This window comes from Adiantum capillus-veneris, chromosome 30 (assembly GCF_014529385.1).
Source record: "Adiantum capillus-veneris isolate H3 chromosome 30, ASM1452938v2, whole genome shotgun sequence".
NCBI lineage: Eukaryota > Viridiplantae > Streptophyta > Polypodiopsida > Polypodiales > Pteridaceae > Adiantum > Adiantum capillus-veneris.
In genome coordinates this window covers 79,997,578-80,141,756 of record NC_140960.1, presented here as the reverse complement: position 1 = coordinate 80,141,756, position 144,179 = coordinate 79,997,578, and the positions used below count along the sequence as shown (strand labels likewise).

The following is a 144,179-nucleotide window of genomic DNA, read 5'->3' as shown; positions in this document are numbered from 1 at the left end:
CTAGGTGCTATATATCCACAAAGTTGCCTTATGAGCTGAAAAAAACTTAGCATTTTTTTTTGAGTATCGATCTCACCATTAACCTTACTCTTGCACAACATTTTTGAACCTAAATTGTGTGAAAAAACGGGTCCTATTTTTGGCTTTTTTTCAATTTTTGGCAACTATACCACTCTAAACTTCATGTTTGTGAGGTTTAGATGGCTAGAGGTTAGGATTTCATAGTTCTCTACATGTTTTGATGCTTGTAGGGAGAGCTAAGTGTTAAAATTGAAAGTTATGACCAATTTACAAGAATTGCATAATCCTGTTTTTTGGCCAAAATTAGCACTTTTATGATTTTTTTGGTGGCTTTCTTGATATCCAAATTCAATTTTGATTGTGTAAGTGTAATGTATAACATAAAGCTAATCTTCCTTGAGTTTTGGGGGACCTAATATGCTATATAGCATAGTATATGATGATGGTTGAGTTTTTTGATTGAAGAATACGATACATTTTAGAGTAGCAAGTATAACTTTCTCAATATCGCTAGTTTCTTAGGCCAATTGTGTGTATTTTGTAGGTAGTGACCATATCTAATCATAGACTACAAACTTGGCTAGATATTGAGTAGTTTCTATGGGTTTCTAGAGGTCATAATGCTAAAGCCAGTTTTTTCATGTTTGCCTGTATTTAGCACTTTATCATTGCCCCCAAGGTTCCAATTGTAAGAGATCCATTATCCTTTTGACATGCTCCATGGCTCCTTTTGAATCCAGAGGCCCAAAGGGAACTAAGAAACTATGTATATAGTATCTGTATTGAGCGTGACTATAGAAACTTTGATGATAGGTCCGCAAAATGGCAAAAATGCAACTTTTTTGTACCTCTTTTTTTTGCCCAAAAAAAAATTAGTGAGGTAAAAGAAACCATATGTTTTGGTCACCAACCCATTGAAGTTGACGGGGCATTTTATCTCATGTCCTACAAAAATCTCCACTCTTATTTATATGCAATCAACCGTAAGAAATTGCTGTTTTGAGCAAAATGCACTGGTCCATCAACTTTGGAGGCTTGTAGTGACCAAGGGATGAGAAAAATTACAAGTTTCTCATTTTTTCCATATGTAGTAGTTATTGAACTATAAGCTCATGAAAGGATTTTTCAAAATGAGTGGATCTACTATGGTTTTGGAAATTTTTCCCAAAGCCCTGAAAGGACACTTTTATGTCCTATTAGGTTACCATTCTAGTGTTAAGGTAAGCATCACTCATCTTTGATATTGATCATCTCCATAGCTATGACTGTTGTGCATTTAAGAGCGTATCCACCTCGCTCTGATACCATTGCTAGTTGTGGGAGCACAGATTGCCTACAAAATATCGTAAATAGCATACTACACGACATAAAATAATAGATCTGCATACCTATCCAATCCCACAACACATAATCAAAGTCATACGTAAACAAACAGAGATAGAAAGAGTAAGATAGCATGTGCAGATGCACCTCCTGGAGCGGAGTGCTACACCAACAGGGCGAGAGAGAAGAGAGGAGTGGAGAGAAGAAAGACACAAGCATTGGGTGCAATCTCCCCCCGTGCAAGAGTGAGCATTTCCCTCTTGCACATATTTATTTATAGATTCTTCAATGCTCAAAAATGAATACAAATTGGCCGGTCAAACATAAATGGCCATAGCTCCTAATGAGCACTTGAGTAATAAATGTACATTTCCCTTATCCATAACATCTTATTCTTCTATCTAATAAAGAATAAGGCATGTACAAGTAATGGGCAGTCGAACGTCTCTGACGTGTCTGATCGAGGTAAGAGGCACACCACCTTTACTCCAACAACATCCATCGCAATAGATATGAGATCAAAAGCCAAAGAACCTGTAGAGAGAGCAAAGTTATGGGAGATGATACCATAAATTCTTGTGGGTCGAGATGATCCTGATTGGATCCTTGACAGTGGTGCCTCACAGCACTTTGGTCCAACATGTGCTGACACTATGGTACCATCTTCATTGGCAAGAAATCTGAAATCCCATTCACAACGAGGGTTCCATGGAGCTCATTCCCAACAGCAAAGGCAGTATTCATACCTCTAAGATACGTTATGCTCAAAATTTGGATTTTCATCTTATGGTTGGGCACAAGGTGTGCAATCTTGGCATGGAGGTGATCTTCACATAGGACACAATGTTGAGGGATATGTGTTCGAAACATGAGCCGGGAAGGTGCAGGGCTTCGAGCTATGAGAGGTGTGTGTGAGAGAGAACAGAAGATACAAAAATCTCTGGCAATCATCGTAATTATAAATAAATCTTCAATAAAGCCTTGAGTATATCTTAATCATCAATAGCCAAGATGAGTCGTTAACGACACCGTCACCTGGGTTAACTGAAAATGAAGGAGTTTAACATCCCTTTACAAAGATTAAGCGGGCTGTTAGCGACATTGGTACTTATCAACAAGATTAACAAAATTTAAGAATGATGATGGCGATGGAGATATCCTCCATGCGTTGTTCTTTTCCTACTTTGATAGCTAACAAGGGTTCTGTGAAGCTCCACTCTCTGTGGCGTTTTTCACCTTCCAATTGCTCTCATGAAGTCTTCAAAACCTAATCTCTGATTATTGTCAAGAGCTCTCACCTTGCAAAAAAAAACTTCAAGCAATCCTTCTATCTTCCCCTCCTTTCAATCAAGACAGCAAGAGTGCGGCTTCCTGACTTGCTTAATCTTCATTCCGAGAAAGAGCGTAGCCTTGAAATGCCGATAATTTGTTCAATGGATAGCCATACGCTTGAGGTCATAGGCAGCCGGCTTCTCTTGGGTGTCCTTTGGATGCTTATGAGCGGCCATAATGGACGGGTGGCCCTCAAAGGGAACCACATTGGGCATACACATCAACTAGGGCACCACATTTGCATTACATTTCGACTAAGCATTACCAGCACAACATTACCTCCGGAACCTCCACCCCTTCCACCTAGTTAGCTCATCAATAACTCAATGTGCTTTCATAAAGAAACCACATTTGGCATATGTATCGGCCAAAGCATTGCTAAAGCTCCGTATTTAACTTGGGTCTAGTGCCAAGCCATCCAAAAATCTCTTGCCATTGCCCTATTTGGCATGTATATCGACTAAACCAGTGTCAAGCTCAATTAATGCCAATCTAGCATACCTAGCTATCAACGCACTGCAAGAGATGACATTTTGGACAAGTTGTTCCTTGACCACTTATTGCCCTATTAAGTGCACCATATTCTAGAACCTAGTCAAAACCCATAAACTCCCAGATGGCACACTAATCGAGGTGACCAATCTGGCACAGCACTCGCGCCCGGGGAAACTTCAACTAGCAATATCTTGGTAGCCAAAACTCTAGTGCCCAATCTGAAAAGACTGACATGCTCCACATGATGAGCGCTCTAGGCCCATGCATTCATACCAACTTTCACCCTTCATCGATAGCTACCCAATTTGGTACAGATTTGCAATCCATTCCAGCTTCAAATTGTCATAACTTCCTCACTGTAGCTTTGTTTGACGGGCTGTAAAGACTGGCCTCTAGAGCACTTTGAGTACTGTTGTTATAGTCCATAAACTTCCAATTTTGATAACTTCAAACATCTCCACTTTAGAATCAACAAGACAGTTTTTGGCCCTTTTTAGCAACACCTGGCATACATTTAGAATTAAGCTAGCTTGTTACCAAGCCCCGATAACTTATCAAAAATAAACATATAGGCTTCAAAGAAGATTAACTTGCATCCCTTTAGTCTTTTTCTTATCATGGAAGCAGAGCTGCATGATAGCGGTATCTATTGGAGATTGGCAATCCAACAAAGAGGTCAGAGGGGGCTCGCTAGAGAACGGACCACATGGCATTCATGGATTCGGCAGAGTACCTGCAATTTCTTCTTGACGAGCTAGAGAAGAAGTCAAGTACCCATAGTACCCGCAATACCGTAGCATCTCTAGTGTTTTCTCTCAAGCATCCCCAACGTTTTTGGGACTCACCATCAACATGTTTGCTCATCCATTAGCGTTTTTAGCCCTAGTACTAGTGCTTTCAAAACTCAACCCTAGCCGCATTGTGGCCGCAATTCAGTTGTAGCATCTCAACATTTTCAAATTCCAATTTTCATCTGCATTAACCACAACATCTACATCTACAACAGAGCAAGGGGGCCCTTGAGGGTGGTTGGGACTCGACATGCCGTGTTAACTCTCTCTCTCTCTCTCTCTCTCTCTCTCTCTCTCTCTCTCTCTCTCTCTCTCTCTCTCTCTCTCTCTCTCTCTCTCTCTCTCTCTCTCTCTCTCTCTCTCTCTCTCTCTCTCTCTCTCTCTCTCTCTCTCTCTCTCTCTCCAGTTGTTTGAAAACACTACACTACCTCTAACAGTTATATGACTATATACTGGATGAAAGCTAAACCTACACATAAGAGGACATGGATGAGTATTTTGCTATAAACCTTTCCCATGTAGAGATGACTTTCTGATCAAAAACCTGGCTTGGACCTAATGGGTAGCATAGCTATGATTATTTAGGTACCTAATAAATGACACATAGAGTATCTGGACTTGAAAATGGAAATCGAATGCCCCATGGGGTAGGTAAATTTGAGAAAAAACATTCCACAAAATTCTACATAAAAAACGCTAGGTTGTAACACTCTGCAACTATGGCATCACACCGATCCGAGCGCCAAGTGGGTGGGTGAGACCTGGGAAAAGAGGAAGGGCTAGTGATGTGGCTGCACGAAAGGGAAAAATTGATTACCGTCAGCACACAAAACTTTTCGAAGACCAAGGATACGGAATGGAAAGCGTACGCCTAGTTGGGCAGATGTACACAATAAGGGAATACTACCCGTAGTGACTGCGTACGACCTTGTTGAGCCTAAGAAGAAGGTGAAGGGCCAGTGTGGTCTTTACGTAGAAGGGATGTACAGTGTTGTCAGCTCTCAGGAACAAAGGATAGTCGACCAAGCACTATAAAAAGATGAGCATACATATGATCACTTAGTTTCCACAGCATAGCATGTCATAACCCTCTGTTATGTATTGATAATATCACCTATCTATAAGCCATATTGTGGTCTGAGTTATCAAGATTTAATACAGAGATGGAAACTGGTTGTTCTGCCGGGTCCTTTGAGGTATGAATAAGTTTAATTTGACATGTTTTTTTGCCTATCTCTGAGTATTTAATGAGGTAGTATTCTCTCTGGAATTGCTAAGGAAATGACCAAATCTTGTGGTAGGGCTTGTAGTACTTTATCAGGGAACTTGCAACAAAAAATGCTTAGGCTGTCCCTTTTACTCATTAGGCTGCCATTGGAATGGGAAGATTTGAATGTTGTCTAGTTCTACCAAGATATCTTATACATCGTATTGAAGTTTTTTTTTTTGCATAAACCATAGACGCCTGTTTTTTGCATAAAGGACACATAGAGTATCTGGACTTGAAAATGGAAATCGAATGCCCCATGGGGTAGGTAAATTTGAGAAAAAACATTCCACAAAATTCTACATAAAAAACGCTAGGTCGTGGCACTCTGCAACTATGGCATCACACCGATCCGAGCGCCAAGTGGGTGGGTGAGACCTGGGAAAAGAGGAAGGGCTAGTGATGTGGGTGCGCGAAAGGAAAAATTGATTACCGTCAGCACACATAACTTTTCGAAGACCAAGGATACTGAATGGAAAGCGTACGCCTAGTTGGGCAGATGTACACAATAAGGGAATACTACCCGTAGTGACTGCGTACGACCTTGTTGAGCCTGAGAAGAAGGTGAAGGGCCAGTGTGGTCTTTACGTAGAAGGGATGTACGGTGTTGTCGGCTCTCAGGAACAAAGGATAGTCGACCTAGCACTATAAAAAGATGAGCATACATATACTCACTTAGTTTCCATTCAGCATAGCATGTCATAACCCTCTGTTATGTATTGATAATATCACCTATCTATAAGCCATATTGTGGTATGAGTTATTAAGATTTAATATAGAGATGGCAACTGGTTGTTCTGCCGGGTCCTTTGAGGTATGAATAAGTTTAATTTGACATGTTCTTTTGCCTATCTCTGAGTATTTAATGAGGTAGTATTCTCTCTGGAATTGCTAAGGAAATGACCAGATCTGGTGTAGGGCTTGTAGTACTTTATTAGGGAACTTGCAACAAAAAATGCTTAGGATGTCCCTTTCACACATTAGGCTGCCATTGGAATGGGAAGATTTGAATGTTGTCTAGTTCTACCAAGATATCTTATACATCGTATTGAAGTTTTTTTTTTGCATAAACCACAGACACATGTTTTTTCCAACTGAATCATTGAGTAGGAAAATTCTCGTTGAATTTTGTACGCAAAGCTTTCATCAATGCATGGATTCATTTCATGAAGCTAAGTCATTTCATTGAAGATGGAGAGGTTTGCATGGTAAGGCTTCTTAGAAAATACTTGACCTACTAGAAGTCAGGCATAAAAATAACTTCTTCGCATAATAAACTCTGATTTTTTTTATGTATCACATTAAACTAGGGGAGAATGCTCCAATGCATGTCTAATGATTGGTATTAGGAAAAATACCTTGTCCTGATGCGTAAACAGATGAGGGCATCTCTTGGTAAGATCTATTCTGTTTTGATTAAGGTAATACCGGAACCACAACAAGATCATTCGCTGGTTTTAAGAAAAAATATGTATACATGTAAACCCCACTCAGACTAAAGGTAGAAATGGAATATTACCTACTCAGGGTATGCCAGCAGAATTGGGAAAAAGAAAAAAAAGAAAAAAAAGAAAAAAACACTACTGACTATGGTAAAAAGGGCGTCTTAGAGAAGGTTATATGAGCAATAAATTGTTGAGCTATAGATGGATGGACTGTTGGGATTTTTTATTTTTTATTTTTTTATTTCAAGGCTATGGCAAGGAGTTCCATCTAGCCTTTGCTGCTATGACCTTTGTGCTCCTTCAACTCTCTAGTTAGTTAGTTTTTCTCCTGAAAAAGGAAGGTAGCTTGCTTCAATATAAGAAGTGAGCCTATCTTAAGGAAAAATAGATTTGTTGGAAAGAATTTCTTATCTACTCATTGGCAACTCTGGCTTTTTATGGCTTCCTATTCTTAAGAGATCTGATGAAATAAGGCACGGAACCATCCACCTTCTCTTTTCTGATTTATCATGGCACTCTACCTTTTAGGTACTGTTTTTTGTGTGCATCTTAGAGCACGAGGCTGGCTGTTGGTTTCTCTCTGGGTCAAGGTGAATGGAAAGCAAATAATTGGTGGAGTACTGACATTATTGATGGAATTGATCAACCTTCTTACTGACTGGTAACTAGGATTTTAAAAATGATGAGCAACTTGCTGACCTAGACAGGTAGAGCATTGGTAGGCTGATGGGTATAGGCACACCCAGCTGGAGGTTAATGACTGATGATACTTATTTTCTTATGAATCTTGAAATAGGGCTTACCTTGCAGCAGTATTTAAGAAAGAAGTAGGCATAGTTGCATAGACTGTGAACTGGAAATAAGTCTTGCAAGATGAAAGGCTTACTCAGCAAAAAAGATTAGAATGGCATGCGCTTTGTGACTATGAACTGGGAATAACTATGTAGGACAAAAATCTTAGTTACAAAAAGCAACCCTTAAGATTATAGATTTGAATAGCATACATTTATCACAGACTTCTCCATTTTGGTTATAACTCTTTAGAACTAAGTTAGAGCCCGCTCTGAGTTACGTCTTTCTAACGCAGTAGATCAGGGCTACTGCGTTTTTAAGAGTCTTTTCGGACCACATGGCATACATGGATTCGGCATAGTACCTGCAATTTCTTCTTGATGAGATAGAGAAGAGGCATAAGAAGCTAGAGAAGAAGTCAAGTACCCATAGTACCCGCAATACCGTAGCATCTCTAGTGTTATCTCTCAAGAATCCCCGACATTTTTGGGACTCACCATCAACGTGTTTGCTCATCCATCAGCATTTTTAGCCCTACTACTAGTGCTTTCAAAACTCAACCCTAGCCTCATTATGGCCGCAATTCAGTAGTAGCATCTCAACATTTTACAATTCTAACTGTCATTTGCATCAGCCACATCATCTACATCTACAACAGAGCAAGGGGGCCCTTGAGGGTGGTTGGGACTCGACATGCTGTGTTAATTCTCTCTCTCTCTCTCTCTCTCTCTCTCTCTCTCTCTCTCTCTCTCTCTCTCTCTCTCTCTCTCTCTCTCTCTCTCTCTCTCTCTCTCTCTCTCTCTCTCTCTCTCTCTCTCTCTCTCTCTCTCTCTCTCTCTCTCTCTCTCTCTCATTGTGTTCACAAGTTTAGGTTCAAAAACTTCAAACAAAGTTGTGGCTTTTTTTGACACTCTAGTGGCCTCAGCTACGTTTCAGATTTGAGCCGGGATGGCCCCCCCCCCCCCCCCCCCCCCCCCTCGAGGCCCTTACTAGATCAGTAGCCTTCATGCACAATCACATGGCTTCAACATGAATCAACTGCTTCCGTTCTAGTACTCCTTGGATGCACCCTCCCTTGGATGCAACGGAAGTGAATGATGGTGTATGCTCAGAATGAGTGCTCAATACGTGCTCAAGGTTCCCTTTATTGAAGGAGAGAGAGAGCCCCCTTTCTACTTCATGAGAGATTGTGCAATGACCAAAACAAAAGAGAGTGGACACAACAACGACAATGACAACAAGGCTAATGGACTAAAATATGAAAATGATGATGGGGATCTACGACCACGACGAGGCTAAGGGCTTATCTGTTGTCGTCGATGACTAAAAACTAAAAAACGTTAGCTGTTCTGAGGGCTGAAAGTTGAAAACTGAAAATGCTAAGATTCCTATGGGCCGAAAATTGATCGATGATGATCTATTGCGGAGGAGGGGGGGGGCGGGGGGTGCTCACGAGGCTAAAAACATTGATCAAGGTTGAAGTGGGTGCTAGCATTTGATGGCTAAAAATGCTAATGCAAGGGCTGAGAAAACGTTGGTGTTGCAGTGAAAACGGTTCCTTATGGTTGAAATGTTGGTGTTAAATACTGGTGTTCTAGTAAAAACGTTGATGTTGTAGTGAAAACAATTCCATGCAATGAAAATGTTGGTGTTGTGGTGAAGTTGTGTTGTGGTGAAAACTCTCGTGTAGGGAAAACGGTTCCATGCGGTGAAAATGCTTATGCTTGGTGCTGGGTACTGATGCTAATGCTAATGGGTTCTGCAATAAGAGGGTATGAAACTACTCTATGTGCCTGGACATGCACGTCCTACGTACAGGCTCACAAAGGTGCCATAACACTTCCTAGGCTTACCTAAACCCTAGAAATAGGTACAACTTGTCCACATGCACATAGGGTTAGGATGTACACGTGACAGTTGTCTATTCAGATAGGGCTTTGGAGCGCTAACTAGGGTCATGAAATATCAGAATCAAAAATGCCTTAGGTTGTTTTGCTAGAGCTGCACAGACACGGTCTCATGAGGAGATTAGGCAGTTGGAGATATTTACAGAGGGAGATCACTAACTTCTTTAGAGCAGGGACTCAGTAGCCAGATGAGCATGCTTCATAGTAGACTTCGGAGCCGGCTTATACCATAGGTATATTGATAGAGCCATTGAGCTCGGGAGAGCTAGACGCCCACATCTACGAGGGCGACCACGACATCAATGGAGGCTTCATTAGAGTACTTGAGCACTCTATTTTTTATTTTGTACCCAGATATTGTATTTTTATTTTTGTACCCGGACATTGTATTAGATCCACCAAGATTGTATCAGTTTGGTCTCGTAGGTCATTTTTTACTTTTGAAGACGTTTAATATAACATTCCAATTCATTTCATCTCTCTCTCTCTCTCTCTCTCTCTCTCTCTCTCTCTCTCTCTCTCTCTCTCTCTCTCTCTCTCTCTCTCTCTCTGTGAGTAATTACTAATCGTGTTTGTGTCATAAAAGCTTGGCCATTTACTACCCGACTTTTCTTTGGTCCCATCCCTCTCCAAACTTGTGCTATAGCTGAGCAATTACAAACTTTTTTGTCGATATCTAGCTGATCTCTGCATTACAAGAAGATAGATTAGAACAAGTGAATAGTTATAAGACATTTAAACAATATAGATATGTACGACCAAAGTATGTGTAGTTGAGGCATGTACAACTCCAGTAGGTGTCCTATACACTGGCAAAAAAGGATGCCACCTTTGATACGCACAACCCACCCGTCCATGTCAATGTTGCACGTGACATTGTAAGAGCTGACACATGTCTGAAATGGTCCTTGGTGGTTAGAATTGGGTCCTAGTGAGGGTGTGGAAGGCACGTGGGACCCCGATCAAGAAGGTGTCGAGGTCAGAGAAGGTCTCGAGGCCGTAGAGGTACACCATCGAACTCATCGGGAAGGGACACTATGTGCATAAATCAACAAAAAGATAATTAGATCAATGTCTATGGGAATATTATATTTTATAATTAAACATTAGGAAAAATATGAACCTTGGATGGGCCTTGTAAGGAATCCTAATTTTTAGAAATTAAGGCTAATGTTGTGTGGGGTTAAGGGGGCAAGGGCATTGAAGAAGGTAGTTTTGAGTAGGCTTTTCTAGCCTTTTTTAAAGACAAATGTAGGATGTGGACCTAAGGGGTTACTTTCTCTCTCTAGCTTTTTTAAAGTGAAGGAAGCATAGGGGTGTGACCACATCAGCAAAAAAGTAGGTCACTAAGAGTCAAAATTTTTACTTATTTTTTTACTTAAAACTCCCTCCCAACATATATACATATCCAAAAATCATTTTTTGATCCATTTTTTAACCCACAAGCTTAGAAAGTCCATTTTTTCGAAAATATTTTCTCCCAAAAAGTAAAAACCACTTTGTTCTCTCCTCCTCCCTCCTCTCTCCCTCTCCTCTCGCTCCCTGTCCCTACCTTCCTCCTCCTCCCCAATCTCTCCCTCCCCCCCTCCCCCCTTCTCTCCTCCCATCTTCCTCAATCTCCCTACCCCTTCCCCTCTATCTTTTCATCCTTTGCTTCCTCACGCAACAGCTTCCATGGTGCTCACGGACATCACAAATGGTTTGCTTCCACCACCACATACTCCGCACACCAAAAGCATACATATTCGCTTACCCACCGCATTTGCACCGAAGACCGCTAGTGAGGGTGATCAAAGGTCATCACAGGAACGTCGCGCCGCTCGTGAGACCAATGTTGACATTTGGGTGGACGGCCATTTGTACCCTTACGATCCTATAAGCCGCTTCCATTCATCCTTTAATATCCTTTTGACATTTTTTCAATTTCTTGGGAGGGGAGAAGCAGGCTTATTAGGCTATTGCAAGCGGTTATGTATGGGTGCAGGTGCTTCTTTGCATATGTAGATGCACGAATGTCAAGCTCTTCACCTCAAAACGACGGCATTACAAGAGAGTGTTGCCTCTTCGGAGAGGTGGTTGAAACTCTTCAACAACAAATGCAAGAAAACGAGTCCCACATTAAGAAGCTTGCCAACACCATCACATACTTGAAAGAAACACCCCTTGGTGCAAGGGAACACAAACGCACGTATTCATCCATTGAAACTCTTGCACATTCGGAAGGAGCACGCAAACGACGAGTGACAGCCACAAGGTGATTTGGTCTTTATTTGCATGATGCATTCTTACTTCACACTATTTTCTAACATTTATTTTTATGGGTTGCTAGAAACTTCATCCAGGAGGCATGCTGTGGAACAAGCCAAGATGATCGAGTCAACCTTCTCACTAGTTGTCTCAATACCCAGGATGTGATTTCTATCTTACAATCACCTGGAGGTAAGCACATTAAGGATGCAGTCACCAAGGACCTTATGCATAAATTGAGAAATGTGGTTAGTGATGATGACGTGCAACAAGCTTGTGATGAGGCTGGAATCAGCACCAAAGTCTATTAGACTATTTTCCAACTCCTAAAGGATGCTCTCAAAGAGCATGGCATTGTGGAAAACCTATTTCTTGTTCCTCACAAGGTCAACCTCGCAAAGAAGGCCACAAACAAAGATGTGTTTTCTCGTACTGGGACATACCTACACATTGAGGACACAATGCCAACTTCCCTTTATGCTTCATGCGCAACAAAGACAAGGGGAAAAGGTAAGAAACAATCCATAAGACCTTCGGAGAAGGGCTTCCCTTACACAATGTGGAACAATATTTTTGTGGACCTTAGAAGACTTCAACAAGCCATGCTTAGATTTTACGAGTTATCTGAAGAAGGTGACACACTATACTTTTTTCTTTGGTATTGTTCTTATCATAGACTTTGAAGTTTAAGGTCTTGGCACTATTTATTTTGTAGTCCTTTGGTATTGTTCTTATCATAGACTTTGAAGTTTAAGGTCTTGGCACTATTTATTTTGTAGTCCTTGGCACAAAGGTCGCTTTTGTGCTGAAACTCGATGAGTGTCAAATAGTGAAAGGTCGAAGGTTAGAGAGGCTAAGTGTCACTCTAATGAACGAGGCCCTTTTGCAAACCAAGCGAAGGGATTCAGTCGAGCCATCTCCCACCCCGTCTTTTAGCGTGCAATCAGAGAAAGACATTTGGTGGTTGGGTGCTATTGAGGTGCCCAAAGAGACCAATGGAGTACTTTCATGGATTTTTGAGAGAACTGCATGGATCACAGAAGTAATACACTCCCAAATTGCAGGTCAAAAGTTGGAGGTTGAGGGTTTTGGTAGCTATGATGTGGAGTGGCACTTAGGTGGGGACTTGAAGACCAGAAAGTGTTTGCTTGGCTGCAAACAAGGGGCTTCTTCTCTCATGCCTTGTCCATTTTGTACTCAATGGTACAAACCTAATGGACAAAAATCACATAAGAGCACTGCAAAGGTCGGTTCCATGCTTCCATGGCAAGGGCATGGAGAACAAAGGTTAGATTGTCGTGATGTCGGAGATGAAGGTAGGGAATGGGAAGCGTCTATTCTGAGATGTCCCGTGCTCAATGCCCCAGACTGTGATCAAAAGGACCACGCTTAGAATCCAATCTTTCCATTTCCTCTATCAAATGTACATTACACGCATTCATGCGCATTTTTGATAGGCTACTGAAGCTCCACATTGACTATGCTTTCACAATGAAACCATTGGAAAAGTCCGAGGAAGCGATCGAAAGAGTGGAGATACTCTTGAATTCCGTTGGCTGTCACGGTGGAAATGTGTCTATCGTTGCTGCAAAGAACACAGGGGAGGCCCATGAAATTGCTCAACAAGTGTCAATGAGTGGACAAAAGCCAGACACTTTTTGAAGAAAGTTTCCCAAGGAAAGCCAAGTCGATATGTCGCTCAAAACAGCTCCAACCAGCAGGCAGGTAATCTTTGGGAGCTTTGAAAGGAGTTATGCAAAGCTACTCCTGACAATGATTCAAATGGCGAGCTTGCAAACAAGCGCAAGCAAGTTTGGGCACATTTTGATAAAATGGTCAAGCTTATGGGCCTTAACAGCACAACAGAAGAACAACGCCAATCATTTCAAGTAGCCTTGACGGATTTTACCAAGGTCTTCACACTTTCTTGGGGTGAAAATAGCATCACACATCACATGGTAAGCCATGTTATGTGGTGAATTTATTACAAGGAATTGTTTTTATTAAATAATGTGGATCGTTTCCTCATGTGAACGGCATATCTTGTTTGTGCATGGTGCATTTCTTATGCACAAGTATTGATCACTTGAAATTTTTAGCAGTCAAGGCATGGAGAAGTCCAATTATTGAGCAAAGGGAGTGTACTTCAAAAATACTCGACATTGTGGTGGAATGGTGCAGTCCAATTATTTGGAGGAGATGTTCAACTGGTTTTTTCGCACAACATTTGCTCGTAAGCTCACAATGGAGCATGCGCGACAATCCAAGATTTCTATTGAAGTGCGGAAATGGAGTCGTCAAGAGCATAGCAACAAGTGGAAAATGTCGCAAGGTCCCGCCAAGCATGCTGCATGGCGGTGATGTAGAGTGCGACAAGGATCAAAGTGGATTCTGCACAAGTCACTACACGTGAACGCAGGGTCCAACTCTTAGCGACATGTTCATTTAAAAAATAATAGGCTTTTTTCAAAATTACTGTGAACAGAGCCCTTTTTAAATGGGCCCTTATAAATATTGTATGTTCTCATAAACCACTCATTTTTTAAGAACAGGTGAACTCTTACCATACGAAATAGCGCACACCAAACAAACCGCAAAAGAGCATCCGCCTACCAACAAAAACACCAAGGATGTGAGAAGCCGACATGGCTTAAAGGCACAATAAAACGGCCACGAACACCTGGCCGTTCCAGGAACTCTTCTGGCAGTGGGCATGGTAGTAGGGCACTTGAGTCATCGAGGGTTGTTGAATCTCCACGTCCACAAGAACAATCACCTAGAAAAAGAATGAAAAACGTGCCCAGCGTTGGAGAGAAGAAGAGGCCCAACAAACAACAGAGTCCGATAGGGAGGAGCCGTCGTGCTACCAATCACAAGCAGGACCATCCAGGACTCGGGTGGTCCATACAGACACTGAATCAGAGATAGAGCCACCATGGCTGCGAGTTGATATACCACGCACACCGGGTGCCCGTTGGGGGGAAGACACTGCCTCGAGGCAGGGAGCTCTCCCCACAGCACAAGGTCGGAAGCCAAGGGAAGAGGATGAATCAGAAGAGGCTGCAGATCCAGCCCCTAAGCATGTGAATAGGTGCAAGTCAAAGTTTTTCAAGAAGCCTAAATGCCGCCAGCCAGCAAATGTGCAAGTGCCCCCAAGACAACCGCAGCGGCGCCGAAAAATAGCAAGGATATTCGTAGAAATCCGCCACTACAAGAAGACTACAAAGCTTTTGATTCGACGTGCCCCCTTTGCTCACACAGTTAAGGAGGTGCTTCAAAGCTATGGAAATCAGTATAGAAACAAGAAATACCGCTAGAGGCTATTCAAGAAGCTGCAGAGGTCCACATCATTTCGGTGTTGGAAGATACCAACCTATGCGCCATTCATGCAAAGCGAGTGACAATACATCCAAAAGATATGCAGCTTGCACGTCAATTGCGACAAGACTTCGAGCATTAGCCGAAGTTACCCCTCTTTTTGTATTGCACACCCTTATCTTTGTAATGAGATGACTTTGCAATGACAATATGATCAACATTTGTGTCTATTATCCATGTGTGGCCCTTGTGGCCACCTTTTTGTTACAATTTCAAGTTTTGTTTACCCATAGAATATCAAAAAAGTTAACATATTGTGAAACCAGGTGTCTATGCAACATCAAATTAGGTTTTTCAAATGTCTAATGTAATTGGGCCTTTTGGTGCAGGGATGTCTAAAGTAATGAATTGCTTTCAGTTAATTTATGTTTTCTAAGTATCGTGGGGGCTAGAGAAGCCTACCAGGTGCCAAAAAAAGGGTGGCCACAAGGGCATGCAAATGGCCCATCCGTCAGTTTAGGATGGCCCATTTGCGCGCCCTTGTGGCCACCCTTTTTTTTGGCACCTGGTAGGCTTCTCTACCCCCCAGGATACTTAAAAAACATAAATTAAGTGAAAGCAATTGGTTTTGCATCATTACTTTAGATGGAGCCTTGTGGCCACCCTTTTTTTGGCAATTTCAAGCTTTAACTACCCCATAGGATATCAAAAGAGTTAACATATTGTGAAACCAAGTGTCTATGCAACATTAATTTAGATTTTTCAAATGTCCAATGTAATTGGGCCTTTTGGTGCAGGGGTGTATTAGGTAGAGCTAAAGCAGGTGATAGTGTGCTTGAAAACTTAAATTCAGAGTTGATTTCACCTTTTCTAGTGTCCTTTAGTGCAAACATATGCTCCATATGCCAAAAAAAGGGTGGCCACAAGGCTCCATATAAAGTAATGATGCAAAACCAATTGCTTTTAGTTAATTTATGTTTTTAAAGTATCCTAGGGGGTAGAGAAGCCTACCAGGTGCCAAAAAAAAGGGTGGCGGCGCGCAAATGGGCCATCCAAAACTGATGGATGGGCCATTTGCGCGCCCTTGTGGCCACCCTTTTTTTGGCACCTAGTAGGTTTCTCTACCCCCCAGGATACTTCAAAAACATAAATTAACTGAAAGCAATTGGTTTTGCATCATTACTTTAGAGAAACCACTTCTTCTCACTCAGATGTGTTTTATAGTTTCCCCAGTATCATGTGCATCCAACTTCCGCTGTGTTGTTACTTCAAGCAAAAAAGACACGGCTTATTGAAACATATCACCAATTACAACAGTTTTCAAGATTGACAAATCACATTTAGAAGAATGTACAAGATAGAGAGACAATTCTGAATATTTTTTATTACTTCCAAAAAGGTGAGTTTACATCATGTATCTAAGGAGTTCATAATTTTCTTGACCATTTCCTGGCGCTTATCTTGCGCGTAAGGAAACTCCCCTATCAAGAGGGACTGGGCTATGGCCTTTGGGTCAGTTAAGCCAATGGAAGTGTGTATCCCTATCTGGGCAAGCACTTTACCACGGAAGCCAGTGCCAAACGCTGTGCATACAAGGGATCTACGCACTAGGAACAGAAGATGCACAGTTTGAGCAATGGTGCTCAAACACAAAAACTTGCTCAAAGCTTTCAACGACCAAGTCATAAAATGGGCTTGGGGAGTAAATTCATTATGGATAATGGCCACATCGCCAGGGGGAGTTGTCCTAGGTAATACACAAGGGAAGACTGAGGTCCAAAGCCTGTCCGCTTGCCACCCGTCCTTGCAGCAAAATCATCAACCTCCACGACGTCCTGTCATAAACTAATGAAGGTTGAGAAAAAAGACAATGAAGGATAAAATAATAACATGAAAATTAGGATAGAGTTTACCTCATGCTACTTGTCGTCCTCCTCTTTGTTGCCCTTTGCATCCAAGTTAATGCTTCCATGCACCGCAACTACGAGCTTTAGATCATTAGATGGGAGGTTGCATAATGGCATAGGCATCCTAGCATCCTCAACCTTGGCTTGCGTGGCTTGGAATTATTCCTTAGCCACGTGCAACTGCTTTGCTGCTAGGACCTCCGCACATACAACTGCAAAGTGTCAGCAACAGAGTCCCCAAGTGGCAAGACCTTGCTGGCGTATTGTCTAAGGGACATTTGGTGTTGTTGCATAGCACGCTCAAGCATTCATCCATGCACAAGCCAAATGCTTTCTCCAAATCATGCATAAACACATACTCCTCCCATTCACAACCATTAAGGAGAAGCGGCTGATTTCTACCTCTGGGATAGCCACATCCGTCAACGGTATTGGCACTAGAGTGTCACTAGGGCCACAACGATGGATTTCTCAACCACTTCCTCGAGCCCCCTGGGGTACTCGAGCCGAAGTGTCTTTCCTTCCGCTGCAAGGTTCATGGGGATAACCTCCTGTTCCTTGGTGTCCTTGATAAAGCACCCAACCTGAAGGTGTGGTAAGCGGAGCTCCTCCAAATCAGGTTCCTCGCTCACCAAGAAGATAAATGTTGCTAGCCAAGAAAGATACTCCACCTCCAACTTGCGCTTCTTGAGCGTTGAAACCCCTAGGGCTTGCTCGTCCAAGAAATGGCCTGCATTGGTGGCAATTTCTTAGAATCATCGCAACCACTTGGACAATGGGCGATCACCTTTGTGTATGTAGCGCAAAATTTCGCAAGGCACCTAGATCCCTGCATGTGGGGAGATAGATACGGAATATTTTATGTGTGCTCCTCCATGAACGCAAAAATCTCGGCAAATGCATCCATGTGAAGGGCAATTGTGGCATCAAGGTCAGGGAGACGAGTAAAAAAGGTGTGGAGGTCCAACTTCCCTTTGTATTTGGTGTCCTCAAGGAAAAGGATGAAGCGTGACAAAGGGGTGGATGTGGGTGCAGATGTAGAGGCTGTGTAAGCGTCCATGTCTAGCCTGGGGTTTAGATAGAGAGTGGAGGAGCTCAAGAGTTGCAAAAGTGAAAATAGTGAATGAGTTATGCGGCCCCCTTTTATAATCGTTCCTTTTTTAAAGACAGTAAAAAAAAAGAGGCACTTTCACCAAAAAATGATCTCTCATCTCAATGCGAAAAATTATATTCAAAGACATGATTTGCCGAAGCAAATTATGTTGATTACATCGGGGATCGTTTTCAAAATTGCAAGAGTTACAAAGTTATAAGAGCGATAGCTGTTGGAATTAGGGTTGCAGAGAAACGCACACAGCTTGGAGAAGATGAAGGAAGCTCAAGGCACACAATAGAGAGTGTGTTACTTAGTGTGCAATGGAAAGATAGATAGCCCTAGAGTGATGGGCGTATATACAATGCATGGGGGAAAAAACCTCCTAAAGAGGGAAAAATGCCCCGGCGGTCCTAGTGTGTTCACACACATCACTACCACATGTATATGGTAACAAATCCCCCCTGGAGTGATGCGGTGAACGAGAGCTGGCACATGAGTAAAGGGAAGTGCCATTCCCTAAGGACATGATCACTCCACAAAGGGGAGTAAGCCCAAAGCTTTGCGGAAAGCTTCAAGCTTCTCACGAGACAATGCCTTTGTGAAAAGATCTGCAAGGTTGTCCTCTGTTGGCACATAAGCCAAGTTGATCTCTCCTGCTGAGAGCCTCTCCCTGACATAGTGGTAATGCACCTCAATGTGCTTTGTGCGAGCATGAAAAACTGGGTTCCTCGCAACTGCCAATGCGCTCTAACTGTCAATGTAGATAGTGTTGGCAGTGTCCTGTCCAACACCCAAATTAGCCATCATAAGGCGTCTGAGCCATACACACTCAACCGTAGTTGTGGAGACTACCCTGTACTCAGCCTCACAACTCGAAGTGGCCACAGTAGGTTGCTTCTTGCTCAACCATGATATACATGAACTCCCAAGCATGAAGCAAAAACCACTAGTGGACACTCACGTGTCAAAACAACCAGCCCAATCTGAGTCCAAAAAAGCATGTAAGTCTGGCGGCAATGATCCCCCCTTGGGATAAAACAAGCCAAGATGTAAAGTGCCACTAACGTAGCGGAAAATCCTCTTGACAGCCTGCCAATGCTTAGACCCTGGGCTATGCATAAATCTGCTGACCTGTGAGATTGCAAGCTGAATATCTGGCCTCGTGTTGCATACATAAATGAGGCAGCCAACAGCAGTTTGGTAAAGAGTGACATCAACAGGAAGCATCATGTAGACTCAACTTCAAACCTATTTCCATGGGAGTGGCAATAGGTTTGCAATCCTCAAGTCCAAACTTACATAGCAATATCTCTATGTAACTTTTCTGACACAAGGCAATAGCACCATCACACTGCTTAAACTGTATACCCAAGTAATGATGCAACAGCCCCAAATCTTTCATCTTGAAAGTAGCATTCAAATCAGCCTTAAATTCAGCAATATGTCTCTCATTTGGTCCACTGATCATCAAATCAGCAACATAAAGAACCATAATGAGAAGTACATCACCCTCACGCTTTATATACAATGTGCTTTCTGTTGGACTATTACGAAAGCCTTGTTTGACCAAATGAGTGTCAGCTTTCTCATACCAAGCACGAGGAGATTGCTTCAACCCATACAAAGCCTTGTTACATTTGCACACTTTGTCCTCTTGTCCTTTTATGACAAAACCGCGAGGCTGCGTTCCATACACTTCCTCAAATATTTCACCATTCAAGAAAGCAGTAATAATGTCTGATTGATGTACATCCCAACCAAAATGAGCTACCAATGCACATAGAAAATGCACAGTAGTCATACGACAAGTGGGAGCAAAAGTCTCTTCATAATCGATGCCTTTTTGTTGTGCACAACCCTTTGCAACAAGTCGAGCCTTATGGCGATCAATCTCACCTTCTGGCTTGCGTTTCAACTTGTAAACCCGCTTCGTACCAATGGCCTTTTTGCCAGGAGGCAAATCACATAAAGTCCATGTGTCATTTTCTATGACTGCATCATATTCTGATTGCATGGTAGCCATCCAATTTTCTGGATTCTATGCCTCATCAAAAGACAGAGGCTCCTCAACATCATGTAAGCTAGACACAGTCAAAGCATAACAATCTAATGCATAAGATGCATGGCGAGAGCCTGAATGAGTGCGACTACACAAAGGTGCATCCAATTTACTGTCACGCAAAGTGTGCACCAGCCATTTTGGCATACCTCTAGCCTACTCATTTTCAGCCCTTTCCTCATCAAGTACATCATGTACATCTGCATCAGTAACCCCCATAGGCTGATCTAGAACATTTTCAGAAACCCCCATAGGTTGTACATTTGCCTCATTGGAACTTACATTCGTATTTCCACCACTGAAAAGAGGCAACAAAGTGTCATAAATGTCCTGTGAGCTTACATTACTGTCTCTAGTACATGACAGCAAGGGCTGAACAGAATCTTCCACAAACACTACATCCCGTGAAACCAGAATACGTTTTGTTTGCGGATGATACAACATGTAACCTTTGCTCTCGGCACTATAACCAACAAAAATACATTTGACAGCCTTATCATCCAATTTTCTGCGCTGCACTTGTGGCACCAAAGCATATGCCAAACAACCAAAAACACGCATGTGCTCAATAGAAGGCTTTATATCATGCCATGCTTCATATGGAGTAATAGACTGCAAAGCTTTCGTAGGACACCTATTAAGTACATAAGTGGCACACATGATGGCCTCAAGCCAAAAAGAATGCGGTAAAGCTTGACTTTTGACCATACATCGTGCCATTTTCGTCAGTGAGATGTTTTTCCTCTCAGCAACACCATTTTGTTTAGGTGTATAAGGCACTGTACATTGGTGTTTTATCCCACGACTAGCTAGAAATGCATTAAATTCATGAGACATATACTCCCCCCCTCGACCGGAACGGAGGGTGCCCATAGTACATTTCGAGACATTTTCAGCCATAGCCAGAAATTGTTTGAAGCACATAAAAACTTCGGACTTCGCTTTAAGCGGAAATACCCATGCATGCCTAGAGTAATCATGAATGAAAGTCACAAAGTACAGGTAATTGCCCAAGGACGGAGTTTGCATGGGCCCACAAACATCACTATGCACAAGCTGCAACCTGCATGTGGCCCAAACTGAACCATCCTTTGGAAACTTAGAACGCTGCATCTTACCCAAAATACAGCCTTCACAAACATGTTTGACAAGTGCTTCAAGAGGCGGCAAAGAAGCAACCATATCAGATTTCTTCAAACGCAGCAAACTGGCAAAATTCAGATGACCAAAACGTGCATGCCAAAGTTTTGCATCTGAAATAGCCCTTGAATCTGCAACAGCATTTGCAAAATTTTGTCCACACTTGTCATACAAAGTGAGCTTATACAGCCCACGGCACAAAAGGCCAGATGCAACAATTTCATCAACAAAATTGAGATCATGAACTGTACATCTGTCATCCACAAATTTGACTACAAGTCCAAGTCTAGCAAGTGCGGATACAGACAAGAGATTCTTCTTGATCCCAGGTACATAAAGTGCATCAACAAGTGTGAAAGAACTGCCATTAGCAGCAGTAAGCACAATCTTTCCAACTCCCTGAACTGGATAAGAGGCATTGTTGGCACAAGTGACTGAATTCCCATGAGGGACAGACTCGAGAGAGGTAAACAATTCATGATGTGAGGTAATGTGCTTTGTAGCACCACTATCGAAATACCACACATGTGAATCTGCAGCAACTTACAAGCATGCATCATGGACAGCAAGATTGTAAGTGCACTCTGCGCTAAAATCCCATTCTGCATCAACATCAGTATTACAGTCTCCTTTCACATAAGACTCAACAATGGCTGCATTTGTAGTGGAACCAGCATTTGCAGTGGAACCACCCTCTTTCTTCTTAGTCTCTTTGGCCTTCAACTTAGGACACGACTTGATTAAGTGATCATTAGCTTTACAATAATGGCAACGCATCTTCTTTTTTCCCTTATCACCAGAATTGCCAGACGAAGTGCTGCCAACAGAAGCATTAGGAACAGTATTTTTGCCACTCGCAACAGAACCATAAGAAGTGGCTACATTGCTGTTACCACCCTTTCTTTGAGAAGCAATAAAAGAGTGTTCAATTGCACGCTGCCTAGTCCTGTTTTTTCTGGAAAGTGACTCTTGAAACAACAATGTGCATAATGCATCAAACTTGACAACTTCAGGATTTCCTTGGGTCATAAGTCTCCAAGTACTAGCAAAAGTCTGGTAAGAATCTGGTAAGGCATCAAGAACAGTCTGCATAAGGGAACTGTCTGAAATGACTTCACCTGCAGAAATAAGCTGCTCATTGATATCCTTGACACTAGTAAGGAAAGTTTCCATATCATCTTCCCCTCATGCATAATCTTTGACTCCATCTCTTTACGCAGCAAAGCAATTTTAGCCTCATTGCGACTTGCATAAAGACCAGCCAAAATATCCCAAGCCTGTTTTGCAGATTTTGCTGAACGGATGTGAGGAACAATGGTGCGCTTCACAGACAACGCAATCAATGCATGAGCCTGCGCATCCTTAACATCCCAACGATCTTGTTCTATCGTAGCAAAACAACTCTAACAGCTGCAATCCTTGCAGCAAGACCTGCAACACCCTCAACATCGCCTACATCCTCAGAACCACGACGTACATCAATGCCCTACACAATGTTCCAGACACCCTTTGACACAAGAACATGTTGCATCATTTAAGCCCACATAGGGTAGTTGTCCCCATCCAACCTGTCCTCAGCAACAAACATCTTGAACACATCTGTGTTGTTGTTTCAACCATGGTAAATGCTACACCTGATCTGAAAACTGCCCGAAAATAGGAGGAACGGAGCGGGAACAACCTGTGGTATATAGCACAAACCGTAGAAGACTATAAGGCACCTGTTATGCAGAAAACGGCACTAACAAAAATTCTGCACAAAATGACGAAATAGCCTGTGCAACACTGCCTGTAGTGGAAACGGAGGCCGAAATGAGCCCAAATCAAAAATCTAAGCAGATTGAGCTCTACGAGGTCACCCAAAGTATTTGTCGACCTGCGAACGCTTGCCAAAGCTCACTGAAATCGGAGAAAGTGAGCAGGCATGTGCTGGAGCAGCTAGCAACTAAGCCCGGGAGGACGCAACCCGCTCTGATACCAATTGTTGGAATTAGGGTTGCAGAGAAACGCACACAGCTTGGAGAAGACGAAGGAAGCTCAAGGCACACAATAGAGAGTGTGTTACTTAGTGTGCAATGAAAAGATAGATAGCCCTAGAGTGATGGGCGTATATACAATGCACGGGGGAAAAAACCTCCTAAAGAGGGAAAAATGCCCCGGCGGTCCTAGTGTGTTCACACACATCACTACCACATGTATATGGTAACAATAGCATAGTTCCATCCATCCCCCAGTCCTCCTCGACCTTCAATTTGTCTTCCATTCTCTTCCCAATCTGCAGACATTCATTACAATAAGCATCCAATGATCGACAAACTATGATGTATTGAAAATGTGGTGGAAGGATTCTCACCTTGTGACCTTGTAAACGAAATTGTGCTTGTTGAAGGGCCTCAAAACCCATAATAACCAAATGTTCTGGCACATTACTGAGAGTCCAATGCTTGTTCACTTGGACTGCCTCCAAAGCATGGTTGGGCATCTTCACTGCTATGTTAAAGCTTGCAATAGCGCCGTCTACACTCTGTAAGGAAGTCCACACTCCAAGCTTGCACATACAACGATCATAGTGAAATCGTATGTACAAGGAGGTGCGGGATTTCAAATAGCGCATTCCAATACCTGAAGCTTCAACCTTACAACGGTACCGGTCCCCATTGTGCATGCCCTCCACAAAACCCCAGTCCTCTTCTAAAAGCCTTCCTAATTCCTCATAATGCACGTCTTTCCATACAAGCATTGTGGTAGTCTCCACAAATCCAAACTCTTTAAAAATGTGCATAAAATAGTGAATATGCAAACACCAACTCAAGCCCACAGACCTAGAAGCTTTAGAGTATTTCAAAGAGGTTTTGGACATCTATTATTATCTTTTGCTTGAAAGATGCTACCGACCACAAATCTGGCACCGGCCACTCCATACTTAATAAGGAAGTTACTTTGATGGGTTCAAGTGTTCCAAACTCTTGTGTAGAAGTAGGCACAATGTAGGAGTGAAAATAAAAGAAAATCCTTCTTTGAACCAGTTTGGTTGGGCAAAGATGTGCGAACAATGTTGCTCCAATATCCGCATGTATAGCATTGAATGTGCCGGAGAGACTATGTAGTGGCTGCTCCTCCACCAACGTGGATGGAAATATGACTATAAATGCATGGCAAATCTTAAGTATGAATCCATAATAACATCACACTGTGATTTCACACCTAGCTTTGTATTCTCAAAACATGTACTTACAATGTGTTGGAAATCAAGATGGTTGTTGCAATTGCATGCTTGACATTGAGAAAACATGTTGCACAATGGCTACGGTCCCCTTGTCTTTGCGGTTCTTGAAGCCAAGGAGCTTCCCTTTCTGTTTGTTGGGGTATAAAGCCCAATGTGGTCTCCCAGGTAAGTGGGCGGGCCGCCAGGTATGTACACATATTCTTTTGTAAAAACCTAATAAGAACTCACTATGCTCTACACATTACAGTAGAGCGAGTTCACCATATCATCGTGCTTTTCTTCTCGCACTCTCTCTCGCGTCGCACTTTCGCTCGTACTCCTTCAACTGGTATCAGAGCTCAGATCGAGGCTCGGGGCAGCACTGCAGGAGGCTAGAGTCACCAGCTCAGATTGGAGTGAAATTCGACAGGCGAAGACACGGCCCCAAATCTTGTGGAAAGCCCGAACGGCTTGGTGTTCTCAGAATTTCATTCTGAGGTCATCTGGGCCACCGTTCGGCTTCGACAAAGGTCTACGCAGGCCATTTTCGACTACGTGGTCTCGACGGGTGCAGATCCGACTCTGCAAATTTGGGGTTTTCAGCCTACGACTGCAGGTGCTGAGGATATCGACACTCCTAGAGTGTTGATTTGTGGCTGTCTACACATCGAAGGACGGCTCACAGTTCTTGGAGGGGTGTCACATACGACACGGGCGCATCTACACACAGACTGTAGGCGACATCCACTAGTTCATCAGGTTGATATTGGTTCAAAGGTCAGTTTATAGGGGAAACTCTGCCGAATTTTTCCCAGGAAAGTAAACCACTGTGAAGCATAGCTATGGCTAGATCACAGGACACTGCTCTTTACAATATCAAGAAGCTGGATGGAACCAATTTCCCATTGTGGAAGAAGCAGATTTGGCACGTGTTGGTACAAAAGAAGCAGATAAAACCTATAAAGCTCAAGGGGATAAAACCAGAAGATATGGACGAAGATGAATGGAGCAAAATGGATGAATTGGCACTTTCTACCATTATGTTGACTTTGGCAGAAAGCGTTTACTTCAATGTAGCAGACGAGATGTCGGCTTATCAAGCATGGTTAAAGCTGAGTGATCTTTATGAGAAGCAGAGTGCCGCTTCACAGGTATACTGGCTTAAGAAGCTTGTTGACTTGAAGATGAAAGAAGGGACACCTATGTCCAATCATCTGAATGAATTCAACACAATCTATAGTCAGTTGTCAGCTCAAGGTGTCAGGTTTGATGAACCTGTTAGAGCTATGTTCCTGCTGATCACATTGCCGGAAAGTTGGGACACTTTTCGCACAGCTTTGAGTAATTCTGCACCTCCAGATGGTTTGAACATAGCAGGTGTAGAAGGAAGTCTGCTTACTGAAGAAACCAATAGAAAGACAATGGACAAAGGCAAAGGAACAGCCTTAGTTGTCAGGGGAAGGACCAAAGAAAATTACAAAGGTGGAAAGAGGAATCAGTCTCGTAGCAAGTCCCGCAGTGCTAAAGGCAAGAGTGACATAGAATGCTACCATTGTGGCAAGAAGGGTCACATGAAAAGAGACTGCAGAGAATGGAAAGCAGAAAAAGGCAAAGAGAAAGTTGAAGACCATGGTGAGAAGAACAAGTCCTCAGTGAAGATTCAAGAAATAAATGTGACAAACACTGTTGCAGAGGATGACAGTCTAGTGTCAGGAGACATCTACTTCTTGAAGAATACAATGGACTCAGCTCTTCTTACAGCATCTGATGGAAATGCACTGAGTGACTGAATTATAGACTCAGGGGCATCACTTCATGTGTCTCCAAACAAGGAGTGGTTTACCTCTTATGTGACCACTAAAGATCATGTTTGGCTAGGCAATGGGCAGACATGTGAGATCTTAGGTGTTGGAGATGTTCAATTGAAGTTTCAGAATGGCTCTTCTTTCACGCTGAAGAATGTGAGACATGTTCCCGTAATTACAAAGAGCTTGATCAGCACAGGTTTACTTGATGATGCTGGCTACGTCACCACTTTTGGACAGAACATGTGGAAGATATCCAAGGGTTCTATGACAGTAGCACATGGAGTAAAGTCTGGAGGACTTTACATGATTTATGTATCAAATGTCTCTAAAAATGTAATCAATGTAACCGAGCAGCCGAACGTTTCTTTGTGGCATAGCCGGTTAGGACATATGTCCAAGAAGGGAATGGAAATCTTGTCTCGGTCCGGTTATTTGCCTGGCTTTTCATTTAATGATTTTGAGTTCTCTGAACATTGTCTGTATGGTAAGCAAACACAACAGCCACATAAGCATAGAAGCAATAGAAGAGATACACAGTTGGCACTTGTTCATAGTGATTTGTGTGGACCTATGCCTAACCTATCTCTAGGGGGAGCTTCTTACTTTATGACATTTATAGATGATTACTTGAGGAAAGTATGGGTTTACTTTCTCAAGCACAAGGATGAAGCGTTTAGTGTTTTCAAAACGTTTGTGACACTTGTGGAGAATCAGAGTGGCAAGAAGCTTAAATGCTTACGCACTGATAATGGTGGAGAGTATGTTTCAAAGGCCTTTCAGGACTTTTGTGAGTCAAAAGGTATAAAACGTGAACTTACTGCTCCTTACAATCCTCCTCAAAATGGTGTTGCTGAGAGGATGAATAGGACCATACAAGAGAAGGTCAGAAGTATGTTGTCTAATGCACAGCTGCCAAATGGGTTTTGGGCTGAAGCTGTATCAACAGTTGTTCATCTTGTAAATAGATCTCCTAGCAAGGTTTTGCAGAAGGATTCAGTGCCAGAGATGGTATGGTCAGGCAAGGTGCCCTCATACAAGTATCTCAGAGTCTTTGGCTGTGAGGCATATACTCACGTTGCAAAGGAATTTAGGAACAAACTTGAGCCAAAGAGTAGAAAGTGCATCTTTCTAGGCTATGGTAATTTTGGTGAGATGGGGTACAGACTTTGGGATCCCGAATCCAGAAAGGTTGTCCGCAGCAATGATGTTCACTTTAATGAATCCAAATATCATTCTAAACCAGAGAGGGTTGAGGAGATTAGAAGAGTTGTCTTCCAAGAAGATGGACCTGCACGTGCAAGACAAAATGGCAGGGCTCAAGAGGAGCAAGGACAGGATAGAGTGGAACCACAAGTTGTGGCTGAGCCTGAGCCACCTATTGTGCGTAGATCTGGACGTGTCACGCGACCTCCTGATAGGTTTGTTCCATCTATGAACTATGTCATGTTGACAGAATTGTAATGAGCCTTCATGTTACAAGGAAGCAGTGCAAATGAAGGACTTCGGGAATTGGCAATTGGCCATGCAGTCAGAGATGATAGCTCTACATAAAAACCAGACATGGAAGCTAGTTAAATTACCACGGGGCAAAAAGGCTCTACCTTGTAAATGGGTTTACAGGTATAAGATCACCGCTCATAATAGTCAGCCAAAGTACAAAGCAAGGCTTGTTGCCAAGGGCTTTAAGCAAGAACAAGGCATTGACTTTGATGAAGTCTTCTCTCCGGTGGTCAAAATGACTACATTGAGATGCTTTCTTGCATAGGTTGCCATATTAGATTTGGTGTTGCACCAAATGGATGTCAAGACAGCGTTCTTGCATGGTGATTTAGATGTGGAAATTTACATGCAGTAGCCAGAAGGGTTTGTTGAGAAAGGCAAGGAAGATTGGGTATGCCAGTTGTTAAAGAGTCTTTATGGCTTAAAACAATCACCGAGGGCATGGTACCATAAATTCCACAAGTTTATGCTTTCTCAAGGCTACAAACGTAGTGAGTTTGATCACTGTCTATATACAAAGAAGGCTAAGGATGGTAGTTGGTTTATCCTTATTTTGTATGTGGATGACATGTTGATTGCTGGCAAGAACTTGGAAGAAATTTCAGCTTTGAAGTCAAAGATGGCAAAATCGTTTGACATGAAAGACATGGGTGAGGCAAGTCATATACTTGGTATGCGCATTGAGAGAGACAGATCAAAGAAGTTGAGTTGGTTATCTCAAACAGAGTATATTGACAAGGTTTTGCAACGTTTCAATATGGAGAAGGGAAAGGCATTGAGTGTTCCATTGCCACCATATGTGAAACTTAGCAAACAAGATTGTCCTGTGTCTGAGGAAGAACAGGCTGAAATGGATAAGATTCCATATGCGTCTGAGTGGGTAGTTTGATGTATGCAATGATTGCTACTCGCCCAGACATTGCATTTGCAATGGGAGTAGTAAGTTGATACATGTCAAACCCAGGCAAGAAACATTGGGAGGCAGTGAAAGGAATATTGAGATACCTGAAAGCTACAAAGAGTATGCGTATATGTTATGGGAGTCAGGAGCTAAGTGTAAAGGGTTTTACAGACTCAGATTATGCAGGTGACTTAGACAACCGAAGGTCTACGTCAAGGTATGTCTTTACATTGGCTGGTGGAGCAGTATCATGGCGTTCTAGATTACAAGATTGTGTTACTCAGTCTACTACAGAGGCTGAATATGTTGCAGCATCAGAGGCATGCAAAGAATCAATTTGGCTTAATCGACTAGTAACAGATTTGGGAATCAAAGAAGAGATGCCTGTGTTATATTGTGATAGTCAAAGTGCTATACAATTGGCTCGCAATGCAGTTTATCACTCAAAGACAAAGCATGTGGATGTGAAGTATCATTTCATCAGGGAAATGCTCGAGGATAAGCAACTTCAGCTTGTCAAAGTTCACACCACAGAAAATCCTGCCGATCTACTTACAAAAGGACTTCCCTCAGAGAGCTTTGCGCATTTTCGCAAGCAATTAGGTGTAGGATAGTACATCACTTCTCTACATCTCTTGTATATTAGCTTGTATAGTAGCTTCTCTCACACTTAAAGTACCACATTGGACTTTAAGTGGGAGGTTGTTGGGGTATAAATCCCAATGTGGTCGCTCGGGTAAGTGGGCGGGCCGCCAGGTATGTACACATATTCTTTTGTAAAAACCTAATAAGAACTCACTATGCTCTACACATTACAGTAGAGCGAGTTCACCATATCGTCGTGCTCTTCTTCTTGCACTCTCTCTCGCGTCGCACTTCCGCTCGTACTCCTTCACTTTCCAATGATGATCCAAGTTTGCACGATTCCGCACACAATGAGGGCCAATAGCAGATGGTTGCATGTATACCCAAGCACCTTTGGTGAACTCTTGTGGAGTCCACTCATCGTCTATACCTCTAGTGTTGTGGCATGCAAGTGTTGTGACCTCATCCTTTGGCCGCCTTTGTGAAGTAGAGTTTGCCATGGTTGAGCAAAGAAAATTAGGAGGAGGAGCAGGACCTTCCTTGTTGCTACAATGTAGGTGGTATAAAGTGATAGGAGGAGGTGGTTAACCCTTGCTTGGTGTGGCAATGGAGGAGAAGGTGGATAACCCTTGCTTGGTGTGGCAATGGAAGGTGGTGGGGGAGAAGAAAGGAGCTTCCTTGCTGCAACAATGGAGATGGTGTAGAGAGAGAGTGTTGGAGTAGAGGATGAGTCTGATGGTTGCAACCAAGGAGGGGTTGGAAAAGGGGTTCTAGAGAGAGAAAATCACTTTTGCCTAAGGACTACTTTTGGGGGGTTCTGGATAGTAAAAAAAGATTTTTCAAAAGTTTTTTTTTAAAATTGAATTTTAGGGTTTTTGTGTGCACGTTTTGACTGTTTGAGGTCAAAAAATGCTTTTTTGACCATAAAATAGATTTAGGGGGGTTTTAAGAAGATAAGATTTGAGTTTTGAAAATTTCAAAATTTTGGGATTTTTTTAAAACCGGATCAAAAAGGAGGGAAGTTGGAGGTTCCATATGGCCCACTCCCCCCCCCCCCCTTTCACTAGGTAAGAGCCCATTAAGAAGTGTAAGACTACTTTGTTCCCCTACATTTTTGAGGGCATAGAGTGTGTCCACCACCCTCTTCTCATTGGCTGGCCTCTAATTAACCTTAATCCCAAAGGGCCCCTAGAGGGTTCATATTTTTCCTAATGATACCGAACTAAGATCGTGTGTCTTGGTCTGGCTATGTGACCTCGCCATCCAATGGCCGTTGAACAATCTGTACTGGCGGTTGAGCAGTGGTGGCTGACTCAAGAAGAGGGGTCCTGCTACCATTACGAGTTTATCATGTTTTGGTGAGACAAAATGATATATGCACAATATATATATATATGTACATACATTGCTAAAGGGTCTCGAGAAGAGCCCTCGTCGGGGCGTACAGGTCTCAAGACCTCCTGTAATTGGTGTATGGTAGCCTCCAACTCCTCGTCGGGGAGCTGCTTGTACTAATGATGTCCTCTGCTATCTACTCCCTCAAAACACTGGCAACTTGTAACATGATCTTTAGCGCCAATAGTAGCCCCACTCAACCTGAGGTGGGAGCCATCGAAATGATATGTTTGAAAAAGTTAGGTTTTAGTCAAAGGTAAAAAGAGAGAGACTTTACACTTCCACAAATCTTTACTTCTTTCCTTGCTTCATGATTGCTTTTAGCATGAATGATGGTTCCTTTTACTTTCGATGAAGAGAGGGAATGAGAGAGAGCAGTGGTAGAGATGTGTAGAGGGAGAAAGAGAGAGAGAGAGAGAGAGAAGAAGAGAACGACACCCAAAGGGTCTCAACCAAACCTCTCAAGGACCGCCCATACCGTTGCCGATGTGGTATTTGATTTTGATTGCGTAAATGGAATGTCGCCGCGGTAACTAAGAGGCACCTTCGAGGCTATTTTGATGCATTGTTGGATCCATCTCAATGTGGGATTGCTGATGGTTAGCAAGGGGTAGATTTGTGTTTGCGCACTTGCCAGGAGGTCTCACTCGGACATGCAGATAGGGATTGCATGCTTCATTATTGGGGTTGGTTGTGTGTACCAACATCTCTTGATGTTCTGATGAACAATGTCCTTGGATGCACCCTCTCTATCTCTCACACGGACATAAATCACCTGACTCATACATCAAGATCTAATTCAACTAAATACAAGGAGCACAGGAATACAGTCGACATGACGAATATGGATGTTTTTAGAGAGCATCTTCTCCAACTAACAGAGGATGGATATGTGATCATACCTACGTTGGGTGATGACCTCACTCTAACACAGGTAGCACACATGCAAGAGCTGATGCTAGAGATCAAGCAGCAAGGGAGAAAGGGAAATTTGATTTCTACAAGGGAGGGAGAGTAGTGGTGTTGGAAAAATGCACCACATGACGGTGTGAGACCTATGGGACCAACCTTAAAATGGAAAATGGAATTGTAATGGATCAATGGAGCTAGATGTAGACACTTTTGTAAAGAGGAGTCAGGGAGAACTCTAGGGGAGCTCGCATATATATTGACAGAGACACTACATGATGCAGTAGTAGAGACATACCCACACAGTGAGTCCGGGTAGCGACGACATTTTGAGAGCATACCCCAGAATAGCTGGCTCTATTGTTGCTTTGTGGATTTCTGCAAAGCCTTTGATACATTTCCATAGCAAGATTGATGAGCAGATTGCATGAGATGGGGGTAAACAAGTGTTGATTTGGGGGATCATGGCTAATGGTGGGGAATGTACGCACTCTAGAGAGGGGATTTTTGATTTGGTTATGTCCACTATTGGGGTGAAACAGGGCCGCATCACCTACAATATTTGTCATGTATGTGGATGAGGTTGCTAACTACATTGAGAGGCTTTGTGTTAGAGGAGCATAATTGGTAGGGACGTGGATCCCACTATTGCTATATGATGATGATATCGTGTTGATTTTAAACTCCCCGGAGGGGATGCAACATCATTTAGATGCTTTGTACACATTTGCCCTCGATAGTGGACTGTCTGTTAACTTGGGAAAAACCAAGGTTAGGGTGTTTAACACCACACCATAGTGGGTCAAGAGGTCAGCACCCACTTTTACATATGGCCAAGAGATGATGGAGTATACAGATGCATACACCTATCTTGGGGTAGTCTTCAATGGACCGGTGTTTTCTTTGAGAAGAGAAGCAAAAACTAGATTGACCAGACCTTATGCAGCCTTGGGAGGATTGGAGAAGATGTGTTTGCAGGTTCAATTTCAAGAACCTTGAACAAAGCTGTGGCTTTTCAACACTCTAGTGGCTTTAGCTTTGCTTTATGGGGTTCGCAAATCTGGCAGCACTGATGGATGGAGATGTATGGAGAGGCCTATAGTCTCTATGATCTCTCAAATTATTTGGGCTAAGGCCTCAGTGTTACATGAGATTATTCAAGCTGAGCTAGTTGTTCCCTCTCTCGTGGTCGAGGTCCTTACTAGATCAATATCCTTCATGCATAATTTATGGGACCTCCCCAAAGATAGTGTCACGGGGATGGGCACCACGTGCCAATGCAAAAGAACAAATTAAACAACTTTAAGCATTTCAAATAACAATCGAACTCAAAGAGATAGATACACGAGATAGGGAGTGGTGGAATTCCACCCCAAGAGAGCATTGGCCCCAAATGTTGGCACCCCTTTTGGTATTTCTTTATATTGCTTGAATGAGCTCAGTACATCATTGGTACTCCATCCTCTATACCTCCACGCGGGCGTGTGCTAGAGAATGAGCCTTTTGATCATATTTAAAGGCCCTTGGCCTCTCAAAAGTAGTTACATGAAAAGCTTGAGGTCCCAAGAACAGCCAGTGCAAAGCCACACAATAGATATGCACGACTAGTGCTTGAGTCATTGTGACAACTGGCCAGTGATGGTGATACTTTATGTTGGTTTGCATAGGTATCATCTTGGTTTGAGCTACATGGATTTAGTATGGACAGGCTACCCCATTTTCAATATCCCCTGGATGCACCCTCCCTCACCCTCACACATTTAGAGATAACAAGATTATCAAACATGATCTCATTCAATTGAATACTAGGACTTGGCTATCTTTGTCACATGAGTTGGGGACGAAGATGGCTTTTTATAGAGACCATCTTCTCCAACCGGCAGATGATGGGTTCATCTCACACCCCAAGTATATGGACACCCACCTATCTCATGGTATTAGATGTGTTATTGGCGAGTTACGCAACTCATCTCACCAGTTGGAGATAGAGATTGGCTGATATAGAGGTATACCTCCAAAGGAGAGATTATGCCAGGTTTGCCAGAGAGAGCAAGAGATAGAGGAGCACTATATCTACCAATGCATACATACTACAAGATCTGCAAGCATTTTCATTGTTTATTCAGAGAGGGCTTTGGCCCCTTATCCCACATCATGCATTACTATGATCAGAGGTACCTAGGTCTTGTCTTGATGGAGATCTATAGACTGAGAGAGAATACCCTTAGGAGCAAAATGCCTACAAATAGAGGATCCATACACAGCCAGATCACTTTTTTTAATATAAAGAGACTACTGCGGATGGCCCACCACAAGTTACATAGTCACACCCTCATTAGGGCGTTCTTCTTGATCGAGCCATCCAGCTTGGCCGCTCACAATGCCCAAGGATGCTAGGATCTTCACACCGTAGACAAGGTCTACATTAGAGTCTATAGAGCATCATTGACCGCCCCCCCCCCCCCCCCCCCCTCTCCCGAGAGCTAACCATGGAGGACATTGAGACCATACTACGGAGACCCATGAGAGAGCTCATGGGATGATCACTATTGTCTACTTCCCTCGTTGTGCACCTCATTAGCCCTCATGTGAATGTACCCACTCCCCATATGTTTTAAGCTGATGGATTATGAAATGAGGACATTGATAATGATGAGGATATCGGTTAGGCTTGCATACCTGCCCACTCTAGGTACCCTCATTTATTTTATCTTCATGTTCCCCTGAAAATGTACTAGAGTCACACATGGTTGTAACCTTTTGGTCTCATAGGTCATTTTGGTCTTTTGAATACGTTAATGTAATGTTTCATTTCATTGGTCTCTCTCTCTCTCTCTCTCTCTCTCTCTCTCTCTCTCTCTCTCTCTCTCTCTCTCTCTCTCTCTCTCTCTCTCTCTCTCTCTCTCTCTCTCTCTCTCTCTCTCTCTCTCTCTCTCTCTCTCTCTCTCTCTCTCTCTCTCTCTCTCTCTCCCCCCTACTAGGGTTCGTGTTTCCTCTCTCCTACTAGGGTTCTCGTCCTCCTTTCATGTTCTTGCTGCCAGGTGCAGGGCAGCGCCTGGATGGGGAGATTAACATCAACCCCTACCTCACCCCTTGTAAGGTACAATTGTCCAACAACTAACTCCATTGAGTAGCCACTATTTAGGGCAGAATGGGATACCCATCTACATCGAGTCCACCGTCAGCTCCCCACGCCATCAACTCCGTTGAAAGACACCTCAACCCCTGCCTCACCCCTCACCAGGTACATTTGACACCACATAAGCCCACCATCAACTCAGTCCAGCTCCTAACAATCCCTCACAATAGGCATTTCACTTGCCTCTGTTGGCAACACCCACACCCAAATTTTAGGATGTCCACCCCTGGGACACTGACAACTCGCCCATGCAAGAGTTTCCTTGTTGTGGCAGTCGCACCAAGAAAGGACCTCCCCCCAATACAAGATGCAAAAATCGCAGCCCTTGAGGCCTAATCCAGGAGCTCATTGAGGAAAATGCAGCACTCAAGCTGTGAGTATGAAGGGTCCATAGACCCTACTTGCAAAATCACAAGAGGTTGAAGCCTCCCTCACCAAGTCTGTCGCAATAGTCCAAGAGAAGGTCCATGAAGTCACACATGATATCACAAAGAAGATTAACACAAAAACACAAGCGGCCATTCCTGAATGCCACCTACAAGAGTCCCTCGGCCTTGAAGTTGGAGTCGGGGGGCTTCCATCACCATGTTGCACTGGAGAAGACACCCTCGAAGACGCAGTTGTGAAGCTCAATGACATCCTCCAACCACTCATCATTGAGCCGCAAACAAGAGTGGGAAAATGTTGGAATTAGGGTTGCAGGAAAACACACACAGCTTGGAGAAGACGAAGGAAGCTCAAGGCACACAACAGAGAGTGTATTACTTAGTGTGTAATGGAAAGATAGATAGCCCTAGAATGATGGGCGCATATGCAATGCATGGGGGGAAAAACCTCTTAGTGAGAGAAAAATTGCACCGACGGTCCTTAGTGTGTTCACACACATCAATACCACATTTATATGGTATCAATCCTCCCTGGGAGTGATGCGGTGAACGAGAGCTGGCACCTAGAGTAGAGGGAAGTGACATGTCCTATGAGGACACATTCAATCCACAAAGGGGAGTAAGCCCAAAGCTTTCTGGAAAGCTTCGAACTTCTCACGAGACAATGCCTTTGTGAAAAGATCTACAAGGTTGTCCTGTGTTGGCATATAAGCCAAGTTGATCTCTCCTGTTGAGAGCCTCTCACTGACATAGTGATAATACACCTCAATGTGCTTTGTGCGAGCATGAAAAACTGGGTTCCTCAAAACCACAATGCGCTCTAACTGTCAGTGTAGATAGTATTGGCAGTGTCATGTCCAACACCGAAATCAGCCATAAGGCGTCTGAGACATACACACTCAACTAGCTGTGAAGACTATTGTGTACTCATCCTCACAACTAGAAGTGGCCACATTAGATTGCTTCTTGCTCAACCATGATATGCATGAGCTAACAGGCATGGAACAAAAACCACTTGTGGACACTCGTGTGTCAAAACAACCAGCCCAATCTAAGTCAGAAAAGGCATGTAAGTCTGGCAACAATGATCCCCCCTTGGGATAAAACAAGCCAAGATATAAAGTGCCACTTAAATAGTAAAAAATCCTCTTGACAGCCTACCAATGCTTAGAGCCTGGGCTATGCATAAATCTACTAACGTGTGAGACTACAAATTGAATATCTGGCCTCGTGTTGCATACATAAATGAGGCATCCAACATCAGTTTGGTAAAGATTGACATCTGGAAGATCACCAACATCATGAAGACTCGATTTCAAACCTGTTTCCATGGGAGTGGCAATAGGTTTGCAATCCTCGAGTCCAAACTTACATAGCAATGTCTCTATGTAACTTTTCTAACACAAGGCAATACCACCATCACACTGCTTAAACTCTATACCCAAGTAATGATGCAATAGCCCCAAATCTTTCATCTTGAAAGTAGCATTCAAATCAACCTTAAATTCAACAATATGTCTCTCATTTGGTCCAATGATTAGCAAATCATCTACATAAAGAACCACAATGAGAAGTACATCACTCTCATGCTTTACATACAATGTGCTTTCTCTTGGAATGTTACGAAAGCCTTGTTTGAACAAATGAATGCCAGCCTTCTCGTACCAAGCACAAGGAGATTGCTTCAATCCATACAAAGATTTCTTACATCTGCACACTTTATCTTCTTGTCCTTTCTTGACAAAACCGTGAGGCTGTGTTACATAAACTTCCTCAAAATGTCACCGTTCAAGAAAGCAATAACAATGTCAGATTGATGTACATCCCAACCAAAATGAGCTACCAATGCACATAGAAAACGCACAATAGTCATACGACAAGTGGGAGCAAAATTATCTTCATAATCTATGCCTTTTGTTTGTGCATAACTAATTGCAACAAGTCGAGCCTTACAACAATCAATCTCACCATCCGGCTTGCATTTTAACTTGTAAACCCACTTTTTTTCCCAGAAGGCAAATCACATAAAGTCCATGTGTCATTTTCTAGAAGTACATCATATTCTGATTGTATGGAAACCATCCAATTTTCTAAACTTTGTGCTTCATCAAAAGATAGAGGTTCCTCAACATCGTGTAAGCTAGACACAACCAAAGCATAACAATTTGATGCATAAGATGCATGGCGAGAACCTAAACGAGTACGACTAGACAAAGGTGCATCCAATTTACTGTCACGCAAAGTATGCACCAACCATTTAGGCATACCTCTAGCCTGCTCATTTTCAGCCCTTTCCTCATCAAGTACATCATGTACATGTGCATCAGTAATAGGTTGATCTATAACATTTTCACAAACCCCCATAGGCTGTACTTTTTCCTCATTGGAAATTACATTTGAACTTCCACCACTGAAAAGAGGCAACAAAGTGTCATAAATATCCTATGAGCTAACATTACTGTCTCTAGTACATGACAGCAAGGGCCGAACAGAATCTTCACAAATACAACATCCCGTGAGACCAAGATACGCTTTGTTTGCGGATGATACAACTTGTAACCTTTGCTTTCAGCACTATAACCAACAAATATACATTTGACAGCCTTATCATCCAATTTTCACGATGTGTTTGTGGCACCAAAGCATATGCCAATTAGCCAAAAACACATATGTTCTCGATAGAAGGCTTTCGATCATGCCATGCTTCATATCGAGGAATAGACTGCAAAGCTTTCGTAGGACACATGTTAAATACATAAGCGGCAGACATGATGGCCTCAAGACAAAACGAATGCGACAAAGCTTGACTTTGACCATACATCATGCCATTTCTGTAAGGGACATGTTTTTCCTCTCAGCAACACCATTTTGCTGAGGCATATAAGGCATTGTACATTGGTGTTTTATCCCACGACTAGCGAGAAATGCATTAAATTCATGAGACATATACTCCCCCTTAAAGGGTGGTGGTAATGCGTGAGCTAGTCTCCACCCAACCGTGCTATCTTATAGCCTCCCCCTAGTGTACACATTGTCTGCCTGTGCCGATGGCCTTGCCCGTAGGACCTATGTCCTTACATTACCCCCCCCCCCCCCTTGGAGAATCATTTTCGTCCTCGAAAATGAACGTAGGAAAACATTTCCTAAGTGAGACATTCTCCCATGTAGAACCTTCTTCAGGTCTATCTAGCCATTTTACCAACACCTGTCGTCTGACATGATGTCTAGTGCGAAGCTCATGAGAATCCAAAATCTTTTCCGGCTCATGAGGGATGCTTGGCAGTTCGATAAGGTCAACTAACACACATGTGTCAATGACATTATCATTCTGTCCTAGTTGTTTTCGTAAAAGGCTAACATGAAAAACAGGATGAACTCGTGAGTGCTTTGGAAGAGCTAACTTATAGGCCACTTGACCTATACGTTTGAGAATGTAAACGATCCACAATAGCGTGGTGAAAGTTTAGCAACTTTTCCCGTCTTCAGACTTTCCGAATACTCCGGAACTTTGAGGAAGACCTTGTCTCCTTCTTCGAAAGTAGCAAGACGACGATGTTAATCTGCGTACTTCTTATATCGATCTTGAGCTTGCTTAATATTCTGTCGAGCAACTCGAAGCATGTCAAAATGGTCTTGGAGAAAATCCTTTTCTTGTTATATCTTCTCCTTAGCCAACCCCAACGTAACGGGTGATCTAGGTTGAAATCCATACAAAAGCATAAATGGACTAAACCCTGTAGTCACATGCTTTGAACTATTATAAGAAAATTCCAATATAGGTAAGTAGTCTTCCCAATTGGTTTGCTTCTTGCTAACGTACGCTTGTAGCATATCCTCTAGCACTTGATTAACTCTTTTTGTTTGACCATCCGTTTTTGGATGATCAACCGTGCTTAGATTAAGTTTAGTTTCCAACTTTTGGAACACGGCTCCTTAGAAGTGATTATCAAACTTTCGATCTCTATCACTAATGATACTAGCTCGAAGATCGTAGAGTTTATATATATTCTCTACAAATAGCCGTGCTAATTCCGGTGTCTTAACCGTAGTCTTAGTGGGAATGAATCAACCCATCTTTGTGAGACGGTCTACAATTACCCAAATGGCATCATGGCCACGATTTGTAGTAGGTAGTCCTACTACAAAATCCATGGAGATACTCTCCCACTTACCTTGTGGAATCTCTAAAGGATGTAAAAGGCCACCTACCTTGAGGCGCTATGTCTTATTAACTTGGCACTGTTGGCAGTTTAGTACATACTCTTGAACATCATGATGTAAGCCCGGCCAATAAAATTGCCGTCGAACTAAGGCATACTTCTTACGAATACTTGGATGACCAGCACTTGGACTATCGTGACACTCAAATAAGATTTGGCACCTAGTGTTTGAGTCCTTTGGCACACATACTCTACCTTTGTGGAGTAAGTAGCCATCATCAATGGAAAAATTCTTCCATCGCTTAAGCTCTTCTTGAGTAGGGGTGGAGCTCTGTGCGTTGGAGTTTTTATATGGGTGTGCAGAGACATGTTGATGTAGCTGTTCAGAGACATGTGAGTGTGAGGGACCCCTTTTTAACTGCACTCCACACTTTAGCATATGATTGATCTTGTGCACACTTGCCACGTAATGACTCTAAAAATCCACTCTTTATTTCCGTGAAAGCAAGTGAATTAATCTGAGGCATCCGACTTAGTGCATCCGCTACCACATTATAACGCTCCTTGCGATATCGTAGCTGACAATCATAATCTTGAAGGATTTCGGCCCATCTAGCTTTATGGCCCTTCAAGTCCGTTTGAGTAGTAAACCATTTGATACTCTCATGGTAAAAAAACTACTTCAAACTCAGCACCATATAAATAATGTTGCCACTTTCGTAAAGCGTGAATTATGGCATATAGCTCTCTCTCATAGACAGAATAATTCTGTTGAGCTCCATCTAACTTTTTACTTTCAAAGGCTATAGGTCCTCCCTCCTGGATAAGTACCGCACCAATTTCTTTATCACTAGCATCAGTCTCTACCACAAATGACTTAAGAGGGTAGACGATTGCTAGGATGGGAGCAGTAGCTATAGCTACCTTGAGCTATTCGAAACTGCATTTTTGGGCTTCTTCCCAAGAAAAGGTCTTACCTTTTGCTTTAAGTTGATCCGTCATCGCAGCATCAGTTTTGGCATAATCACGGATATACTGTCGATAAAATCCTGCCTAAAAATATTTGAAGTTCCTTAACCGTGTTGGGATGTGGCCATTGAAGAATGCCGGCGACCTTGTCAGTGTCCATTTTGATGCCAGAATAAGAGATCACATGACCGAGGTAATGTATCTCTGTTTTAAAGAAATCACACTTGCTTTGCTTAGCATATAGCGCATGAGCTCGTAGTTGTTCGAACACTAATCGTAAATGTTCTATGTGTTCATCTTCAATCTTACTGTAAATGAGAATGTCATCAAGGAAAACCACAATAAATTTTCCAAGATAGGGACGTAAGAAACTATCCATGGGTGTCATAAATGTAGCTGGAGCATTGGTTAGACCAAAAGGCATAACCAAAAATTCAAAATACCCGAACCGTGTTCTAAATGCAGTTTTGGAGATATCTTGCAGTAGGATGCGCACCTGGTGGTATCCTAAACGAAGATCTATCTTTGTATAGTGTCTTGCCCCGTGGAGTTGATCAAACAACTCATCCACTCGAGACAAAGGATACTTGTTCTTGATGGTTATCACATTTAATCCGCAATAATCTATGCACATCCGCATAGTACCATCTTTCTTTTTTACCAATATAATTGGTGATGCCCAAGGCAAAGTGCTAGGTCTAATGAAACCACGAGCGAGGTAGTCAACCAATTGACTCTCAACCTCCTTGGCTTCTTTAGCACTCATATGATAAGGTGGTTTACTCACCGGTTTAGTGCCTGGCAAGACATCTATGCCATGCTGTAAATCACTTGAGAACACATCACTATACTCCGTGAGTAAGTGAGTTAGCTTTTGCCGTGCAAAAGGAGAAAGTAAACTAGAGTTATGTTGGGATGGAGAATCTTGTAATTCCTGTAATGTTTGTTTTACAACAGTTGCACGTTGCTCTATAGAATTAAAATTGAGAGCACTTTGCTCGTTAGATTTGTGAACACTTGGTTTATCAGTAGAATTCATTGCACTTTGCATACCATTAGAATTCATTGCACTTTGCATACCATTACTAGAATTCAACTCTTCAAAATTCACAATACTTGGAGACAAGCAGTAACACAAAAAGACTTCATCTACTAAATCTGCTTTCTGCAAAATAGAAAGCTCGGTTGTACATATAAGAGGTGCAGATGGTATATTTTTCTCACCAAGCAAAAGCACATGTTTACCATTGGCCATAAAGGATAAGGAGTTGTGTTCATAACTAGTGTGCAATGTGTTTCCTAAACCATGCAGCCACTCCCGTCCTAAAACTACATCAGCACGGTCCATGTTCATAACTTGGAAGTCAAGGGTCATTGTATGATCTTGAACAATAAGCTCAATCCCTTGAACTACCGTGTCCCATACTTCTTTATCATTCCTAGACATCTGCTCGACCACATACTTGTGAGAGTAGGGAGTCTATGTAAGCTTCAATTTCTTGACTAGCTTATAGTTCAAGCAGTTATGAGTTGCACCATCATCCACTAAAATACGAACACGTTGTCCGTTAATAGTGCCATGCATATGAATCAAATCATGGGGGCCAAAGTGGGTTGCCACATTGAAGCAGGCACACAACACTTGTGCTTTTCTTCCGTATGAAGAACCTCTACAACACAATATTTAGGAGATAAATCTAATGTGAGGCGTTACACCGTGTGAATGACCTTTTCTTTGCCTTGCAAAAGAGGACAATCTTTCTTGTTGCGTTGGTCTAAAAGACATCTAAAACACAAATTGTGTTTCTTTACACGCTCAAAATCAGTCGTGCTGAGAGACCCACGTGGAGTATCTTGTGAGTGCTTAGGCTTCTTAGCCTCTTGTGGGCGTGGAGAGGTAGATTGTCTCTTATTCCTCTTGGAATGTGTGGGAGATCTACCTCGCCATTGGATCTTAGCCACATTGCTCTTAGCAAAAGTATTCTTAGAGTAAGGAACATTTCCTTTCCTCTCTTGGTCATCATCATATCTTTGGGGATGACTGATGGCTTCTTCCAAAGTTTTTGGATGTTCGGTCTTGACATGAAGATGATAGTCTTTGTCAAGAACTCTATTAAAACCCCGTATCTTTTGGAATTCATCTAGACCTTCTAGTTTTAATATGATTTCCTCATACTTTGAAAGGTACTGTGTGAGAGAGAGGCCAGACATGCGGCATGCATCCCATGCTAACCAATTCTTATCTTCTTCATTAGAGTCCAAAAACTCTTTGGAGAAAGAAGCTTGAAACGTAGCCCAAGACAGATGACGGGCATCTATTGGCAATGTCATCCACCACTTATAGGCCTTGCCTTTAAGAGATCGACTTGTTTCCAGAGCTGTCTTTATATCCGGGGTGTGTCTAAATCTATGAATATCACTCCATTTGTGTAAGAATGTATTGACCGCATCCTTGTTGTGATCACGCTCTTCCCCGTGAAACTCAGGTATGGTGATATTCTTAAGTAATGCATTGCTACCTTCTGCATCTTCTGTAGCACTTGTCTCTTGGACTCCTTGATTCGTGCGAGCTTGGTTACCTTGAATCGTGGCACTTGTGGCTCCTTGAGCCGTCTGTGAATTCATAAATTTCACAAGTAACTCCGTAAGATTGGTAACATTTGCATTAAGTGCAGAGAGGTTGCGTTCAAGTACGCTTTGGTGATGTTCCAAAGTCTTGAAAGAAGCCATATCTACAAGTCCATGATCTCCTAGATCATCATCATCGTGTATATTAGTGTCAGCAGCAGCCGTGGTGCCCTGATTTTGATCTACATGCTCAAAATCAAAAGTGTGTGTAGGTGGGATATCCTCATTGGCCATGGTAAATACACACTAATGTAAAGAGAGAGAAAAAAACATCAACTTGTACCTTGTGAAATTGAAATCTTTGTGTTTTGTATGCTCCGCGATTTGCGTTACATGCGAACCTCGCCTTGCGGGAATTGTAGTGCTTCATGTGTCGTTCATCGTAAGAACACCTTTGTTGCCTCTTCACAAAAACCTGTCGTTTTTGTGAAGGCTTTTGTTCACTTTGAAGCTACCTCCTTGAGGAAAAAAGAATTTTTGGAGGAAAACTTGCCTTTCTCCAAGAAGTGAAAAGGAAGGGTGAAGCTACTTCCTTGAAGTTTGAAGCTTTCTCTTTCCTTCTAGTTTTTCGTACAACACAAGTAGGGAGGACCCCATTTTGAAAATTCCTTTTAATAAGAATCTTCAAAAGATGCCCTAGAAGGAGACGTCTCTCTCTCTCTCTCTCTCTCTCTCTCTCTCTCTCTCTCTCGCAAGGCTCGTCTCTCTCCCCAGGCTAGGCTCTATCTCTCCTTCTATCCTAAGGCAGGAGCTCTCTCTCTCTCTCTCTCTCTCTCTCTCTCTCTCTCTCTCTCACACACACACACACACACACACACACACACACACACACACACAAGTTGTGTAGTATATGATTGGCCACGAGAGAGCTCGGTGGAGGCGGGTACAATGCAAGAGGCTAAGGCGACTGACTACAATTATACAGAGTGAGGATTTTTTTTGAATTGTACGTGTCGACAAAGTTGCAATTGGACGTATTGGCGCACTTGGTTAGATTGACGTCTTGCACCTTGCACACGCAGGGGATCAAGTTCGACTCCTACTCTAGACAGCTTTTACAGGGTGAGGTCCTCGGAAGGGGAGAGATGAGATTCGCACAAGAATCTGTGTGAGAATGAATATAATAATGTACGAGCCAGTATGTCCATGCAAGTTTTTATCTTTCCTTTTTACACACAAGTATGCTATCTTTCCTTTTTATACACAACAAGGGTCAATAACTTGATGGTAAAGTGTTGGCCTCTTACCCTCATGGGGTGGGTTCAACCCTCCTTCATGCAAGGGTTAAGCGGGCCTTCCTACCGACGCAGCCAATGGAAGCCTTCGGAGCCTCGATACTGAGAGTTGCTGGTCAAGTTTGCCTTGGTCTCCTGCCTTGTAGGTGCTCAGAGTTGCTGGTTAAGTTTGCTATCATTGCCTATCCATGCGCACTGGGCACAAGAAACTGTGTCTGTCTTCTTTTTGCTGCACAACGTAGACGTCGCTGTCTGCGGATCGTGGGGGAGAGGCAGCGCGTCGCACGCACATGCAACCCGCTCCCAAAAATAGCTCGGATACTAGTGAAAGGGCAGTGGTAATGCGTGTGATAGTCTCCACCCAACCGTGCTATCTTATAGCCTCCCCTTAGCGTACATACTGTCTGGCTGTGTCAGTGGCCTTGCCTATAGGACCCATGTCCTTACACCCCCCCTCGATCGGAGTGGAGGGTGCCCATAGTACATTTCGAGACATTTTCAGCCATAGCCAGAAATTGTTTGGAGCACATAAATTCTTCGGACTTTGCTTTAAGCGGAAATACCCATGCATGCCTGGAGAAATAATCAATCAAAGTCACGAAGTAAAGGTAATTACCCAAGGATTAGCCTTCGAATCCACAATTGCATTTGCAAAATTTTGTCCATACTTGTCATACAAAGTGAGCTTATTCAGCCTATGATATAAAATGCCAGATGCAACAGTTTCATCACCAAAACTGAGATCATGTATAGTACATCTGTCATCCACAAATTTGAAGTCTAGCAAGTGCAAATACAAACAAAAGATTCTTCTTGATCCCAGGTACATACAATGCATCAACAAGTGTGAAAGAACTGTCATTTGCAATAATAAGCACAATCTTTCCAACTCCCTGAACCGGATAAGAGGCATTGTTGCTCCATTATTGGCACAAGTAATTGAATTCCCATGAGGGATAGACTCAAGAGAAATGAACGAATCACGATGTGAGGTAATGTGCTTTGTAGCACCACTGTCAAAATACCACACATGTGAATCTGCAACAACTGATATGCATGCATCATGGACAACCAGATTATAAGTGCACTCTGCACTAAAAGCCCATTCTACATCAACATCAGCATCACGGTCTCCTTTCCCAAAAGACTCAACAATAGCTGCATTTGTAGTGGAACCAACATTAGTAGTGGAACCAACCTCTTTCTTCTTAGCCTCTTTGGCCTTCAACTTAGGACACTGCTTGATCATGTGATCGTTAGCTTTACAGTAATTGCAACGCATATTCTTTTTGCTACAGCTGGAGGCGTGGAGTTCCCTGCAAAATACTCGAAAATAGCACATAGTAAGACATAAACGACTAAATCTATGTACCTACCGACTCGCATAGCACATAACCACGACGTATGCAAACAGAGAGAGATAAAGAGCGGGAGAGAGCGAGATAGCACGTGCAGGCGCACCTCCTAGAGTGGAGTGCTACGCCGGCACGGCGAGAGAGAAGTGAGAGGAGAGGAGAATAACACAGACACTGGGTGCAATCTCCCCCCGTGCAAGAGTGACCATTTCCCTCTTGCACGTATTTGTTTTATAGATTTCTTGAATGGTCAAATTGGTTACAAACTGGCCGGCCGGTCGTAAATGGCCAAACTCATAAAAGAGCACTTGAATAATAAAATGTACATGATATACAAATCCATTCGCATAGGCCAAGCTTGGTCTAGTATTTTCCACCTGTCAACTGCAATAAATAATAAAATGTCAATTCTATAACATACCTCTCCATTGGAAAGCAACTGTCCTCAGTTGCGAAGATAAAAATCTGCAAACAATACTTGTCAAAAACAATGATTAGAAATCTGTATCAAATAATAAAAGAAAAATCCATAAAATTAGACACATTGGTTATGCGTGCCGTCATCCACATACTACCTATTCTAGTGTCCTATACCACTAGAATAAGCAGTATATGTCATACCCTGATAAATCAGGATATCATTGGTTACACTCATCAAATCAATTCCCATCAATCTCAAGTTTACTATCATAAATACTGTCGCGACAAAAAATCATCATATACCAAGTCCAATTCCAATTCCAAATCCAAATCCAAAATCACTTTCATTATGTACTCGGGTAACAAAATCATACCAGTTACAGTGGTGGCCAGCCACTGCAGCATGATTTTGTGATCGGTGTTGCCTCAACCGACGAATCTACACCAATAAGACGTGCTGCCTAAATCGGCAAATCTGCACCAACATGAGTATCTACACACTGCCTAAATCGGCGAATCTGTGTGCATGTGACCAATGGACTAGACCAGGCATAAAACCATAAAAAATGTACTACCTCGTTCACACCACATTGGAGTAAGGTTGAGTAACAAAGTATTGACAAATTATTATGCATTGGCAGAAGCACCTCGGCTCATGTAAGTAGATGCATAGTGCAATGTGAAATGATCGCAATAGCAATCTCATTTAAAACAGGCATTGACACAATGTTAGAGAATGCAGGTAAGTAAAAAGATCCATACTGTCTATTAAAAAAATAGATGGTAATCAAGCTGATAAGTAAGGCACGTGCGTTGAATATTTGTAACCGTGCTGTCTTCTGTGGAATGGTATATGTGTAGGACTTTGAAAATCATAGAATTTTGAGAGAGTCCTATGATTGCTTGTGTTTACGAGAAGATTTTTCAAAACCAAAAATTAAAAATGCGGAGAGAACTCACTTGTGTGCTTTCTGTAAACCATTAGACTCTGGATGATGTACTGCATCTGAAAATATGTATACTAGTCTGTGCGTGGGGAGAGAGATACAAGTAGGAGAGAACTGTAATTAGCAAAAGTCATTTACAATAATAAGCCTCATATTAATCGGAAAGTGAGATGGAATCAATATATTGTAGATTGTTTTTGTTTGAATAAATGGAGTAGTCCCCTTGATATCACAAGTTGTTGTCTCTAAAGTGCTTAACATTGTAAAATGTATTATTTATAATTGTTAAAAGGCATTGACTAGTGTTTAATTATGATATCACGAGCATACTAGCGTCTAGTCATGATATCATGAGCATACATCATGTAAAGGCCATACTATAAACAGTAGATTGGTCCAGCAAATCAAGAAAACAACGCGAAATTAATTTGACCTTAGCTGCTCTATCAGACATTTCCAGTTAGACGTCAAATTATGTAAAAGAATATGCATCAAGAAAATACCTGGCAATACCAAAAACTTAAGCTTCTCTTTTAAACTTGTACTAGGTATTGTAGTATGAGAGTTTGCAGCTTATACAAATTACCTATAAGATCAAACTAATACAATCCATATGGATCTAATCTAGTGCCTAGGTATTAAAATGAAGTCTAGTGAAAGACTGAAATAGTCAGTTTAAATACATCATTATCACTGTCAGTGCACGTGGATGCCTAAAAGCGAGCGTTGTTTGAGAAAGTATTGCATTGGTCATCGAAGAAATTTGTCGATGTCCTAAGCTTCCATGACATCGACCATCGACCAAAAGGAAAGGGGAAGAGGGGGGGAAAGAGAGAGAGAGAGAGAGAGAGAGAGAGAGAGAGAGATGAAATGTTAGATTAGACTTTATCCAATGGCCTAGGGGACCAAACTGATACAATCCTTATGGTTGTAATACAATGTTTGGAAAAATGAAATGACGTGAAAAAAGATTACAGCTAAAAACCTAAAGTCGTCAGGTCATCATCATCGACAATGCCTGAGGATGTTTGATGCAATGGAAAAAGGTGTGAATGGACATCACCATCAAGCCACTGGTTTGTGGGTAGAGTAAAAAATAAAGTAAAATGGGTAGTGACAAGTTGTAAATGAAACTTGGTTGACATGGGCAATTCTCATGAATAGATATGGCAATTAATTTATGAATGAAAAGATAATGATAGCAATGATAATTTTGCTTGGGACTCCTTGATTAGCTTCATTGTGGTGAGGATTTGTTGTATATTCTGGGAGATTGTCACAGCTGCCTTGCATTAGGTACCTTGTCTCATGTCGATGATGGTGACCTAGATCTTTATCGGCAGAATGTCATGCCACTTGCATTCTTGCTAGTATTCTTGGCCTACCTGGGTTTCAAAAACCTGAATTCACGAGCGCAACAACCAGTGGGAAGGATCCCAAGAAGTCGCAAGGGTTATTTGTTTTTGTCCGCTGATGTGTGCCATTGTAAAATGACGGTTCCCAGCATATACCGCCGATAGATTGCCGTCACACCAAGCCGTTATGCCCTCGCATCAACAAACCAAGAAGCTCAACTATCTGTTGTCAACATCAACGAAGCCAAGAACGTGATGTGTGTATATGTAGGGTAAATAGAGCTCAAAAATTTTCCTTCCACTAGCGAGTCGAGCCGTCTAAGGTGGCTGTAGCGAATAACCTGAACAGGTGAGGTTATGCAAAAGTCTGCAACCACAATCAGTGCAAGGCATCTGTGGCATACCAGAGAGGTTGAAGCACCTATGGTTGCATGGCAGACGTAGCGGGTCGGGGCGGAATGAATTTGCAGCCTGAGAAGACGATAAGCGTGGTGGCAGTTTCGGCAACCGAGAGTGTGTGTGCACTTTTACTGTAGCCACGAGGGGTAGACAAAGAGAGCTGCAAGATGGAGTTGGACTGCATATGGGATGTGCTCACCGCCTCTTGTGTGGTAGGCGCCCCAGGTACGAGAGAGAGAGAGAGAGAGAGAGAGAGAGAGAGAGAGAGAGAGAGAGAGAGAGAGAGAGAGAGAGAGAGAGAGAGAGAGAGAGAGAGAGAGAGAGAGAGAGATGAGTTAACTACGGTAACAGACGAAGAGGGCGAGTTGGTGGGAAAAGAGAGAGAGATGTGAGTGTTCTGCATGCGCCAGGGAGGGCCAGGGGTAATTGGAGGACTGGTGTACCTCTTTGAGTGTTGGCATGCAGATGTATTGAAGCTAGTGTTGGGCGGCCAGAGAGAGATAAAGATAGTGTGAGATAGAGAGAAAAGTCTGCCAGCAACTGCATGCAAAGAGAATGTAAGGACTTTGCACGAGCGGCACACGCAAGAGCACAGGTGAAGAGTCCACCAAGGATCGGGAGTTGAAACTGCCTGCAACTGGCTGTAATGAAACTGCATGACGGCTAGTGTGAGTGATTGAGAACAGGAGTAGGGGTTTGGTGGATGGTGCATGCAAATGTCTCAAGTGGGAGGTTAATAAGATCCGAGAGGGTGAAAAGGTGGGGCGACTACGTCACAGTGGGCTGCATGAAGAGCCATGCAAACTGACGGTGCTGCAGTCGAGTGGTTGCAAGCGAGTATGTGCACAGGCTTAAGGCGGCTCTGTAGCGAATGACACTCATTGCAATATGGTGGGTAGAGTGATAGAGAGAGAGAGAGGGGGTCAGTGGACAGTTTCTGGTGGGCGGAAACCGAGAGAGAGACAAGGACCGCAGATGTTGAGAATGGCGACTATGGTCGCTCATTGACCAGAGAAAGAACAAACTGCTCATACGCACACACACAGAGAGAGAGAGAGAGAGAGAGAGAGAGAGAGAGAGAGAGAGAGAGAGAGAGAGAGAGAGAGAGAGAGAGAGAGAGAGAGAGAGAGAGAGAGAGAGAGAGAGAGAGAGAGAGAGAGAGAGAGAGAGAGAGAGAGTGCTTGTTGATGAGGGAGGGAGAGAGTGACATATGATATGGCCAATGTGTGGTGGCTACGCTACACGCAGATAATTCTTGGCCACATGCTCCACATGCTGAGTGTGTTAGAGTTTGAAAATAATAAAAATAAAGTGGGCGCCAGTGTTTTGTTGTTTGGTTGGTGGTCTCGCTGCCCTGCATGCTCCTCATGACCACTGGCTATGACAACGTCGAACGATAGCTAGTAGGGATGATCAAATAGTATGACATGGGCACTTTATGTTGACACAACGACGATGATGATGCGCAGAGAGAAAAGAAGATGGTTGGGGCATGTTGCCGATTTTGAACATATGTAGCAAAGCCATATTGATATCTTTTGTTGTCGAGAGCAGTAGAGCTGATTAATATATTTATTTATTTCTTCTCCACGTTTGAATTGTTGACCCTTTTTTGGGGTTGATTCCCCCTATGACTTGATGCCAAAGTTAGCTCGAGAGTTTTCAATCTAAGTGTTCATCAAACCACACTCTCGAGCTTCCTCAAGCCCTTGAACTCAATTCTCTTAAGATCTCTTTGGACTACTATAATTATGCTAAAATCTCTCTTCTACCTTCTTCTTCTTCTATAAATCCCAGACAAAGCCTATATACATCCTCCTTTCTATATTGTATATCTTCACCTGATTAATTTATTATATAATTCTTAGAAATCATAACACGAAGTACCTTCAAACATCAAATGCTTCATATGTTTGATTAACATAGATACTTTAATTTTCACACTGGTTCTAACCAATCAAGAAAAAAAAGTTAATAGTGAGCATGTACAATCACAATTCAATCAATTAAAAGCATATTCAAGCAGAACAGAGACATAATTAAAAATTGATCTACTTAGCTTTTGATTATTGATATCCTTAATCTTTGGAGTGTAGCCTGGGCCCTGATACCACTGCTACAGCAAGAGGCGTGAAGTTCCCTACAAAATACTTGAAAATAGCACATAGCAAGACATAGACGACTAAATCTACGTACCTGCTGACTCGCATAGCACATAACCACGACGTATGCAAACAAAGAGAGATAGAGAGCGGGAGAGAGCGCGATAGCACGTGCAGGCGCACCTCCTAGAGTGGAGTGCTACACCGGCACGACGAGAGAGAAGTGAGAGGAGAGGAGAATAACACAGACACTGGGTGTAATCTCCCCTCGTGCAAGAGTGACCATTTCCCTCTTGCACGTATTTGTTTTATAGATTTCTTGAATGGTCAAATTGGTTACAAACTGGCCGGCCAGTCGTAAATGGCCAAACTCATAAAAGAGCACTTTAATAATAAAATGTACATGATATACAAATCCATTCGCATAGGCCAAGCTTGGTCTAGTATTTTCCACCTGTCAGCAGCAATAAATAGATTAGGCTTACAAAGTTCTTTCAACTTGCACATATGACATCTCACTAGGGATGGCACAACAACACAAGGGATCATTTTCAATAGAGCAGAGGAGATTAGAGCATGCCGACGACCAAGACTACTAGCTATAGACTATCATAGCAACATAGGAGGGCAATACATGAGATTAGAGCCATACAATTTCATTAGGAGAGTGGAAGCACGTGCCTATTGACCTTATGGAGATCATGCGAGTTCTTACAAAGGGCTCCCTGTGTACACGACATTATACCTCCCATTATGACCGAATGAGGCTGAGTAGGATTGCATTTTCATATAGATATGCTCTCCTAGGCACGTAGATATGCATTGAGCACGATCTTGAGTAGAGCTCCATCCAACCCTCACATATCCCCCCATACTACTTTATGCCTTGTATATCACACATCCATCCACAATCTCTGACACACCTACATCACATATGAGGTTCTTTCTGTTGTATCTTATGATACTTGGTTGATACCAAAGCCACTTTTCTCATAGGCTGGCCTTTGCAAGACATTAATAAAACCTTCTTTCTTTGTTCTTCCTTTCTAAGCACACGCGCACGCACACGCGCGCACACACACACACTCTGTCTCTATTACCCCATGCGTGTGGTTGAGAAAACCAAAATTTATTACAGTCTTACCATCGAGAAGTTTTGTAAAAATTGAATGATCTTTGCGAACTAAGAGTGCATCTGCACACCCTATATAAGCAAATCTTTTGGGAGAGACTTCCAAAAAAGGAGGGCACTTGACAGCACGATTGCATATATATCTTCCGTTAAGGATGTAATGATGTGTAGACAACTCCAAACACTCCCCCTAAAATCGAGCTAATCTTTGTTGTTAAGGCTCCAAACACATCCCCAGAATCGAGCTAATCTTTGTTATCAAGGCTAGTTGATCGACATAGGCAAAGTTGCTCTAGGTAGGTAGTATTCAAAATTTGTAGGGAAAATTTAAATAGCCAGCGTGCCCGAGATTTGAAATCAACGGCAAGCTGCAGAATCTTGGTTTTTTGCTTTCACGAGAATTGCTGACGTGGACTTTTATGGTAAAAGAGGAAAGGTGACGTGGTTTAAGGTTCTCACAGCCTATTTTGCCTTGCGAAGCGAAAGCGAGAATTTTTCTTTACTTGCTCGCGGGATTTCGTTCTTTGCTCTCCGTCTCTCTGCGTGTCGAAGCTCCCTTTCCTCTGCTGTACTGCGTTTTTCTTGCATGCCCACCGTCTCCCGCTTCTCCCCAATCGTGCTACGCCATCGCCCAAGTGCTCCTTCTGCTCGTCGCAACCTTTCCATGCCGACGCTCTGTAGCGGAAGCTTGATTTAACGCTTCCTCGGCCATGACCTCCACAGCGGATGACTTCTCCCACTCGCAGGACTTCAAGCTCTGTGGGTTCCTCCCTTTCGTAGTTTCCGTCCTTAATCCCCCTCCCAAGCCTGCTGCTCCCGCAGAGTCCATCGTTTCAGAACCTCCGCCTCCAAGCACCGTGCCGCCAGGTACAACTTCGCAAAGTTCTGCGAGTAACCTTAGTAATGTGGGTTCCTCAGCTATTTTCAGCGAGGAGCTTCCAAGCAAAGTGAGCAGGGTTTATTCCCGCAGAAACAGCCGTTCCAGCACAGGAGGAGACCCCTTAAGAATTTTGTTTGGAGCAGAATGCTGGCTCACAGGTGAGGGCCCGGAGGTTCAATTCCTCACCAAGGGGGGTTTTGCGTTAAGCCCTATTCTGAATCCAACACCACAGAAACAAGGAGAGGAGGTGGAGGCTACACTCAATGCAGGGTGTAGGGAGGACGATGGCACCTCGCCGATTGGCATGGATGCACTGTCGGAGTCTTCTTCCATACAGAAGCAAGGTGCAAGCAATAAGAAAAGGAAGAGACAAAGTGGCTTTGTGGATGATGGGGTCCAGCTTCTAAGCAATGTGCAGATGCTGACAGTTCGCAATGGTGTGAGAGTCAAGGGTCATGTTGTACGCATTGCTCGCAAAGCAGATCAAGTGAGGGCTGCTATTTTACTCGATCTCTATTTGCCATCCTTTTTGTGGTCTGGCAGGAATTACTGGAAACCAAACTTAGCCTTTACTACCATTTTGAATCATCTCAGGTGTGCACATTATTTGTGCAATTTAGAATGTCCTGTATATGTGCATGTGAAATGTTTTTGGGTTGTTGTATTTTTATGAGGCTTGCCGATTGTGTGGTTTTAGTATCCCTTTCTCACAAAATTTGGTTTTCTTTTCAGTTGCAACTGGGAAGAGAGAAGCCTTTCCCTCATCACAGAGGGGCGAAAGATTGAATATGAAGATTGCAAGGAACTTTGGCATTTGGGAAATTGTCAGGTACTGGGCTGTAATTTGCACATGGAAACTACAGAGGCGCTCCAACAGTCCCGCTTTGATATGCATGCAATTTTCAAGTCACTTCCTTCTCTTAAGGGAGAGCAAACAGTAAACACGACAATATGCCCTGAGGACGAAACTATGTGGAGTATTGACGACCTTCCTGACTCAGTTTTGATGTCTGTATTAAGCATGCTCTGCCCTAGAGATCTGCAAAGTGTGGCATGCACATGCAAGCATATACATAGTCTTGTTGAGTACATCATGCCCTGCATGAATTTGAAGCTCTTCCCACATCAGCATGCTGCTGTACTGTGGATGCTTCAGCGAGAATTGCATCCAGCTCCTCTACATCATCCTCTTTATAAGGACCTTCAGACAGAAGATGGCTTTCATTTTTATTTAAATTGCTTATCAGGAGATTTGTCACCAGAAGCACCTCCACCTGTCATGGACTTTAGAGGAGGCCTGTTTTGTGATGAACCAGGTTTAGGCAAAACTGTAACTGCACTGTCTTTGATATTGAAGACACAAGGCTCACTCGCAACTCATCCGCCCGAAGTTCATGTGAAATGGTGTGAACATAGTTCTGGGGACAGGTATGGGTACTATGAAATTTGCTCGTATCGAGTCACATCTGTACTCAAGAGAAGCATGGAATTAAAAGCTAAACGCAATAAGATGGATTCTCACTCTCTAACTTCTGTTTCTTCCCATCACTTGGCAACAGCAGTGCAAACGCTACCAGTTCGAAAAAGGCCAAGAGTTGTATCTTCTCCTCAATTCAGTAGCCCCTTGAGGCGAATCTCCTTGGATGCAGGTCCAGCAACTAGAGCATCAAGTGCTGTCAAGCGAAGGCTTTCAGAAGAATACGAGAGTTTGCATGAGGTTGATAGCTCTGTGCATGATAAAAGTTTATTGCCAAAGACACTTCCGACCATGTACCATGATGGGAAGGGCGAATTCTGGCATCATGACGTGTGGGTACAGTGTGATGCATGCAGCAAGTGGCGAAAGATCGAGCTATCACCAGATGAAGGTTTAGCATGGTTTTGCAACATGAACAAAGATCCTCTCTACCAAAGCTGCTCAGATCCAGAAGAGGATTGGGAGTGTGGCTTAATTTCATCCTTTCCAGGTTTTTACAAAGTAGGTGGCGCTTCTGGTCTTGAGCCAAATGTTATCCACTTTGCAAATGTTATTAAGGAGTATGCAGCGCCGAGGCGTAGTGACACACAGGCTGCCCTATCATGGCTCGCAAACATAGATTCTGACAAATTGGCAAAAATGTCTACCGCAGGTGTCGTAGTTCCTAATTACAGTCATTTTACAGATCCTCATCCCCAATATGAAGTAATGTTTCAGAAATTTGGACTGGTTCAAAAAAAGAATGGGAAAGGGCCAAAAAAATGGTTCTACCCACCTTTTTTGGATGGGTTAGTGTTTGACTTGCCTGCATTGAGAGAAGCACTTAACAAACCGCTGGATGTTTTCAGATTGTACCTTTCAAGAGCAACTCTTGTGGTTGTACCAGCCAATCTTGTTGACCATTGGAAGAAACAAATTATGAGGCACACCAAGCTTGGGCAACTGCGCGTCTGTGTGTTGGTTGATCAAAAGAATGCTCCAAAAGTTCAGGACCTTGCATGGAATTTTGATGTGGTCATTACTACATTCTCAAGGCTTAGCTGCGAATGGAGTTATAAAGAAAGCAGTATTCTAATGGGTGTGCATTGGCTTCGTATAATTTTAGATGAAGGACATACCCTTGGAGCAAGTCTCAGCCTCACAAACAAGCTGCAGATGGCCATGTCTATGCATGCATCACGAAGATGGGTGCTAACTGGTACACCAACTCCACATACTCCTAACAGTCAAGTTGCCCACTTGCAGCCAATGCTCAAGTATCTTCATGAAGAGGTGTATGGCAGTAGCCAGAAGTCATGGGAAGCTGGCATTTTAAAGCCATTTGAGGCTGGTTCTGAAGAGGGGCGTACTCGACTTCTTGAACTTTTGCATAGGTGTATGATAAGTGCAAGAAAATCAGATTTACGCACAATTCCACCATGCATTCGTAAAGTTGTGCTTCTCGATTTCACACAAAAACATGCAGAAAGCTACAATGAGCTTGTTGCAACAGTGCGACGGAACATTTTGATGGCAGACTGGAATGATCCATCTCATGTGGAGTCACTTTTGAATCCGAAGCAATGGAAGTTCAGAAGTAACACAATTAGAAATGTTCGACTTTCTTGTTGCGTGGCTGGCCACATAAAAGTGGAGAATGCTGGTCAGGATATCCAGGAAACAATGGATATTTTAGCTCAGGATGGCTTAGATCCTTTGTCTTGGGACTATGCTGTTGTAAAGAATGCACTACTTGTTGGTGGCACATGTAGCAGGCAACGTCTTTGACTTCAGGCTAAATTCCAGTTGAAATTATTTTCATAGTTTTTTGCCTGATTTTTCTTTTGCAATTAATGGTATCAGGTGCGATGAATGGTGTAGATTACCAATAATCACTCCTTGCAAACACTTGCTTTGCTTAGATTGTGTTGCCATGGATAGGGAGAAATGCACTTATCCTGGCTGTGGTAACCCATACAAGATGCAGAGCCCACAAGATTTGACTCGACCTGAGAATCCAAATCCAAAATGGCCTGTTCCACAGGATCTAATTGAGCTGCAACCTTCCTACGTACAGGTAACTTATTCATGTTTGCGTGACAAGTCTTCTCTTGTGATTGTTAGTAAATTTGCTACTTGGGAAATACACAGAGGGATATGTATTCATACCTCAAAATTCAAATATAGAAGTTCAGTGCCATCTTGGGGGAAGATAGGATGCTATGATGGCACTTATCATTTTAAATTGCAAGTCTGATCTTCCCTTGTTTCAGGATAACTGGGATCCTGACTGGCAAGCAACCTCGAGTAGCAAAGTGGCATATCTTGTGGAAAGGCTGAAGTCACTTAAGCCTTGCGGTGCAAGTCATGACAAAGTAAAATGGAGTGGTGGAAAGCTGGCATCTATTGTGGATGATGGCACAAGTACTTCTCAAACAGACCTCCCAGAGAAAGCAATAGTATTTTCTCAGTTCTTGGAGCATATACACGTCATTGAAAGCCAGGTAAATTGTCTAAACAAGGAAAGAATTTGGGTTTTATTGTTACACCAGGATGATTAGTTTTGAGTCTACCTTTCTTTTGGGTTGCTACGGTCTGCAATGTGACATAATTTGCTCTTGTATGTTGCTATGGTTTGCTCGATGCCCACACTTCGTTCTGATTTTTTCGATGGCACTCTCTTCCTAGTCTGGATCTCAAGAGCTAAGGCTTGCAAATCCGAGGGGTCTTAGGCTGATCTTAGGGTGTGGCAACCCTTCGAGCTTTCTTGGTTTCTGATGCTGGAATCCCTCAAGCACAGGCCGAGGCTTTCTCCTGCCACCCCTCTCACACGAGAGAGAATACCTGCTGATCAACCATCTTCGAAGCAAATCCATTACCCGCCTCGGAACTGTCGATGTAGAACCAATTCGAGAGCAATCTCCTCGCGTTATCTTGCGCTTGAGACACGATGGAATCTCCGCAAAGTCTGGATTTGGAAAAGGGATTGAGGGGCTGCTTTTATAGGTGTGAGTAGCCCCGTGGAATAGAGTTCCACTCTCCTGCTTTTTCCCGTGTAAATTGGGGCAGATAGGGGTGATGATAACACGAGAGAGAGAGAGAGAGAGAGAGAGAGAGAGAGAGAGAGAGAGAGAGAGAGAGAGAGAGAGGGAGGAATGAAATGGAATGTTTTATTAACGTCTTCAAAAGGCCAAAATGACCTATGAGACCAAAAGTTACAACTATAACAGGTGTGATACAATCATCTGAGATAAAGCACAAAAGGAAACATCCTAGATCCTAAAACAATCCCAGTAGTTATCACGATTACTACTTTTGGACATTTTATCGATGTTGCTTATTTTTTATCCTCAAAAACCATTCAAAAGAAGCAATGTAAACAAAATTCCCCTTTACCTACTATTCTGAGAGTTTAAGTGAAAAGCAACCACTTCTATTTTGGGTGCATGCATACAAATGATAAAGAGAATCCCGAAATTGCGTCATCGTGTGCACCGCACTCTCTCGGCATGAATCATCTTCTTGACCCTCCACGAGGAAGACGAGTGCTCTGGAGTATTCTCACCAGGTGACTTTGTGCCCCTTTCTAAGCCAACAGAGCCATTAGAATCTTCATTAGAGCCAAGTTGCAGAAGATACACTTTCTCTTATCTTTCATACATATCTTATTGTAATTCATGCCATGAGATGAATAAAGAGGTTGAAGACAAATACTCAATCATAACAATCTTAATCTACAAATAGTAGAATGGGGTTATGGCAATGAGGACACACTAATAAGGGGGGCAAAATGTTGTCATCCCATGAACTATTGCATTGGTCATTGCAACTTAGTATCAATCTCCTCCATGGTTAAAAGCTGGGGAGGTCTCACTCAGTCTCGATGATACCTTGTATCATACACTGTCTATGCATAGATTGTTGAGCGCACGGCGGTGCGTGCAACTGATAGAGCACGCGAAGATGTGCAGTGTGTGTGCAGAGAGGGGTGGCGAAAGCCAGCAGGAGAGGAAGCGCTAGCAGAACGAAGAGGGAGAGAGAAAGAAAAGAAAGAAAGAAAGATTTTTAACGTCTATGTCAGGCCGAAATCGGCCTATGAGACAAATCAAATGTACATGGTGTGTATGTCATCCGTCTATCGGAAAGACAAATGAAACAAAACTGAGAGCTTACGTTTTGGGGAAAACTCAATAAGTGAGTTTTGGGTTTTTCCACTTTTATTATAAGTGACCTCTAAAAAATGTGTCTAGGTTCTGGACAAAGTATAAAAATGTACAAAAAGGGGTTATTTAGGCCTTTAACCCAACAACCTCTCACTTAAAGGCATAAATGACGCCTTTAAGTTAACCAACTCCCACCAGCTGTATGCATTGCTCATGTTGAGCCTTAGCAAGACTCTTGGTGAGAACATCTGCAGGGTTATCCTGTGTATGGATCTTAGTCAAGCTGACTAGACCATCCCTCAATACCTGTCGTATGAAGTGGTATCACACATCAATGTGCTTTGTCCGTGCATGAAACATGGCATTCTTGGCCAAATAGACAGCACTTTGGCTATCACATCCCAAGACAAGAGTACTAGCAGGCATACCAAGCTCTTTGACAAGTCTGCCCAACCATATGGCCTCTTTAGAAGCCTCAGTGGCTGAAATATATTCAGCCTCAGTAGTACTCAATGCCACAATTTTCTGCAGTCGTGAACACCAAGAGACTACACCACCAGCAATGGCAAATACATATCCACTGGTAGATTTCCTGGTATCCATGTCACCTGCCATGTCTGCATCACAATATCCCTGCAACTTTAAGTCACTTTTGCCATAACAGATACACTTTGATTGTGTACCTTTCAAATATCTCAGAATGCATTTGACAGCTTCCCAATGCGCTTTGCCAGGATTCGACATGTATCGACTAACAACTCCCACTGCATAAGCAATGTCGGGACGAGTGGCAACCATAGCATACATAAGAGAACCACAAGCTGATGCATAAGGGATTCCCTTCATTGCTTTCAATGTTACCTCATCCTTTGGGCAATCTGCTTTGCTAAGCTTAGTGTATGGAGGTAAAGGTACTCCAAGAGGCTTAGTATCAGCCATATTAAACCTATCAAGTACTTTTGCAATGTACCTTTCTTGAGATAAAAACAACAATTTCAGCTTTCTCTCTCTTTTAATACGCATGCCCAAAATATGCTCTGCATCACCCAAATCCTTCATAGCAAATGTCGAATTTAGCTTACGTTTCAGAGCATCAAGACTAGTCTTATGTTTCCCGGCAAGCAGCATGTCATCAACATAGAGAACAAGTATGATGGGACTACCATCTTCATCCCTTTTTGTATACAAACAATGATTTGCATGGCTGCGTTTAAAGCGTTGAGACAGCATAAAAGTGTCAAACTTCTTATACCACTGCCGTGATGATTGTCTCAAACCATACAAAGCCCTTTTCAGTTTGCATACAAGTTCCTCACGTGTAGGAACTACAAAACCTTCAGGTTGTTTCATGTATATATCCTCTTCAATGTCACCGTGCAAAAACACTGTCTTTACATCCATTTGATTCAATTCCAAATCAAGCACCACAACGAGAGCAAAAAGGACACGTAAAGTTGTAAGCTTTACAATGGGAGAAAAGATTTCTTGAAAATCAATTCCTTCTTTTTGTGCATATCCTTTTGCAACCAATCTTGCCTTGTACTTGGGTTTTTCATCCACAATCTTAATCTTATATACCCATTTGTTAGGAAGAGCCTTTCTCCCTTTAGGCAATGGCACAAGATCCCAAGTATCATTTGCATACAAGGATTTCATTTCCTCTTGCATTGCAAGCTCCCACTTACTGCTTGACTCACATGTCTTTGCCTCTTTATACATAAGAGGCTCTCCCTCATCTGTCAACATAACATGATGCAAAGAGGGCTCAAAGCGTTGTATCAACCTTCTGACACGAGTAGACCTACGTACCCAATGATCTACATTCTCAGGCACAGGTTCTACATCAGGAGGCAACTCATTTTCAACATGCTCATGTTGCTGAAAATCATTTTCAGCCATGACAGGTGGCTGTCCATCCTCATTTGGAGCATCTAAATCATGTCCTACCTCTTCTCGCTCAAGGTTAACCGGCTGATTATCAATTTCAGCTTGCGGTAATGCATCGTGAGGCTCTTTTTCAACATCAATAGGTGGCAAGAGAGGCTGAAATTTGACCGATTTCTTGTCAATTTCATAAGATGTAGCATTTTTCAGCAATTTAGCCTCATTGAACACTACATCTCGGCTGCGTACTACCCTCTTAAACTGAGGCAACCATATCCTGTAGCCCATTTCACCCTCTTCCCCATAACCTAGGAAGAGTCCTTGGATGGACTTGGCATCTAGCTTTGTCCTCAAGTCATTACGAACATGGACAAAAGCCTCGCAGCCAAACACTCTCAAATGATCATAAGAGGCAGGTTTGCCAGACCAAACCTCCTCTGGAATGTCATTTTTCAGCGTACTGTTAGGAGAGCGATTGCATACATGAACTGCAGTTTTCAAAGCCTCTCCCCAAAACCCATGAGGGAGATTAGCCGTGGACAACATGCAACGCACTCTCTCACATAAAGTACGGTTATACCTCTCAGCCACACCATTAGAAGATGGATTATAAGGGGCTGTCAACTCCCTTTTAATCCCATATTCTTCGCAATAACGCTGAAATTAAGCAGACGTGTACTCCCCCCCATTGTCAGATCTCATACATTTAAGCTTACTACCCTTTTGCGTGGTCACAAAAGCATGAAACCTTTTAAATGCATTAAATGTCTCACTCTTATTCTTTAACAAATATGCCCAGCCTTTCCTAGCAATAATCAATGAATGTAACAAAGTATGATGCACCACCAAAAGACTTAACATGCATTGAACATACATCGGAGTGAATAAAATCAAGAGCATTAGCTTTGCGCGAGACACCAAAATAATAAGAAGACTTCTTTTGTTTACCATACAAACAATCATTACAAAAATCTAACTTGGCGCCCTTTACATCAACCCTCTTCAAAGAGGAGAGCACATCAAGTCCCTTCTGGCTCATATGGCCAAGTCTTTTGTGCCACAACTCCAAATGAGAAGCAACTTCGGCCACTGCAAGAAACTTGCCAAGCAAAGCTTTGCCATGTAAATAGTACAATGTACCACTCTTGCATCCCTTGACAATGAGCATTGATCCCTTAAGCAACTTCCATGAACCCCCAGCAAAAATGGTTGTATAACCGTGTGCATCCATCTGGCCAACAGACAATAGACTCTTCTTGATGCCTGGTACATACCTTACATCTTTAAGCATAAACTCTTGGCCATTGTTTAATGCCAAGCGCACAGTGCCCATTCCTTCAATGTCACAAGCATGGTTATCCCCAAGGTAAACCTTGCCATACTTGCCTGCATGATAAGAAGCAAAACACTCCACAGATGAATTCACATGAAATGAGGCACCCGAATCTACGATCCAAGACTGTGTAAGGCCATCATTTGCACTTAGCAATGCATCAATGACATCTCTACGTGAGATAAGCATGTCTTCTGCATTTGCTACAACAAAATGTGAGGGGCATGAAGCTGCAACCAAGATCTCCTCACTGTCGGATAACTCTGTGATAACCACACTAGAGGATACATTGACAGTCTCCGAATCCTTGGAGGAGGTACCTGCTGATTTTTCCTCTTTCTTATCCTCTGTCTTCTTCTTCTCCTGTGATTCCTTCTTTCTTTCCTGCTCTTTCTTGAAATACCTGCAATCTGGCTTCTTATGGCCTTTTCTGCCACATTGGTAACAAGTCACATCCTTATCCCTAGACTTGCTTTTGCTCCTGTTTTGAGTCTTGGTACCTGTGTTTTGCTTCTGACTTTTGCCTCTCGCATTGTAAGCAGAACTTCCACCTTCCCCACCACTAGACTTGCGTCTAATTTCCTCATTTAAGATGGAGCCTTGCACTCCATCATATGTGAGGTTGGGGCTATTACTCAAAGAAACCACAAGCGTTTCCCAAGAGTCTGGCAAAGTCATCAAACAAAAATATTGCTTTCAACTTGTCATCAAAAGGTTGAAGCCCAGTATCCTGTAGCTGACTCATAACACTGGTGAAAGCACTTAAGTGCTCAGAAGCCGACTTGGCTTCGTCAAGCATCATGTTCACCAGTTTGCGCATCAAATGCACCTGATTCACAGGGGTGGCATTCTTATAAGTGGCCTTCAACTTATGCCAAATTGCATGTCCAATTCTGAATTTTCTGCAAATTTACTGTTTTGGCGCATCAATTTGCATCAAATGGACCTGTTTTGAGTGGGAAAAGCAAGGGGCATCGATTTAGAACACCTGCGTTTTGTTGTTTTGACCTGTAATTTTTTGGTTTTTACCTGTTTTGACCTAATTTTAGCCTGTTTTAGGCTGTTTTGGAAACCCTAATCACCCTAGATGACACCGGAAGCAAGGGGCTTCGCGATGAAAGCGGAAATTTAACGCGAGAGAAGCCTTTGGCCTGCTGTCCAGTCTCCTGCGCGAAGCTTCTAAAACCCTAATCTGGCTCTGATACCAGTTGTTGAGCGTGCGGCGGTGTGTGCAAGTGATAGAGCACGCGAAGATGTGCAGTGTGTGTGCAGAGAGGGGTGGCGAAAGCCAGCAGGAGAGGAAGCGCTAGCAGAACGATGAGGGAGAGAGAGAGAGCTTACGTTTTTTGGGAAAACTCAATAAGTGAGTTTTGGGTTTTCCCACTTTTATTATAAGCGACCTTTAAAAAATGTGTCTAGGCTCAATATGAACCTGGACAAAGTATAAAAATGTACAAAAAGGGGTTATTTAGACCTTTAACCCAACATAGATCACTAAGGCCTCTTGCGTCTCGCAGGACTAAGCTTGACTACTGTCACAAACGGGAGCGCACATGAATAGTTCAATATAAATAGAGTGTTGATTAAAAGAGACGAGAGAGAAAATTGATTGGGGACTAGAAGATAGGTTGGCTCCCCCTTTGAAAGAGAATCTTTATTCAGGAAGAATCTTTTTATAAGCACAAGAACTGGAGAAACCCCTCTGTTCCAGATCTTATGACTCGATGGTCAATTTCTTCCCGTTAGGGAAATTTGAGAGTATCAATTTCCCGTCTTGTTTGCACTCTAGGCGTGAAGCTCCGTAGACCGTTCTGGCGTCCGTTCTCAAAATCCTCGAGCATAGGCCAAAGCATCCTTGCTCCTTCTCCGACATGGAGTACTTGCAAAAAGCACAAACACAAAAGCAATGAGTCGTAGAGCGTATGCACAACTTCACCTGTCGGTCCTAGTACGGAAAAGCGACCTTTGTACTACGGTTTGTCGCGATCACTTGCAATTCCGACGTCGTAGATCTCCTCCAAGCTGTGGTACATTTGAGGAGATTGGGGGCGTTGAGAGTGGTAGGAATACCCAGGCAGCCTGTGCTTTTCCGGCAACAATAGCAGATGGGGTGGGGGTGACCAGAATATATATATATATATATATATATATACAGACAGACAGACAGATAGAGATGAAATGAAACGAAATATAATATTAACGTCCTCAAAAGGCCAAAATGACCTTTGAGACCAAAAGGTTACATGTGGTGTACAAAAAGTACAAATAACTGAAAAGAAAATAGTGGGTAGGGGTGGGGTGAAAGCTGATACAGATACAATGAAGCTCTTTGAGAGTAGAGGCTTCATATACATATACATCATTATCCAAAAGGCTATTGAGGTTCAATGTCCTCCAAGGTAAGCACTCTGTCGGGAGTTCTGAACGGCTCCTATGTCGTGCGAGTATGGTATGGATCCTCTGTCGCAATTTGCGTCGATGTCGAGAGTGCCCCCTCATCCTGGGCGACGGGACGGCCCCAACTCTATCGCCCAATCAAGCAGTATGCCTCTGGTACCTCTGGTGCTGCTATGCAGTGGGGGTTGCTCGAACACTTGTGTTTGTGACTGAAAGAAATCTGTAATCTGCCGCTGACGCGCGAGAGAGAGAGAGAGAGAGAGAGAGAGAGAGAGAGAGAGAGAGAGAGAGAGAGAGAGAGAGAGAGAGAGAGAGAGATGAATTGCTCGAGCGAGAGCGTGTGTGAGTGTGTGTAGCAATGGATAAGAGAGGAGAGGAGGAGACCTTGTGTTTGCAGGGGCGAAAACTCACTCTCTACAATGTGAAAAGAAAACCTTACAAAACTACAAGGCCATCACAAGTATGACCTCAGCCAACGCCCATTGGCTCACTGACTCTGTGTGCATCCAGCTGTAATCATAGAGAAGGTATAGAGTGATTGACATCATACTCCTCACCAAAGCCGCACACATCCTGTAGGATCTCACCATACGTTGCAAAGTGCCCCTATGCTCAGGGCCAACGTCAGTCACTGCACGACTAACTACTCCCACTGCAAATGCAATCTCGGGTCTCGAGATGAGTATCTCGTACATGAGACTCCTAAATGCTGATGCAATCCTAGCAATATTTGCCAATCTGACTATCTCAGTCAAATCTGGCTAAGAACTCCACTCATGGAAATCACCCCGACACCCGAACTCCAATCCCTGGAATCCATTCTCGTGTTTATCGCATGTCACATGCGTACCAAGAGCATTAGTCTGTCCTGAACCCACCCTGTGTGGCAAGAGCAATGCCTAGCTCTAACTCACACACATCAGCCTCTGGCCTAATCATATCCATGAATGACTGAGTCACGGCTGAATCCTGAGCACTCAAGTCAACCATATCTGTCATCATATCCACAGTCGATTGTCAGTGACCGTGACCCACGGATGACAAGTCTATTTTGGAGAGGCATATTTGAGAATATGGGCACTACGCTTAAGTTCTCATCGTCGTTTCATCCACAGACAGATGGGCAGTCGGAAGAGGCAAATTCTACTGTCTTGGATCTGCTCAAGTGTCATGTGTCAGAGCACAAGGCGAAGTGGGAGCAGTATTTGCCGTTGGTTGAGTATGCGTACAATAATACAGTGCATTCTTCAACAGGCAAGCACCTTTTGAAATTGTCGAAGGTCATGTAAAACTTCCTCCCATTTTGCATACCAAGGAAAAGATCTTTCAGGTAGATCAATATGTACAGAATATGGATGAAATGTATCAGAAGATAAAGCATGCCCTTGAAAGGACACGGGCAAAGCAAAAGAAAGGTGTTGATCTCCATCGTCGTGAATTGTTGTTTTCACTTGGTGACTGGGTACTGTTGCGGTTTGAAAAGGCACACTTAAAGAAGCGAAAAGGTAAAGAAAGTCTCTTACAAAACTTAGTATGCGTTACTATGGTTTTCAAGTAACAGAGAAGATCAGTGATGTCAGTTATAGGCTGAAATTGCCTGAGAACTGGAAGATTCACAATGCTTTTCACGTGAGTCTTCTCAGACCATTTATTGGTGATGTGCCAGAGGATATGGCAGTTGAAGAGCAGCCAGAACTTGAAGAGCTTGATGAAATTTTGGTCCCAGAACAGATCATGGCACACAAGGAAAGAAAAGTCAAAGGCAAGGTTACAAGACGATATTTGGTGAAGTTCAAGAACTATCCACCTATGGATGCAAAGTGGATGGAAGAGAGTGAACTTTAGAGTCACCAAATGTATTGCAGCTCTACCTTGAAGCCTTTGGTTTACCACCTACGTATTCTCCAACTCAAGAAGAGCAAAGGTCAAAAGGAAAGAGACCTACGCTAGAGGGGGTGATCTAGGAGCTAGCACTTCTCACGTATCTATGGATTTAGTGCAATAGAAGTGTACCATGCTTGGCAATTGCCCTTGGGGAATAAAAGTTTTGTCCAAAAGTCTGTTCAATGCTATAGAAGTAAGTATGTCTTGTCAGTTGTCAAGAGTACAACAATTGCTTCTAATGAGTACATGTTGACGCATTTTTAAACGGCTGGTTTATTATGCTTGAAAGGATTCGAAGTGTACTAGAAGTTATGGACTCTATTAAAGCCAGTGGCACAGTGTGAAAGCTATCCACTATGTCAATGAAACAGTCTCACAGGTAGACCATACATGAGTTAACAAGTGTTGAATACACGAGTGTTAACTATGAGCATGTATGTCTCGTACCATGTTAACTAGGTGTGTATACACGAAAAGGTTGACAACCGTAATACGGTGTCCATGAAGTGTTGCACACACTAATGGATTGATATTCATGCAAACGAGGACGTTTGCGATTTCAAGAGCGGGGTATGTCACGAGTCTGTGGCAACTTTACTTGTTGATTTCTTTTTGGGGGAATTTTATTTGACTTGTTTTAAAGCACCCCTCTGGAAATGCCAATGCCTGAGTTGCATGGTGTGAGGCGGACAGTGAGAGTCTAGGCCAAACGGCCAGTGAGCATTGAAGTTGAGCAAATGGACTAAGGTTAGCCACGGTGGGGCTACGAGTGTAAATCACCTGATAGCTGGCCGACATTGCATTTTGCGATGTGGTTCCAATGGTGATTGATGGTCAGGCGACCAGTGTGAGCGCCGTGGAAGCATCTTTTAAAATCTAGGGAACTGCTATTTTGGGCCATGAAATGTGTTCGTCATTAGCTCTGGAATGACAAGGGGAACATTTTTTTGCTCTGCTGCCAAGTCAATTGACGCACCAGTTGAGATATTTTTAGCCAAGTTGGCCAAAGTGGGAAACTGGGCGGGGTGTCAGCTTGTGAGCAATTCTGCCACTTTGGGAGAGCTGGGCGAGTTGTTTATCAGCAAAAGGGGCGCCATTTTCAGCCACAGGCGGATTGCAACAGGTTAAGAGCTATGGAGTGCTTCCTTTCCCTATGCTACGCACTGCCCTCTCTCTCCCCTACGAGCAGTTATGTTATGCCCCACTAGTGGGCTTCTCATTTGACCAATGTACAGTTGTGTGGGTTCATGCGCGATTGCCGAGGCAAGAGCCTCTTGCACAGGTACTGGATTAGCTAGTGGCTAATCCCCCGCAGGTACAGGTGAATTCGGAGAGGTTTCACGTGAGAAATCTCGTCCGATTCATAGGGCAAGTAGCCCTACAGGTGTGGGAGCTCGAGGACTTGCTACGGATGCGACTGGCACGCGAAACGGAGCCCGAATAGGGAATTACAGCCTACTGTGTATTTTTGCAGGAGGTTTAGGGTTTCGGCCCTTAACGGTCCCTAATACCCCCAGGAGGTCCGCGGATGCGAGGGGATGGCTGTATAGGTGATCAGGCGCATTTTCGGGGCAGAAAACAGAGAATTGAGCGTGCTGCATATTCTCGCCAGGTTTTGCAAAGTTTTCGTATGCATCGGGAAAGTCATCTAATGCGTGGGGATACTGACTGTGAAGGGTCCTAGTACAGTTATGTTGTCGAAATCGGGCCAGAACATATGGAATTCAGCCCAGATTGTGCGGGGCAGCTTGTAGGGAATCACAGGTTTTATTCTCTCTGTTAAAGAATAAAGAAAAAGGGGTGCCAACCTTTGGGGCCTACAGGTGTCGCTGTCTGCTTGGAAGCATTCTAGCTTCCTGGCCATGCTATTTGTCTTGAAGTGTAATTCAGTCTCAGTTACTGGTTCCTTTTAAGTCATTGCTTTGTGTCGTAAAATCAAGTGTTGAAGAATCGGGTGAAAGCTATCGTCTACCGCCCTACGGGCCGGTTTCAGACAAGCCCTTCTTTCTTGGGTTTCTTGTCACTCTTCAAAAACACGATTAGGAATCGACACGCCCAAGAAGACTTGGGTTACGTGCAACCGCAACAAGCAAAAAAAATTCTTGTGGTTCTTTCCTTGAGTGATACAGAACACTGTCAAAGTTCTGATACCAATGTAAGGTGAAGCGGAAGTGAATGTTGAACTTTGCTCAAGATGAGTGCTCCGAACTGTGCTCAAGGTTCCTTTTACTTAAGGAAGGGAGAGCCTTCCGTTCTTTAATGAGAGAGTGCAATGGACACAAACAAAGTGAATGGACATTGTGAGTGAAAATGCTGAGACTGAGAGATAGAGAGAGAAGAGAATACGACACCCGGAAGTTGTCAAACCCTCCTCCAAGGGCCCCACTCTCGATGGCGAGAGTGGTCTACTATTGATTGCACAATCTGGTACAAGATGTTGATGCAAATCTAAATGGGGCTATGTCGAGGTCAACGGTGGTGCCGACGATGACGAGACTGGCTGAAAACTGAATGCTGTACAGACGACGGGACGACGACTGTGATGGCTGAACTGACTTCCTTCTGCTACTTCTTATGGGCTGAAATCGATGATGTCATGCTGCTGAAAACACTGGCTCACTGCTGCTACAAACGCTGATTTGTTGGACCAAAAACGCTGGGCTATCTGGGTTAAAAACGCTGATGCAAAGGTTGCAGAAAACGCTGTCTCAAGGCTGCTGAAAATGGTCATGCTGCTGGCTGCAATTCTGCTACAAAAACGCTGATCATAGGCTGTGATGCTACTACAGAAACGTTGTAAAATTGCTGTGGAATCGCTACTGAAAAACGCTATGCTGCTGGCTGTATTGCTGCTACAAAAATGCTGATCATAGGTTGAACTTGTTGCGATAGCAGGGCTGAAAACGCTGGCTTGATGTGAGGGAAAAACACTGGCCTGATCTGTAAAAATTTTGCAGCTGTGTACCCTAGATGTGCAGGGAGTCTGAGTGACGTATCTCAAAATTGGTGAAGATTTTGAGAAAACAAAGTTGAAGAGGACGAAAAATCAGCTAGGAATCGCGGGTGTCGGCTTGAATGAAGATGTTTTGATAGGTCAAAACAGACCTGCAAAAACGTGTTGCAATTTTTGCTGCTTCTCTGCCTGCTTCCCCGTTGAGCTCCAATGGTGCTCCCAATCCCTCAGTTCTGATACGAGTTGAAGTGCGCGAGTGAGAGCGTGTGTGAGTGTGTGCAGCAACGGAGAAGAGAGGAGAGGAGTAAACCTTGTGTTTGCAGGGGCTAAAACTCACTCTCTACATGTGATCCCCCTTATTCTATATGTACATAATGAATAGGTATAGTGGGCGGGCACTTGGCCTAACCGGCCACATGGGGCTTTACCCCAACGAGAGAGAGAGAGAGAGAGAGAGAGAGAGAGAGAGAGAGAGAGAGAGAGAGAGAGAGATTGTAACCAGCTTTGGGGACGCCTTGTCCTTGTATTTTTAAAAGGGCTGCCCATTTACTAAGGGACAGCCGGTCACCTTTTAAAGATGATGTGAACCTGTTCAAAACCTCATAAAAAACTCTATGAGCTGAAAACTAATGCTACACAACACTTCCTAGGTGTCCTTGGATACAACTTCATGCACAAATGCAATGCAGACATAGATTTTCTCCTGGGAAAGTATCTGCTTTCTTGAAAAGCGCTTGAAAAACATCCTGCTTTTTGTCAAAAGCTTCACAGAACCCATCTTTATTTTTGTGTGCGCATCTTTACACGTAATCCTTTACCCAGTTCGGATTTCCTTCTAGACCAATAGAATATTCCCTATCCAATGCTCCCGTCACCTATCTTGTGACGTCACCTATCCTATGATGCATTGGGAATATCCATTCCCCGGTTTCTCCCACTGAACTTACGGAACAACTCCTTCACGATGCTTAATGCCACCATATGGCACATCAAAGTTGTCCGTTCTTAATGGCTTTTAACAGTTCTATTAGATCTACAGTTCCTAACTTTAACAGTTCAAGTGTACACATTTAAATATTCTAATTTCATTAAATAGAAACTACTTAGAAAATAAGAAAATAGTCCATTTAGCAACATGTCACAAGACGGGCACCACGTGCCAATAGAAAAGAACAGACCGAGCAGACTTTTAGCACTTCAATAACAACTGAACTGAGAGAGAGACGACACGCGACACTGAGTGGCGGAATTCCACCCCAAAGAGTATTGGCCCCAAACCTTGGTGCCCCTTTTGGTATTTCTTTATATTGCATCAACACAGTACAAGCCGGTGCTCCAGACTCTGCATCTACTCCAGGAGGCATGCCAAAGAATGAGCCCTTAGCACATATATAAAGGCCCTTGGCCTATGAAAAGCAGTTTACATGAAAAGCCTTCAAACTCAAAAGCTTTTGGTCCAAAAGCAATGCCAAAAAGTTGCCAGCGTAAATCACGGAATTCCGTACAACTGCCAACACAAAACGCGAAAATCCGTACAGTTTGCCACGTCATCATGTCAGCGCAATTTTCGGATTTTTCGTATAGCTGCCACGTCAGCAGCTGCGCAAGACTTTGTGTGGGTCCTGCTTTATTTTAATGTCTTTTATGTCACTGGGGCCCCATCGAACGGGGTCCCCATAAGTTGGTAGGACTTCTTCTTCTGTTACTTGTTCTTCTTAGGGTTTAGGCCCCTCGGCTAGGATCTCCAAGTTGGCTTCATTCTTCAAGGCTTTGACACGTCAGCAGTTTGTGACACAACAACTACTCAATCAAGCAATATACCCTGTTGAAGGGGCATATGATACACCATCCTGAGTGGTGCTGGTGAAGAAATTCCTTAGCTCTTTTTGGGATGGTGCTTTGTGTGTCGACTTTTGGTTCTTCAATATTGTCTTTCTAAACCGGCGTATCTCTAGAAGAAAGAGTCCTAAACATCTCTAGTCAAATTCTAGAAAGTGATCCAAACCCATCTTTAAAGAGACAATGAAATCGTCCTCAGATCTCATAGTAAGCATTGCAACGGCATATGCAATGCTCCTCTCGGGCTCTTGTCACAAACTGTCGACGTGTCAAAATCCCGAAGAATGGAGTCAACTTGCAGATGTCAGCCGAGGGGCTTAAACCCTAAGAAGAACAAGTAATAGAAGGAGTCCTACCAACTTATGGGGACCCCGTCCGATGGAGCCCCAAGTGACATAAAGGATTAAAGGATCCACACACACAAGAAAAGCTGGCAGATTTTTCGAAAATTATGCTGGCTAATGACGTGGCAGGTTGTACGGCTTTTCGCGTTTTGCGTTGGCTGATGACGTGGCAGGTTGTACGGATTTGCTGGATTTATGATGGCAGATTTTGAGCATTGCTTTTGGACCAGATGCTTTTGAGTTTTAAAGGATTTTTACTGAAACTGCTTTTCAGGCCAAGTGCCTTTAAATATGAGGTTAGGGCTCATTCTCTGGCATGCTTCCTAGAGAAGGTGCAGAGTCTGGAGTACCGACTTGTACTGTGTTGATGCAATATAAAGAAATACCAAAAGGGGCGCCAAGGTTTGGGGCCAATACTCTTTGGGGTGGAATTCCTACACTCCGTCGTCTCTCTCTCTCTCTCTCAGTTCAGTTGTTATTGAAGTGCTAAAAGTATGTTCAGTTTATTCTTTCCTATTGGCACGTGGTGCCCGTCTTGTGACAGTGGTATCAGAGCATCAGGCGTGTGCTTTTCTGAAAGCATACCGGTCCCACAAAAGAGCAGACAGAGCAAACCAAAGACTTCTGGAATTTATTCGAGGTATCTTTTCCCTCTAACCCGGATTTATTAGCCACTCCCACCCCTACTTCATCGCACATCGGGCGCTCTCCTGTCTTCACCGCTCATGTCTTACAGGGCATAAGCCATTAATATCACTTGCAAGAGAAGGATCCAAGATTTGTTTCGAGCTGTTGTTTTTCTTAGAGACAGTACCATGCAGATGTCTATAGCTACCAAGCCGCACACTTCCAAGGACTTGGCAAGCTTTCACGAATTTTTTTTGCCCGAATTTTTGACATCTTCCTTCTGAGTGCAACTTCTTGCAGAGTTGGGAATCCTGAAATGCTTGCCATGGACACCCTAGCCGATTACGACTTGTAGTTTCTCGACATCTTCCAGTAGATGTCTCTTCACGATCAAATGACCTTGGAGGTCCTATGCGATTGCTATCTTCATACTACCATCACCACCATAGGAACATTGTCTGTCCAAGAGCTGATGGACCATGCGGTCGTCGGCTACGACCTTATGCAAGGAACCTAACCCTAATTTTTTTGGTGCAGGTTTCAGGATGGAAAGTCACTCGACTTTTCGAGCTCGGCTGATGTCGAGATTGCTTTTGAAGTTTGAGTTCTATTTGAGAACTTGTTTGGTGATCCTGTTTGGAATTTGTTTGAAATGGATGGTATCTGTTTTGAACCTGTCTTGGTGCCGATTTGAATTGTTTGACTCTGGTTTGATACTGGTTCAATGATTGGTGATTTTACTCCCGCGTGGAGAAGTGAGAAATATTGTTTTGGTATTGTTTGAACCTTGGAACGACGGAGGCTGATATCTGGGGAGCGTTTCGTTGTATGTTTGAAAACCTTCGAACGACGCTGGCCGATGCGTGGGGAGCGTTTGGTTGTATGCTTGTAAAATAATTGTTGTTGTGACTCCCGGCCCTGACTAGGATGGTTATGTGGGACGAGTATTAAGAAGTCTGAGCAGTGGCTACTCTCAGCACCTCCAAACAATGCAAGCTGTGGTCTAGGGGGCGTTTGGTTGTAAAAGGCCTCTATATCTCCCGGCCCGGACCTTTTTAGGTTATGCGGGAGGAGTGATAAGGGAGTCGTTGAATATCTCCTAGCCCGAACCTTGTTAGGTTATGCGGGAGGAGTGCTCATCGGTGGCTTTATGTTTCTATGTCTTGTAACATGCACATGTGAGCATTTGTGTTGCATTGTGATGTTCCAACTACTGAATATTCCTAATTGGATGAGATTGCGTGGGTATGTAATTTTAGTGCATCAAGACACTCGTGGAAGATCAGTGTGGTCTTGGTGTGATGGCTAATTTTACTACGCCGGAATATCAAGAGTTCCGATATGGACGGAAGGAGAAGCTAACTATATCAAGAGTTCCGATATGGACGGAAGGAGAAGCTAACTCCTTGATTTAAAGAGCCGAAAGGAGAAGGTAACAAAAAGAGAAAATTGATTGTCCCTCGGAATGACCCTCGGAAACTTTTGAGCTAACTTGAGTTGTTTTGCAGATATGCTGTAATCATGGACGATTACTCTTCTTCAAGAAGGGGAGATGTCACAAATTGTTGACGTGTCAAAGTCCTGAAGAATGGAGTCAACTTGCAGATGTCGGCCGAGGGGCCTAAACCCTAAGAAGAACAAGTAACAGAAAGGAGTCCTACCAACTTATGGGGACCCTGTCCGATGGGGCCCCAAGTGACATAAAGGATTAAAATAAAGCAGGACCCATACACACAAGAAAAGCTGGCAGATTTTCAAAAATTACGCTGGTTGATGACATGGCAGGCTGTACGGATTTCCGTGATTTATGTTGACAGCTTTTGAGCATTGCTTTTGGACCAGATGCCTTTGAGTTTTAAAGGCTTTTTACTATAACTGCTTTTCAAGCCAAGGGCCTTTAAATATGAGGTTAGGGCTCATTCTCTGGCATGCTTCCTAAAGAAGGTGCAGAGTTTGGAGTACCGGCTTGTACTGTGTTGATGCAATATAAAGAAATACCGAACGGGGCGCCAAGGTTTGGGGCCAAGACTCTCTGGGGTGGAATTCCGCCACTCTGTCGTCTCTCTCTCTCTCTCTCTCTCTCTCTCTCAGTTCATTTGTTATTGAAGTGCTAAAAGTATGTTCAGTCTGTTCTTTTCTATTGGCACATGGTGCCCGTCTTGTGACAACTCTTGTTGACATATTTGACATATCCGCTTCTCTTGAAGTGTACCTGTGTAGCTTGTAGTTTCTATTTCTAGCTGATGTAAGAAGGTGCATATCTAACGAATGGTACTCCTCAAACTATCTGAGAGTTGGGTATCCATTTATCTCGGTTGCATGATGTGAGAAGGCGTATATTTAACGAATGATACTCCTCAAACAATGTGAGAGATAGGTATCTATTTATCTCGGTTGTAGGATGAAGCATTGTCTGTAATATCAAAAAAGTGCTCTTGACAGAAGGCTATCTTTGTCCCCAACTCCTTTGAAGGTGCAAGCCATGCCATCTTGGTATCTAATTGAGTGATGTCGTGCCTGATGATCTTGGTAATCTCTGAGTTTCTCAAAGGATAGATAGCATGTTTAGAATTAATTGAAAGGGGGGGTACCTTGTCCATGATGCTAAAGCCATGAAGTTGAAACCTGGATGACACTTGCCCATTGTAACAAACTTGGACACCCCAAGTCAAGATTCTACCGCAACACAGCAAAGATTCACTTCAAAACAGCTCACAATTCACAATTATGTCGACACGGCCCGGCATAGTTCCGTGCCAAGAGGTATTGGCCCCAAAGACTGATGCCCCTTTCGGTATTTGTTGCTAAATCGGCTTTATCTGACATAAAAAAATTCTAAATGAATTATTGGATTTATAAGTGAGAGGGTTTTCTCGCTTGGAACACCAGGAAAAATAATTCTAAATGAATTATTGCAATTTTAAGTGAGGGTTTTTCTCACTGGAGACATCCGAGTACAGAGTATTCCTAGTGCATCATTCATAATAATGACGGGAGCACTGTGAACGGAAATATCTGTAAGGCCACCAGGAACGGGTACTTCTGATGCGTCACATCCGATGGGTGACAAGGAGCATCAGGAAGAAGTCTCCGACCATCCAGGAACGGACATCTCTAATGCGTCATAGGATGGGTGACATAGAGCATCGTGAAGGAGATTGTAACGTAAGTTCCATAGGAAAGGACTAGGTGGTGGGTATTCCTGATGTGTCACAAGGTGGGTGACAGGTGCATCCATAAGGGAATATCCATAGTCAGGAGGAAATTCCGAATTGTGTTAGAATTGTGCACAAGGAAAAGCAAGCACTTGAATGAAGATGGGTTCAAAGGAAACTTTGAGGAAAAACAGATGCTTTCTAAGGAAGCGGAATTGCTTTTCGGGAAAGCAGATGCTTTCCTGCGAGGAAGTCTTGTGTGCATTGCAACCGTGCATGTGATTGCATGAAGGGACGCCTGAGAAGTGCTGCGAAAGGATTGTTTTTAAATTATAAGGTTTTATTGAGTTTTTGGACAGATTCAGACCATTTTTAAAGGTGACTGGCCGCCCACTTAATAAGTGGGCAGCCTATGATTAAATAAAGCAATATAAACCAGCCAGCGATTTTTCTCTCTCTTTTTCTGGCAGAACCAAAAAAAAAAAAAAAAAAAAAACTACTGCGATCTCTACGCGAGCAGCCTGCGCTTAGCTATTTGTGCCATGGCGAGGAGCTATAAAAGCATCACATGCCCTCGCTTAGAGGAGGAGATCAGTGTTTTGCAAGAAGAAGACGCTGTTGCAGATTTCATCCGCAAAGAAGACGTTGCCGGTGATGCCCATGGCTGCCCCAAGTGTACCAGGTGTCGCCAAGACCCAGTGCGCGAGCTCCTTGCGAAGAAGTGCCTACGGAGCGTGTTTTCATCGCGAGAAGTTGCTCTTTTTCTCTGTTTTCAGGCCATAAACGTCGTAGATGAGGCTGATTTACGAGAAGGAACCTGAGAACACACCTCTTTTGTGTGTAGGTGTCACGAGGACGTGGCAGTTATTAACCATGTCACAGAGATGTGGCAACTGCTAACCTTGGTTGTTGGTTTCTTTCCAATGGGGTTTATTTTATTTGTTTAAGACCCTCTTTTTGAAGTAGCAAACGGTCGGACATTGTATGGCCAATGTGAACGGTAGATTCACCCGCAGACGGGAAGTGGTCGGCACTGGAATTCGTATGGTAAGAGGATGTCTAGGCTCAGAGCAAGATCATATAGGTCCCCCCGTCGCACTTAGCAAGTTGGTGGATGCTAGGAAGTGAACTCAATTAAGGCGTAAAGTCAAGGTGGGACTTCCAACAAAAAGTATGCGACAGTTGGGCCACATTGCATTTTTGGATGCGGTCCCAATGAGGATAGATGGTCAGAAGACCAGTGGGAGCCCAACGGAAGCATCTCCTAAAATTTAGGGAACTGCTATTTTGGGCCGTGAAATGTGTTCGCGTCATTACCTTCGGTATGACTAGGGAAACACTTTATAACTCTGCCGCGAAGTCAACTGACGCGTCGGTTGGGATATTTTTTAAGCGGCGAACCCGAAACGGGAAAATGCTTGTAAATGCGCCAAGTGTCACATTTTCAGGGACTTGCCTCTTCCAGAAAAATGGGCGCTGATTTTTAAGCTGGGAGAAGCCTCATTTGCAACCTGTCACAGGTTAAGAGCTATGGAGTGCTTTCTTTCCCTCTCATGTACAGTGTGGTGCTAGGAGTGATGCCCTGCACACTACACACTGCTCTCTCTCTCCCCTACGTGCAGTTATGTGATGCCCCACAAGAGGGCTACTCATTTGACTGATGTACAGTTGTGTGGGTTCATGCTTTTGTGCTGAGGCAATAGCCTCCTTGAGCAGGAACAGGGGTAGCTAACTGCTGCTCCAAAGCAGGCACTGGTGAGGGTCATAACCTCACCGTACAGGTGCAAAATCAGCGCTGTGTATGCGCTGTAAATTCACTGTTTTTCAGCCATACGGACGCCAAGATTATTGGGAATCGTGCCCCACTGGCAAAGGACAGTTAGGGGACTGTTTGGGGCTGAAAACAGGGCAAAAACCAGTAAATACAGCGTGCTGAATTTACTGTTTTTGGACAGGAATCAGAGGGTATAAGCCAGTGCAAGCGAGTTCCAGCAGGGGAATTGGTTTCGCGCAAGTTTTGGGCTTGTTATGTTGCCGAAATTTGGCCAAATCAAATGGTATCTAGGTGGATACACGTGAAGGATTCCCAGGACCTTACCTTGTAATTTACCCTCCTAAAGAATAAAGAAATACCGAAAGGGGCGCCAATTTTGGGGCCTACAGGTTGTCGGCGTCTATTCGGAGCATTCTAGCTTCCGAGCCGTGTGTGAGTTGAAGTGTTAATTCCCATGACAGGTTCTCTTTGCAAAGTGCTCTGTGTGTGTGTATAAAGTAAAGAATTTCGGGTGAAAGCCAACGCCTACCGCCCTACGGGCCGGTTACATGGTTCCATTGCCGGGATATCAATCACTTTTTCCTCAAAGAGTGAGCCTGGATTGTTCAGGGTAAAGACACACATTGCAAGAAGGCGGGGATTACACTATGACCGACAAGGGGAAGGGAATTATGGAAGAGGGTTCCTCTCCAAAGGACAGGCAGGAGATTCCTATGGTTTTTGAGATTGGCGAGAGCTCACGGCCACGTCAGTCTGTACCTCCTGTCAACGTCAATGTCCCTCCAGTAGTACAGGGCTTTATGACAGGGCAACTTGAGGATGATGCGTTTAAGACTCAGTTAGTTGCCGCGGTGAATGTCTTTTCGCAGCTGGTGCAGAATCCGAGGTTTTTGAAATTCTTGCAAGCGCCACCAGTGCAACAACAAAATAGGCAACCTACGCCGCGTACGGAGCTTGTTGAAGCTCAAGCCCAGGTACTTCATGAGGCGCAGGAGGAAAGGGAACACTCGCATGTTGCGGAGTCGGGGGCTCCAAAGCAGGTTCCTCCCGTGCTTGAACAGGTGGCTAGAACGCCTAGTCCAGAGGTTATGCCAGTTCAGCCCGCCACCTTTCAGAGCCAGCATGCTGTCTTGAATGGACAGGGAGCTGGATACCAGGCTATGCACTCAGTTTTTCCACCACCCACGGTACATCCTGGGTATTTCGGGGGTGGATCAGTGTTCCAAAGTATGGCTGGTTATGCGTCTGGAAGTCAGCCGTACATGCCAGGAACAGTGTTCGGGGGTATGCAAGGCATCATGCCAAACCCCATGTATGGTACTATCGGCATGCAGCAAGGTTTCCACGGCAACCAGGGCCAGTTTGGGGTGCCACAGGGTCATTTTGGCATGGCTGGTTTTTCTGGACAGCAGCCAGATATCGCACCTCTGACGCAAAATGTGAATGGCCAACACGTGCCGATCATGCCTACTATAGTGCCCATGTTGCAGACCATCCCGTATGACAACTTGGGGGCACTAGAGAAGCCGAAGGCTTACAAAGAAGGTGGTGCAGCAGTAAAGATCAGTACCTTCAGTGGTTTCGAGGACAAGACAAAGGCACTCACTTTCCTCCAGCAGTTTGATACAGCTTATGCGGGAGGGAATTTTACAGAGGCCTCGAAGGTTAGGAAAGCTGCCACTTTCTTAAAGGACAATGCGCTGACATGGTGGACGACATTGTTAATGCAAGGACAGGCACCCGCCACTTGGGTTTACTTCAAGCAAATGTTTGCATCTTCTTGGCTATCAAATGAATTTGAAGCCGATGTCTTGACAGATTGGCACCAGCTTACGGCAGCTTCGTGCAAGAGCTTGCTGGAGTACAATAGGAGGTTTTGTAAAGCATTACTCTCAGTGACCTCCTACAGATTTGTGCCACTGACAGAGCAGATAGAGAAGTATTGTTGTGGGTTGCCTAAAGGGCTTCGCGATTACTGTACAAAGAATAGAGTGGCTACCCTTACTCAGCTTATGGAAGTTGCGAACACTGGTCTTGCCCTGTTGAAAGGAGAGGACAGTGGATTTCCGAGCATTGATAAAGGAGGGCAGCAAAAGAAAAATTCAGCGAAGAAGCCCTTTGTGAAGACGGCTCCTGATGCGTCACAGGGGTCTGAACAGGCCACCAAAGACAAGGATTCAGCTGGGACTTCTGGAGCGCAGGCAAAGAAACAGAAAAGGAAGCCTTTTGTGCGCAAGTCGCTCGAGGAAAAGAAGGTCCTAATGGCTGAGAACAAATGCTTTATATGCGAGCAGCCTGGTCACTTTTCTATCAATTGTCCACAAAGGAAAAGGCCAGCTGACTCAGAGGATAAAGAAGACCAGAAAGGCAAGAAGCCAAAACCCACGGCAGGTTTAGTGCCAGACATGGTGGGTGACAGGCCCAGCACAGATGCCAGTGAGTTATGCAGGGCATGGGGTAAAGTTAGAGATCAGACGGCACTCATCTTCTTTGATCCAGGTGCCAAAGCCAACTTTATCTCACCAGAGTTAGCTATGGAGCTCGGCATCAAAGCTGAAGAGATGGGGTACACAGCAGAGGCAGGGTTGGCATGTCCTGGCCACTCAGAGTGTGTTACTCCCATCATTGGAAAACTGCGTCTGCATATTCAGTCGTATGTGGACACTGAAGAGTTTTACATCATGCCGTTGGAAGGTTGTGACGCCTTGTTGGGGATCCCGTGGATGTTCCGAGTGCATGGAGTCTTGGATGCCTACAACAAAAAGATCACTGTACAGCATAGGGGCAAAACTCACATCTTGGATGTAAAGCTTAAAGGAGAGTCAGTCCCTATTGTATCTGCTTCTGCTATCACTTCTGTAATAAAGAATCATCTTTCTGTGTACTTGATTTTTGCACGTGATGTCTCAGATAGTGATCAGTCAAATTTATCTGTGTTAGATAAAGAAAGGTCAGCATTTTTGCAAAAGTTTAGTGATTGTTTTTCTGATTCATTACCGTCGCAATTGCCGCCAGAGAGACCTGAGGACCATCGGATAGATTTGGTGCCAGGGTGTAGCCCACCAAATAGACCTCCCTACAGGGTTAGTGCGGCGCAGCAGAAAGAGATTATGGGCCAGGTTGAGGAGTTATTAGAGAAGGGGCTGATTCAGCCTAGTTCTTCACCCTTTTGCTTCCCAGTGCTCCTAGTGCAGAAGAAGGATGGCTCATGGTGCATGTGTATTGATTACCGTGCGTTGAATAAGAATACCATCAAGAATAGGTTCCCTATTCCTCGCATTGATGATATCCTCGATCGTTTAGAGGGTGCTGCAATTTTCAGCAGGATAGACCTGAAGAGTGGGTACCATCAGATTCGTATAAGCCCAGAGGATGTGCACAAGACTGCGTTTAGAACGACATTTGGTCTTTATGAGTTTCTAGTGATGCCGTTTGGGCTAACAAATGCTCCTGCCACGTTCAACAGAATGATGGACCGGATTTTCTGCTCGCATCAACAGTTTGTTGGAACATTCTTCGATGACATGATTGTGTATTCGAAGAATGAAGAGGAGCATAGGCGTCACTTGACCATTGTGTTCGAAGAGCTGCGCAGTCATAGGTTACTTGTCAATCCTAAGAAAAGTGAATTCTTCCTTGAAGAGATCCACTTTCTGGGCCACATAGTCTCAAAGGATGGTGTTAGAATGGATCCCGCAAAGGTCGAAGCTATCAAGACATGGCCAGACTTGAAGACTGTGCACGATGTCAGAAGCTTCTTGGGATTGTGTTCCTACTATAGAAGGTTTATCAGAAATTTTGCAGAGATAGCATCGCCTCTTCACGCATTGCAAAAGAAAGAGGTCATTTTCAGATGGACCCAAAAAGAGATTTCAGCTTTTAGTCTCTTAAAGGAAAAGTTGACTTTAGATCCAGTTATTGTTCTGCCAGATCTCAGGAAGTCATTTGTGGTCCAGTGTGACGCGTGTGGCAGTAGCATCGGAGCAGTGCTAATGCAAGATGGACGGGTAGTAGCCTATGAAAGCCGAATTTTGCAAGGGCCAGAGAGGACTATGCAAGTCTATGAGAAAGAGCTCTTGGCCGTGATTCATGCGCTTTCTAGCTGGAAGCACTACCTCTTAGGTGTTGATTTTGTTGTCCAAACAGATCATCAGACCTTGCGATACTTCTTGACACAGTCAAAGTTATCCGAAAAGCATATGCGATGGGCAAACATTCTTTCCATGTTCCACTTCCAGATTATGCATGTGGAAGGCAAGAAGAATGTTGTGGCTGATGTGTTATCAAGAAAGCCACAAATTTCAGCTGTGTCAATTCCTTATCATCATGAGTTAGATGACATGAAGGAACAGTATATTGCTGATGAAGATTTTGCAAGGATCTTTGAACAGTTACAAGAGGGGCAACATCACGAGCACTACCTCCTCAGAGATGGTTTTATGATGATGCATGGCAGACTTTGTGTCACTAGGCCACTGCGACATAAGGTCATGGAAGAGAGTCATGTCCCACCGTATGCAGGGCATCGTGGCATTGATGCAACAGTTAAAGCGGTAGAGACGTTCTTCTATTGGCCTACCTTGAGGAGAGATGTGGATGCCTTTGTGCGAGCATGCATAGTTTGCCAAAAGGTCAAGTTTGACAGGCAAAAGGCACCAGGGTTGTTACAACCACTGCCAATTCCGGATAAGCCATGGGAAAGCATTGCTATGGACTTTATCTTTGATCTTCCAAGAACGCCAACAGGGAATGATGGTATATGGACCATTATCTGCAGGTTCAGCAAGCAGGCCCATTTTATCCTTGTCAGGAAGAAGATAAAATCTGATCAGATGGCACGCTTGTTCATGTACAATGTGTTTAAGTACCATGGTATGCCACAATCGATTATCAGTGATCGTGATCCTCGCATGACCAGTTTGTTCTGGAGAGGATTGTTTGAGAACATGGGTACTACGCTCAAGTTCTCGTCTTCGTTTCATCCACAAACTGATGGACAGTCAGAAGAGGCCAATTCTACTGTCTTAGATCTGCTGAAATGCTATGTGTCAGATAATAAGGGCAAGTGGGAACAGTATTTGCCTATGCTTGAGTATGCGTACAATAATACGGTGCATTCGTCTACTGGCAAAGCACCTTTTGAAATTGTTGAAGGCGGCAAAAAGGTTCCTCCCATTTTGCACACAAAGGACAAGATCTTTGAGGCAGATCGATATGTTGAGAACATGGATGAGATGTATAAGAAGATTAAAGTTGCCTTGGAGAAGACTCAGGCAAAACAGAAAAAGGCTGCTGATCGTCACCGTCGTGAATTGCTACTATCACCTGGTGATTGGGTTCTCTTAAGGTTCGAAAAGGCAAGGTTAAAGAAGATGAAGGGCAAGGAACGGCTGTTTCCTAAGCTCAGCATGCGTTACTATGGGCCTTTTCAAGTGCTTGACAAGATCAGCGATGTGGCTTACAGGCTGAAATTGCCTGATGCATGGAAGATTCATAATGCGTTTCATGTGAGTCTTCTAAGACCCTTTGTGGGTGATGTGCCAGAAGATATGCCAGTTGAGGATCAGCCAGAAGTTGAAGAACTTGATGAGATCTTGGTACCTGAGCAAGTTTTGGCACATAAGGACAGAAAAGTTAAAGGACAAGTTGCAAGACGCTATTTGGTGAAGTTCAAGAACTATCCGCCTATGGATGCAAAGTGGATGGAAGAGCATGAACTGTCAGAGTCACCAAATGTATTGCAGCTTTACCTTGAAGCCTTTGGGTTACAGCCTACTTATGCCCCAACCCAACGTGTGCAAGGAGGGGTAATGATAGAGCTAGTACATCAAATGTACATATGAATTCAGTGCCATAGATGGAAATGGCAAAAGTATGAAGGCCTCATTAAGTCATTTGTATCTATGTATGTTACGACCTTTCTTGCGGATACATGCGATGATAAAAGAGTGTTAATAGCACAATATCATCAGTGGCGTGTATTTATGGTATGCAATCGAGGACGTTTGCGATTTCAAGAGGGGGGTATGTCACGAGGACGTGGCAGTTATTAACCATGTCACAGAGATGTGGCAACTGCTAACCTTGGTTGTTGGTTTCTTTCCAATGGGGTTTATTTTATTTGTTTAAGACCCTCTTTTTGAAGTAGCAAACGGTCGGACATTGTATGGCCAATGTGAACGGTAGATTCACCCGCAGACGGGAAGTGGTCGGCACTGGAATTCGTATGGTAAGAGGATGTCTAGGCTCAGAGCAAGATCATATAGGTCCCCCCGTCGCACTTAGCAAGTTGGTGGATGCTAGGAAGTGAACTCAATTAAGGCGTAAAGTCAAGGTGGGACTTCCAACAAAAAGTATGCGACAGTTGGGCCACATTGCATTTTTGGATGCGGTCCCAATGAGGATAGATGGTCAGAAGACCAGTGGGAGCCCAACGGAAGCATCTCCTAAAATTTAGGGAACTGCTATTTTGGGCCGTGAAATGTGTTCGCGTCATTACCTTCGGTATGACTAGGGGAACACTTTATAACTCTGCCGCGAAGTCAACTGACGCGTCGGTTGGGATATTTTTTAAGCGGCGAACCCGAAACGGGAAAATGCTTGTAAATGCGCCAAGTGTCACATTTTCAGGGACTTGCCTCTTCCAGAAAAATGGGCGTTGATTTTTAAGCTGGGAGAAGCCTCATTTGCAACCTGTCACAGGTTAAGAGGTATGGAGTGCTTTCTTTCCCTCTCATGTACAGTGTGGTGCTAGGAGTGATGCCCTGCACACTACACACTGCTCTCTCTCTCCCCTACATGCAGTTATGTGATGCCCCACAAGAGGGCTACTCATTTGACTGATGTACAGTTGTGTGGGTTCATGCTTTTGTGCTGAGGCAAGAGCCTCCTTGAGCAGGAACAGGGGTAGCTAACTGCTGCTCCAAAGCAGGCACTGGTGAGGGTCATAACCTCACCGTACAGGTGCAAAATCAGCGCTGTGTATGCGCTGTAAATTCACTGTTTTTCAGCCATACGGACGCCAGGATTATTGGGAATCGTGCCCCACTGGCAAAGGACAGTTAGGGGACTGTTTGGGGCTGAAAACAGGGCAAAAACCAGTAAATACAGCGTGCTGAATTTACTGTTTTTGGACAGGAATCAGAGGGTATACGCCAGTGCAAGCGAGTTCCAGCAGGGGAATTGGTTTCGCGCAAGTTTTGGGGCTGTTATGCTGCCGAAATTTGGCCAAATCAAATGGTATCTAGGTGGATACACGTGAAGGATTCCCAGGACCTTACCTTGTAATTTACCCTCCTAAAGAATAAAGAAATACCGAAAGGGGCGCCAATTTTGGGGCCTACAGGTTGTCGGCGTCTGCTCGGAGCATTCTAGCTTCCGAGCCGTGTGTGAGTTGAAGTGTTAATTCCCATTACAGGTTCTCTTTGCAAAGTGCTCTGTGTGTGTGTATAAAGTAAAGAATTTCGGGTGAAAGCCAACGCCTACCGCCCTACGGGCCGGTTACAGTAGGATTGGAAGAGAGGATTTTCTATGTAGAGATCTCTTTTGGGGAATTGCTTTTCGAGAACCAAGTTGGGTTTCGAGCATCGAGACTTTGAAGGTAATGGTTTTCATGTTATGAACTCTGAGTATTTGTTTGCAGGTGTACTTCCTCTTAGTGAGGGAGTAGGAGCAGAGGAAGACATGAGCCTCTGCAGGAGAAAAGCGCTCTGAGGAATTAGAGCCAGATCAGCCCAAGGGTTTCCTACCTGAGTTTGGGAAGTAGATCCACGGATCGGAGAGAGGTAGTCTCTCAAGTTGTGGAAGTGGGGATTATCAAGTAAGGACTCTGTGTTTGGGAAAGCAGAGTTTTTCTTCAAGAAGAGGACTTTGGAAATAGAGTTAGAAAAGAGTTGCAAGGATGCCATGCCCTGAGTCTGGAAGGTGAGATCCAGAGGCGAGAACCTTGATTCTCGAGGATTTGGAATAAGGAACGGAAGTTCGGGTTTTGCCCTAGGAATAGGAAGCCGAGGCTTGCGGGAACCATCAAGTCTTATTCTAGAACGAACGTGGTAATACGTTTGGTTCAAGTGCTTGTATAGACTTCTCCTCAGTAATAAAGATACTATTACCGGGGGGGGGGACCAGCCCATCTTCTGGTCCCAGTACTGATCCAGAGGCGAGAACCTTGATTCTCGAGGATTTGGAATAAGGAACGGAAGTTCGGGTTTTGCCCTAGGAATAGGAAGCCGAGGCTTGCAGGAACCATCAAGTCTTATTCTAGAACGAACGTGGTAATACGTTTGGTTCAAGTGCTTGTATAGACTTTTCCTCAGTAATAAAGATACTATTACGGGGGGGGGGGGACCAGCCCATCTTCTGGTCCCAGTATTGTGTCGATCTTCTCACTCTCTCCCTCTCTCTCCCTCTATCTATCTCTCTCTATATCCTCTGGCTTCAGTATTAAGCGATATTCTATTTATCCAAGTATATTCTATATTGCTATGCGCTCCCGTTTGTGACAGTGGTATCAGAGCATGGTCTCCTCTCTTTCTCTGCAAAGGAGGACGACTCTGGGAAGATACGGGAAGAAGCCATGACAAGCCAAGAGAGAAGTAAGCAGGGGGAACCCTAAGTCTTGCAAGGAAAAGCTCGCAGAGTTCGAAAAAAAATAAAATAAAAAATTCTTTGCAAGAAGTCGACACAAGACTTGGGATTCTCTGAGAAGGCGACAAGAGCATGATGCTCAAGAACCTAGAGAATCCAAGGAGCGGAATGCTCAAGATCCTTCAGAACCCAGAAGATATCCATGAACATCAATCCAGAACCATAGCCAAGAAATCCGGTCATTTCGAAGGTCTCTAGACCTAGGAACACTCCAATCAAGTTTGATACTTTTGACGGAAGGGAAGATGTCTCGAAAGCTACTGGTTTCATTCGACAGTTTGAAGTTGCCTTTGCAAACGACAATTTCTGAGAAGTGTCGAAGGTGAGGCATGTGACCAAACACCTCAAGGGGGATTGCAAGTACTTGGTGGTATACCAAAGCTCTGCAAGGAACTTACAACAAGACTTGGATTCAATTCAAGGCTGAATTTTCCGACAAATTTTTTTTCCTCTACGCTTTGAGGAAGGCATCCAAGAAGATTGGGATTGGTTTGCTCAATAGGAACACGAGCGAGTCAAAGCAAGTAGTGGAAAACACTGCTGGTGGTAATAACTCGCAAGAGGAGAAGATTGGAAAGAAGTGCCGCTGTGCACAAGGAATCTTCGGATTGGAACCGTCCGCCTACGTTGAGCGACGGCGCGGAACAAGAATCTTCTTTAATGTGATCGCAAACTCTGTTTGTGAAAGAAGACATCGAGCATAATGCTCTATGACTGGGCATTCCCTACGTGGGAGGACATAAGAGGTTTAATATCCTTAGGACTAATAGTGCAAGATTATGCGCAAGGACAGATACCTAGATTGATTTCTAGGAGGATTATTCTTCTCGGGATTGAGAAGTGGACTTGAGTTAACAGATTCTCGGATGAAGAAACTTCCGATCTGTTGGAAACACGCGAATGACGAGTTCTTACATGGCTCGTAAGTTTGATGATTGGTGAAGGATATCCTCGAGGTTCTAGAGGAAGGACACGAACCGATAAGGTAAGTATTGAATTTTTGAATTTCTGTTTAATTTAATTAATAAGTTCTCTTTTGAGAAAGGACTAGCTCAACTCACCATTGAACAAGATTTGGAGTCTTTCCGGTTTCTCATCGGCAGTTCAGTTGGATCTCTACAGTTGAGGACAACTGTTTATAAGTGAGAGGGATATTGCTAAATTGGCTTTATCTGACATAAAAAAAATTCTAAATGAACTATTGGATTTATAAGTGAGAGCGTTTTCTCGCTTGGAACACCAGGAAAAATAATTCTAAATGAATTATTGGAATTTTAAGTGAGAGGGTTTTTCTCATTGCAGACATCCGAGTACAGAGTATTCCTAGTGCGTCATTCAGAATAATGACAGGAGCACTATGAACGGGAATATTTGTAAGGCCACCAGGAACGGGTACTTCTGATGCGTCACATCGGATGGGTGACAAGGAGTATCGGGAAGAAGTATCCGACAATCCGGAAACGTACATCTCTGATGCGTCATAGGATGGGTGACATAGAGCATCGTGAAGGAGATTGTACCGTAAGTTCGGTAGGAAAGGACTAGGTGATGGGTATTGCTGATACGTCACAAGGTGGGTGACAAGTGCATCAGAAAGGGAATTTCCATAGTTAGGAGGAAATTTCGGACTGTGTTAGAATGTGCACAAGGACAAGCAAGCACTTGAATGAAGATGCGTTCACAGGAAACTTTGAGGAAAAACAGATGCTTTCTAAGGAAGCGGAATTGCTTTTCGGGAAAGCAGATGCTTTCCCGCGAGGAAGTCTATGTCTGCATTGCAACTGTGCATGTGATTGCATCCAGGGACGTCTGAGAAGTGTTGTGAAAGCATTGTTTTTAATTTATAAGGTTTTATTGAGTTTTTGGACAGATTCAGATCATTTTTAAAGGTGACTGGCCGCCCACTTAATCTATGATTAAATAAAGCGTTATAAACTAGCCATCGATTTTTCTCTCTTTTTCTGGCAAAAAAAAAAAAAAAAAACTACTGCGATCTCTACGCGAGCAGCCTGCGCTCAACCGTGGCCAGGAGCTATAAAAGCATCACATGCCCTCGCTCAGAGGAGGAGATCAATGTTTTGCAAGAAGAAAATGCTGCTACAGATTTCATCCGCAAAGAAGACGTTGCCGGTGATGCCCATGGCTGTCCCAATTGTACCAGATGTCGCCAAGACCCATTGCGCGAGCTCCCTCGCAAAGAAGTGCCTACGGAGCGTGTTTCGATCACGACAAGTTGCTGTTTTTCTCTGTTTTCAGCCCATAAACGTTGTAGATGGGGATGATTTACGAGAAGGAACCCGAGAGAACACCTCTTTTGTGTGTAGGATTGGAAGAGAGGATTTTCTATGTAGAGATCTCTTCTGGGGAATTGCTTTTCGAGAACCGAGTTGCGTTTCGAGCATCGAGACTTTGAAGGTAACGGTTTTCATGTTATGAACTCTGAGTATTTGTTTGCAGGTGTACTTCCTCTTAGTGAGGGAGTAGGAGCAGAGGAAAACATGAGCCTCTGCAGGAGGAAAGCGCTCTGAGGAATTAGAGATAGATCTGTTAGGTGTAGCAGAATGATTGTTTTGTGCTTTGCTCAAGATGAGTGCTCCGAACTGTGCTCAAGGTTCCTTTTAGCTCTTATGGAAGGGAGAGCCTTCCGTTCTTAATGGAAAGTGCTATGATCACAAACAAAGTGAATGGACACTGTGCGTGCAAGTGAATAAAACTGAGAGATAGAGAGAGAAGAGAGATACGACACCAGAGACGTTGTAAAACCCTCCTCCGAAGGCCCCACTCTCGTCGGCGAGAGTGGTCTACTATTGATTGCACAAACTGGTACAATGCGTATGCAGTGGACTGATGCAACTTGGGACTATGCCGATGACGAGGAAGGTGATGACGACGACGACTTTAGGGTTGTGGTCTTCTATCTGCTGAAAATCTGCTAATCTTTGGGCTGTTTTGGGTGGCTGAAAATGACTGTTTTGGCTGCGTTTTCGAGGGCTGAAAATGGGGGTCTTCTGCAATGCTTCAAAGGCTGAATCTGCTACTGTGTCTAATGCTGAAAACGCTGCTGTTCTGATGCTAATTGGCCGAAAATACAAAACGCTGGGCTGCCTCTGCCATGGATTGGCTGAAAACCAAAAACGCTACCTGCCTTTGCTAGTGTTAGTGAAATCTGCTGGCTATCTGGGGAAGCTGGCGATCATGGGAGAAAACGCCAGGGATTTGGAGTTGTTGGGATTACTGCAAGGGAAAACGCCAAGCAATAGTGGGGTCTTGATGGTGATGGAAACTGGAAACGCTAGGCTTGGGAGGGAGGTCGCCAAGGCTTGCGGTTGCTGAGGGTACTGTGGATTCTGCTGAGAAGTTGCCTGTTGAGTGGGAAGCTCTTGCTGCCTCTTCTGCCAGAAAGTGCTAACTTGGGTTTGCTTATATATTAACTTAGCCAAATTGCCCTACCTACTTTTGTTGGAAAGTCACTTAAAAATAATAAGTGAAAATACCAAAAATAGGGAAAATAGGCTAAATGCACTGGGAAATTCCCCTGATGGAATCTGATGGATTCTGACGGGAATACCGATGATCATGCTGTGTGCAACCAGAGGATATGCATCTACACTAAGTGACTGGGCATGCACGGTCTATGAATAGACTCACAAAAGTGTCAGATCACTTCTAAATCTAGACTGACTGGACTAACTGAACCCTGATCATGCTGTAGCTTGTCCACGGACACATAGGGTTGGATGTGTCACGTGACATTCCCTCCTTTTCAAAGTGAGGTATTGGTACCGAACTGTATGACGTCGAGGGAGATCGCCAATAGCATCCGGAATCCTGGAAGGGACTCTTCGTTTTGGCCCACTCTGATGTGTGGGTCGTGCGGTACTTGAACTTCATAAAGGTCTGCAACGCTTGCTTCTTTGGGCCGCGCCGAAAGCGAGACAAAGTCTTCTTTGGCTCCTTCAATGCTTCAACTTCGTCTAGAGTCATGCTTCTTTCTTCAAGAATCTCCATGGCTGAAAATTCCTGAAACCATTTCCAACACAAAACCATGAACATACCCATTCCATGTAAAGTGAATGGAAAAAATCTTGTCTTTGCTAAAGATTGTATATGCAATGTAGATGAACATAGAGACGGAGTGACAACCCGTTGACCAAACATATGCAAGCAATGAGATCGAATCTTTTCCTTTTGATCTAGAGCAATCAACTGTGGCAATTCACAACGGAAATGCCCATGCTTGGTGCTCATACTTCCATGTGCTCGGTCTACGAATGTGTCATGCCAAGGAAGAGACATGGAATGTGACTTCCTTACATACATACCTTTCAGCTTTTCATGGAAAATCCGCATACATTCGTGCTCATTCATGAGTGAAACGTGCTCAACATACAATATGTCATGCGGGATCACATAAAGACGTTGACTAAAATACAGGAAACGATCACGAATGAAACACTCGAACAATGCGTGCGTATCAATCATGCAAACACATAATACTTCCTAAGAGGGTTCTTTGGACCTAGGCTCGAGAGCCAAGATCGGTGCTTCTTGAATGATCGAATCGTTCTGTGGGGGTTCTTTGGACCTCGACTCGAAAGCCAAGATCGGTTCTTCGTGATTGATCGAATCTACAACGAGGTTAGCTTCGCTAGAAAAAGCATCCACTAACACATCATCCTTGTGAACAATCACATCATCTTCATGCAACTCATCATGCTTGTGAGAAATCACATCTTGATCATGCAAATCATCATGCTTGTGAGAAATCACATCTTGATCATGCAAATCATCATGCTTATCATTATCATTCAAAATCATCATGCAAATCATGTGTGTCTTGCTTTGGAGAAAAAGAGACTGAGAGAGTCTCCTTTTCCTGATCTTGTTGTATCTGTGCCTGCATTTGAGAAAAGAGTCGCAACATCTCTTGCACTATTGCTTTGTTCTCGCGATCAAATCTTGCTTGACTTTCTTTTTCTTGCAAGTCGTACTTACGTTCTATGGCTGCCATGTCTTCTTCGTAGTCACGATCTATGGGGGCCATTTCTTCTTCATAGGCCCTTCTTTCTGCTTCTCTTTCTTGGTCCAACTCCTCCGTAGGAGTTAGCGCAATCCTTGACGTAGATGGGGAAGGGGGAGGGTCGGAAAAACCTCCTGGTGGGGAAAATTCTTCTTCGCCTCTCTCATGCTCATCACCTCGAAGCGAAGTATCCATTCCGCTTCGAGTGATGATCATTTTGAAGTCGATTATCAAGTAAGGACTTTGTGTCCGGGAAAGCAGAGTTGTTCTGCAAGAAGAGGACTCTGCAAACAGAGTTAGAAAAGAATTGCAAGGATGCCATGCCCTGAGTCTCGAGAATCTTGATTCTCGAGGATTTGGAATAAGGAACAAAAGTTCGGGTTTTGTCCTAGGAATAGGAAGCCGAGGCTTCCGTGAACCATCAAGTCTTATTCTAGAATGAACGTGGTAATAAGTTCGGTTCAAGTGCTTGTATAGACTTCTCCTCAGTAATAAAGATACTATTACAAGGGGGACCAGCCCATCTTCTGGTCCGAGTATTGTGTCGATCTTCTCTCTCTCTCTCTCTCTCTATCTGTTTCTCTCTATATCCTTGGGCTTCAATATTAAGTGGTAAATTCAATTTATCCAAGTATATTCTATATTTCTATGTGCTCCCGTTTGTGACAGTATTTCTTTTTGTATTAATCTGTGTTCAAAGTACAAGAGAGTAGGTAGGTGCTCACTCTCAGATTCTGCGTCCAGATGCCCTGAGAAGTGAGGCCTTGCCCACTTATTTGGGATCCCCAAGAGCAGAGCCTCAAAAGCATTAAACTCAAAAGCTTTCAATTCAAAAGCAACTGTCCCAAAAGCTTCTCAAGTTAAAGCACAGTGCCCAAAAGCTGTCCAAAAATCAGCCATCGCTTTTTTCCTGCAATTTCCGTATGAAAATGCCACATCATCAACACCTCAACGCAATTCGTGTCGTAATTTCTGGGCTGCTACGTGTTAGACAGTCAACGCAATCTGCGGTGCTTTTTTCGGGCAGTCATATTAGCCTTTTGGCGCATTTTAAAGGTCCTGCAGGCTGCCACGTCATCACTTTGTGAGATACCCCCCTCTTGAAAGAATTGTATTCGTCCTCGATTACACCTGCAAAACAGAGAGGCCATAAACTGTCTTAGCAGACACTGACTCTTAGTACTGACGCACTAGGGACAATACATCTAGCACATGTACCAATCGATAGTCACATCACCGGACATCACTTGACATCACTTGACATCACAGGACATCACAGGACATCACATGACAAATCACATTCAAATTCATTCCAAATCTCAGACCATGATTATTTGGCAACGTATTTAGCAATCGCATCTAGATCCAGTCAGGACCTCACAGATGCCCGATTAACTAATCCATATTGCAATCGTGTCTATAGCTACAGTTCTTGCACTCAAACAAGTCAAGTTTAAATCAATGAGTATTATTGTTGGGAATTCCAGTTCATAAAGTCATTTAGCAGAATAATGTCAGCCCAACAGTATCCCTGAAACCCAAAGGGACATCAGTGACTCTATATCAGAAATCGGGGTAATCTGTTCACAAAGGAGTGGAGTGACTCCTCTCTTGTGCAAGCTCGGTGCACTAGATTCACCCATGCTGAAATCGGGGTTCTATCGGAGTATACTATGCTAAACCGAATACTTCAAGGCAAAGTTCCACAAGTATCTGCATGGTCCTCCTCCTCCATCCACTTTGCATCCAATTCAACATAGTTTTTGAATTTAACCAAGAACCGCCTAATCACTTTACCTTTAATCTTTCTATCTTTATGTGCCAATATTTGTTTTGGAACGAGTATCTCCTCGCTTTCCTCCACTTCGGGTTGCTCATTTGGCTCTCCATCATCGGGCACATCGCCTTAAAAAGGCTTCAAGAGACTCACATGAAAAGCATTGTGAATCTTCCAAGTATAGGGCAGCTTCAGTCTAAAGGAGACTATCATTTATCTTGAAAGGGCCATAATACCTCATGCCAAGCTTTGGAAAAAGCCGCTCCTTTCCTTTTCGTTTTCCACGCTTTCTCAAAACGTAAGAGCACCAAATCGTTCTCGTTTAATTTCAAATCGCGACGATGTCAATCTACTGCCTTCTCATGTCTTTCTTGAGATTTCTCTAAAGCCTTCCGGACCTTGACAAAAGCGGTGTCGATGTCCCACATGTACTGGTCGGCTTCAAAAATCTTATCTTGGGTCTAGGGAATGTTATGATCTACGAGTTGATTCCCTTTTTCCTTTCTTTCCTTGTGCCCTAGGACCTGCAGGTACTGTCTTTTGCTTCCCTTTCCATTGGCACATCAGAGTCAATCTTCGAAACCCCAAGATGTACTATCATCTGATTCCTCTTTCTTTGGAATCCTTTGATAAACTTGCATCTAGTTTCCTTAGTTCGTCGGAACCGGCTGATTTGCTAGAATCCTGTGATGAGCTATCATCTGATTTGCTTCTCTTCACTGGAAGACTCTTGCCTTTTTGATACTATCTTGCTTGTCGCATACGTCAATGAGCCGGCAAATGCATTCCAAATCATTGCTTCGTCATGTCCATGGAGTCAGACTTCTGGTTTAAAGCGTAGTCTTGAATCTCTTTAGCAAATCATGGCAAAACCGCTCAATCTGGTCTTTCAAAAAAATTTACAAGAAGTATCCCAAAATCTCTGCCAGTAGTGATCCAATGTATCTTTCTCAGTCATTTTCAAGTGATGCCAAGGCATGATGACATCTCTTGCATATCCATCGTTCTTTTCAAGTAAGATGCCCCGTCTTCTGCTCCCTTGAATGTTCTGAGAACCACGCTCCAGAGAAGGCGACGTCAAACTATTGTTCAACTCAAGGGCTCGATGGGCGTCCTGGCCGACTCCCTTCCTTGAACCCCTAGGTATTCTTGTTGATCTGGTCATTGTCTAAAGAGGACGACCTCTCCTCCTTTAAACGGCTAGATGACCTTCTATGCCTTCTAAACTTTGTTTCCAAAAATCGTCTTCAAAAGAATCTTGTCTTAGGTGCTTAGTGATGAGCGCGCGGCGGTGTGTGCAAGTGAAAGAGCACGCGAGGAAGTGCAGTGTGTGTGCAGAGAGGGGAGGCGAAGGCCAGCAGGAGAGGAAGCTCTAGCGGAAGAGAGAGAGCTCACATTTTTGGGGAAAACTCAATAAGTGAGTTTTGGGTTTTCCCACTTTTATTATAAGTGACCTTTAAAAAACGTGTCCAGGTTCAATATGAATCTGGACAAAGTATAAAAATGTACAAAAAGGGGTTATTTAGGCCTTTAACCCAACAACCTCCCACTTAAAGGCATAAATGGTGCCTTTAAGCTACGTGACTCCCACCATCTCTATGCATAGATGATGATGTGCTTTGGGTAAGCACTTCGTGAGAGCATCGGCTGGATTTAACGAGCTCAGAGCTGAAAATCACGTTTTTGTCTTCTCTTTAAGTAGTAAACTGGCCTCAGAGTGCCAAGTGTCACTCATTTGTGCATTTTCCCGCTTTAGACCCTCGGGTCTAAAAATATCTCACCAGCAGCCTCTGTTGACTTGGCCACAGAGTAACAAAATGATCCCCATGTCAAACTGCACGTAATGACGCGAAGACATTTTGTCGTCCAAAAATAGCAGTCCCTAAAATTTAGGAGTTTCTGCCATTACATTCTTCTAGGTCATCAGACCCTCTTTGTCCACTGCAGCCACACCCAGAAATGAAATGTAGCCTATGTAGCAAAGGATTCCGCTTTGGCTGGCCAATGACCCCACTTTGGCTAACCATAGTCCTTGTCCAACCTTAGTGCTCTTTAGCCCTCAGGCTTGGACTCTCTCTGAACAGTTCCACACTGGCTATGCAATGCAGGGCAGTTAGATTTCCAGAGGGGTGTTTCCAAAAGGTAAAACAAACGAAATTCCCCAAAGAAAGAGAAAATAAACAAAAATGGAATTGCCACTGGCTGGTGACATATGGCACTCTGGCTATCACAACCAAGCATAGGTGCCTTGACAGGCAAACCAAACTCACTGCATAGGCGTGCTAACCAAATAGCTTCTTTGGAAGCTTCAGTGGCTGAAATATATTCAGCCTCTGTCGTAGACAATGCAACAATCTTTTGCAATCTAGAACACCATGAAACAGCACCTCCCGCAAGAGTAAATACATAGCCACTTGTGGATTTCCGTGTATCCACATCACCAGCCATGTCAGAGTCACAAAATCCCTTCAACTCCATTGGTCCTTTACCATAGCAGAGGCATTTGTTTTTAGTCCCTTTCAAGTACCTCATAATAGACTTCACTGCATCCCAATGCAACCTGCTTGGATTAGCCATAAACCGGCTCACAACTCCCACTGCATGGGCTATGTCAGGCCTAGTAGCAACCATAGCATACATAAGTGAACCACAAGCTGAAGCATAAGGCACACTTTGCATGTCATTGGCTTCTTCCTTTGACTTGGGACAATCATCCTTGGAGATTTAGACATATGGCTGTAATGGCACACCAAGAGGCTTTGCTTCAGTCATGTTAAATTTGTCCAGCACCTTTTCAATGTACTTTTCTTGCGACAAATACAATAGGCGCTTGTCTCTTTGCCGTGTAACACGCACTCCAAGTATATGTTCAGCTGTCCCAAGATCTTTCATTGAAAACGCAGATTTCAGTTGTCCTTTAAGAGCATCAACAATGCTTCTTTTCTTTGCAGCTATCAACATATCGTCTACATAGAGCACAAGAATGATAGGGCTGCCATCCTCATCACGTTTGGTATACAAACAATGGTCTGTACGGCTTCTTTTGTAACCATGTTTAAGCATGAAGCGGTCAAACTTTTTGTACCACTGTCTACATGATTGTTTCAGCCCATACAAGCTTCTATTGAGCATACATACCAAATGTTCCTTGCCAGGGATAACAAAACCCTCGGGTTGCTTCATGTAAAGCTCTTCTTCCACATCACCATGCAAGAAAGCGGTATGTACATCCATTTGGTCCATTTCCAAATCAAGAGCAGCCACAATGGCAAACAATACACGCAAAGTGGTCATCTTCACAATAGGAGAGAACACTTCTTGAAAGTCTATGCTCTTGGTTTGAACATATCCCTTTGCCACAAGCCTTGCCTTATACTTGGGTTTTGCATCAACAATTTTGATTTTATACACCGATTTGTTAGGAATAGCCTTCCTTCCTTTGGGCAATTCAACCAAATCCCAAGTATGATTAGCATGCAAAGCTTTAATTTCTTCCTACATAGCAAGCTCCCACTTGTTGCTGTGCTCACATGTCTTTGCCTCTTTATACATAAGAGGCTCTCCCTCATCTGTCAATATAATGTAATGCAAAGAGGGGTCATATCGACTCACAAGCCGTCTTTGACAAGTAGACCGCCTCACCCAATGATCCACATTATCCGGCAATGGGTTTACATCAAGTGGCACTACCAAATCATCAACAATGGGCTGCTGTACATCATTTTCAGCACCATTTTCAGCATTGTTTCTTGGCTGCAAATGCCCTTCAGGAGCCTCAATTTGCTGTCCAACGTCATCTGGCTCAAACACCACTGGATCATCTACATTTTCAGCCATTTGTGGTGCATCCTGAGGGTCAAAAATAGGCCTAACAGGTGGCTGGTCATGCTGAAATTTCACCCTTCTATGGTCATGCTTTGAGGCACAATTGTTTTGAAGGAGCCTTGCCTCATTAAAAACAACATCCCGGCTGCGTACAACCCTTTTGAGCTGAGGTAACCAAATCCTGTAACCCATTTCGCCTTCTTCACCATATCCCATGAAGAGGCCTTTAATGGACTTCGCATCTAGTTTACTACTCAACTCAGGTCTAACATGCACAAAAGCTTCGCAACCAAAAATGCGTAAGTGATCATATGAAGCAGGCTTGCCAGACAAAACCTCTTCAGGGATGTCACCTTTCAAAGACATGTTAGGGGATCGATTGCATATATGCACTGCAGTTTTCAAAGCTTCTCCCCAAAATCCATGAGAGAGATTAGCTGTGGACAGCATGCATCTCATCCTCTCACAAAGTGTTCTATTGAATCTTTCAGCCACACCATTAGAAGAGGGGCTGTATGGTACAGTAAGCTCCCTCTTAATGCCCAAATTTTCACAAAACTTGTTAAATTCAGCACTTGTGTACTCCCTCCCATCGTCTGTACGCAAGCATTTTAATTTTCTACCTGTTTGGGTGGTCACAAATGCATGCAATCTCTTAAACGCAGCAAAGGCTTCATCCTTAGACTTAAGCAAATAAACCCAAATTTTCCTAGAATGATCATCAACAAAGGAGACAAACTAACATGCACCACCCATAGACTTAGTAGGCATGCTATATACATAAAAATGTACAAGATCAAGCACACAAGATTTACGAGAGACACCAGAGTAATAAGAACGCTTTACTTGCTTGCCATATTGACATTCATTACAAAAGTCAAGCTTTGTGCCTTTAGCATCAAGCTTGTTCAAAGTACAAAGCTTAGAAAGGCCCTTTTGGCTCATATGGCCAAGCCTCTCGTACCACAACTCCATGTGAGAGTTAATTTCAGCCAATGCAATAAACTTGCCCAACACGGCCTTTCCATGCATGCAGTAAAGTGTCCCTTTCTTTGTGCCCTTTACAATCAGCCTTGAGCCTTTGGTCATTTTCCATGATCCTCTCTCAAACAAGATGCTGTAACCATGCATATCCATCTGACCAACAGAAAGCAGACTCTTCTTGATTCCCGGCACATATCTAACATTATGCAAGACAAGCTCATTTGTGCCATCTATGGAGAGATGCAATGCCAATACCCTCAATGGAACATGCATGATTGTTTCCAAGGTATACATGGCCACGCTTGCCTACATCAAAAGTAGAGAAACACTTCTTGATAGGAGTCGCATGAAATGAAGCACCGGAATCAACAATCCAAGTCTGGGACAATGCATCATTGACAGTCAACAAAGCATCAATAAGATCACTCTTGGTGATCTGCATGTCCTGTGAATGAACATTTAGAGAGGCATCAAAGTCATAAGCATCATCATCTGACAAAGTGGCACACAAGATGTCCTCTACATCTGACAGCTCCTCAATCACGACACTAGAAGCCACATTGGCCTTCTCTTTGTCCTTTGAGCTATCTTGTGCATCTGCCTTGACTTCCTTCTTCTCTTTCTTTTTGTCTCCGCCATTCTTTTTCCTTTCTAACTCAGCTTTATAGTACCTGCAATCGGGTTTCTTGTGACCTTTCCTGCCACATTGATAGCAAGTCACATCACCCTTGCCTTTGCTTGCATTTCCCCTTTCTTTACTCTTACTCTTACTCTTACTCCTTTGTGCATAAGCATTCTTCTTTTCTGTCCTGCCTCTAACCATGTTGGCAGAGCTGCCTCCCTCTCCACTTGCTTTCCTCCTGATTTCTTCATTCAAGATAGAACCCCTAACACCATCAAAGGTCAAATTGGGGTTATTGGACAACGAAACCACCAAAGTTTCCCATGACTCAGGTAAGGTCATAAGCAAGAAGATAGCTTTCAGCTTATCATCAAAAGGGGGCAAGCCAGAATCCTTTAACTGCGACAAAGTACCTGCGAACAATGACAAGTGCTCTGCCGCGCTCTTGAACTCATCTAGTTGCATGTCAATAAGTTTTCGCATCAAGTGCACCTGGTTGAGAGGCGTTGTATTTTCATACATTCCCTTTAACTTCTCCCACACATTAGAAGCAGTCGTGAAACCTTTCACATCAATGACGGTCTCATCTGTCATGGCCATTTTAATGTATGTAACGGCCTTCCTGTTCATGCTAACCCATGCTTCATCTGTCATATTCTGTGGCTTTACCTGTTCAAGTGCCCCTTCGCAATCCTTAAGGAATAGGATTCCCTGGATCCTGTCTTTCCAAAGATCAAAACCTGTTCCATCGAACCTCCTAATCTCGAAGAGGTTCTTCACATCCGAAGAAGATGAGGCCATAGTTGCATGAAATAAGAGGGATAATACACTGAATTTTTAGGCAAAATGCGCAAGAATCGGAGTACAGCCTCACAGAGATGTGCACTACAGCTCCAAATGGTCACACGAGCAATTTGGGGCAAAATAGGTCGATTTGGACACAAAATTCATTTTCTGAAATTTATGCGCAGGAAATTCTAGCGAGCGAATTTGTGCTCGAAAACAACAAATTTAGTTGTTTTTAGCCCCAGAAGACATACATAAGGCTAATACACAGCCTTTAGAAGCATATAAGCGCAAAAGCCCCAATTTGTAGCATCAAAATTGCATGAAATTGAGCCACAAATGGTCATACATAGCCAAAATTTGTCAAATGTGCGTGGATTGCATCAATTTGCACTTTCTTCAATGTAATCGCACCATAAAAACACGGGAAAATTACCAAAATACCCCTCTAATTTGAGGAAATTCTCAAAATACCCCCAATATTTTGTCATAAATTCCCAAAATGCCCTTCAAATTTTTCAAAATTCCCAAAATACCCTTGGTTGTGAGAGTAAATTTCTCGAAAAATAAATATTTTTGTAGGACTTCACAAGAAGAGTGATTGTCTATCGTACAAGATGCTAAAACTACAATTTGAGTTGGTTCCGTAGGCTTTGGAGATGAATTGCTTCATTATTTTTAGATATAATTGCCTTTTTTGCGATGGTAATTGGTGACAAATTACATGCTGAGCACTCACAAACGGATCTCAATTGTCAAAAACGAATGAAGATTAGAAAATCTTGAACAATCCAAACAAAATAGATACAAGGGTATTTTGGGAATTTTTGAAATTTGAGGGGTATTTTGGGAATTCCCTCAAATTAGAGGGGTATTTTGGTAATTTTTCCTAAAAACACTTATGAAAACCTGCGTAAATCTGAAATTTGCTTTAAACGCCTGTTTTAGGGCTTGTTTTTTGGCAATTTCAGTGTTTTCGGGTAGCGGGGACTTAGCAAAAGGATTTCCACACTTTAATACATCATTTGCAAAACCTGTATTTTGCTGTTATAACCTGTAATTTCCTGTTTTTGACCTAATTTCAGCCTATTTTAGGTCAATTTTGGTTGCCGGGAGCTCTCTAGTGTCCGGGGACGAGTCCTTTGGCGACGAAATTGCAAAATCTCACGTGAAAGTTGACCTTCTTAGCTGAAATTCAGCGTTTGCAGGTTTGGGGGCAAACCCTAAGATGCTCTGATACCAGTTGATGAGCGCGCGGCGGTGTGTGCAAGTGAAAGAGCACGCGAGGAAGTGCAGTGTGTGTGCAGAGAGGGGAGGCGAAGGCCAGCAGGAGAGGAAGCGCTAGCAAAAGAGAGAGAGCTCACATTTTTGGGGAAAACTCAATAAGTGAGTTTTGGGTTTTCCCACTTCTAGTATAAGTGACCTTTTAAAAAATGTGTCCAAGTTCATATTGAACCTGGACAAAGTAGAAAAATGTACAAAAAGGGGTTATTTAGGCCTTTAACCCAACACTTAGAAGCTTCTTAGCACCCTCGAACAGTTCAAAATGGCGTCTTTCCCGTGTGTTGCTTTAGGCAAAACTCCACCAAGGGCAAATACTTTTCCTATGTAGTCTTCTGATCCAAAGAAGAAGACTTCAACAAGTCCAGTACAACTGAATTTGCAATCTCAGATTGCTCATCTGTCTGTGGGTGGAAAGATGATGAGAACTGCAACCGTGTGCCAATGTTCTCCCAAATAGCCTTCCAAAACAAACTCGTGATGTCTGTCAGAAACTATTGTCTCAAGCATGCCATGTAATCTGAATATCTGGGCAATGAGAACAATCTCGCTAAATGTTCCGGCTTGACTATTTTCTTCATTGGAATGAAATGAGCTTGCTAAAGCTTCAATAACAGTCCAAATAGCATTGTGCCCACTCTTTGTCTTCGAAAGATAAAAAATAAAATCCATAGCAATACTTTCCCAGGGGCGGGTGGGAATGGGTAAAGGCTGTAACAAACCGTGTGCTTTATGCCTGTCAAACTTTACCTTCTAGCATACCAAGCAACTGCGTACAAAATCGTCCACGTCCTTCTTGAGTCTCGGCAAAAAGAAGTAACGCTCCACACCTTTCAAGGTGGTGTCAATGCCGCGGTGACCCGTAAATGGTGGACAATGGCATTCAGTTAGAACCTTTCCCTTCAACGGTTGTATAACACACAACATCGTTTTCTTCATCAAGTAGCCATCCCGTATGGCATATCCCGCTACTACCTGCCCATTTTGTATTCGTGTGAATACATCCGAAAAATCTAGATCTGTGGTGTACTGATCGACCATGTCCTCGAAGCTTCTATGATGAATTGCGGAAATAGCCAAGACTAACGGCTTCCAGGACAATGCATCTGCCACCAAGTTCTTCTGTCCCTGTATATAGACAATCTGGAAGTGAAACTGTGACAAGATGTTAGCTCACCGCATCTGCTTCTCCGAAAGCTGCTTCTGTGACAAGAAGTAGCGCAAACTCTGATGGTCTGCAAAGACAGTATAATCCGCTCCTTCTAGGTAATGCCGTCTCTGAGTAAGAGCATGGATAACCGCCAAAAGCTCTTTCTCATAAATCTGTGCTGTCATCTCCGGCCTTGAGAACAATCGGCTCTCGTAAGCAATGACATGGCCTTCTTGCCACCCAGGCAACGACCACAAGCATCACAATATACTTCGAATGACTTTTGCAAATCCGGTAAAGTCAAAACTGGTCTCGTAGTCAATTTCTCTTTCAAAGTTTGAAAGGTTGTCACCTCTGTGGGTCCCCACGAGAAAGGGACTCCTTTCTGTGTCAATGTATTCAAAGGGGAAGCAACCTCTGCAAACTTGCTAATGAACTGCCGGTAGTAAGAACATAAGTCCAAGAAGCTTCTAACTTCATGGATATTCTTGAAATCGGGCCAATCTCGTATAGTCTCAATCTTGGTCGGGTCCATCTGTACTCCTGCTGCTGAGACGATGTGTCCCAGAAAGTGTATCTCAGGCAAGAAAAACTCGCTTTTTTTCACATGTATGAGCAATTTATGCTTCCTCAGCGTTTGGAAAACCCATAAATGATCGGTATTCTTTGAAAATCCAAAAAGTCGTCCTGAAAGCTGTCTTGTAGACGTCTCCAGGAGCAATACAGATTTGATGAAAATCACTTCTTCATATCAATTTGGCAAGTAGAATTCTGAAGTTTGTCGAGTATATCATCGATCCTCGTAATGTGGAAATGTGATCTGGTTCATTGTTTCTTTATCTTGGCCTCGGCTAACGTTGTAAGGTGGCCGGTTCGGTGGTGTACTACCACGAATCAATCATGGGACCTTCACGATGTAAAGGAGGTAACGTGCTTTATACGCCTTTAGAGAAATAGTCAGCCTCTACTGTAAAAAACTCTTGTCGTTGCTTTTCGAGGTCAAACATATTCGACCTTTAATCATCATTCAGTTCTCTCAAGAAAAATCGAGTAAAGAAACTGAATTTTATCAAGTACAATCTCTCTTGCCCTGCATTTGTCAAAAGTTGCTTTCGTACCCCGATAGTCGACCAGGGCGTTGTTCTTTGTGGTACCAAGGGATTTCTCTTCCAAGGGCATTACGTAGAAGTCCTCGTGCCCTTAACACCCTTGACATTGCAAATGAAATTTGCTTTTGATCGGTGTAATGGCAACATCCCGTCCGGGTGCCGCTAGAACTGCCTCTGCCTATGGCCTCAGCCTGTCGGGCATAATTCCAAATCAAGCCGCCAATTCAAGAAGTTGGCCTTGGCTTCTCCATAAAAAAAAAAAGGACTTCTTGATCTTTCACTTTGCCCCAAGGGCTGCAAAGTTTTGTACTTTTCGTTCATTTGATTTGGTTCGGGCTCCACGCAAAGTGGTACCAGTTCTGCTTTCATCTGTTCTTTTCTTCCGCACTCGGTTGCTACATTCTAACTCTCAAATTTATGTTCTTTGGTTCATATTCTTTTCAAGAGTTCTTATCCATCTCTTTCTGCGAGTACAAGTTCTGCTTTTCTGGACTTGTCTGTCCTTTCGGCTTTCCGCCTGACCTGAGAGGAAAAGCAATGGCTACATGCTATCTCGAGTAAATCTTATCAATCGGATAATTTTTTAGGTGTCTCGCCAATCTCATGTCCCTGTATACTTAATCAATTTGTTCATTCATATGCCAATCTGTAGTTGACGTTTATACTCCATTCTGGTAAACTTGTCTTGAAAAAAGTTTGCCCAAATCTTCATTCTTTTCTTCAATTCTTGCACCGGATTTTCAACTTTTCTTTGCCTTCCCACTGAAGGTGTCATCTCCGTCAGATTCTTCACGAGAATTGTTACAAAGTGACGAAGATTTCGGCAGAGAGTATGGCCCGCCTCGGCCTACTCAAGCGAAGCAACGAGAGATGAAGCGTCGTCAATTGATCCGCGATGCAACAAAGATGATGCTCAGTTTTGCTAAGGATCCGAAATTGGCAAAATATATGAGCGAGACTTCTTTTCAGGAAGTGTACGAGTAGTGGCAGAAAACGACACCACCACCCCTGAAACCTGCTCTCAAGAAACCTTATGCTCACAAGAAATATTTGGAGAAGGAATTAGTAGAGATGGGTTGATGCACGGATTGCTCAGCTTTTTGACGTGCAGAACAAAGCTAAAAAGCACGGCAAAAAGCAGAAGAAAGGCACTTATTTCCCGGGTTATTTGGGTCGTCAGTCGACATTTGACAAACCAAAGAAACAGAAGAAGCGTGTTCGGTTTGAAGGAGTACCCAGTTCTTCTTCTTCTTCTTCTTCTAACAATTCTTCTAGCTCTTCAGATTCGAGCGAAGAAGACAAAAAAGGCAAAAAGCGAAGCAAGAAACAACGCTTCGGAACGGGCAAGAAAAAGGCAAAGAAGTCTAAATCTCGCCCAGTGAGTGATAGTTCTACAGAGGACTCGTCTACAGATAGTTCAGACTCTGATGATGGCAATTTTTATGCGAACAAGAAGAACTTTTATAAAGCCAACCAATATGACTTTCTGGAAGATAAAAGCAAGAAAGTCCGAGAGTTTAAGGAAGGTGGACAGTTGATCAAATTTGACACTTTTTCAAGATATAAAGATGCTTCGAAGGCTTCGTCTTTTATACAGCAGTTTGACATCGCTTTCGTGGGAGGACGCTACTCAGAGCACTCTAAGATTCGGAGAGCTGCCTCTTATTTAAGGGGGAATGCTCGAACTTGGTGGTCCACGCTTCTTTTAAACAAGACTGCGCTAGTTAAATGGCTGAAATTTAAGAAGCTTTTTATTTCTTCTTGGCTGACGGTGGAGTATGAACGCGATATACGAGCTGCTTGGAACCATCTTCGGATGACCAAGAGAGATACAGTGGATGCTTATTGCGAGAGATTCTGGAGCTCTTTTTTACCCGCCTCTTCATTCAAGAAGATCTCGTTCAGAGAACAGATTGAGCGGTTTACCTTGGGTCTACCTACTGAGATTCGAAATCACTGCTTGGAACAGAAGTTAGCTTCTATTTAGGAGTTGATGAGTCATGTGAAACGAGGCTTTGCCATTCACTCTGACAGTCTGACCAATCCCACCGATGAGGTCTTGACACAACGAGCCGAACAGACTTCAGCGAATGAAAGTAGAAAGAGAAAGAGCAACCCCAAAAAGAAGGATGCACGACCCAAGCTTACTCCTCAGGAGAGAGCTCGCTTCATCAGGGAGGGGAAGTGCTTCGGATGCGGGGAACATGGACATATCTCTGTGAAGTGCCCTAAAAAGGCACAGAAAGAACAAAATGACAAGGACGACGACAGGCCTGAGAGTTCGAGAGCAGCTGAAGAACGTGGAAGCGGTACCCAACACCATGGACGAGAGTACACAACTTTGCCGAGCTTGGGGCAAAGTGAAAGACCAAGAGGCCCTGATCTTCTTTGATGGAGGAGCCAAGGCAAACTTCATTTCTGTCACGTGACACATCCCAACCCTATGTGTCCGTAGACAAGCTACACCACAGCAGGGTTCAATCAGTTTGTCAGTTTAGATTTGCAGTGATCTAACACTTTTGTGAGTCTATTCGTAGACCGTGCATGCCCAATCACTTAGCATAGATGCATATCCTCCGGTTGCACACAGCATGATCATCGGAATTCCCATCAAAATCCATTCGCATCAGTTAGGGGAATTTTCCATGCATTTAGCCTATTTTCCTATTTATTGGTATTTTCACTTATTATTTTTAAGTGACTTTCCAACAAAAGTAGGTAGGGCAATTTTGCTAAGTTAATATATAAGCAAACCCAAGTTAGCACTTTCTGGCAGAAGAGGCAGTAGGAGCTTCTCGCTCAACAGGCAACTTCTCAGCAGTACCCCCCCTCAGGACCCCCCATCGCCAAGCTCTCCCATAGCCTAGCGTTTTTGGATTGGACCTCCCCCGCAGTACCTCCAAGACCCATGGTGTTTCCAGCCTTTGCGTGATCGCCAACACCCTCAGCATCCCTTCGTTGCAGGTTCCCATGATCGCCCTAGAGTGCATTTCAGCCAGCGTTTTTCTTGCCAAAAACGCCAGTCAGCCAACAACAGATTTCAGCGTTTTGAGGCCCTGCACTTCAGTGTTTTTGTCAAGCAACCACTAACGCTAGGAGACTGCAGCCTCAGCGTAGTGTCGAGGGAGATCGCCAACAGCATCCGGAATCCTGGAAGGGACTCTTCGCCGGCCCACTCTGATGTGTGGGTCGTGCGGTACTTGAACTTCATAAAGGTCTGCAACGCTTGCTTCTTTGGGCCGTGCCGAAAGCGACTCAAACTCTTTTGAATGTCCTTTCTTGCTTCAACTTCGTCTAGAGTCGTGCTTCTTCCGTCTTCAAGAATCTCCATGGCTGAAAATTCCTGAAAGCATTTCCAACACAAAACCATGAACATACCCATTCCATGTAAAGTGAAGGAAAAAAATCTTGTCTTCGCTAAAGACTCTGTATGCAATGTAGATGAACATAGAGACGGAGTGACAACCCGTTCATCAAACACATGCAAACAATGCGATCCAATCTTTTCTGTTTGATCGAAATCAATCAACTGTGGCAAATCACAATGGAAATGCCCATGCTTGGTGCTCAACAATCATGTGCTCGTTCAGAAACTGTGTCATGCCAAGGAAGAGACATGCAATGTGACTTCTTGACATACAAACTTTTCAACTTTTTATGAACAATCCGCATACATTCGTGCTCATCCATGAGAGAAACGTGCTCAACATACAATATGTCATGCCTAGGAAAAGGGATCACATAACGATGTTGACTAAAATACAGGAAACCTTCACGAATGAAACACTCGAACAATGCGTGCGTATCAATCATACGAACACATAATACTTCCTGTGATGGTTCATGAGACCTAGGCACGAGAGCCAAGATCTGTGCTTCCTGAAGGGGTTCTTCTTGAGTGGGTTCTTTCTGAGGGGGCTTTGTTGACCTAGGCTCGAGAGCCAAGATCGATCCTTCGTGATCTATTGAATCTTCTTGTGGGGGATCTGTGGACCTTGACTCGAAAGCCAAGATCGATTCTTGGTGATTGATCGAATCTACAACGAGGTTAGCTTCGCTAGAAAAAGCATCAACTAACACATCATTCTTGTGAACAATCACATCATCTTCATGCAATTCATCATGCTTGTGATTGTCATCCAAATCATTATGCAAATCATGGGCATCCAAATCATCATGCTTATCATTGTGCTTCAAATCATCATGCAAATCATTATCATTCAATTCATCATGCTTCTCATCATGCAATTCCTGTGAGTCATGCTGTGGAGAAAGAGAGACTGAGAGAATCTCCTTTTTACGATTCTGTTGCATCTGTGCCTTAGCTTGAAAAAAGAGTCGCAATAACTCTTGCATTTGTGCTTTGTTCTCGTGATAAAATTCTGCTTCTATGACTGCCCTTCGTTCTTGGTACTTACGTGCGATGGCTGCCATATCTTCTTCGTAGGCTTTTCTTTCTGCTTCTCTTTCTTGGTCCAACTCCTCCATAGGAGTTAGTGCAATCTTTGTCGTAGATGTAGAAGGGTCGGAAAAACCTCCTGGTGGGGAAAATTCTTCTTCGCCTCTCTCATGCTCATCACTTCCAAGCGAAGTATCCATTCCGCTTCGAGTGATGATCATTCTGAAGTCGTGGGTTCTTGTGGTCTTGGGTTCTTAAGTTCACGAGGAACTTGGTTCTTGAGGTCCTTGATTCGTGAGAATCCAGGGTTCCTGAGTCTTGAGGGTCTTGGGTTCTTGAGGTTTTCTTTCGCTTGCAAACCGCGTTGGAGAAGGATCTTCTCTTCACCCGAGTTCTACCCTTTTCTGCGGGCGCACCCCTTGGCAGCCTTGCGCTCACACCAAGGTTGCTTTTCCCACCTCACGTCGATTGGCCGGCCGCTAAGTGCAGGGTCCGCTCTCAATGAGTGAAAAGAGACACAAGGGGAGGCTGGACAAGCCCTTCTTTCTTGGGATTCCTGTCACTCTTCAACAAAACACGATTAAGAATCGCCACGCCCAAGTAAACTTGGGTTCGTGCGATCACAAGAAGCAAAAAAATTCTTGTGGTTCTTGTGGTTCTTCCCTTGAGTAATGCAGAACACTTCCAAAGCTCTGATACCAATGTTAGGTGCAGCGGAATGAATGTTGTATTTTCTCAAGATTAGTGATCTTTATCGCTCAAGGTTCCTTTTAGTTCTTAGGGAAAGAGAGAGCTTTCCATCTTGTAGAGTGTTGTGGTCACGAACAAAGTGGGTGGATATTGTGCGTGCAAGTGATTGAGACTGAGAGAAGGAGAGAGAAGAGATACGACATCGAGGGGTTGTAAAACCCTCCTCTGAAGGCCCCACTCTCGTCGGCGAGAGTGGTCTATTCTTTGATTGCACAAATGCGTACAATGCAAATGCAATGGACTGATGCAATGGGACTATGCCGGTGACGACGACGGTGATGACGACGGCGACTAGGGCTGAAATCTGGGATCTTCTAGATGTTGAATTTCTTGGACTGTTTCAAGGCTGAAAATGGACTGTTTTGGCTGCGTTTTTCGAGGCTAATCTTGGGGGTACATCTGCAACCTTTCGGGGCTGATCTGCTACTGTGCATGGCTGAAAAACCTGCGTGTATCGATGGCTGAATTCTCTGCTGAAAAACGCTGAGGCTGCAGTCTCCTAGCGTTAGTGGTTGCTTGACAAAAACACTGAAGTGCAGGGCCTCAAAACACTGAAATCTGCTGTTGGCTGGCTGGCGTTTTTGGCAAGAAAAACGCTGGCTGAAATGCACTCCAGGGCGATCATGAGAACCTACAACAACGAAGGGATGCTGAGGGTGTTGGCAATCACGCAAAGGCTGGAAACACCATGGGTCTTGGAGGTACTGCGGGGGAGGTCCAATCCAAAAACGCTAGGCTATGGGAGAGCTTGGCGATGGGGGGTCTTGGCGGGGGGTACTGTTGAGAAGTTGCCCGTTGAGCGGGAAGCTCCTGCTGCCTCTTTTGCCAGAAAGTGCTAACTTGGGTTTGCTTATATATTAACTTAGCAAAATTGCCCTACCTACTTTTGTTGGAAAGTCACTTAAAAATAAGTGAAAATACCAATAAATAGGAAAATAGGCTAAATGCATTGAAAAATTCCCGTAACTGATGCGAATGGATTTTGATGGGAATTCCGATGATCATGCTGTGTGCAACCGGAGGATATGCATCTATGCTAAGTGACTGGGCATGCACGGTCTACGAATAGACTCACAAAAGTGCCAGATCACTGCAAATCTAAATTGACGGACTGACTGAACCCTGCTGTGGTGTAGCTTGTCCACGGACACATAGGGTTGGGATGTGTCACGTGACAATTTCATTGGAATTGACGGCGCGGCTCGAGATCACTCCTGATCTGATGGGATCACTTGCGGAGGTAGTTCTAGCGGCAGCCGGCAGCATAGTCACAAGGGACGCATTACGGGACGGGGAATGGGGGACGGGGCTCAAATGGATTTTTAGTGTAAAAAAGAGGGCGGGACAGCAAGTAGGGATGGGAAGCCCGAAATAGGGCGTCCCCTGTGACTATGCCCGACAGGGACGTAGCCATTACACCTGTCATTGGCAAACTTCGGTTGCATTGTCAGGGGTATTTGGGGCATGAGGACTTTTTCGTAATGCCTTTGGAAGGTTGTAATGTTCTTTTAGTGTAAGGACATGGGTCCTGTGGGCAAGGCTACCGGCATGGCCGGATAATGTGTATGCTAGGGGGAGGCTATAAGATAGCACGGTTGGGTGGAGACTAGCACACGCATTACCACCGCCCTTTCACTGGTATCCAAGCTATTTTTGGGAGGAGGCCAAAAGCGGCTTGCATGTGCGTGCGACGCTCTGCTTCTCTCCCACGTTCCGTAGACAACGACGTCTCCGCTGTGCAACAAAAGAAGACAGGCACGCTTTCCCGTTCCTGTGCGCAGCGCGTGGACAGACAGCGATAGCTGACCGCAGCCGCCCTATCTACGTCCTCCACAGCGCACGACTAAGGCGGGCAACCAAGGCAAACTCGACCGGCAACTCGACGGCATCGAGGCTCCGAAGGCTTCCGTTGGCGCTGTTGGTTGCGCGCGTAGGAAGACCCGCTTAACCCTTGCATGAAGGAGGGTTGAACCCACCCCATGAGGGTAAGAGACCAACACTTTACCATCAAGCTATTGGCCCTTGTTGTGTATAACAAGGAAAGATAGTCTACTTGTGTTGAAAGGAAACTAGAAGGAAAAGGAAAGCTTCAAACTTCAAGGAAGTAGCTTCACCCTTCCTTTTCACTTCTTGGAGGAAGGCAAGTTTTCCTCCAAAAATTCTTTTTTCCTCAAGGAGGTAGCTTCAAAGTGAACAAAAGCCTTCACAAAAATGACGAGTTTTTGTGAAGAATCATCAAAGGTGTTCTTACAACGAACGACAAGTGAAGCGCTCAAATTCCCGCAAGGCGAGGTTTGCATGCAGCGCAAATCGCGGAGCATACAAAACACAAAGACTTCAATTTCTCAAGGTACAAGTTGTCGTTTTTTTTCTCTCTTTGCATTAGTGTGTGTTTACCATGGCCAATGAGGATATCCCACCTACACACACATTTGATTTTGAGCACGTAGATCAAAATCAAGGCACCACGGGTGCTACTGACACTAATATGCATGATGATGATGATCTAGGAGATCATGGGCTTGTAGATATGGCTTCTTTCAAGACTTTGGAACATCGCCAAAGGGTACTTGAAAGCAACCTCTTTGCACTCAATGCAAATGTTACCAATCTTACGGAGTTACTTGTGAAATTTATGAATTCACAGACGACTCAAGGAGCCACAAGTGGCACAGTTCAAGGGAACCAAGCTCGCACGACTCAAGGAGTCCAAGAGACCAGTGCTGCAGAAGATGTAGAAGGTAGCAATGCATTACTTAAGAATATCACCATTCTTGAGTTTCACGGGGAAGAGCGTGATCGCAACAAGGATGCGGTCAATATGTTCGTACACAAATGGAGTGATATTCATAGATTGAGACACACCCCGGACATAAAGACGGCTGTGGAAACAAGTCTATCTCTTAAAGGCAAGGCGTATAAGTGGTGGATGACATTTCCAATAGATGCTCGTCCTCCGTCTTGGGCTGCGTTTCAAGCTTCTTTCTCCAAAGAGTTTTTGGACTCCAATGAAGAAGATAAGAATTGGTTAGCATGGGATGCATGCCGCATGTCTGGCCTCTCTCTCACATAGTACCTTTCGAAGTATCGGGAAATCATATTAAAACTAGAAGGTCTAGATGAATTCCAAAAGATACGGGGTTTTAATAGGGGTCTTGACAAAAACTATCGTCTTCATGTCAAGACCCAACATCCAAAAACTTTGGAAGAAGCCATCAGTCATGCGCAAAGATATGATGATGACCAAGAGCGGAAAGGAAATGGTCCCTACTCTAAGAATACTTTTGCTAAGAGCAATGTGGCTAAGAGCCAATAGCGAGGTAGATCTCCCACACGTTCCAAGAGGAATAAGAGACAATCTACCTCTCCACGTCCACAAGAGGCTAAGAAGCCTAAGCAATCACGAGATACTCCGCGTGGGTCTCTCAGCACTGTTGATTTTGAGCGTGCAAAGAAACACAATTTGTGTTTTAGATGTCTTTCGGACCAACATAACAAGAAAGATTGTCCTCTTTTGCAAGGCAAAGAAAAGGCCATGCACACGGTGCAACGTCTCACATTAGATTCATCTCCTAAATATTGCGCTGTAGAGGTTCTTGATATGGAAGAAAAGCACAAGTGTTGTGTGTCTGCTTCAATGTGGCAGCCACCTTTGGTCCCCATGATTTGATTCGCATGCATGGCACTATTAACGGACAACGTGTCCGTATTTTAGTGGATGATGGTCCAATTTATAACTTCTTGAACTATAAGCTAGTCAAGAAATTGAAGCTTACACAGACTCCCTGCTCTCACAAGTATGTGGTGGAGCAGATGTCTGGGAATGATAAAGAAGTATGGGACACGGTAGTTTAAGGGATTGAGCTTATTGTTCAAGATCATACGAGGACCCTTGACTTCCAAGTTATGAACATGGACTGTGCTGATGTAGTTTTAGGACGGGAGTGGCTGCATGGTTTAGGAAACACATTGTACACTAGTTATGAACACAACTCCTTATCCTTTATGGCCAATGGTAAACATGTGCTTTTGCTTGGTGAGAAAAACATACCATCTGTACCTCTTATATGTACAGCCGAGCTTTCTATTATGCAGAAAGCAGATTTAATAGATGAAGTCTTTTTGTGTTACTGCTTGTCTCCAAGTCTTGTGAGTTCTCAAGAGCAAAGTGTGGTGAATTCTAGTAATTGGTATGCAAAGTGCAATGAATTTTACTGATAAACAGAGTGTTTACAAATCTAACGAGCAAAGTGGTCTCAATTTTAATTCTATAGAGCAACGTGCAACTGTTGTAAAACAAACATTACAGGTATTACAAGATTCTCCATCCCAGCATAACTCTAGTTTACTTTCTCCTTTTGCACGGCAAAAGCTAACTCACTTACTCATGGAGTATAGTGATGTGTTCTCAAGTGATTTACGAGCGGGTTTACCTCTTACACGTGATGCGCAGCATGGCATAGATGTCTTGCTAGGCACTAAACTGGTGAGTAAACGTAAACCACCTTATCATATGAGTGCTAAAGAAGCCAAGGAGGTTGAGAGTCAGTTGGTTGACTACCTGGCCCGTGGTGTACGTTAGGCCATGTCACTCCCCTCTTGAAAGAATTGTAATCACCCTCGATTACACCTGCCAAATAGACATAGGACAATGACACTGAACATTCATATCACATTCACAATCAGTGGATATATAGTACTAACGTACTAGGCCACATATATCCAACACTTGCACAAAGACGACAATCACTGAACATTCATATCACATTCACATCACTATTCTTGTCGAGATCTTGGATGAGAGTCATGATTGTTTTAACTTATTCAGCAATCACACCTAGACCGTGCTAATCGTCTTGATTGACTAAATCTCGTTACTATCATATCCACATCACCTCTCAGGTGAACAAGAAGAAATCTTGCAGTCATTTCGTCTTGCAAACATGTACTCAGACAATACACAAATGAGAGAGCACATGTATTTTAGGAGTTCTCATTTCAAATTACTTCTTTACATAAAGTCATCCAACAGAATATTGTCAGCCCGTGCACCGGAATCATATGTTGCACAAAATGCTATGCAAATGACGTAGATGCACAAATGTAGTCACAAAACATAAAGCCATAAACTTAGCCCATCTAGACGGCGCTTAGACTGCACTTTATCTGAACAGAGTTAAATTCCAAATACAACCAAACAATCCCACACCGTAGCGTGAGCCATTCAGAGGGTTCGATTTACAACTAAACGATGCCTAGACCATAGCTTGCCGTGTCTAGAGGTTCCAAGTATAACGAAACGATCCCCAAACCGTGGTTTGTGTCATTCAAAGGCTTCCATTTACAACTAATCGATTCCTATTGCTAGACTACAGTATGTTACCATAACCTTTTCCTTCAGTTGTTATCAAGGAAAGGTGTGCAGTAAGTTTTTGATTTGTTGACTGCGTCCTGCAACTTACAATACACCTTTCCTTAATAATAATTAATTTTTGCAAGTGGTCAATATTCATTGGACTTATAGATTGTTGAAACTGCCCAACCAATCCATCAGGAAACTGCAATTTCTTGTGGACAAGTTTCAAGTTTTTCACTGTTAAGATACTTATCACCATGAATGCTCAGGAACAAACTGAACATTACACTACAAAGGGACCACAAATAGGACATTCAGAACAGTGCGTATGGACTTCTAAATTTCTAACATTTATGGCAATTTTGTGTTCAAAATTTATTTTTCTGGTGAATTGAGATGTTAAGCATAGTCTTCGTAAAACATAGCCAGTTTCTTCAATATCTATTTGATCTGTTATTCCCTTTTTCTGTTATTTTGAGTTTTTGTACATGCCTTGAATGTTGCTCTTTGACATTGTATGGGCATTGTCTGAGGTAGAGATACTTTTCCAGTTGCTTAAAGCAGGTATCAAAGTTGCAGGATTGTACAGTCCCATGCATTCTGCCAACAAGGTTTGAGTGGTTCCTTGAATTTGTTAATTTGGGTCGGTGATTTCCTGTGGGTTTTGATGTCTATTTGGTGTTATCAGTTGAAATCCTTGTGGAACTTTCAAAGGGACAAAGACTGCACTGTTTTGCTGATGGATGGAAGTGCAGCATTGGGTCTTGATTTAAGTTTTGTGACACATGTTTACCTGATGGAGCCCATCTGGGATCGCAGGTTATACTGACTCTACATGTTTATACATTGAAGTTTCTTCTTTTTTGACATCTCACGTTCACTCATGTCTGCCCTAATACAGTGTAGAAGAGCAAGTAGTTAGTAGAGCTCATCGGATGGGAGCCACACGTCCTGTATTGGTTGAGACGCTTGCCATGCGGGGAACAATTGAAGAGCAGATGGTTCAGTTCTTACAAGTATTATGTTCACAACTACTCTTTGGTTTGTCTTGTTTCCTGCAATATAGCTTCTTTGTTCAAGTGCTGATCAATCTTGAAATTGTTGCTGTAGGACTCCATGGTCCGAAATATAGCAGAAAAGCGAGATCCAGACAGTGGTCATTCAGGTCAAAGAACTCTGCATGACTTTGCGGAAAGCAGCTATTTAGCTCAGTTATCACATGTTCGGACTAAGGCTGCAGCTTAATGGGAAGGTACACATTTAATAAATCTTTAAAATTACGTGGTGCTACTGTTCACAGCACCTGGTTTAGCTCCTTGTATGCTCGTTCCATTTTGTGATTGACTCTCCGATGCAAAATGACCAACTGAGGAGTCGGGACTCTTATCATCTCCATCTTTAGTTGATTTTTTCATTAATGTTATCCCTTTGATGTCCCGTTGCTTACATTCTTTTGTTACCCACTGATAACTTGGTGGAATCATAATAATGCAGATGTTGTTGTTTACAGGGTTTGAAGCTACCTTTTTGGTAAAATGTATGTCGATAACCAGTGCTCTGGGCTACTGTTCCAGTTTTTGCAATCAGGCCTCTTTTTTTCACATGCGGTGCTCTTTCTCAGAGGGAGCTAGCACTTCTGCGAGTCTGTGCTTCATTCTTCCCCTACTGTTCTTTGCAATATTAGTTTTTTTTGATATAAACTTTTTTTAAAATGCATTTTGCTTTTTTCTTGAAGTTACCTAATGGCATTTGTTCTTATTTTTTGTCCTGAGTCTCTCCTTATATTAACAGAGTGGGCATTCTCTCTATGCTCTAGGGATACGTGCTGCTCGGCCATGCCTATTCTAAGCTGAACAATGGCTACTTGGGCACTATGGTGCATCGATTCATCCATGTACCGTAGAGCACGTGCTTCTCAGCCAGCTCCAATCTCAAGCTAGTCCTATAATACTCTAAGCTGAGCAGTTGCTACTCAAGCACTATGGGACGTGTGCATCCATGTACCATGGTTAAATCCATTCTTGGAGATGCACCTGAACTGATCTCATCTTTGGTGGGAGAGGGAGTCATAAATCCTTCCGTACGGTGGGAGAGCTGAACATGCGGTGCCCCCATATCGAACTTGAAAAGTAGCAGGCGCTCTATATGTCTAGTTCATGGAGGGAGTCATAAATCCTTCCGTACGGTGGGAGAGCTGAACATGCGGTGCCCCCATATCGAACTTGAAAAGTAGCAGGCGCTCTATATGTCTAGTTCATGTTGAGTGAGCTTTTATGTCATTTGTGAGTGCCTAGATGCCTCCAAAAGGAAGAAAGAATTATTCTTCCTTAGCTCTCGTATTGATAACTTCTCATTTTTTGTTAACTTGTAAATATACAACTGGTTTTACCTTTGGACTGAGTCTTGAACAGGTTTCAAGAAGGCCAGATTTTTATATTTAAATTGTAGGCAGAGGGGGACACTCGCAAGATTTTTTCGGGTGTTTCTCATCATAAGCACAAACTGATAATAGTTGGAATGTTTTGTAAAGCACTTTGTGGGGTGGTAACCCCCTTGTTTTTTTTTTTTTTTTGAATATTTATTATGGCAAGATGACTTCGACTCATTTTTAAGAGGTGAGATGACTCTGAATATATTTAATGGCATGTCAGGCTCGACAAAAGCGATGTTCTGTAATGATTAACTATTCATTCATGCCATTTGTATGTCTAATTTTCTATTTAGAGTGTCCAAGCGGTTGCTGCTTACATCTATCGAGTCCGATTAAGGTTTCAAACTCACCACAAAACTATTCTAAATATCCCAAAACTCACCCTTGAATTCAGGGGTTCCATTTCCACAATGAGTAATAGAAAGGAGACAACGAGTACATTTGAAAGAAAAAGTATTCACGATTCAATGGAATAGAGTACCGTTCATTTGCAACCTCGAAGTAATGAACGCTTAATTTGGCCACTTAAAGACTTTTCCCTCCTCGTAACTCATTGTGTGAAACTCTTCTTATATGTTCGAAGGCCACCGGTTTGTGTGGGCTCTTGAAAACATCATTGATGCTCTTTAACATCACCAGTGTAGGGTAGGTTGGTCATCTCATTTTGTCTCGTACACTATTTTGGCCTTTTGTGAGCATTGATCTATCCTCGATTCTTTTTCATCATCGGCCACCACCTCTCTCTCTCTCTCTCTCTCTCTCTCTCTCTCTCTCCATGATGCCTCGAAAATTGGTAAAGTGAATGAGGCTTTTCTATAATGCCAACGTATCATGGTTTGGGAGAATTTGGGGTTCATGTTTCATACATTACACCACTCATATTGCCCCTCGTTGAAAAACCATGTTTTGTGAACGAGAGAGTTGCATTCAACCTTACATGCTTGAGCATATCCCCTTGAGTGCGATCTGTAGTATTATGTCTATCTGACCTAGCTCTCATTCTCTACGATACGAAACAAGATTGCACTTAATGCCTCCATAAACTGCGTCAGTCTTGAGCATCACACCGTACTTAAGTGCTCAACATTTGATTACATTAGAGATGGCTTCCCCCACATGTTCAATCATGAGCTCTCCCTACACATTCCTCTCCCATTCATGATGTGGACTTCTTATTGCGACACTCATTTCCAAATTCTTGAGCATCGAGAGTTATTATCAACCCCACACCCCCACTTGATATGTTTCTTTTGGTCTCATATGTCATATTTGACCTTCTAGGATGTTACAAAATCTCAATCTCAATCTCTCTCTCTCTCTCTCTCTCTCTCTCTCTCTCTCTCTCTCACACACACACACACACACACACACACACACACACACACACACACACGCACAATGGTCATCACTAACACCCTCAACAACAAGGTGAAAGCAACATGAAACATTAGGTGGGTGGAGATGGTGAAGAAGATTCCCCAAGTAGAGGTGGAGGAATCCATACAAGAGGAGCTACAAATAATGCATACGACACTGAGGGAAGAGAAGATGACACATGTATGTTGGTGCAACATACAGGTCTCAATCATAGAAGAGAAGACCGTAGACTCTACTCCTGAGAGTGATGGGAAAATGCTATGAATGAAGCTTGGGTACACAGAAAGAGGTCCTCTCCGTTGCGCCGAAGTAGAAGGGTGAGAAGAAATACTACTAGAGAAGAGACCTCTCATACTACAATTTTGAAATAAGGAAGTGCACACCCCTTTCATGAAGAAGAGGGTCATTCTTTGCAACATGGAGAGAGCCTAGAATTTTCTCAACGATGACCTAAATCTGGATGCAGATCGTAGATCATACATACGGAAAGCTTGGTAAGCAAGAAAGGAGGGGAAGAAGACCTCTTATAGAGACAGTCGACGATGCGGAAGCATAGAGCCGAGAGAGAGAGAGAGAGAGAGAGAGAGAGAGAGAGAGAGAGAGAGAGAGCGTTTGGACTCAAATTTGATCCTTTTAGCGCTAGAGAAAGTGTGTGTGTGGCCAATGTATGGCGGGCTACCATAATGGTAGCTCGAATTTTCCTTGTTTCTATCTAAAAACAATTTCAATTGCTTAAAAACACCTCAATAGTATTTTACGTTGCGATTTGCTTGAATCTTTCTTTTGTCAAGATCGACAAATGTGACATAACTTGCACTCAATGCAGTTGTGTGCACTTTTTTCATATGAGAGATTTCATAGCTTTCCAACTCATTCCCTTTACTTTGTTCTCTACTAACTTTTCTGCTTACATTCCACTACATGCTCTTTGTGCACAACCTCTCTCTCTCTCTCTCTCTCTCTCTCTCTCTCTCTCTTCTGCGTTGTGCAACTTAAACTCGTAGAAAAAGCAGTGAAGGAGAACAAAAGACCTCGATGACCGTTCGTAAGCATCAATTCAGTGGAAGTATTCAACAACTTCGATTTGGACCATGGTCGATGGATTTCCACCTCCATTATCATTGGAAGATGGGTTCTCTTATAGACAAGGAAGAGAAAGCACAATGAGTTTGTGAACAGTTACAAGGGTATGGTAAAAGACTTTCGCTTATCAAAAAATGGGCAAAACAGTCAAGGAGGTGCTTGTTGCAGATGCATATATGCATTTTGAGTTACGCCTACAAGCACCATTGATAGAGTTTCCAACTAACCAACCAAACTGTGCATTTTCTAAACTTCTTTTTGTTTTCCGCTTTGCTTTGACACGCTCCCATATCTCCCACTTCTTGCAAAGAAAAGTCCAGAGTGGTCCTTGCCTCTGAAATTTTTTAGTGCTTCAGATTAAAGCTTCATCAGGAGATACAGAAGTGCTCAAGACCAAATGTTTCTAGTTGTGTGGTATGTGTCTCCAACTTCATGCCCATGCATGTATTTATTGACTTCTTCCATGATGAGGAGCTCAGAAAGATTGCTACCATGCTTATCTGCAAATAAGAGAAATGCCTTGATTTTTTACATGATTCTTGGGTTATCTATGATTCCAATGGCATCTTGTGCAAAGTGGATGATAAATTTTGTGTGTAAGTGCATAATAGCCTCTCAGAACTTCAGAACTTCCTTTCACTACATAAGATTGCATCCAATGCATGGTCAATTGGTAGCTGTGGACCAAGATTTATTTGATGACATGAACAATCCAATGAAGATGCTTGAGGTGTGGTGTGGATCATACTTGACCTAGTGACAATTACTAGCATTCGAGGTAATGTCTCACTATGACACGTGTGCGAGGACTTGAAGAATGAAGTTGACCTTAATTGCCTCTAAAATTTCTTTTGCAAAGCAATATACGAAAAGTAATATGTTTTGCAAGTACACATTGCTGTTGCTTCCTCATAGAAGATAATTTGTGTAGAGAGAAGAGGTGATCCTCTGTTTGTGATGCAGTGCAACTCCAAATTCAAGGCACGATCCTGATAAAAAGCACCATGACAATTTTGTAGTGAAGTTGTACACAACAACTCTGTAATCGTTATACATACATCAATGAAAAAACAATTTTCTTGCATACATAGTCTGAGCTCAATTGTTTTCTGAATTCTGACTCAACTTGTCTTTACATTGTATATAATCATGTACAATGTACTATCCAATTAAATACGTTGAGTTTTAACTATGTTTTACAATACTAGAGAGATCTTTTTCGAGCTTGATAATCATCAGTAGAATGTAAAGGCTTTTTGTAGGGAGGTATAGAGGGAGACTTAGGAGGGATGGAAGGTGAACTCGCTGGTAAAGGAGCAGCTTCGACATGAAAACGCGTCTCCACACGATTTAACATACTTTGAACCATTGTCGTCTTGAAAACTTCTACATAAAGATCGAAATAATCTGTTAGGTTTCGAGTTTGCAAATGACTTCACCCTCAATAAGAGAAGATCATTTGTTCACGGATTACCCATAAAGACAGACAACACTTACAGTTCTACGCTCCTCATCATAAATGCGATCTAGCAGAAGCTCTATATTGGAAAAACTTCTCCATCCACAAGAATATTCCTCATCATATTCTGGCACCTTGCAACTCAAAATTGATATGCCCTCCCAAATTTCGTTTTGGGTCAACGCTTCCAGGGCAACCGCAAGTTTTTGAATAGACCTATAGGATAAAGCAAAGGGTGATGATGTGTGCTATCAAAATTGCAAAATCGAATGATGGATAATCTGCGGACAGTCCCATGGAACCCATGCACTGAATTTGCAAGGTAGCAATGCTTGTGCTCAATGTTAAATCCACTAATGAAAACTATTTGCACCAAAAATTGAACTTGAAATTTTAATCATAGAGGACACAATATTTGCCAAGAAAAGAGAAAAAAGACAACACTTACTTTTCATTGTAAGTTAAAGGTAAAACTTTGACCATGTTCATGTTGATGGATTGAAATCAATCAATGACATCGATCAAAGAGGTAGCCTCCGAGGTGAGCACAATTGACAGCTGTGCGTTTAGCACATCAATCTCGGATTGAGGATTACATGAGAGGTTAGAGACCAACATGCTGTGAATAGAAAAAAGAGGATGAGATGATGAAACATGTTTGACTTAAAAACCATTTTTTACAAAATGAATTTCACATACCATAGACTGAAATTTTCATTTTGGTGTGTTAGGTCCCTGGCACTGTCTCGCAGTATGGTAATCTTTTGAGGCTTAAAGGAAAAAGTACAAAATACATCCTCATACAAAAAGGGTAACATCAAAATGGAGACGAAGGAAGAGCATGCCTTCTTTGTTGGTCTCATCAATAGCCAAGGCTATCTCATCCTCATCTGACTCAGCGTCGGGCTCTTCATCTTCTGGTTCTTGGACCCATTCCACATTAAGGCACGTGTCATAAGTGTATAAGGAAGTACTCAGTTTCCTTATCTTCACTTTACTAATAAGTGGCGAGATTGTCAAAATTTTGTCCATTTTTCTGTTAAAAATCAACATTGGTGCAAGGATCTTGTCGTACCTGAACTGGAAGAGTCTTAAGGAATTGATATCCTGAGGCATCACTGTCTGTCATAATAATCAATATCTAATTCTCCTAAAAATTTTCTCATGTTAAACTGATCATTTAATATGGGGAAGTGCCAGGGGAGAAAAAGCTAGAATATTGGTTAAGTGTTTTTAATTGGCCATCTGCAAATTATTGGTCTTTTAAGCCCATTGTTGCACATAGCTCTTTTGCAGATGGCCAATTTAAAAACACTTAATAAAAGAACCAATAAGAATTAAGCTCTCTAGAAGACTATTGGACAGTCTCTCAAGGGGACCAATGAGCATTCAACAGCCCAATGGCTTGCCTGATTCCTATTGGCCAGGAGGCAAAGGGGTCCAATGAGAGTTTAGTTGGGCTTGAAGTGCCAAAGTACACCTAAAATTTGTTAGAATGGCTAACAATAGTAAAGAGAGTGAAATTAATGTTGATAACTTTGATTTTGCTAATGAGCAAGCTACTATTGACGCCCCTATGCTTGTTAACTATCTTGTTTCTAGGCTTCAACAAGCCATGGGCAATCCATCCCTCCAAAGTGAAGTGCAACGGCAGCTTCGTGCTCATGGGATTCTTCAAGCTCCCCACCATGACGAAAGAACACCTAGGAAGCCTCCTTGTGAGACTTCCAAAAGAGGTCTCTCTCCGATTCGGGAAGAAGAAGAGGATCCCTATGAAGGGCTCAGAAATTAGCTCCTTGATGACGCATCTCCTTCTCAAAGGAGAATTCAAGAGCCTCCACCAAAGGAACGAGAAAGAAGTGAGTCTCCCGCCACCTAGGTGGAGATGGCTCCACGAAGACGGCGGGCTAAACGCTCTCCATCACCTCCAAAACGGAGAAGACCATCGCATACTTCTCCACACCATACTTCAAAGAGGGATGACAAAAAGCAAGAGAAGAAAAAGGCGAGAAAGAGGACACCCTCTTCTCCATCTTCTTCATTCTCTTCCTCTTATGAAAGTAATGGTCAAGACAACGAAGATCAAGGCAAGAAAAAGGCGAGAAAGAGGTCACCCTCTTCTCCATCTTCCTCAAATTCTTCATCTTCTGAAGAAAGTGATGGTGCGACCTTTGAACCATCAAAAAGAAGAGGCCATAGGAAATCCTATGCCGCGTGGAAGAGGTCATCCAAGCTCAAGAAGTTCAAAGAGGGAGGGAAGAGCACGGACAAAGTCTTGGCCTTTATCCAACAATTGGATCCGGCGTTTGGAGATGAGGGCTTCACGGAGTCCTCTAAGCTACACCATGTAGCTATGCGCTTTTAAAAGTCCGCCAGACAATGGTGGTCTAGCCTACGGGCCAACGGTGAAGCTCCACGAATATGGAAAGCTTTAAGCATTATGAAGCAGTTTTTGGCCACCGATGCCAAAGACAAAGTACTCACCAAATGGTGAAGCTTAAAGCTCTCTCCCTATGAATCCATCCATAAATATGTAGACAAGTTTTGGGATCTACAACTCAAAGCCATTGTCTTCAAAAATTTGGATTTTGGAAAGCAAAAGCAATAATTTTGTGCGGGCTTAACCTAAGAAATGGCGGAGTATGTGAACTCCCAAAGGCCACGCACCATATCGACGGTAATACATCATACTATGGTGGCCTCTCGAATCAATTTCCAAACAGGGGCTAAGAGGAATTCTAAGCCCCCTGAAAACAAGGGTTCCAATGAGTCTAAGGGGAAGGACAATGTCCAAAAGTCTCCCAAGGGCAACTCCAACAAAGCTAAAGAGAAGGGAGTTTATAAAGGCAAAAATAAACTCTCTCTTGAAGAGCTTGAGCGTTATTGCAAGGATAACCGATGTTTCAAGTGCGGCGAACAAGGGCATGCGTACCGCGCTTGTCCCCAAAAGAACAACCGCCATGATCCTCCTAGAGCTACCTTGGTCGAAATCCAAGAGGAGGAAACTCACCACAAAGGATCTCCTCTATGCCATGCTTGGGGAAAGGTAAGAGAACATGATGCTTTTATTCTCTTTGACCCCGTTTCTACTCATAATTTTATATCTATAGAGTTGGCCATCAAGCTAGGCATACAAGCCTACGAGATGGGAGACGTCCTACCCGCCGCAGACGGTGCTTTCAAGAGGCAAGAAACTTCAGTCACTCCCTTAATTGGGAAATTGAGGCTCCATGTCCAAAGCTATGTGGACAAAGAGGACTTCTTTATCTCTCCTCTCAAGCATGAGTATGTAATCCTACGGGCACCATGGTTTGATCGCATGGCTGCCAATGTTAAATTCCCTGAAAGGATAATCTCCTTTAAGTTCAGGGAAAAGATATGTATATAGATGCTAAGGAAATGGGTAACACTATACCCATTGTACATACACAAGCTTTCAACAAGTCAATAAAGAGCTCTATTTCCGCGTACATGATTTTTGTTAAAGATTCTCAAAATGAACCTAATGTTTTAGCAAAAGAAAATATACACAATCAAAAGGAATTAGAGCTATCCAATTTTCTCAAGGGGTTTCAAGATGTCTTTATTGACGACATCCCTTGTGAGCTACCTCCTAAATGAGGCAATGATGACCATGCAATTAAACTTCTTCCAAGAAGTTCACTGCCTAACAAACCTCCTTATAGAGTTTCTCAAGCTCAACAAGAGGAGATTATGCGACAAGTGCATGAGTTAGTTGAGAAGGGCATGGTTAGGCCTAGCTTATCTCCATTTTGTTCTCCTGTGCTACTAGTGCAAAAGAAAGACGGCACATATCGTATGTGTGTCGACTATAGAGCACTAAATAGGATCACTATCAAGAGTAGGTTTCCTGTTCCGCGGGTAGAAGACCTATTTGATAAGCTACAAGGCTCCATCTACTTCAGTAGGATTGAACTAAAAAGTGGCTAAGGATAGTTGATCAAGACATTGTAAAGACCGCATTTCGCACTACATTTGGTCTTTAGGAATACATTGTCATGCCTTTTGGCTTGACCAATGCACCAGCCACATTCAACCGCTTGATGGAGAAGCTATTTAGGCCTCACTGAACTTTTACTGGAGTGTTCCTTGTTGTTATCATCATCTACTCTAATTCATTAGACGAACACAAGCAACACCTCCACGTAATATTTCAAGTTCTAAGAGAGAATAAACTTTATGTTAATCGAAAAGTGAATTTTTCTTGCAAGAGATTCAGTATTTAGGTCACATTATCTCTCAAGATGGCATCCAAATGGATCCATCAAAGTTAGAGGTAATAAAAGGATGGTCTAAACCAAAGAATCTCCATGAGTTAAGAAGCTTTATAGGTATGTGCGCATACTATAGACGCTTCATAGAAAAGTTGTCACTAATTAGCAGGACCATTACATGACCTAACAAAGAAAACGTTAGGTACACATGGTATGCCAAAGCGAACAATGCTTTCAAAAAGCTTAAAGAAAAGCTTATCTCTCAACCTGTGCTTACACTACCGGATCTCTCAAAGCCATTTGAGGTCCAATGTGACGCTTGTGGTGATTGCCTTGGAGCTGTTTTGCTCCAAGAAGGGCACGCCATAGGCTATGAAAGTCGAAGGCTCTACCTTGTTGAGCAAGCTCTAGGCATATATGAAAAGGAACTCCTCGCAGTTCTACATGCCTTAGACTCATGGAAGCACTATTTATTGGGGACTCCTTTCATTCTGCGAACGGATCACCAAAGTATTAAGTACTTCATGACGCAGACCAAGCTCTCCGACAAACAAATGAGGTGGGCAAATTTCCTTTTGCAATTTCATTTTCATATTGCTCACATTGCTGGCAAGCATAATCAAGTAGCCGATGCAAGCTCTAGGCATATATGAAAAGGAACTCCTCGCAGTTCTACATGCCTTAGACTCATGGAAGCACTATTTATTGGGGACTCCTTTCATTCTGCGAACGGATCACCAAAGTCTTAAGTACTTCATGACGCAGACCAAGCTCTCTGACAAACAAATGAGGTGGGAAAATTTCCTTTTGCAATTTCATTTTCATATTGCTCACATTGCTGGCAAGCATAATCAAGTAGCCGATGCACTCTCAAGACGGCCGAGAGTGAATGCGGTTTCCATAGCAACTCACAATGATCTATCTTCTAAGATAGATGAGTATGCTATTGATCCCGATTTTAGAGATGTGATTTCAGCCCTTGCACTAGGGAAGAAAGAGGAACCATTTACTTTACAAGATGGTTATCTTCTCTATGGAAATAGACTATGTGTTACTAGCTCACTACATGAGAAAGTAATGTATGAATCTCATGCTCCTCCTTATGCAGAGCATATAGGGATTCAGTTTGCCCTAAAGGGGATTGAAACATATTTCTATTGGCCTACCATGAAAGCAAACATACAAGAGTTTGTTTCTAAATGTGTGGTATGCCAAAAGATGAAGTTTGATAGAGGGAAGCAACTTGGATTGCTTCAACCTTTGCCAATCCCTAATTCACCATGGGAGAGCATATCCATGGATTTTATCTTTGGATTGCCTAAGTCTATCCATGGGAATACGGTAATATGGACGATAGTAGACAGGTTCAGTAAACAAGCTCATTTTATACCTGTCAAAAAGACTATCAAAGTCCATCAAATGGCAACCCTCTTCATTTCACAAATCTTCAAGTACCATGGCTTGCCAATGTCCATAGTGTCGGATAGAGATCCTAGAATGACCAGTAACTTCTGGAAGGGTCTCTTTGAGAATTTAGGAACAAGGCTAAACTTCTCTTTGGCCTATCACCCGCAAATGGGTGGCCAAAGTGAAATAGCTAACCTAACAATTCTCGGTCTACTAAAAGCCTATGTAACGGAAGTAGATCAAAGATCCTAATGGGAGAAGTACTTACCCTTAGTGGAGTGTGCCTACAATAACACTGTACATACTTCCATGAGAGAAGCACCTATTGAGGTAATTGAGGGAAGATAAAAAAGTCCCTTGCTACTTAAGGTACACGGGAAGATCTTCGCTGTAGATGAGTATAGCCGAGACCTACAAGAATCTTTCCAAAAGATTAAGGATGCTATCTCTATCTCACAGCAAAGGCAAAAGGCTATTGCTGACAAGTACAGAAGAGCCCAAGCCTTTAAAGAAAATGATTGGGTCTTACTCAAATTTCCCAAGGCTCGATTAAGGCACACGACGGGCAAGAATCCTATAGGACACCAAAAGTACTATGCTAAGTTAGCAAAAAGGTACTATGGTCCTTTCCAGATTCTTAGGCCAATCAATGAGATGGCCTATCAACTCAAGTTGCCCAACCATTGGCTCATACACAATGCTTTCCATGTGAGCCTACTAAAGCCTTACAAAGGAAAGCCACCTCAAGAACCAATTATTGAAGACCCACCGGAGATCGAGGACCAAGAAGAGGTGCTACAGCCCGAGTCCATTCTCCGACATGAAGATAAGGTACTAAGAGGCGGTAAGACTATCCGACGTTATCTTATTAAGTTTAAAAATTATCCTTTTGAAGATGCTAGATGGATGCAAGGCATACAATTAAAGGATAATCTAAACCTTGTCAATGCTTACAATGCTCCCGAAGAGTAAGCAAATGTACAAATGTTAAAAATGAACAAATTTTTTGTGTTATAAGACTCTCTTTTTCTTTATTGTGCACAAAAATGAAGTAGTATGCATGCTTAGATGAAGTCTGCGGAGACGACGTCTCCCGAACACCAAGTAGAGCTTGTCACTCTACTATGGAAGATTGATAGGACTAATGTGCAGACATGCTTGCGGCAGCCTCAGGCTCTCAAGCGCCAAATGGACTAGTCATCCATTTTGGAACGATGTCATAGGGTAACATAGGGATCCTCTACCCGCTAAGAAAAAGGACTCATGAATATGCTTTATCTTCTCTACACCATAGTCGAGGACGACTATGATTTCAAGAGAGAGGTAATGTCATAATAATCAATATCTCATTCTCCTAAATGATTTTCTCATGTTAAACTGATCATTTAATATGGGAAAGTACCAAGGGAGAAAAAGCTAGAATATTGGTTAAGTTAGTAGACCGGCCACAATAGGGATCCAAAGGAGGGAAAATAGGGATCCAAAGGAGGGGCCATCTGCAAAAGAGCTATGTGCAACAATGGGCTTAAAAGACCTTAAGGTTCAGCTCATTAAAACTTCCAAAATGCTAAGGTTCCAAAATTCAAAGGTTGTGTCCAAAGGTCAACTTTAGGGAAAATTGGATGCTTTGTGCGTGCCCCAAAAGTCTTTGTCAAGCCATACATAGGAGGGGGCAAGCCCAAGAAGTAGGGGATGAGAGAGAAAATCATACACACACACACACACACAAGCTCCCTTTGTACACAAGGGGAAAGAGGGACACATGTCAGCTCCCTAGCCCAGATGCCCACAAGGTGTACTCAAATCCTATTGGATGGCCTTGGAGGTGGACCAATGAGAATTAGGCTAGAGTAAATCTAGTTTAATTAATTTAAAAACACTTAATAAAAGAACCAATAAGAATTAAGATCTCTAGAAGACTATTGGACAGTCTCCCAAGGGGACCAATGAGCATTCAACAGCCCAATGGCTTGCCTGATTCCTATTGGCCAGGAGGCAAAGGGGTCCAATGAGAGTTTAGTTGAATTATTAAATTATCTAAAGCTCTCACAAAAGGGGAAAGGGGGGTCGACCAAGAGAGAGAGGGGGCTGATTTTTGCAAGGCATTATTGACACACACTCACACAATCAATGTGTGGAGCAAGAAGACTCTCTCTCTCTCCTTCTCAAGCTTTAATTGAAAGCTTATCTCCTACTCCAAGCTTGTGAGAAGGGAAGCCTACACCACCAACTCTTGGCTTTGTGATGCAAATCCAACCAAGAGCCAAGCTTCAATGCATGCTCATCTCCTCTACCATGCTAATTACTAAGCTAAGCTATGCTAATATGAGTGATTATGTGAGGAGATGTACATATTTCTCGTAAGAATACTCCTTCTTCCTCTCAATCTACTCTCATACCCCGCTAGCTCTCACCATCTTTGAAGGTGTGTGAGGTCTTGGGAATTGATGTTGTGTTTGATAAGTATTTTGCTTAGTGCATGAAGTTCCCAACTTCATTGCACTAGCTAGTACTGAAGGAACACAAGAAATTGTATTGTACAATGTCTCTCTTGATGGGAGAAACCATAATACAAAGCCTTTTGGAGGAGGGACTGGCTCCATGCAAATCCGGTCCTCAACTGTTGTCAATTGCTTAATTTCTCTCTCTTTTGAAGTATTGTTCATGCTATCTAACTAGGTGTTATGCTTTTTGTTGCTTTCTCCACCCAAGCACTCTTGTTAATCTTATTAGGAATCTATTCTAATGAAATGCTCACTATGCTCATGCTATTTTCTGCTACACACAAGTTACTAGGCCATTAAATGTTACACTGTCACTTTGTGGGCATGGGCTATAAGCACGTAACCATCTTGGAATAGCTCAATTAATAAGTCTTTGGTTGCCCATTGCGCTTTTGACCCACATGAAATTGAAGTTGGCTCATTTGCAGATCTCGCAAATAACTCTATGAAAAGGTAGCTTTGGAATAGCGAGTGAAATGTGCCTTTGGATATGCAGAGCTCAAGTAGAACATCACGGTTCTACTCATACCTTAGACCAGATGTATCGCGTTGTGGCGCGACAAAAAAATTTTCGCGCCATAAGAGAGTACCGAGTTGATTTTTACGCAGACCTCCCTCTCGCACTGTGACGCAATATATTTTTGTCGCATCACAACGCGTACTCTATTGTAGGTATATCTCTCAATCACGTTGTGGCACGATATTCATTTGTGGCATCACAACGCGACATGGTGGACACTCTATGTTGCCTTCATATGTATCGTGTTGTGGTGCGACAAGTAGTGAATTGTTTTTGTACACATATGTCTCTCTTGCATTGTGACGTGATATTTTTTTGTCACGTCGTAGCACTACATGGAGGGTACTCTATCAAAGGCATACCTCTTGATCGCGTTGTGGCGCGACAAAGAGGTATCTAGTACGCAGACCTCCCCCTCGTGTTATGGCGCGATATTGTTTATATAATAGGACAATGCGAGAGGGTGGGTACTCTATCGTAGGCACACAACATTCTCACTTCGTCGCACGATAGTTTTTGGCGCATCATAACGCGACATGGGGGTAGCCATCATAGTGATACTTCGTTATGGCATTGTGATGTGACAGAATGCGATATATAGCGTACTCTCTCTACTCGCTACAGATGTATCGCGTTGTGGCGCAACATATTTTAACATTACCTTAAGCATCATCACTAAGGACCAAAAAATGCAACAATGAGACAAAGATAAAGAACAAGATGGTATAAATATTGCATAGATTCAAAGAAAGATCAACATAGAATGCTCCATTATGCTTTTAAGACAAGTACAACAGGTGATTGGTGCACTAGCTTGTTTCTCGCTTTCTATTCTTCTTCTTCTTCCTTTATCTTTGGTGGTTTCTTTGTAGTGTTGTCTCCCAAGATTTTGCCTTTTGGGTTGCTTTGTTCTTCTTCTTCAGCTTCTTCTGAATTGATTTTGCTTTGGAAATCATTTTTAAACCTCCCTCAAGTTTGCCGTCATCTTCTCAGAAAGCTTCGTTTTCCCTTCTTCTCGTCTTCCATTCTTGCCTTGTGTCTAAATCTTGGCAAGGCCATGTTTGTGCACTTATGGTGCTTTATATGCACGGCAAAGGTCGAGTCATTTATATAACTCACCTAATCAAACATGTGTCATTACGTGTGGTTGAGCTTGCTTCGGATAGTGTGTCATGTTTAATACATCGGTATTATTGTAATCATTAGGGTGGCTAAAATGACATGATGGAATTGTTAAGATGTTGGAGAGAGAGAAAGGGGAATACACCCAGAACACACATAGTTGACTCCCTATAGCTTAGGGTATACACAATGCCCCAATCCACTAGAGTTCACCTTCAAAACTCGACACTATCCTCAAGAAACCCGTTGTTTGCACATGACCATACACACACATGCATTGTAACACACCAAACAAGCCCAATCACCCCTCTTTGCTCAATTCGTAGCCTTCCACGCGCACACAGCCTCTCTCTATCTTTCTTCGCACAATAGACCTCAAGAGGGGCACATCTGCCAACACACACTCAAAAAACACACACACACACAAGCATAGAAGAGAAGGAGGAATCAACACAAAAGAGACGGCAATGTATTTGGATTCAAGTGCATTCAATAAGTCATAGTAATGAGTGGTTGAAAGAAATGAAAAATCCTTTGAAAATCGGGATATGTTGAAACAAAATATGATACAACTCCTCTTACATATTGGAGATGTGCCATTGTCAATCTAAGATAACAAGGTGAAGTTTCTTTCTGATGTATTGGATGGAATCATGGTATAGTGGAATGATATTTAAACTATGTATAGCTATAGTATGGTATGATGGAATTGTTCTAGGAAATACGAAACACGAGCACATACAAAGAAGATACAAAGTATTCACGAAAGAATGGGAGAGCTATAGGGACATGATGGAGCTATGGAGCAATCCAATGGAAGTAAATAGAGCAAGTGGGAGTGGATGCAAAAGCAACAAACGGCCATTATTTTTTAACATTCACCCATTACTCTAATTTTGCCATTGAAATTTTAAAATCAGGCCTATCAATGGGGCCATGAGCTTTTAGTTTATAAATTTACCCAAAGTAAGTGTGGTGAATGTCACTTTAAAATTCCCTATGTATATAAATCAATTTTAGGATTTTGAAGAGGAATCTTTAGTCTACTCTACACTTAACAAGAGGAAATGTCCATCAAATAGAGAAGGTATTCCTTGCGATACTCATTGCAGCCATTGGTTGTATTTTTCTTCACCATTGACGAGAAGTATTTTTCTTCACCATTGACGAGAAGTAAGATTTAGCATTGATCCAAGCTCCATGTATATGTCTTTTGTTCATTGATTTTTGTTGTGGAAACATAAAAACGTGATTTTTATCATTAGGCAAAGAGTGTGTATTTTGGTGATTAAAGAGTGTTTTTGAATTGTTTTAAAGTGCTTAAGTGATTAATAGGGATTGATTAAGCTTGTTTCATTCTCTTGTAATACTAATTTTAAATTTTGTTGTGGGTCAATATAAAAAAATGTGGTTGTCCCCCCATTGGTCAAAAGAGTGTTTTAGTGTTTAAAGCATGTTCCTTGATACTTCCTTAGTCCAATCTAATAGAACCCACCACTCTATAAACTCATCCATTTGTCCTATCTAGCATTAGATAAGGTTATTGTGATTTCTTTCTTACTTTCCAATGCGTGGTGTTTGATGATTCCAATGTAATTATCACTCTTCTTAGTGTGTAGGTGATGGTACCGTGTTGTCTGACAAGCACACCTAGCCTCTGTGTAGTAGTTGAATCTATTTCATAGTATTGATATTTTGTTAGTGCTAGCAAGCTATGCTATATGTCATTCATTGAAGCGATCCACTAACAATGATGCCACTACGAGGGATCCATACTTAGACTATAGTATCCACCTAAAGCTCTTGTAGAGAGGCTAGGAGGGATCACTTACCTCTTTACATTTAACTTAGTTTAGTTGAGAGATTGGAACGGGGTTCAAAGGATCTCAAGGATATCCAATGATCATAGACCATCTAGGACCTTCATTTAAGATAGGAGAGTGTGGATTTAGAGTGGATTTGAGTGTGGGACATTCATATCATTCTTGATAATATTACAACTCATAGCTTACTTTTAGGATTTAGGACATTTGAATTTTTTGGAGAATTTTTTTTATTTCCTTAGTTATTTTGTATTATTTTTCTTAGGTGAGACCTGTCTTTATGTTCATTAGGAGTAGGGTAAGTAGACAACCCATCGAACCAACCGGTTGCATCTCATTTGCATATTAAGATGAAAAGTGCATATTTCATGCTATATGGGTGTTTTTCTGATGACCTAAGCTAGTACAAATTCAATTCTAAGGACATATATGGACATTCTAAGGGCATAAGCTTCATTTCATTTTTTTAGGTCACTAAACATGAAAAACACATTTTTCTTTTCTCCCTGTCTGAACACATTAAAAGGTAAAGTCTAAGCTTGAAGAGATTTTATACATGCCATATCAAGTCATCTTACCAAGTTTGAAAGCATTTGGATCTCAAAATCATTACTTTCAAGCTGTTGTGCACATTTAGGTAAAAATAACGTTTTTAATGCTAGAGTTGCTCATTTGGGGACTCCAAAGCTATCCAAATTGAGTTTTGATTAATTATCTATGTTACATAAGTTGTATGCTACAACATGGAATCATCGGACCTATGGTTTATTAACAATAAAAAATGAAAAATACATTTTTCATTTTTAATAGCCCAAGTGTAAATCTGATATCACACCCTTTTGTATAGATGTTGTAAGCATATATATTAAGTTTGCTCTTCCGATGGGGGTGAAGATTCAGGACAGGGACAGATCGATGCCTGGGGTGCAGGTTGGCTAGCGAAGATCTGGCCCACCTATTTATGGAATGCCCACCAGCTATAAGGGACCTCACACGAACAATATGCAAGTGGGTCCAAAGAACATGGAAATTTGGTTTTTTCAAGACTGATTTACTCCTTGGAGGTAAGAATTTGGGTAGTCTTGCCCTCCTCGTTTGCACTCAAATTATCAAGTACTTCTTCTTACATAATGTATGGCAGACAAGGAACCGCCGTGTGTTTGAAGGATTTTATGAGGTGGCAAGCTTCGCAAAAATTATACACAAAAGCAGAGTGCTAATATGGACGCTCGGGCGCATGCAAAACTCGGATGATTGGTCTAGGATTACTTGTGCCTTGTTGTCAGCTAATTAACCTTCTGTTTCAAGGGCAAGGGGGCAAGTCGTTAGGGGTGGCTCCCCAGATAGCCGATGTAATTATGGTCTCTCGATGATGTCATGGCTCGGCATGAGCATGACAAGTTCTTGTAATTTTTTGGGATGATCAATATAATTCACTCTCATTTGTGAGTTTTGCTTTTTTTTAATAAAAGAAAGTTTGATTTCACTTTCATGAGCCCCTGAATCACATAGCTACAATTCAAAGCTAGCTCTGTAATGGAGTAATTTTTACCAAATCTGGTCAAAATTGAGACCAAAGTCAAAGAGGCTTCACACACACCTTGTACACATAGGGCAACCCAACCATGCACTTAAAGTCTAGAAAAGTCTCTCAAAAATTAAAAAAAAAACATTTTTGATCTTCTGAGTTCGAAAAAATCACTTTTTGATATTTGACATCACAAGGCTCATATTTCTTTTTACTCATCAACATCTTTCCAACAATATGTTACATGATATAGTTTTGCCTAACCAATTTTTAATTCATTTTGGTGGAAAAATTCAAATTTTGAATTCCTAAGTGTTTGTTGAAGCAAAAGAGGGCAAAAAAGTTAACCAAGCTAACCAAAAGTGATAAGAATTTTAATATAACAGCTTGAAAGGGCCCCTATAGACCTCAACCTTTCCCTAATGAAGAATGAAAAATGCATTTTTCATTTTTATGAGTCATTTCTAAGTTCATTTCTAAGTTCTAACTAGCCAGACTTATAGAGAATGCTTCACATGCCATATTTATGCTTTTCAACGTGAAAAAACATTATCCCACGGTTCCCACTGAGGATTGTTCCCACTAATTCTTAGTGAGAGAAGGCTCTTACCTTGCATTAAGACTCCATAAGCAGAGTGAGGATCCACATGATTGGAGGCAAACAAGCCTCAGAGGATTGGTCTAGAACAATACATGTCATGATAACATTTTGTAATAAGTAAAGCCTAGGAGTAGTTGTGGTTTCTCTGTCAAGCAGAAAACTTGTAATCTTTTGACCCTCAAGGCTCGGTCTGAGCTCGAGGTTGGTGTATGTTTCTGATGTTCTTAACACTATCCACTCACAATTGTGAGTTTTGAAAAAAAAAAAACTCCATAAGCTACTAGTTGTTGAGATTTGACTAGAATCTTTTCCCATATTGGAAAACAAGAGTATGTGCCTCAAACGTTTTTCTCATTTCTTTTGTTAGGAATCAGCAAAGATGCTTTTTGGATGGAAGGTAAAGTAAGCGGAAGAAGAGAGAAGGGGGGGGGGGGGGGGGGGGGGGGGTGTTTCACATGGACATTTTTTTTTGACCTTCGAAGACATTTTTGTTCTCTATTCTCTATTTTTCCAAAGATACAAAATTTCTTTCCTTGAATTTGTGAAGAGAAAATTTTATAAAATTAGGTTTATTTATTGGGTTTTTACATTTATTTTGAGGCGGGATTTTCCCTTCCTGGCTTGGCGCATTTGTCGATGGGAGATTTTTTGTGTCGGCCATGAGTGGTTCCGCATGCGTTGTCATTGCGAATCTGCGCGATGACATCGGGGGAGAGACACAGAGAGAGACAGAGGGAGAGGGAGAGAGAGAGAGAGAGACGCAAGGAGGGAGAGGGACGGAGAGAAACATGCAGGAAGGGACAAGAGGTAGCTGCGTTGTCCTGCCAAGATGCCCAGGCCGGAGCTAGATGGGTTGGGGAGGGGGATCGCAGGCAGAGTTTGACTCGTGGATGAGCCTGGCACAGTACAGAACATGCGATGCCATGGGTGGAACACATCTGCATGGCACGAAGCCTCGAGCTGTAGCGCCAAGAGAATTTGGACCTTGGGGGTGCGCAGAGAACAAGCAGACTGGGACGGGAACAAGAGTGGCACTAGCGAAGCCAGAGAAGTCGTGCATGGGAACCGACGCAAATTTGCAAGCGAGAACTGTCGCTTTAGTTTGAGAAGAGTGGGAGTAGGGATCTGAGCGTCTAATTAATTAATGAACTTCGAAACGACCCAATATGTACCCAGTAAGAGTGATCCATTACTACTTTTTTAAAGTTTAAAATGTGACTATTTAATTAAAGATCATGTACATAATCATCGTTGGGAATCTTTATAATTTTTTCAATTTTGATTAAAGAATTTGTATTTGAAATATAAAACTTTTTTTTTATTTTTTCAATTTAGACTAAAGAAATTATAATGGAATTGTCTCTATGTTCTATATTAGTGTAACATTAAAGTATTAACGCTAGTCTTCTATTTTTGACCCACATAAGTGACTTAAGGTCTCGTACCCCATTTTCCCATCTAACCATTCTTATGAAACAGAAATGAGCTCACCTTGCACAAACAAATATTTGTATACCCATTTGAAACCCACATAAGTGGCTTGAGCCATAAAAGTGGCTTAAGGTCTCATACCCCATTTTTTCCATGTAATCATTCTTAAAAATGGTATCTTTTGAAATATGAAACAGAAATGAGCTCACCTTGCACAAACAAACATTTGTATACCCATTTGAATCCCAAAAAGTTAGTATTTGAACATTTTCACTTTCTAAAAATTAAAAAAGAGCCATAAAAATGGCTTTATTTTGAATAAAGTACTCACTTTCAAGCACGTTTAAAAGTTGGAAGTCTTAATTTTAAAAAATGTTTTCATTACAGAAACTCATTGTATGCATGGCAAAGTATTTTTCCTAGCATTTTCAGTCTGCCTAAAAGATTTTTGAGTGGAAACTTAATTTATTGAAATGAGCTTGACTTCAAGATTTAGCTTGATTTACCTTGATTACCTTGTGAGGAGTTACATTTTGTTGCCGTCCATGGCAAATGCCTTGAGTGCACAAGACTTCGTTAGGGAATGCATCTGCGTGTGAAGCAGCAGTGGAGCCAGTCAGTTAGCGCAAAGTGCATTGCCGGGAGGAAGCGGGAAGAAGCAAAAAAAGGCTGCGCTGTCCCCAATAGGCAGCGTTGCTCACACCTGACTTTGGAAAGCCATGGCAGCTTTGAATCTTTCAGCGAGGGCCAGCTCAAACCCATGCGAGAGAGGCAAAAAAACTCGGCTCTCATGTGAATCGAAAGCCTCCTTTTGTGCTGTCCTGTTGCTCACAGACCTAAGTTGATAATCGCTTGTGCTCTAAATTAATAATAGCTGGTGCTCACCTAAGTAAATAATAGTTTGTGTTTTACTTTATGACCTTATACTTGAGCACTTGTGCTTTTTAGTGTTAGTCCTTATTAGGTGTGGGTATAAAGGGCTTTAGAGCCTAGTTGCTCCTACGGGCTTGAGGTTAAGAACTCGATATCGTCGATTCTCAAAGATGTTAGTGGAAGGTAAAATACCCGAAATGGAGCTAGCCGTGTCGATGGATGAAGGTGATGCTTCGGTCTGGAGACCGTTGGAGGATGCAACAATGTCGAGCCCCAATTCACCAAAAGATTCAACCATGAAAAAAGACAAAACTGTTTCGATCGAAAAAGTACCCTTTGAGGAAACAAAGGAGAAAATGGCCTCAGCGCAAGGGTTCAAAGTCGAGGTAAATACTCTCAAAGACGGGGTCCCTCACGGTCCCATCTGTAGAAATGTTAATAAGGCATCAAGTGCATCTGTAGCTCGCAGACCATGCATCTTGTTTGCTAGCATTCTCAAAGGGTCTAACTCTAAGGATTATGGAAAAGGCTCATCAAAAGGGATGTCGAGTGAAGGAGATATCAAAAAACTGCAGAATACAAGAGCTAGACTTCAGCAAGAGCTCATGGAAGTCAACAAAAGGATAGAGTCTGGCCCTAACAACAACAAAAGAACCTGCTTCCATGCAGATCACAGTGGGTTGGTTGAAGACGGGTTGGCAGATCGGGCCTATTCTGTTTTAAGAAAGTCTTTGCCACAACAAGTGGAGGTTTCCGAGGCTATTACTGTAGCGATTCCACCAACACTTATCAAATAACAGTTAGCAGCCAGGCAAGCTCAGCTAACGCTGGTAATTTGGGTTCAGTGGAAGATTCCCGAACAGGTTTGAGATGATTCAATGGCTTCAGGACCCTCAAATTCTTGGTCATGGAGGAGCAATTGAAAGTACTTTTTACCTAGCTAAAGGGTTTTGTTCAGTGAGATTCAAAGAAGCCTCAGATGTGGAAAAGATCCTCGACAAAGGGCCCTTAGTATTTAATAGGACTATGGTCTGTGTGGTGCCTTGGGAGCCAGTGTTCGACTCAGCTGAATCTTTACAAGGGTTTCATCCGGTCTGGGTTGAGTTTGTGGGACTGCCTAGCTAGCTATGGGATAATCTCAGGATGCTCGCTAGTCAACTCGGCACTCCCTTATTTATACCTAGCAAGAGAGGGTTTGACAAAAACTCAAACAGGGTTTGTATAAGCTGGGATGTGTCTAAAACGCCACCTAAGAGCATGGTTATCAATGTCGGAGCTGGGCTTGTTACTATTCCGCTCAACTTTGGAACATACTTTGGAGCATGCTTTGAATGCAACAGCTTTGGACACTTCTCCAAGGATCGCCCCTTGAAGTCTAATGGTACTGCAGCTCTAATGGACACTTCTCTAAGGATTGCCCCTTGAAGTCTAATGGTACTGCAGCTCCAACAGCACAGGCCACCAGCGAAATGGAAACCTAGATGGAAGGGTTGGAGAAGCAAAGAGGTAGTAACGAAGGGGCAAATGCAGGGAAGGATAAAGAAAGTATGATGGATTTAAAAATGCAGGAAAAGATTGTGGAGGAATCGATTCCCAAACAACGAATCTCCGAAGGGGCATGCAATAATAATAAGATCATTACTCCCGATGCTAACCCAAAATTTATGACAGTGACAACGGTGATGGCTGTTCAAGTCCCTGGTTTGAAAAGAGCCAAAAGGGTGAAGGCACTGGCAAGAGACTCCAAAGTAATTCAAGCTGTGAGAACACTTGAGGTGAAAGGAAGGAGGTTCACTGTCCCACTGCACAATCCATTTGCAGCACTGCAAGAAAAGAAATCCCTAGACTTCGAACCCCCGGATTCTGCTAAGACTAAAGAGGGAGGGGGGGAATGATTCGGATGCTGAAGAATTCGTTCCTCTTTCCCAATGAACCCCTCATTAATAATGGAGTCTCTCATTATCCAATCTTGGAACGTAAAGGGGTTGAAAACCCGTAAGAAGAGTACCCTATTCTGGGAGGAAATTAAAAAGGAGAAGGCAGTCAACTGTTGGGCCATCCAGGAACACCACTTAGATGCCCATAGCAAGAGAAAGCAAGCACTAGGAAAGAAACTAGTATTCTATGGAGAAAGAAGTAATGGTTTCAGTTGCATCCTCACCATTGTAGATAGAGAATTGGAGCCGAAGTTGGTTCTAAACCACCCATCCGGCAGGATCCTGGGGACTATAATCAGATGGGAAGGGTATCCCTTCACCATTGTGAATGTGTACGGCCCTTGCAATGCAAAAGACAGAGCTAAACTATGGATGTATCTTAGAGATACTCCTATTGAAGGTGAGTGGTTGTTGGTTGGTGACTTCAATATGGTAGAAAAGAGCAGGGATAGAATAGGATCCTCCAGTATGCTGGCTGATTCGGAAAGGTCTAAATGGTAAAGTTTGTGCAAAAAATGGACGATGATCGACTTATGGGAATCGGCCCATGGAAAGCATGCCCGGGTTCACCTACACAAGCCTCCAGTATGCCCGCACTGCCTCCAGGCTGGACAGATGCAATTGATCACACCAAGTGGATTGGATACCGTCGTTGATGGAGATGAAGGTAGTCCCAACAAAAAGGCTATCAGATCACATACCTATGCACATTCATTTTAAGAAGAATACAGGGGAGGAGCAGACCCCAAGAGGTGGAAAAAACAGTTACTAACAGGGACACACCTATTCAAAGACCCTCTTTTCAGGAATATAACCAAGAAAGCATTGGGTCAGCTCAAAAAAGATGTCGACCTCAACAAACACAATGCATGGGACCTCTTTGCTTGGAGCATCCAGAAAGCAATCAAAACCTCGGGCCCCCGAATCAAGAAAGCTAGGGAGGTACACTTTCTACATCTTACAGCGGAGGTACAGGTGCTTACCTCCATAAAAGCCAATGGGCTTGCTACTGAGGATGAGCACAAGCGATGGCTCGAAGCCAAATCTAACCTTGCTAATGAGCAGTTAGAAGATATAAAAAAGGCAAGGATGCTCTCCAGGGAGACTTCGCTACAACCTGAAGCCTCTAATCAAGCTCACTTTTTTAGGGCTTTAAAAATCAAGAAGATCCGAGGCCACGTCCGCTCGCTCGATGATGAGAAAGAGAGACAACAGTTCATAACCAGGATGAGATGGATGGTCTGATGCTGAGCTATCTTAGTCAAATTATTGGACGGCCAGACATCCAATCCCAAGAAGTAGAAGAAGCTAGAGGATCCTTACTTCAGAGTGTCAAGAGGAAGATTCCCCACTCAGAAGCTAATGTCTTGGAAAGGGAATTTTTTGAAGATGGATGTTCACTAGCATTGCAAGCCCTTGGCAAGGAAAAATCCCCTGGTTGGGATGGGATGACGATGAAATTCTATAGAGAATTGTGGGACGATCTCAAGGTCCCAATCACAAGGCTTGCCAATAAAGCCATTGTCGAAGGGTCGTTGGAGAGAAGTCTAAAGAGAGGGCTTATCAAACCCATCCCCAAAGAGATTTGTTGCTCTCAATTGAAACACTGGCGCCTATAACGATGATGTCGGTGGCCTACAAAATTATTGCTAGAGCTGTAGCCCTCAGACTAGCCCCCTCACTAATCGAGATCATGTCTCCCCATCAACATGGGTTCATCAAAGGAAGGTCCATTTACGATAACATCTTGGCAGCAATGGTGGGCATGGAGTACGCAACTGGCACAAAGCAAGAGTGTGTACTGCTACAGTTGGACCTGGATAAGGCTTATGACAGAATAACATGGACATATATAGAAGCCGTCATGGAAGCTCTGGGTTTTGGGCCACGCCTTTGTCATCTGGTAAGTGTACTAGGAGCTGGAAGACAGTCAGAACTCCTATTCAACGATAGAGTTGTGGGCTCTTTTAAGGTCAAAAGGTCTATTAAGCAGGGATGCCCTCTGGTCCCCCTACTTTTCACCATAGGATCACATCCTTTAATCACGAAGCTCGAAGCTAGTGCGGAACGAGGGAAGTTGCAAGGCCTGACTTTACCAGGAAATAGCCAACTCCTAGCAAAACGTTTTGCAGACGATTCTCTCCTCTTCTTGAAGGCGTGCCCCCATGTCATGAGGAAAGCTCTGGAGATTGTACAAATATTCTCAGTAGCTTCGGGGTCCCAGTGTAACATAGAGAAGTCAAGGCTGATCTCCCTATCGGAAAATGACTCATTTGACCCTTCTGATTGGTCGGGGGAGATTGTCACAAAAGGGAATATCTTCAGACATCTGGGAGCCCCTTGGGGGTGGACGTAACTCACAAGCAAAGATTTGAGTGGGTGCTTGAAAAAATCAAAACAAAAATGAGTAGGTGGGAATATGCTCTTCTCACATTCCCAAGTCGGATAAAAGTGATAAATGCCTTTATGATTCCTTATATTGCCTTCACTAGCCCGATTCTCAAGATGGCTAAGTGTCACTGGAAAGAGTTCTTAAAACCAGTGAAAAGGTTTTTATGGAAAAACAACACAAAATCCTCCAGGCCATGGCAATGGGCCCGTTGGGAATCAGTTGCTCGACCGGTGAATCAAGGAGGCATCGTAATTCTCAACCCTGTGGACCATGCAGAAGCTTGTTGCGCCAAATTTGTTGTTTCCTTGGCTAAACAGGATCAAGTTTGGGTTGTCATGATCAAAGATATGATAGAAGCAACTAAACTTGGCTCGAAAGGGGAAAAGTGGAGAGGGGTGGAGGTTCATGACAAGCTGTTAGCCCCAATGTGGACTACCCTAGACTGGGGGGCAGCACAGGAGAATTGGTAAGAAAATGCAATAAAACAGCAGGAGTCTTAAAGTGGGAGGAAAAAACCAGATACTTCAAGAACTCCATTTTGCATTGGTCCCCCTGGCTTTCCAAAGTTGTAGATCCGCCACAAATTCCCTATTGGATAGAGATAGCCAAGAAGATGAATAATAAGGGTCTGAATCGACTGGGGCACTTCTGGGACAGTGACAACAAGGGTTGGAAAACCATTGACCTTCTAGTTACCCAGTACCAACTGAATAGCTTGGAGGTCTTGCTGGTACACAAAGTGAGGAAAGAACTTGAAAATATAGTGATGCCTATCTATGATTTGGAGTTTGACTGGAATGCCTGGAAATGGCCCGGAAGCAGTCTCTTCTGAAAACCCTATCCTAAAGACATTTACCAAACAATGATGCATTAGAAGAATTGGTCTAACCCCTTTAACAAGATAGGGGAAAAACAATGGCCGGAGGAAAGGTGGGAGCAAGTAATGGAGAACATCTGGAAGCCAAAGGTTCCGCAACACAGGAAGGTATTTTTGTGGAAGGTAATCTGGGGTGCTCTACTGACGGGGGTCAAGATTCATGAAAGAAGGATTGGGCCAGATCAATACTTGGGATGCATGTTGGCTAGTGAAGATCTGGCTCACCTCTTCATGGATTGCCCAACTATCAAAGGCCTCGCAGGGAAAATATTTACGTGGGTGCAAGGAACATGGAAAATTGTTTTTTACAAGACTGATCTTTTCTTTGGAGGGAAGAATTCAGGTGGTCCTGCCATCCTCATCAGCACTCAAATCGTCAGGTACGTCTTCTTACATAATGTATGGCAGACAAGGAATTGCCGTGTGTTTGAAGGAGGTCTTGAGGTGGCAAGCTTCGCAGAAATTATACAAGAAAGCAAAGTGCTAATATGGATGCTTGGATGCAAGCAACACTCGGAGAATTGGTCTAGGAATACTTGTGCCTTGTTGACAGCAGAGGGCATGCCTAGGACGGGGGAAAATCTTGGCTATCGGTAATTAAAAGATCTCAGAAGAACATGATAAGGGACCCTATGTATCAAGGATAAGGGGACGAGTTGGGTGGGATGGCCGATGTAATTATGGTCCCTGAATGACGTCATGGCTCAACACGAGCATGACAAGACCCTGTAATTATTTGGGTTGATAAATATAATTCACTCACAATTGTGAGCTTTGCTATTTAAAAAAAAAAAAGATTTAGCTTGATTGTATGAACCTTTACACAGAAAACAATCTATGTCTTACATTCATACACTAGGTTGGAAAATATACATTCATAGGTTAGAAGAAGCTCCACATTAGAGTGACAAACACTATAGTGTGTGTGTGTGTTTTTTTTTCATAATGTGTTTTATCGACCATAGATGGTTTAGTAGGAAAGAATCCACACTTCATAACTAGCTTAGTTTCCTATGATAGTAACAGTCTATTTCTTTACTTCCATCCTTTGAAAATGTGGAACAATATAATAGGCTTAGTTCCCTATTAACGCGAATCTCGTCAGATGCCTCCGCTCCAAACAAAACCAAAAGCAATTCTTCTCTCTCCTCTCTCTTCACTTGCCCTGCGTCGTCATCATTGCTTGCGTACCAACGTGCTGCCCATCGCGAGATGGCTTGTCCCCTTGTGCCTCCACCAACGAGAGCTCTCTCTCTCTCTCTCTCTCTCTCTCTCTCTCTCTCTCTCTCTCCTGGGCTTGGTCTATCGTCCTAGCTCCATGAAGGGAAGACCCAGCATTCCAAGAGAGAACTGCAAGGCGAAGAGAACTGCCTCCTGTCTTCGACTTGCCTCCAACCCCATCGCGTCCGCATCGCCCCCACAGATCCTTCGCCGTCCTCTCTGCGCCTCCCATAGCCACGACCACCACTACCACTGCCATACAGCTCGTCTCGCAATGGGCTCCTCTCTCTCTCTCTCTCTCTCTCTCTCTCTCTCTCTCTCTCTCTGTGACTTCCTCTGATCGCAACTAGAGAACACGTCGCGTACACTGCCTCTGTCTCTCGCCTCCATGTGTCTGCTTTTGCCTTTTTGACCTCACACCTATCCAAGGGATCTCGGAAGATACCGATTAATGCACCTGCTTCCAAAATTGGGGCAACCTACTAGGCTTAGTTCCCTATGATAGGAAAAGTTTGTTTCTTTATTAATATTCATAGCAAAGTGTAGATGGATAAATTATTTACAACATGTGCGCATAAAGTGAAAATTTTATTTCTTATAACTTTTATATATACAAAAATTCACTTTCTTAATACAAAAGATAATAAGATACTTTTCACACGATGAAAGATAGGAATTAAGGCATTCATTCCCAAGGTCCTCTGATTGATTCCTGGTGGTGTTGGGCTACTCCACTAAGGATTGTTCCCACTAATTCCTAGTGGGAGGAGGCTCTTACCTTGCATTAAGACTCCATAGGCTACTACTTGTTGAGACTTGACTGGAATCTTCAAAGGAGAGCAACCTTTGAGGCACTATTGTACATGGCGGATCTTCTACGGGATCATCGCCAGTGAGAAATCGCACCAGGGCTCCTGCAGAAGGGCGGAGGACAGGCTCCAGTAGAATGCACCACAAAGCAGTGAGGATAACTCTCTTGGCTTCTTGTGGGTCGTACTTAGGAGCATCTTCACCGCCCTCCATTCAGCGCCTGTCAACAACATCAAGCAGCTTTCCCTCTCTCACAAGGAACTTTGGACGCATTTCTATATAGCAAAAAATATATAATTACCAGGCAACTTACTAGATTGAATACACATATCTAGTAAGAGTGCAAACTAGTAATAATGAGAATACTCCTATATGGTTGTAACATAATATTATAGCTATGTGGGAGTTTTAAGTAACCATATAGCAAGATTTCTTACTAGTTTGACTCGGATTCTCCTAGATGGCTGTAGCCATAATATTATAGCTATATGGGAGTTTTAACTAACCATGTAGTAAGAAATTCTTCTTTCATCTACATGGTTGTAGCCACAAAATGCTATCTATGCAGTTGTATTGTAATTATTCACATAAATAATCAATTTGATAATAAATATACAAAATAGCACATACTTTTTGACTAAAAGAGATAAAGGTTAAATAGAAAACTAAAAATGATCACTTTCATATAGATGTCTCTCAGAAATTCTTACAAAGTCCATCATACAACTATTAGTCTTTATCATTGGCTACTTCTACATCCTTTAAAGAAAGAAAGCCAATCTTTTCAAGTCTTACAATCATCGTGCCTTCTAATAAAAGCCAGGCTACCAAGTCTTCACACATAGTAGAAGAGCTAGTTTCACACTTTTTCTACAAAAGAAGGAGATCGATTTTTTTAAAGCCATGTAAGAGGCTGCACAAGTGGATACATTGATCTAAAGACGATGCTTAGCTTCAAGGTCGGTCCGCCACCAATTGCACCACACAACTAACCGAGGACGCACACATTCGAGGGCTCGTAGGAGGAAACGTTCAGCTGCTGCTGGCAGAGGGCGCTCTTAGTAGATGTTTCAAAGAAGCGAACCACTATACTCTTTGCAGCTTCGCACGGACCAACTGACGATTACGGCCTTCTTTGATTTGACGTTGCGGGAATAACCTTGTAGAGAGGAGATAATATATTGCAGTTGAATATAGATAAATAGCTAGCAAGTGAATATTAAAAGGAAGCTTATTAATACAACATGTACTGGGCACGCAAGTCGGGCTGCACTGCAGCGCTAGCTAGCGGTTTGATTGAGCGAGAAGCAGCACGTGATCTTAGCAAAGGCAGGAGGAGGAGCTGCGAAATGGGGGTCCTCGGAGATGGTGTGGAGAGTGCACGTGGGCTTCGAAGAGCGGCAAGGGGTGCCAACCTTTGGGGCCAACAGGGTGTCATTGTTTACAGGTTTTCTCAAGTGCAGTAAGAGTAAAGAAATACCACAAGGGGTGCCAACAGGGTGTCATTGTTTACTTGACACAAGCGAGGGTGATGTAAAGGCGTACAAGAAAGGAGTGACAACCAACACAACAGACGGAAGGTGCTACGAGCAACAAAGGGAAGGCCGGGCAGGGGCAGCCAAGGCTCTGTCGGTCAGACAATGCTAGCTGGCCAGGGTGGGGTAGCAACAGGTTGAGCAGCTTGTATAAAGCTGAACAAATATGCATGCCTTCACATAGTGTCTCTCTCATGAGTCCGTCCTATTTTAGTAGCCACTTCTCTTCTTTTGCGTTTTTCTCTCTTTGTTGCCCTCCTCTTGGTGTCATATTTCCTTATTGCACTCCACACTTTGACACAAAAATATTTGGCAAGTTGCGCACAATTCCATAGTGTGGACCATTTTATTTGTGGACGGTGGTCTAAACTTGAATGAGCTAGAGTCCATGACACATGGAGAACACGTGCTTTCTAATAGGATGGATAAGCTAACGTTTTTGGATTTATGTTCTAGCCAATTGTGTCATATTGTAGCTTTGCTACAAGCACACAAGATTTACAATTAGAAGGATACTGATCTGATGCAGCATTTACTCAGAGTAATGTAGAACCTATTGACATGCAGGAATGCAAGAAAAAAATGATTGAAAACAACAGACTCTGTAGAAAATACTCTCTCTCTCTCTCTCTCTCTCTCTCTCTCTCTCTCTCTCTCTCTCTCTCTCTCTCTCTCTCTCTCTCTCGGAGTGAGAGTGACTATGCGTCAAAAAACTTACTGCTGGAAATTTGTTGCAGATCGAGTGGGGACGACGTGGGCTTGAGGATCGTGGGCTTGCAGAACGTCGCTTCTGGGATTCTTTTATGTGGTGAAACTATGTTGGCGTAATCATCTTCTAGTAGATGTACTCGTTATTGCTGCACAAAGCAAACAACATTAGCCTGTTTTACTTGGTCACGTCCTGAGAACTCAGACAAGTCTCTTAGGTAATCGCAAACAAAAAATTTCT

General features: G+C 43.0%; 1 protein-coding gene across 2 annotated transcripts; it reads left to right on the top strand.

Moving 5' to 3' along the window:
• The first annotated feature begins 52,154 nt into the window (after window positions 1-52,154).
• LOC147418277 (SNF2 domain-containing protein / helicase domain-containing protein / F-box family protein) lies at window positions 52,155-114,456 on the top strand. 2 transcript variants are annotated; one of them, XM_086506713.1, is made up of 10 exons: window positions 52,155-53,144; window positions 53,283-55,781; window positions 55,870-56,083; window positions 56,280-56,510; window positions 112,616-112,675; window positions 112,753-112,883; window positions 112,966-113,080; window positions 113,175-113,316; window positions 113,575-113,706; window positions 113,881-114,456. In XM_086506713.1, the coding sequence occupies exons 1-8, from the start codon at window positions 52,381-52,383 to the stop codon at window positions 113,307-113,309; spliced, it is 4,149 nt and encodes a 1,382-aa protein (XP_086362839.1). In that variant the 5' UTR covers window positions 52,155-52,380; the 3' UTR covers window positions 113,310-113,316; window positions 113,575-113,706; window positions 113,881-114,456. The 2 variants fall into 2 exon arrangements, with proteins under 2 accessions (XP_086362839.1, XP_086362840.1); XM_086506714.1 differs by having other exon boundaries at window positions 113,856-114,456.
• The last annotated feature ends 29,723 nt before the right edge of the window (window positions 114,457-144,179 follow it).

Coding starts and splice junctions, on each gene's coding strand:
- LOC147418277 (XM_086506713.1), top strand. CDS start 52,381: ATGACCTCCACAGCGGATGACTTCTCCCACTCGCAGGACTTCAAGCTC. Junction 53,145..53,282: donor ACCATTTTGAATCATCTCAG/GTGTGCACATTA, acceptor TTTTCTTTTCAG/TTGCAACTGGGAAGAGAGAA. Junction 56,084..56,279: donor TGCAACCTTCCTACGTACAG/GTAACTTATTCA, acceptor CCCTTGTTTCAG/GATAACTGGGATCCTGACTG.